Source organism: Leucoraja erinacea, chromosome 24, assembly GCF_028641065.1.
Source record: "Leucoraja erinacea ecotype New England chromosome 24, Leri_hhj_1, whole genome shotgun sequence".
Taxonomy (NCBI): domain Eukaryota; kingdom Metazoa; phylum Chordata; class Chondrichthyes; order Rajiformes; family Rajidae; genus Leucoraja; species Leucoraja erinaceus.
In genome coordinates this window covers 26532749-26676927 of record NC_073400.1, presented here as the reverse complement: position 1 = coordinate 26676927, position 144179 = coordinate 26532749, and the positions used below count along the sequence as shown (strand labels likewise).

General features: G+C 46.2%; 1 protein-coding gene across 1 annotated transcript; it reads left to right on the top strand.

The window, feature by feature from the left end:
• The first annotated feature begins 49943 nt into the window (after positions 1–49943).
• On the top strand, positions 49944–123327 carry LOC129708847 (cyclin-dependent kinase 18-like). The gene is made up of 16 exons (XM_055654870.1): positions 49944–50181; positions 79047–79193; positions 91921–92033; positions 94320–94445; positions 95872–95928; positions 96608–96722; positions 102595–102689; positions 103748–103810; positions 106071–106194; positions 107434–107554; positions 113917–114014; positions 115979–116084; positions 117138–117180; positions 118112–118202; positions 121275–121352; positions 123220–123327. Exons 2-16 carry the CDS (start codon positions 79076–79078, stop codon positions 123255–123257), a joined length of 1386 nt encoding a protein of 461 aa, XP_055510845.1. The 5' UTR covers positions 49944–50181; positions 79047–79075; the 3' UTR covers positions 123258–123327.
• Positions 123328–144179: the final 20852 nt, after the last annotated feature.

The following is a 144179-nucleotide window of genomic DNA, read 5'->3' as shown; positions in this document are numbered from 1 at the left end:
AAGAGAAACATAAACCTTCAACATGGGAAAAAGAAGGAAACATCAACGTCCTCGAGTTATTCCCAAATCTTGTTTATTAAAGATTATATTGGACTCCTTGACACATGAGCGAGATCCTAGTACATGAAATATGTTGTTGCTTTGTAAAATAAAAGGTGATTCAGGGGTAATTGTTCTGTTGCTGTAATAAACTGTTGACTCTGATGTACAGTGCAGCACGGTGGTGCAGCGGTCTAGTCACTGCCTTACAGTGGCAGAGACCCAGGTTCGATCCTGACTGCGGGTACCGTCTTTATGGAGTTTGTTCGTTCTCCCCGTGACCTGTGTGGGTGCTCCAGTTTCCTCCCACACTCCAAAGACGTGCAGGTTTGTAGGTTAATTGGCTTCGGTTAAAACAAAAGTTGTAAATTGCCCCCCCCCCCCCCCCCCCCCCCCCCCCCCGTGTGTAGGATAGTGTTAGTGTGCAGGAATCGCTGGTCGGCACGGACTCGATGGGCCGAAGAGCCTGATTACATGCTGTACCCCTAAACTAAACTGAACAAAAAATATTTTTACTGAGTCAAGGATTGCTGAGTCGGCTTTCTGTCCCGTTGCGAGAAATTATTAGGAAGGAGATGAGGAGGAATTTCTTTCGTCAGAGGGTGGTGAATCTGTGGAATTCATTGCCACAGACGGCTGGGGAGGCCAAGTTGATGGATATTTTTAAGGCCAAGATTGACAGATTTTTGATTAGTAAGGGTGTATGGGGGGAAGGCAGGAGAATGGGGTTGAGGTAGATCAGCCATGATTGAATGGTGGAGTGGACTTGATGGGCTGAATGGCCTAAATCTGCTCCTAAAACTTATGAACATGAACTTATAAACTAATCTTGGGCGTGAAGGCCTATGATCCCGGCGGCAACACTGAATTGGTATGAATGAGAGTTATTTAGCATTGGCCTTGCATGTACAGGAGTCTGAAAACTGTAACGTCCAGGTTCAGGAACAGCTTTCAGTTTTCAGTAGGTGGCGCTGTCCTGTACGGCTGCCAGTCCTGCAGCTGTCCGTTTCTTTCACTTATTTTTTTATTATTTTTAGTACGTTAAAAGTGTGTAGTCGGGGGGTCTAGTCTTTTTATGTGTGGGAGGTGGTGGGGGGAAGGGGGAAACTGCTTTTCAAGTCCCTACCTGGTCGGAGAGGCTGCCTTCCTCCGAGCAGCACCTTCGACCTGTCCTCGCGGCCTACCAGCGGGTCCTTGAGCGACGTTTCCTGAGGGGACCTGGCCAGAACCTCGGCTTTGGCGGCGGCACAGCGCTGGAGCGCTGTCGCGGAGCGGGCGAAGCCTTGCCTGGGTCGCCGCGCTGGAACTCCAGTATGCTGGGACCGCCGATAGAAACATCGTGGAGCCGTGGTGCTGTGGAGCGGCCAGCTGCGGCGCTGAACTTTACATCCCGGAGCCTGGGATCTCTCGCCGAGATCGCCAGTGCGTGGAGCTTCGTCCGGCGCAGTCTGTTGGCTTGTGAGGCCGCGGTCTCCGGTAGGAGGGCGGCCGTTCCTGGCACCCCAAGCCACTGGGGGTTCTCCCGACGCCGGAGCACCATCATCTGGCGAGAACGGCCGGGAACATCGGGCCCCGTAACGGCGACTGTGGAGGCCTCAATAGGCCCGACTCTGGGTGGACAAGAGGATGGGGACTGGACTTGGTGCCTTCACCCACAGTGGGAACCAGGTGGGGGGATGTTTTTATGTTTTAATGTTAAACTTCTTGAATGCTATGTTGTATTTTTATTAATGTGCTGCAAGGACATCTGAATTTCCCCTGAATAAGGGGATTAATAAAGTAATTCTATCTATCTATCTAGCTTTTTCCCTCCAGCCATCAGGCTATTAAACACAACAATGAATAAGCTCTAAGATCTGAACCGCAAAAGACTATTATTATTGCACAACATTTGTTATTTATTGAACCTTTTATTTTTTTTTCTCTTCCCCCGTTATGTACTATGTTTACATATTCTGTTGTGCTGCAGCAAGTCAGAATTTCATTGTCCCATCTGGGACCCATGACAATAAAACACTCATGACTGACTCTTGACGTTCTGAGAACATTGTTCTTGTATTTATGGTTATACCGAAGGTTTTATATTCAGGCCAAAGTCTTCAAGCATAGAATCTTACATCTTTCTTTCTTGATGCATTTGGATTAACAGGCCACTGGAGTCTCGACTGCATTTGGATCTCCCGATGAGGCATTTGGTGCAGGACACTTCATCAGACTAATGGAAGTTGGAGACGAGGTGACAGTATCGCCAATTACTTGTCTACCTGGGTAGGCTGGATCGCCCAGTTACAAACCAGTTCAGTTCCCCTTCCCATTCTAATAAAGACCATTCTGTCCTGGGCCACCTCCATTGTCAGAGCGAGGCCGCACGCAACTAGACAAACAGCGCATCCTGTTCTGCCCACCGTGTCCGTGCAGACCAGTGATCCCCATACTCCAACGCTATCCTACACACACTCGGGTCAATTTACAATTTCACCAAGCCAATTAGCCTACAACCCTCTACATCTTTGGAGTGCGGGTGGAAACTGGTGCTCCCAGAGAAAACCCACGCAGGTCACGGGGATAACGTACAAACTCTATGGATGGTACCCGCAGTCAGGGTCGAACTGGGGTCTCTGGCACTGTGAGGCTGAAGCTCTACCGCTGTGCCACCGTGCCGCCACTGGAGAAAGTGATGGATATGAGCAATTGTCACTTCAAAGTCGCTGTGAATCCGTGAACCATGTTATTGGATGTGTCATTGCTTCGCACGGAAATGACTTCTCGTGGATTTTCCACTCGTTGCTTCATTTACGCGCGAGAGAAGACCGGAGATCGCGAGAGGAAGTTTGGTTTCTCAGGATGTTCGTTCTCTCTTGGAAAGTCAACCCCTTTGTTGGCTTATTCTGGGCAGGCTCGGTTAATACCAAATAATGGCAGCAGGGCGCCAGGCAAGGTGGCGCAGCGGGTAGAGCTGCTTCATACCAGCTCCAGTTCCATTAGGTTTAAGATAGTTATGGATAGGGACGGAGAGAGTCCACACGTTAAAATACTCAACTGGCATGAGGCCAACTGTGAGGGTATGAGACAAGGCCTCGCTCTGAAGGAACCTACTTTTTTTTTTGCGCCACAGTTGTTGAACTCATGTACGATCGTGCCGATGATCAGTGTGATTTTACTGGACTCTACGCAAAACAAAGCATCGCCCTGAGTGTTGGTTCTCGTGACAATTAAGTAACTATTGAACTATTGAGCTGGAACAGTGTTGAGCCTCAGCAATGGTTCAATGGTTCGATTGTGCTTTTATTTGTCACATGTGCAAAGTGCCAACGCACAATGAAATTATTTTCTTACAAACAGCCCAGTAGAGTAATGCCAAACCCAATCACATCCCCGATTAGCAAATTGTACAGAAATAGTCCGCTCATCCCGCATGCAAGAAGCGCCGCCATGTTTTACCGCCAATTTTCAAAGTCAAGTTCACTCTTTTTTTTTTAACCAAAAATAAACGTAATCGATTATTACAAGAATAATGTGTCATCATCATCGGCAGCGGTCACTCGAAATGTATGACTGTCCTCCCCTCCCCTCTCCATTGGGTCGTCTACTTGTGGGTCTGCAGATGTCTGTAGAGGCCGATCCGCGATCCATGCACCTTGGTGTAACGTGGGCAGTGGGGACTGGCGGTGGTTGGTAGTTGTCGAACTCCCTTCTCTCTCACCTTACGGTGCTGTCGCTTTGTCTCTGCGACACGGCGTAGTTCCGTTTCGCGACATGCAGCTCCTCCCTGCACGGATTTCCTCCAGGAGCGCCTGTCCAGTGCCATGTGCTTCCAGTTGCTCAATGTGATGTGGAATTCCTTCAGACTGTTCTTGATGTTGTCCTTGAAGTGTTTCTTTGGCCCGCCGGGCAGGGGCTCAGAATAATATATACAACACAAAACTACACCAACAATCCTACCACCATAGTACAAAGTAAAACAAATATTCTTAAATATCAAATATGCTGAGTATTAAACAAACTATGTATTAAACAAACAAACAAACTGAGTGTTAAACAAACTTACAGAGTTGACGTGGAAAAGCTTTTCCCACTGAGAGTAGGGAAGGTTCAAACAAGGGGACATGACTTGAGAATTAAGGGACTGAAGTTTAGGGGTAACATGAGGGGGAACTTCTTTAGTCAGAGAGTGGTAGCTGTGTGGAATGAGCTTCCAGTGAAGGTGGTGGAGGCAGGTTCGTTTTTATCATTTAAAATAAATTGGATAGTTATATGGATGGGAAGGGAATGGAGGGTTATGGTCTGAGCGCAGTTATATGGGACTAGGGGAGATTATGTGTTCGGCACGGACTAGAAGGGTCGAGATGGCCTGTTTCCGTGCTGTAATTCGCGTGTTCATTGCAAAAGGATTTGAGTATAGGAGCAGGGAGGTTCTACTGCAGTTGTACAGGGTCTTGGTGAGACCACACCTGGAGTATTGCATACAGTTTTGGTCTCCAAATCTGAGGAAGGACATTATTGCCATAGAGGGAGTGCAGAGACAGTTCACCAGACTGATTCCTGGGATGTCAGGACTGTCTTATGAAGAAAGACTGGATAGACTTGGTTTATACTCTCTAGAATTTAGGAGATTGAGAGGGGATCTTATAGAAACTTACAAAATTCTTAAGGGGTTGGACAGGCTAGATGCAGGAAGATTGTTCCTGATGTTAGGGAAGTCCAGGACAAGGGGTCACAGCTTAAGGATAAGGGGGAGATCCTTTAAAACCGAGATGAGAAGAACTTTTTTCACACAGAGAGTGGTGAATCTCTGGAACTCTCTGCCCCAGAGGGTAGTCGAGGCCAGTTCATTGGCTATATTTAAGAGGGAGTTAGATGTGGCCCTTGTGGCTAAGGGGATCAGAGGGTATGGAGAGAGGCAGGTACGGGATACTGAGTTGGATGATCAGCCATGATCATATTGAATGGCGGTGCAGGCTCGAAGGGCCGAATGGCCTACTCCTGCACCTAATTTCTATGTTTCTATGTTTCTAATTGTTATATGGTTATATGTTACAATCCTTGTCAAGGATACATTCAGCGCGTAGTCAAGTGGTCCCGGGAATCCCCCAGGGCGCCCGCCTCTCTAGTACCATCTGGGCGCTGACGTAACCCCAGAAATGAGGCAGGCAGCCGGCTCGGGTAGAGCCCTCTTCCGCCTGGTGCCGTGACTCGCAGATGGATAGCCAGCTTGGCCAGGCCCAGGAGCAACCCAAGCAGGACATCTTCAGCTCTACCCTCTCCCCCACGCACAGGGTGTCCAAAGATGAGGATGGTGGGTGTGAAGTGCAGCTAGAAGGCAAAGGAGCAGCCCCTTATAGATGCCAGCTGATTTACATCGGTGAGACTAAGCAGAGGTTGGGCGATCGTTTCGCCGAACACCTCCGCTCAGTCCGCAAGAACCTACCTGAACTCCCGGTGGCTCAGCACTTCAACTCCCCCTCCCATTCCCAATCCGACCTCCCTGTCCTGGGTCTCCTCCATTGCCAGAGTGAGCAACACCGGAAATTGGAGGAACAGCACCTCATATTCCGCCTGGGTTGCCTGCGTCCGGTGGGCATGAACATTGAATTCTCCCAATTTTGCTAGCCCTTGCTGTCTCCTCCCCTTCCTGAACCCTCGAGCTGTCTCCTCCCATTCCCCCGCCCTCGGGCTCCTCCTCCTTTTTTCCTTCCTTCTTCCCCCGACCCCCTATCAGTCTGAAGAAGGATTTCGGCTCGAAACGTCACCTATTTCCTTCGCTCCATAGATGTTGCTGCACCCGTTAAGTTTCTCCAGCATTTTTGTGAGCCCTTTATAGATATTGGAACAGGGGCTGCAGCCTCACACACTCCATGCAGACGTAGACCACAGACTCTTCCAGCCCGCAATAGTCGCAGGCGGCTGGCGAGTCTGTGAACCGCGAGAGAAAAGGTTACAAGGGATTCCTCTATGCTGAACCCTCCACCCTGATGTAGACGGGGGGAATCCCTGCGTAGAGGGGTGGGGGGGGGGGGGGGGGGGGGGGGGGGGGGGGGGGGGGCAGTCCCCTCTTTAGATATTATGAATGGTGCCCACTCCAGGCACTTGGCTCACCGACACCACCCCGACTAGCGATCACCCCGTACGCTAGTTCTATCTGACACAATGGGAACCATTTACAGAAGTCAATTAACCTACATACTAGCACATTTTTGGAGTGTGGGAGGAAACCGGAGGTCCCGGAGAAAACCCACGTGGTCGTAAGCAGAACGTACAAAAACTCCGTACAGACCGCACCCCTAGTCGGGATTGAACCCGGGTCTCTGGCGCTGTGAGGCAGCAACTCTTCTGCTGCGCCACCGTGCTGCACCTAAAGACTTACCAAGAAAAAAACAATGGGGAAAAAATGTTAAATACACGTCTAAAGAGGAAACTGGTTCCAAATGCTCACCATGTTTGCTCTCAGGACGTGGTGTCCCATCTGTACAGTTTGTTCTGTTCTGAAGCAGGTTTCAACTCCGGTTTCGGCCAAGTAGGATCTTTTAAAGGTGTATTGAAGAGAGCTCAGGATGTGTACGTCTCCGTTAGAGTGAAAGGCAAAGCAGGCAAATGTAAGGAAGCTTGGCTGACGAGGGAAATTGAGACGTTAGTCAAAGACAAGGAGGATGCATGGGACAGGTATAGGCAGCTGGGATCAAATGCATCCCTGGAGGAGTTTTGGGAACTAAGGAGCAAACTAAAAGAGGAGGTCAGAAGGGCAAAAAGGGGCCAGGAGATAGGTCTGGGTAGACAATCCCAAAAGATTTTATCATTTACTGACTACAAAAAAAAAACATTAAGACCCAAACTCCATAGATTGGGAAAACTGTCTGAGATTAAACCAAGCAGCAAATTTTTCCCATCGGACTCAATGTCTGACATTCCCTTTGATTTAGCAAGACTGGTATACAGGCACCTCACGTTAATACTAATTGTGACCATGAATTGTTGTAAGGTCTATAGTGACCAATGTCAACAAGCTATCTGTTGTAACCCTCTGATTTATAAGTGACTTCAATTCTACATCAACTAACGGGGCCTTTAATTCCCCTCAGAGAGAAAGACAAGCATTATATAGAACTTTAATAACCCCAGAACAGCACGCAAGGCATTACAGCTAATGAAATGCTTTAGAAATTGCTATTTTAACGTGGGAAATGCCACAATAAATGTCCTGATTATCATTCCCACTAAACCATGTGATAAATGGCCGCAGCATTCATTTCAATGACTTTGACATTAAAATAAGTGCTGGCCAGGACAATTCATAACATAGAGCCCCTGGATCTTTGATCTTCTTTTGAGAACACAGAGATCATTTTGCCGGAAAGATAGATACAAAAAGCTGGAGTAACTCAGTGGGGCAGGCGGCATCTGTGGAGAGAAGGAATGGGTGATGTTTAGGGTCGAGACCCTTCTTCAGACTAATTTGCTGAGTTTTCTTGAAAGATCAGAGGCACAAAGTTTCAATTTTCCTCCCTCCCGATTAATGCCGCCTGAGCGCGCACGGTGGCGCAGCGGTGGTGCTGCTGCCTCACAGCGCCACAGATCCGGGTTCAATCCTGACCACGGGTGCTGTCTGTACGGATGTTTGTACGCCCTCCCTGGGACCGCGTGGGTTTTCTTCAAATGCTCCGGTTTCCCCCTGTTCATTAGCACGGACGTCACGGGTTACGGGACGAAGGTGGAAGAATAAGGTTGAGGGGGAAGGATAGATCAGCCATGCTTGAATGGCGGGAATAGACTTGATGGGCTGAATGGCCTAATTCTGTTCCTAGAAGTAAACAACATGAACTTATGAATATCAGCATTGCCTTTGATGCCTGCGTATAGAGAATGAATAATCAAAAATGTTTGCACTTTCATTGAATTGTTTATGAATTTCCAACATTTTCCCATGGGCTGAGTAGTACCTTTATGACCTTTATTTAATTGTTTGTTATTTGTATCCAACTAATATTGTAGCTAGTGTCTCATTTAATGCTGATTCTTGCTATCCCTGTCATTAAAGAACAATGGAAAATCCTCCCATGACATTAATTAAATTTAAAACTGCAACCACTAGATATTATTCTGAGCTGGATTCAGTTGTTGGACTGAGATACAAACTCGCCTTTACTGTGTGGGATGAATACCAGTTCATCAGACCACCAGCCTGTTGTATTTTAACCCATTTTGATTCCATTAAACTACTCGATCAGCCTTTACCTGCATCTGCCTTTCATAGCACTGGTTAGTTTAGTTTAGTTTAGTTTTAACATTAGTTTAGAGATACAGTGCGGAAACAGGCCCTTCAGCCCACACCGACCAGTGATCCCCCACATTAACACTATCCTACAACACTGGGGGCAATTTTACATTTTACACTCAGCTAATTAACCTGCAAACCTCATATGACCTTGGAGTGTGGGAGGAAACCGAAGATCTCAGGGAAAACCCACGCAGGTCACGGGGAGAGCATACAAACTCCGTACAGACAACCATGGTCAGGATCGAACCCGGGTCTCTGGCGCTGTAAGGCCGTGCTTCTACCACTACGGCACCATTCTCCTGGTGGGACTGGTGCTGGCAGGTGGGACTAGTGTAGCTGGGACATGTTGGCCGGTGTGGGCAAGTTGGGCTGAAGGGCCTGTTTCCACATTGAATCACTCTATGACCCTATGACTGAGAAAAAAGGTTTTGACTGTCTACCTTATCTATTCCTCTCATCATTTTTATCGACTTCCAACTTCCAACATATACTTCTCTCCTGAACCTTCGGCATTCTGGAGGCTGTTGAGGCAGGGACTAGCCCAACATTTAAGAAACAGACAGGTACATGGATAGGACAGGCTTGGAGGGATATGGGCCAAACACACGCAGATGGGCCTAATGTAGCTGGGACATGTTGGGCTGAAGGGCCTGTTCCATGCTATATGACTCCATGACTCCATGATTCAATGGAGAAACCAATCAGAATTTGTCCAACCTTCCTTTGAAGCTAATACCCTGTAAGCAAAGCACAATTCTGGTAAACCTCTTAGAGTCATAGAGCATGGAAACAGCCGGTGTAGGTTCCACATCATCTCCAAAGCCTTCACATCCTTCCTGCAATGGGGTGACTAGAACTGCATGCAATACTCGAAATACAGCTTTCTCAAAGTCCTGCAGAGCTGCAACCTGCCTTCCTAATGCTTATCCTCCTCCCTGACTCGTACCCTCCTCCTCCTTCCTCATTCTCTCCTCCCATCCTTCTCTCCACACTCCATTCCTGTTTTTCCTTCCCACCGTTCCAGCTGCACATTTAACCTTTTCTCCGACCCTCTTGCCATCCTTTCTTCCCGCCCCTCCATCACCCATTCAACCTCACATTTACTCTGCTTAAGCAAGACATGGGGAGGCAGGGTGGCGCAACGGTAGGTTACATGCCTCACAGCGCCAGAGCCCCTGGTTCGATCCCGACTATGGGTGCTGCCTGTACAGAGTTTGTGCGTTCGCCCCATGACCTGCGTGGGTTTTCACCGGGTGCTCCGGTTTCCTCCCACACTCCAAAGACGCGCAGGTTTGCAGCTCAATTGGCTTTGGTAAAAATGTCAAATTGTCCAGCGTGTGTGTAGGATAGTGCAGGATTGCTGGTTGGCATGGACCTGGTGGGCCGAAGGGCCTGTTTCTGCACTGTATCTCTAAACTAAACTAAACTAAACTGAAACTAAACTGGAGCATAAACTTTGAAAATGACAGGGCCTGTTTCCGCACTGTATCTTTAAACGACATAAACAAAATATTATTCCGACGCGTTATATTTTGCATATAAAGCTTGGCTCAATACTAAGCTTGCAGTAGTTACATTCATTTTAGCCTATTTTAGAACAGGATGGGATCGCTGCTAAATATAAAACATATCTTTCACACCTTTCCCTGGTCTTTCAATTGCGGCTACGGTTTCAATATGGATGAATAAGTATGAAAGCACCAGCTCGCCGGTTGCCATGGTCACAATGGGACAGTCCCTTTCATCATCGAGCCTCTCTCTCTACCTGTGTCAGCTGCAGATGTTTTAATAGAAGTGTGATTATGCCTAACAGCTAAGGGGGCAATTCGTTCATTGCACAGATTTAATGGAGTCGCAGACAGACCCAGATCAATATTTCAGACACTCACATCCCAGCTATCCCACACTTCAGGGCTGCCCGTGGTAAGGCCGCATTCGGAGTATTGTGAGCAGTTTTGGCCACCATATCTGAGGAAGGATGTGCTGACTGTGGAGAGGGTTTACACGAATGATCGCATGGAATAAGTATTTAAGAAGGAACTGTAGATGCTGGAAAATCGAAGGTACACGAAAATGCTGGAGAAACTCAGCGGGTACAGCAGCATCTATGGAGCGAAGGAAATAGGCAACGTTTCGGGACGAAACGTTGCCTATTTCCTTCGCTCCATAGATGCTGCTGCACCCGCTGAGTTTCTCCAGCATTTTTGTGTACCAGCATGGAATAAGTAGATCGAACCATGACGAGGGTTTTGTCGGCACTGGGCCTGTACTCGCTGGAGTTTAGTAGAATGAGGTGGGAACCTCATGGAAACCTACAGAATAGTGACAGGCTTGGTTAGAGTGGATGTGGAGAGGATGTTTCCACTAGTGGGAGAGTCAAGGACTGGAGGGCATAGCCTCAGAATTAAAAGGACGTTCTTTTAGGAAGGAGATGAGGAGAAATGTATTTAGTCAGAGGGTGGTGAATCTGTGGAATTCTTTGCCACAGAAGGTTGTGGAGACCAAGTCAGTGGATATATTTAGTCAAGTCAAGAGTGTTTTATTGTCCTATGTCCTGGATGGGACAATGAAATTCTTACTTGCTGCAGCACAACAGAATATGTGAATATGTAAACATTGTATATAAAGGAAAAAAAATATGGACCTCATATCTGAGCAAGGATGTGCTGTCTTTGGAGAGGGTCCAGAGGAGGTTTACGCGAATGATTCCAGGGACGATGGGGTTAATATATGATGAGCGTTTGACGGCACTGGGCCTGTACCCGCTGGAGTTTAGAAACGTACCGAATAGTGATAAGCCTGGATAGAGTGGATGTGGAGAGGATGTTTCCACTAGTGGGAGAGTCTTGGACCAGTGGGCATGGCCTCAGAATGAAAAGACCTACCTTTAGAACGGAGATGAGGAGGAATTTCTTTGGTCAGAGGGTGGTGAATCTGTGGAATCCATTGTCACAGACGGCTGTGGTGCCCACGTCGTTGGACTGAATGAAACGCCATTGTCCTCTCCTCTCCTCTCCTCTCCTCTCCTCTCCTCTCCTCTCCTCTCTTCTCTTCTCTTCTCTTCTCTTCTCTTCTCTTCTCTTCTCTTCTCTTCTCTTCTCTTCTCTCTTCTCTTCTCTTCTCTTCTCTTCTCTTCTCTTCTCTTCTCTTCTCTCCTCTTGAAGTTCTGATTGAGGCGGGTAGCATTCTTAAGGGTCATTGAAACTAATCTCCTCTGCTTCCACTCATCCACCTTTCTTTGCATAGAAAGAAACTGCAGAAACTGGTTTACACCAAGGATAGACACAAAGTGCTGGAGTCAGGTCATCAGGTCAGGCAGCACCTCTGGAGAAAAAAGAACAGGTGGTGCTATGGGCTGAGACCCTTCTTCAGACTGGGAAGTGCACTCTCAATTTCAAGAAGGGTCTCAACCTGTAACATATTCCTTTTCTCCAGAGGTGCTGCCTGCTCTCATTACTTACTCCAGCATTCTATGTCTATCTCCTATTCTTGCATAGCCACATGCCTACCTAAAAGCCTATTAAACGCCATAATTGTATTTTACTCCATCACCGCTCCTGGACGCATGTTCCAGGAACCCACTGCCTTCTGCACATCTCCTTTACCCTTTCTTAATCTCACCTTAAAGGTATGCCTTCTAGTCTATGACATTTCCAGCCTGGGACAAGGTCACTGGTCCAAGACTCTCCCACTAGTGAAAACAATCGATGCCTCTCATAATTTTATATTCATCTATCAACTCTTCCCTCAGCCTCAGACGCTCAGGAGAAAGTCTAAAGTCCCCGCCTCAACTGCCTCCTCTGGCAACTCATCCCTTGCATCCACCAACCTTTGTGTAAAAAAGGTTGCCCCCCCTGTTACATCTTTTCCTGCCTCACCTTAAAATCCCTGATTTTATTTTTGTCAATTGGCTGACTTCATTTATTTGTGAAGGGGAAAGGCTACAACATTGAGCGAGTACAGAGGAGATTTACTAGAATGTTGCCTGGAGTTCAGCAACTAAGTTATAGAGAAAGGTTGAACAAGTTAGGGCTTTATTCTTTGGAGCGCAGAAGGTTAAGGGGGGACTTGATAGAGGTCTTTAAAATGATGAGAGGGATAGACAGAGTTGACGTGGAAAAGCTTTTCCCATTGAGAGTAGGGAAGATTCAAACAAGGGGACATGACTTGAGAATTAAGGGACTGAAGTTTAGGGGTAACATGAGGGGGAACTTCTTTACTCAGAGAGTGATGGCTGTGTGGAATGAGCTTCCAGTGAAGGAGGTGGAGGCTGGTTCGTTTTTATCATTTAAAAATAAATTGGATAGTTATATGGACGGGAAAGGTATGGAGGGTTATGGTCTGAACGCAGGTGTATGGGACTAGGGGAGAATACGTGTTCGGCACGGACTAGAAGGGTCGAGATGGCCTGTTTCCGTGCTGTAATTGTTATATGGTTATATGGTTATATAACATTGGCTGTGGAGGAACATCGAATCCATCGTTAACTAATTTAGGCTTATCCCATTTAACCACAATTCTACAGTAAATCCAGACAACAATAGGTTCTGTGGTGTAATGACGACAAACGATGATTGATTTCCATCAACATAGCTTCAAAGTCAGAGGCATCTGTCAGCAATCCCAGTATAGTCTCTCAATAAAACAATATTCAGTCGTCAATCATCACCAAAAATAAGGAGCGTTTCCAAACAAGTTAAAATATATATATTTTTTATAAATTTAAATTTAGTTTAGTTTAGAGATACAGCACAGAAACAGATTCTTCGGCCCACCGAGTCCACATCGACCAGCGATCCCCGCACATTAGCACTATTCCACACACACTAGAGATAATTTAAAATTATACTAAGCCAATTAACCTACAAACCTGCACGTCTTTGGAGTGTGGGACGAAACTGGAGATCCCGGAAAAAAACCTATGCAGGTTATGTGAAGAACGTGCAAACTCCGTACAGTCAGCACCCGTAGTCAGGATCTGATGCTGTGAGGCAGCAACTCTACCGCAGCGACACCGTGCCGTCCCAATTTTGCTCATACTTCACACCTCACATTTCTCTCTCTAATTATCTAAATCCATTCTATCCCTTACATCAAAAGGACACAAAGTACTGGAGTAGCTCAGTGGGTCAGGCAGCATCTCTGGAGAACTGTGGATAGGTGAAGTTCCGGGTCGGAACTGTACTGGGGGGGGGGGGGGGGAGAAAAGTTGGTGTGAGTCCAGGTGAGATACAGATGGAGGGGCCGGGAGAGAATGGGACGTGGGGGTGTTGCAGTTGGATTGTAAGCTACCGAAAGCGGAGTACAAGGGTTTGTTCCTCCATTTTGCATGTGGCAATAAAGGAGAAACCTCTGTGCCTATGTTGAGACACAACAGCAGCTTTGAAAGGAAATGATTATAGTGCTCTGAGATTTCATTTAATACATTCTTAACTTATCAATCCATTAATTTTGAAAGATACGCAAAGTTGCATTAAATAATTTGTTACTGCCTTAGTGTTTTAATAATAGTCGAAAATCAATAGAATCAATTTCAGAGAATGAAATTCACAACAAGACCCCTACTTGAAGATCTAAGTCTTCTAGTCCCTAAGTGATAAATCTGGCAGTAAATTGTGCTTCAGAGGCATTTTTGTTTTGTATGTAAAAACCCACTTGAGAACCATGGGCGATTTAAAAATTTTACAGCCAGATTTATCACTTCTGAAACTTCTGAAACTTTTTAGATGCCAAAGGAATCAAGAAAAAGCACAAATAATGCCTTACTGTTGATGAAATGCAGCGAGCAAACAGCAAATGTTCGCCAGGCACTTTGGCTGTTGTTGTCCCTTCAGCTCTCGTCATATCTACCGTCATTTCTCCTCACTTTTGGAATTCTGAAGTAGGCTAAATGTCTCTCACATTTATCCCGATTTCCATAATTATTTACAACGCAAAAATTGACCATTTCGGCGGGTTTTACCGGGCCCGCTACGCTGGAAACAATGGTCAGTGCATACCTGCAGTTCATCGCGTGTACTCCAGTTGGTGTAGCGTAGCAACAGTACGGGTCATGGGTCATGACCCGACTGTCGTGCAACCTCCCTATTGCAAAAATCCATGTATTTCTGGTCCAAAGGAAATAAATAGTGGTTGGCTCAGTGGTGCAGTGGTAGAGTTGTTGCCTTTACAGCGCAAGAGACCCGGGTTCGATCCTGATTATAGGGGCTGTCTGTACGGAGTTTGTACCTTCTCCCCGTGACCTGCGTGGGTTTTCTCTGGGATCTCCGGTTTCCTCCCACATTCCAAAGACGTTCAGCTTTGTAGGTTAATTGGCATTGGTATAGTTATAAATTGTCTAGTGTGTGTATAAGGATAGTGTTAGGGTAAGGGGATCACTGGTCGGTGCAGACTCAGACGGGCCGATGGGCCTGTTTCCATGCTGTATCCCTAAACAAATCAGTTTTCAGACTCTCAGTCTGAAGATGGGTCAAATCCCGTAAAACGTCACCCATTCCTTCTCTCCAATGATACTGCCTGGCCCCTTGAGTTATTCCAGCACCTTGTGTCTATATTCAGCTCTGAGGTCGTAACCTCAATCTTTGCTCCTCGATCCAAGGCATTTTAATTTCTCTTTCAATTTTGGCCTCACTTGTAAAATGTCCTTGCTTGTACCTGGACAAAAAAAAAAACAGACTCTATGGTAATTCACAAATATGCATTTGATATGCGAAACATTGGCCGGATTATATTAACCAATATTGCTTGGCAGGTTAAAACGCAGATCATCCAGCTCAGTGTCACTGGCTGCTCAATCAAAGCCTGAACTTCCCCAACTACAATCATATGTTGGGAGTTTCTGCTTCGGTAGCATTTACAGCCACAAAACCTGCCGCCAGTGTGGACAAGAAACTGCAGATGTTGGAATCTGGTGTCGAAATTATCTCATTTTTAGACTAATTAAAAAAAAAGAGACTAACATTTTTTTAAATAATAAAAAATGTTGTTATTTTTAATAGGTTAAAAATATATTAAATTTATATTATATAAATTAAATATTCTTTATTCTTTATTTAATGAACAATAATTTATTTAATAAGATAAAGAATATTTAATTGATATAATATTAATGTAATATATTTTTCATTTTTTGAAAGTAACACAATTTTTTATTATTTAAAAATATATAATTTATTTATTATGATAAATAATATTTAACTTATATAATATAAATGCAATATAATTGTTATTTATTCCATGTAACACATTTTAAATTATTGAAATCTAGCTAAACAATAAATAATGTATTATTAACAATAAACACATTGTATGCTTGTTATTAATAACATTGTCATGATGTTACTTATTTTTTATTATTTCCAAACAAAGTATTTTTATTAATTTATTATCTATCTCATGTATTATTACTTATAAAAAAATTGCATTATTTATTATTATTTCATTATGATTAAGTATTATTATTTAGAAAATATTACTAGAAATTATTATTTACTTATTATTAATGATTTTTATTATCAGTTATTTTTATTGTTCTTTTAATTAAATATTAAGCAAATTATATATGTATTTTGAAATATTTAGTGAGGGAGCTCTTGGTCATCTCCTCATACCTTTCTCTGCATCTTGACCCTATGAACAAATGCCAAACCACTCTCTCCTGATCCGTTAAGGGGCTGTCCCACCTGGACGACCTAATCCACGAGTTGAAAAAAATGTCAAGGTTGTTCAGATTCAGATCCAATTTTAATTGTCATTGTCAGTGTACAGTACAGAGACAACGAAATGCATTTAGCATCTCCCTTGAAGAGCGACATAGCAAACGATTTGAATAAAAAAATAAAAATAAATTAAAAAAAATGTTGTACTGTTGTTGACTCGCCGAAGTGAAAGACCTCCTACGACCTCGTACAACTATGTCTACAACCGCCTACGACTATGTCTACGACCTCCCACTACTATGTCTACGACCTCCTACGACCCACCTTGACCTCAGTCTTCCTAAGGCCAACTATGACTAGCTACAAGTGGAAAATGATAACATGATAAAATGATGTCATGTTTGCATTTTTTCTCTCGGGCTAGTTACCATCCTACAACTACCTACGATTACCATCACGATCTACTATGACCTACCTACTAGTCCAAGATGGCTGTCGGAAGGGAGAGTGTACGCTGGCGCGGTTTAGCTGCCGCTGCTCTCTCTTCACATTGTGTTTTTGATTTTTTTTGTCTTTGGATCGAATTCTGTCTTCAATTTGTGTATTGGTGATGTCTTTATTATTTATTTTACTCCGATTATATGTTTTTTACTCTTGTTAAATTCTGTAAGGTGTCCTTGAGACTTTTGAAAGGCGCCCATAAATAAAATTTATTATTATTATTATTATTATTACGAGTTAAAAGTGTTAATTTTTTCCATGCAGACCTTTTTTTTTAACTCGTGGACATTTTTTATCAGGTTGGAAAAAATGCCGCAACCTACTTGAGGCCACGAGTACGTGGGGACCACTCACGAGCATGAGGAAGAGTTACGAAGACCTCCTTCGACCTCGTGGCGACCATGCTGCGAGTACGAGTCAAGGGCAAACTCGGCAGAGGTCGCCAATTAGGTCGTGAAAGTGGTCCCCTCCACTGATTCCATGGAGGCATAAGCCTGCGCTGCCGGCTTCCATTCCTCATGCATTGTTTCTGCCTGCTCTTACCCCACTGTACGTATCACTTCATACCTTGACTCGATACTGTCTGATAGGTTCATCAGTTGTAGGAGCGGATTTAGGACATTCGGCCCATCAAGGCTAATCCGCCATTCACTCATGGCTGATCTATCTTTCCCTCTTGACCCCATTCTCCTGCCTTCTCCCCAAAACCCCTGACACCCGTGCTAATCAAGAATCTATCAATCTCCATAGAATGGGCCTCCACTGTGGCAATGAATTCCACAGGTTCACCTCCAGCTGACTGAATAAATTCCTCCTGATCTCCTATCTAAAGCTATGGCCTCTGGTCCTGGACTCTCTCCACATCCACTTTGTCCAAGCCTTTCACTATTCGGGAAGTTTCAATGTCTCCCCTCATCCTTCTAAACTCCAGCGAGTATAGGCCCAGTGCCTCATTTGTTAACCCCATCATCCCTGGATCCTTCTCCTAACCTCTGGACCCTCTCCGATGCCTTGTCACTCCCTCCGCACCTACTTTTGAGCCATCACTTATGTCCTTCTCCATTTTGATGACTTTCCATATCCCAGTCCCAAAACATAGCAGGAAAAATGACCAAGAAACTGTCGAAACTGAAAGTGGAAAACACCAAGAAACATAAATATAGACTGTCTGAACATATAAATATGTTTAATAAAAACTAGCAAAGACAAATGTGCATTGCTTAAAGAGGGAGCAGAATTTATATTGAGGAATAAGTAAATGACAGAGGAATTATACAAATACTTTGTGTTTGCTCTCAAGAAGATTCATAGAAGATTCATAAATCCTTTCAGAAACATTGGAGAATGAATGTCAAAAAACTGTGGAGGTTTATTTACTGATTGCATCGAAAACAGGGATTTGTAGAATCCTGGTTATCAAAGGGATTAAGGGACAGAGGGAAAAGACAGGAATCAGTGTTTGAGATCAGCCATGATATTGTTATGTGGCAGAGAGCTGCTACCTCACAGCGCCAGAGGCCCAGGTTCGATCCTGACCTCAGGTGCTGTCTACGCGGAGTTTGTACATTCTCCCTGTGACCGCGTGGGGTTTCTCCGTAGAGTTTTATATTTGTTCCAAAATTCCCAAAACTTGCAGGTTTGTACGTTAAGTGGCTTCTGTAAATTGCCCCCAGCGTGCAGGATGGGAAAGTGATACAACATAGAACTAGTGTGAATGAGTGATCAATGGTTGACGTGGACTCGATGGGCTGAAGGGCCCATTTCCACTCTGTATCTCTAAACCAAACCAAACTAAACCAAACTAAACCAAACCAAACCAAACTAAACTAAACTAAGCTAAACTAAGCTAAACTAAACTAAACAAAAAGAAACAAACCAAAACTAAACTTAATCATTCTGAAGAAGGGTTTCGGCCTGAAACGTCGCCTATTTCCTTCGCTCCATAGATGCTGCTGCACCCGCTGAGTTTCTCCAGCATTTTTGTGTAAACTTAATCATTTCTGTCTAAAGTGCTGACTCGTCACATTACAGACAGTACATCTCTGGAAACGTCGCAGAGTCAGCCATTTTGAGCAAAGTATTCTATCACTTTAGATCTGGTGTCAACTGAATCCTTGGACTGTGAGTCATATACTGGAGCCTTGCCAATCGCAAGGAGTACTCTTGAATCAATACTTTATTTTCTTGCTTAGTATTTTCTTCTGAAGATGTACCACCTCCTGAAGGTGTGAGGTGCAGGTGTCAGAGGTTATGGGGAGAAGGCAGGAGAATGGGGTTAGGGGGGAGAGGTAGATCAGCCATGATTGAATGGGCGGAGTAGACTTGATGGGCCGAATGGCCTAATTCTGCCGCTCATCACTTATGACCGAGCTTTCATTGAAGGATGGCTTCCACTGATGTTGGCCGTCCTAAATAACTGGTTCAACTTGCAATTGACCTTCAGTCGGTGTGGGCACGTTGGGCCAAAGGGCCTGTTTCCATGCTGTGTGACTATGACTCTATGAGAAGCTGAAGGGATGGAGGCGCTCAAGAAAGGACACAAAGGGAGGGCAATAAAGAAAAAAGGCAACAGGCAAATGAAGATCATTTTTTTAAACAAAACGCAAAGTGCTGGAGGAACTCAGAGGGTCAGGCAGCATCCATGGAGGGAATGGATAGGTGATGTTGAGTTCACCTCCTCTCTAAATCTCCTTTTGTAGAAATTCTCCTCCGCTCCCGAAGGTTCCTGGCCCAAAATGTCGCCTTTCCAATCCCTCCACTACTTGAGCCACTGATTTCCTCCAGCCACCTGCGTTTTGCTCGAGATTCCGGCATCTGCAGTTCCTTGTGTCTGCATTTTTTTTTTTCCAAAGCAGTGAGCAGCGATCGGCGATGAAGAAACCGTGGAAACTATTTAAATGGTAACATTCAAAAGGGAAATTGATAATTACTGAAAAGGTAACAAAAAAAAAGCATGACGAGAGGAATAGAGAAAGGGAACGGGATCAATTGGTTTCGAACATTCACAAGAAGCACAGAAGCATTCTGTGCGGGAAACTTTAGCTGGGTTTTATTCCTTTGGGCTTGCTTGCACTGGGTCCATTTCCAGCATCTCTCCCATTGCCCCAGCTACGATCAGTTGTTAGTCAGTGTGGCTCAGTTTCACTAATGACTGAACTACAGGGATCTAACGTTCTCAGGGTATTTTATGGTTTTCCTGGATTTATGTCTCTGTGCTAAGTTTTACATTCGGATGAAGAGAAGATCTTTCGTTGGACCAGAAACGGAGCGTACGGTTTGAAATCTAAAACGAAAACCAAAACTGCATGAAATACTCAGCAGGGCAGGGCAAGCCACCAAGCAGCGTTTCAGCTTAAGGGAACACTGAAATCAATGTTTTAAATTTAGTTTAGGGATACAGCGCGGAAGAAGCAGGCCCTTCGGCCCAACGAGTCCGCGCCGACCAGCGATCCCCGCACCTTAAAACTATCCTACACACGCTAGTGACAATTTATTTTTCTACCAATCCAATTAACCTACAAACCCTGTACATCTTTGTAGTGTGGGAGGAAACCGGAGTTCCCGCTGTATCTCGAAAGCAGGGATTCCCAACCTGTTTCGTCTTATTTACCCCCCCGGCAACTATTCAAAAGTAAGTTCACCCCCACCCTGTTTTGTTCCGTGATTTAAGTTTACACTTCTACCATACACTTCTACTAGGCGGCCACAGTGGCACAGCGGTAGAGTTGCTGCCTTACAGCAAAATGCAGCGCCAGAGACCCGGGTTCGATCCCGACTACGGGTGCTGTCTCTATGGAGTTTGTACGTTCTTCCCCGTGATCTGCGTGGGTTTTCTCCGAGATCTTCAGTTTCCTCCCACACTCCAAAGACGTACAGGTTTGTAGGTGAATTGGCTTGATTAAAAAGTAAAATTGTCCAAGTTGGCGATATGCAGAGTACGGCCCTGCCGACTACAACATTCAGAAGGTTCATAATAAAGTAACTGACAAAGGGGAAATTAAAAAATATTGTTTGTAACATTATTATTTTAAGTTCCAGAATCAACAAATTCACCCCCTGAGGGTAAATCTTCCCCTCGTTGGGAACCCTGTTCTAAAGTCGAAAGCAAAGTCAAATCTATAGTTTAAATAAATGACGAAAGTAAGCATTATTATAATGAAATGTAGACAAAAATGCTGGAGAAACTCAACGGGTGAGGCAGCATCTATGAAGCAAAGGAATAGGCGACGTTTCAGGTCGAGACCCTTCTTCAGACTGAAACGTCGCCTATTCCTTCGCTCCATAGAGTTTCTCCAGCATTTTTGTCTACCTTCGATTTTTCCAGCATCTGCAGTTCTTTCTTCACCAACTTATTATAATGAAAGTTCCTTTCAATTTGGCCTTAGAAATGAATAAAAGTAAAAATGGGGAAAGAGAAGTTGAGCTTCAGCCTGCAGCCTTCATGGATAATGAAAATGTCAGACACTTTGATGTTATCTATTTGTTTTTCCAGGCTATGGGAGGAGGTCACTGGAAAGGCTAAAGCGCTTCAACGGCATAAAAGTTGGCAATGATATTGCCTCATCTACTGCTAATGAGACACAAAATGCATTTCACAGCCAGCTACAGTACAAAGGAGAACTTTGCAGCTGTCCCAGTTTGAAGTTCTGAGCGAAGCTGACAGATTGAGGAAGCTGGAATTTTTTTTCCCCCAACTGATTTGCAGGAAAAAGGTAGACAGAAATTGCTGGAGAAACTCAGCGGGAGAGGCAGCATCTATGGAGCAAAGGAATAGGTGACATTTCAGGTCGAGACCCTTCTTCAGACTGATGCAGGTAGGAGCATCAACCCTGATGTGTCCTCAAAGAGGGTTGACATGAACATTGAGAGGGAAGGACATGGTGCAGTCATGGTGGCGCAGCGGTAGAGTTGCTGCCTTACAGCGAATGCAGCGCCGGAGACCTGGGTTCGATCCCGACTGCGGGTGCTGTCTGTACGGAGTTTGTACGTTCTCCCTGTGAGTTTTCTCCGAGATATTCGGTTTCCTCCCACAATCCAAAGACGTACAGGTATATAGGTTAATCAGCTTGGTGTATGTGTGAATTGTCCCTAGAGTGTGTAGGACAGTTTATGTGTGGGGATAACTGGTCGGTGCGGACTCGCTGGGCCAAAGGGCCTGTTTCCACACTGTATCTCCAAACCTAAACCTAAACCTAAATTGGATCCTTTGAGAGATAGTCACTGTTGTAAAGTCTGAAACGCAACAATTTTCAGGCGGTTAGATTGCACAAACCGTAATGGACAATTAAGGTTCAAGGCCCTCTCTATCTTTGTCTGAAGAAGGGTTCCGACCCGAAACGTCACCTGTTCCTTTTCTCCAGAGATGCTGCCTGAGCCGCTGGTGGTGACGGACACGAGAGGTGGGCTGGGAGGAGAGAGGGACTGGGCATTACCGTCAGTCCCAGCAAGGTCGGGCGGGCGAGGAGAGAAGAGGGGGGTGGGTCGGCGAGCCGAGCCCGTCGAGGGCGACGGAGTAGGCCCTGCAGCAGCCTGGGGCTCGCCTGGATCGGGAGCCATTCCAGTACATCCAGCATGTGGACCGGACTGTGGACTGTTCGTAAATGCCGACAAAATATGTTGACTCGTGCATGAGTGATCATGTAAAAATAATTTGACTGTGCAGTGTGCACGCGATGATAAAACACCATTAAACCATTGAACAAATGGAAATGTGTTAAGTACCAGATCATCCAGTGAATTGAATGTGAATCCTTAACTGATCCGGTCACTGTTCAGTTGGGATAGATAGCTGAAGCTGGATATAAAAGGGGCTGGAGCAACGTAACAGAACAAGCAACATCTCTGGAGAGAAGGAAAGTGTCAAGACCCTTCTTAAGTCTGAAAGGGACCCATCTGCAGGACTGTCCGAAGAAAGGTCTCGACCCGAAACATCACCCATTCCTTCACTCCAGAGATGCTACCTGAGTCACTCCAGCTTTTTGTATCTATCTTTGGTTTAAACCAGCACCTGCAGCTCCTTCCCTATACATTGAAGGCTGAAGCCTTGAGTTTACTGAAAGGCTGCCTGCCTGCCATTAGTCACGCACACCCTCATTAGTGGGTAGTGGTCCAAAATAAACCAGAATTTAATGTGTAGTCTTCAACAGAGAGAAGTGTGCTTTTCAAAGAGAGTTGCGTGGAAGGGTGGAGGGTGGACGTGTGGACACATTATTAAACCCTGATCAATAAAACGCTACATGCAGTTAGCGATACATTCAAAGTGCGTTACAATGTGATCTTTACAAGGATATAGAAGCAGAAAAAATCCAGGCGCAAAAATGACTAGTTGAAAATAATTCTTGAACCAATAAGCATCTGAAGTGAGTCAAAACCAACTGCAGCCGGGAACAAGAGTCTGGGCGAGCTATTTGGATGTCAAGCATTGATCTTTGTTTTAGAGGCTGGTTTATGAGGGAAAAGCCGGTGAAATCAGAACAGGTGGTGTGCTCTTAGAGCAGTGAAAATTAATTGGCGGCACGGTGGCGCAGCGGTAGAGTTGCTGCCTTACAGCGCCAGAGTCCATCCTGACTATGATTGGGGTCTGTATGTTCTCTCCATGACCTGCGTGAGTTTTCTCCGGGTGCTCCGGTTTACTCCCACACTCCAAAGACTTAAGGGCCTCTCCCACGGGCATGCAACTCCATGCGGCAAGCGCGACCTAAAGGGCCGGTCCCACCAGCATGCGCCTGCATGCGGCAAGCGCAACCTAACGTGGTCGCTTGAGCTGTACAGCCTCGCGGGGCCGGTCCCACTTCGATCGCCGGAGCCGTATGGAGTTGTGCGGAGCTGGCCACGACATCGCGCGGGGCTCCGAAAAACTGACCGTGTTCAAAGATTCTGCGCTGCAAGGGCATGCCGGCTCGCAGCCGCCTCGACGCCGTACGTCACGCACGAACTTCCCTCGCACTTCATGTCACTCACTCGACCACCGCGCGGCCCCCGCTTCTGGTTAGGTCGCGCTTGCCGCATGCAGGCGCATGCTGGTGGGACTGGCCCTTTAGGTCGCGCTTGCCACATGGAGTCGCATGCTCATGGGACAGGCCCTTTACAGGTTTGTAGGCTAATTGGCTTGGTATAATTGTAAATTGTCCCTAGTGTGTGTAGGATGGTGTTAGTGTGCTAGGATCGCTGGCCGAGGCAGACTTGGTGGGCTGAAGGGCCCGTTTCCATGCTGTATCTCTAAATACTAATCTAAATAAACGGAACCAGATTTAACGCAGGGGCTCAAACTAAAGGTTACTGACCGAGTTTATTGGGAGAAATTACTTCCATCAGGAAAGTTGGGTCCCGAAATGTCACCTACACTTTTTCTCCAAAGAACTGGAGGGCGGCACGGTTGGCGCAGCGGTACAGTTGCTGCCTTACTGCGCCAAAGACCCGGGTTTGATCCTGACTACCGGTGCTGTATGTACGGAGTTTGTATGTTCTCCTCTTGGGTTTTCTCCGAGATCTTGGGTTTCCTCCCACACTCCAAAGAGGTACTGTTGTGTAGGTTAATTGGCTTGGTATAAATGTAAAATTGTCCCTAGTGTGTGGAGGATGGGGTTAATGTGCGGGGATTGCTAGTTGGTGTAGACCAAAGGGTCTTTTTCCTCGTTGCATCTCTAAAAGAACTGCCTAACCTGCTGATTTAATCCTACCTGTTGTGTCTTTCTTTGGTATAAACCAGCATCTGCAGTTCTTCGTATCTACACCATCCCAATGGCATATGTTTCAGGTATTTGGAAAAAGAAATAGATGGGCGATGGAAATAATGTTTTATTATACATTGTCGATGTGACCTAGAATGTACAGCATGGTAGAACAGATTCAATAGTAACATTCAAAAAGGAATTAGATAAAATCTCACCCAACAAGGTTACTTCGTTCATTAGTTCATAAGTCTAGGAGCAAAATTGGGCCATTCGGCCCATCAAGTCTGCAACGCCATTCAATTATGGCTGATCTATCCTTCCCTCTCAACCCCATTCTCCTGCCTTCTGTATCAATCTCTAACCTCTAACCAAGAATCTATCAGTCCTCCACATTAAAAATATCCGTTGACTTGGCCTCCACAGTCTTCCAGGGCAATGAGTTCCACAGATTCACCACCCTCTGATTAATGAAATGCCTCCTCATCCCCTTTCTAAAGGTGCATCCTTTTATTGAGAGGCTCTGGCCACTGAGTATCGATCGCCCATGCCCACAAGTTCTATGTTATCCCACTTCCTCTCTCACTCTTTACACATCAAGTACAATTTTTACCAAGGACAATTTCACCTGTAAAGCCACATGTCCTCGGGATGTGGGAGGAAACCGAAGCAACCTGTAGTCACAGGGAGTGGCACAGCGGTAGAATGGCTGCCTTAAGGGCCTGTCCCACGAGCATGCGAACTGCATGCGGTAAGCGCGACCAAACCGGAAGCGGGGGCTGCACGGAGGTCGAGTGAGTGACGTGAAGTTCGAGCGAAGTCCGTGGGAAGTTCGCGCGTGAAGCACAGCGTCAAGACGCTGCGTACTGCGTTGAGACGCTGCGCACACCCATCGAGGCTAGACTGAGCTGCCAGCCCACCAGCCCTGAGTGACTGAACTGCCAGCCCACCAGGCCTGAGTGACTGAGCTGCCAGCCCACCAGCCCTGAGTGACTGAACTGCCAGCCCACCAGGCCTGAGTGACTGAGCTGCCAGGCCAAGAACCCATTCAGCCCACAATGTCCATACTATCCCTGCTCTGGAAACCAGTCCCTTCGGCCCACAACACCCATACTAGCGCTCCAAAAAGCCCCCCACTGGCCACCAATATTGGAATTGGTGGGAAGGTGGAATATTGCGTTGGGGGACCAGCCCTCCCGTGTGAACATGGGACCCAACGGGTCCCACTTAGTCTAGTGTTTCTATAAGATCCCCTCTCATCCTTGTAAATTCCAGTGACCGCATAGAAGGCCACTGAAGCTAAAATGGGTGCTGCAGAAACTGACCGAAATCTACTTCAAAGCTTTTTGCCAGAAAACCCATCTACATTTCCATCTCCCATTTGTGTTACACACATTACACACTGGTGCTAGTCGGTGGCGTCTAATGTTTCCTTCATCACCTGCAAAAGCCGTGGATTTGCACCAAGTCTCCTGGGCGATTTACCCTTAAAGAAATGGAACTTCAATTTCCTTTAGAATAAGGAGCCCCAAGCCTCCCTGATGTGTCCTCGGGAACAAGCAGACATTTGAATTGAAGAGACTGACATGATTAGACAAGCAATCAATTTCACTCAGACCATTGTAATTGCCGGCAAAGAATGAATGCCAGGCCTGATTAAACTAGTCCTACGCCGGAGGTAAAGCAATCCTGAGGAAATGTGTTGTGTGTAATTGGATTTTGAATTATCAATGCACTGTGAAGCTGTCTGGAGAGCTGACTGAAATATTAAGTCCTCGGAAGTGAGGGGGGGGGCAATGCTGTCGCTGTGTATCTTTGTCACCTGCTGAACCCGATCACAGTTAACGTTAAATAGTACATTCAAATTCACCCATGATGAAATGCCTTGCGTGTTAGAAGAATTGATGCGGATTCTCGATGGTTTGTAGGGGCCTAAAGCTTGTCGTTTTAGTTTTGTTTTGTTTCCTCGTGCATTTGACCTTTTCAAATACAACACCTTACACTGAATCCAGATTAAACATCATCCGCCATTTAGTTCAGTTTAGAGATACGGCGCGGAAACAGGCCCCTCGGCCCACCGAGTCCACGCCGACCAGCGATCCCCGCACGCTAACACTATCCTACACACACACACACACACACACACCAAAGCCTACAATCCTGCGTGTCTTTGGAGTGTGGGAGGAAACCGAGATCCCGGAGAAAATGCACGCAGGTCACGGGGAGAACGTACAAATTCCGTACAGACAGCGCCCATAGTCAGGATCGAACTCGGGTTTCTGACGCTGTAAGGCAGCAACTCTACCGCTGCGCCATGGTGCCGCCTTTATATCGCGAACGCAGTTCCTCTCTACCACAAAATTTGCAGTTGAGTATCGTGCATTTGGGAACATTGCAGGCGAAGGCACACCTGAAGTGCAATGAGAAACTGTAGCCTCGGCCATTTTGATTACGATCTCTCTTCCCTGTCTGGTAAGTATCTACAAGGGCTATCGCTCTAAGATCACCCCTGAATTCAGCTGAGATTTAGTTTAGTCTAGTTTATCGTCACATGTACCGGGGTACAATGAAAAGCTTTTGTTGCCTGCTAACCAGTCAGCGGAAAAACAATACATGATTACAATCGAGCCATTTTAGATGCATGATAAGGGAATATGGGAATGTATAGATGTATGATAAGGGAATAACGTTTAGTGCAAGGTAAAGTCAGCAAAGTCCGATCAAGGATAGTCCGAAGGTCACCAATGTGATAGATAGTATTTCAGGACTGCTGTTGTGGTAGGATGGTTCAGTTGCCTGATAACTGGGAAGAAACTGCCCCTGAATCTGGATTTTCACACTTCTATTCCTTTTGCCTGATCGGAGAGTGGAGAAGAAGAAGTGGCCAGGGTGCGACTCGTCCTTGATTGCCGAGGCAGCGTGATGTATAAACGGAGTCAATGGAAGGGAGGTTGCTTTTGATGTATGAGATTATGAAAGGCATTATGCAAAAGGATATTTTCTTATACACAATGTGTAGGAAGGAACTGCAGATGCTGTTTTAAACCAAAGATAGACACAACATGTTGGAGTAACTCAACAGGGCAGGCAGCATCTCTGGAGAGAAAGAATGGATTACATTTCAGGTCGAGACCTTTCTTCAGACTGATGAAGAAGGGTCTCAACCCGAAACATCACCCATTCCTTCTCTCCAGAGATGCTGCCTGTCGCGCTGAGTTACTCCAGCATTTTGTGTCTCTTTTCTTATACGCACTCAATGCAAGCTGGGTGGCCCTCCCGTACAGTTTGCTCACTGAACAAGCCCTCTTTGAGGAACAAGCCATTTGGTCGTGTCCACTCCCCTCCCCCCCCCCCCCCCCCCCCCCCCCCCCCCCCCCCCCCCCCCCCCCCCCCCCCCCCCCCCCCCCCCCCCCCCCCCCCCCCCCCCCCCCCCCCCCCCCCCCCCCCCCCCCCCCCCCCCACCATTCAATAAAACAAGGTTCAAAGGAGCTCAGCTGCAGTTTGAGATATTTTTATTGACATATGCTGTTTCGAGAGTGCAGTATCTGGCCCGGGGTATTGGATTCTTGTTCAAAATTCACTCAGGCAACTGCAATTAGCAGAGTCGCCATGGCAACTCGGAATTAGCTCGGCCTGGTTTATACCTGCAAAGTTGTTGGCATTCAGAGTGGACCTGGCTCCACGGAAAAAAAACCCCATAAAGGTGAGAGTAGCAACCGTTGCCAAGGTAACCACTGGTTGCTTAAAGGCCACAGATACCGAGAACGAGGGCCGAAAACATCACGGAGAGGGAGAGGGAGAGGGAGAGAGGGGAGAGGGAGAGGGAGGGAGGCTGTTCTGAAACATTCATCAAGTTGTCTTATTTTTAATGATTTTTTATGCAGGGGAGTGGCTGGCGATAAATTTAGCCCCTGTCGACGGATAGAAATACTTTGGCCAATTAACCTGCGATTTCAAAGAAAAATAAGCGATGACTTAAATGGAGAAATGTTAATAATCCCCGGTCACAGTTGACTTTTGTTGCTTTTTTTTCCCCACAGGGATCAAGGACAACATTCCTGCATTTGCAGATTAGATTCATGACTCAGTCGAGGTACGAATGAGATCTTGCCGAGTTTTATATACAGCGTATGGGATCCTCATAATAATAGGCAATTAATTTTTTTTTCTCCCCCAGTTTCACTTGGCTAGTCTCCTGAGCAGCACTTTGTCTCCTGCACTCAGGCAGGCGAATGTTTGCAAGTGGAGACCTGGATCAAAGAACATGGCACAACACAAAGAACAAGGAACAAAAAGGTCCATCCATCTCTCTCCCAGCCTCTGTCGGGGTGATTCATTGAAGGATTAAAGATCGCAAGGGTGCGGTAGTCCTCGAGTCGTAGAACAAAGAAACAGGTCCTTTCGGCCCGGAGAGTCTGAAGAAGGGTCTCCACCCGAAACGTCACCCATTCCTTCCCTCCAGAGATGTTGCCTGTCCCGCTGAGTTACTCCACCATTTTGTGTCTATCCTGGGTCCTTCAGCCCAACTAGTCCATGCCAACCATGATGTGTAGGAAGGAACTGCAGATGCTGGTTTACACCGAAGATAGATGCAAAATGCTGGAGTAACTCAGCGGGACAGGTAGCATCTCTGCAGAAAAGGAATGGGTGATGTTGTGGGTCGAGACCCTTCTTCAAGCCAGTCTGATGAAGCATCTCAACCTGAAACTTCACGTATTCCTTCTCTCCAGAGATGCTGCCCGACCCACTGAGTTACTCCAGCATTTTGTGTCTATTTACCATGCCAACCAAGATGTTCCATCTTAGCTGGTCCCATTTGGCTCTTGTCCCTCTAAACATTCATAAGTTCATAGGTTATAGGAGCAGAATTATGCCATTCGGCCCATCAAGTCTACTCTTTTGTTCAATCATGGCTGATTTATCTTTCCCTCTCAACCCCATTCTCTTGCCTTCTCCCCATAACTGACACCTGTACTAATCAAGATTATCAATCTCTGCCTTCTAAATATGCATGGGCATCCTCCACAGTCTTATGTGGCAATGAATTCCACAGATTCACCACCCTCTGACTAAAGAAATTCCTTCTCATCTCCTTTCTAAAGGAACGTCCTTTAATTCTGAGGTTATGTCCTCTGGATCTAGACGCTCCCACTAGTGGAAACATCCTCTCCACATCCACTCTATCCAGGCCTTTCACTTTTTGTTAAATATCAATGAGGCCCCCCCACCCCCGTCAACCTACGAAACTCCAGTTACTACAGGCCCAGTGCCGTCAAATGCTCATCGCATGTTAACCCAATCATTCCTGGGATCATTCTCGTAAACCCGAGGAGATATAAGGAACTGTAGATGTTGGTTTTCAAAAAAAGACACAAAGTGAGGTGAGGGGAGTCTGGAAGACATGGATAGGTGAGGTTTTGGGTCAGAACCGATCTGCAGATGCTGGAATCTGGAATATAACAGATTCTTCGGCCGAGCTTGTCCCTGCCAACCAAGATATGCAGGAAGGAACAGCAGATGCTGGTTTACACTGAGGATATGCACAAAATGCCAGACTAACTCAGTGGGCCAGGCAGCATCTATGGAGGGAATGGTTGGGTAATGTTTTGGGTTAGGATGCCTATAGAGTGTTTCCGCATATCTTCATTGGCCTTAATATCATGTTATGCAGAATAAAGTCACTCCAATCAAGATGTTTGATTTGTAAAGGCGTCAAAGGTTATGGGGAAAAGGCAGGAGAATGGGGTCGAGAAGGAAAAATAGGTCAGCCATGGTCGAATGGCAGAGTGGACTCAATGGGCCAAATGGCCTCATTTTGCTCCTATGCCTTCTGGTCTTATGTTGGACTGGATTGAGCTAACTGACTTTAGACAATAGACAATATGTGCAGGAGTAGGCCATTCGGACCTTCGAGCCAGCACCGCCATTCAATTTGATCATGGCTGATCATCCCCAATAGGTACCCCGTTCCTGCCTTCTCTCCATATCCCCTGACTCTCGCTATCTTTAAGAGCCCTATCTAGCTTTAGATGCAGGTATGGACGCTTGAGGGAGACACAAAATGCTGGACTGACTAAACAGATCAGGCTGCATCTCTGGAGAAAAGGAATAGGTGACGTTTAGGGCCCGAACCCTTCTTCGGGCGGGGAGAACTTCAAAGATCTCCGGAGATACTGCCTGTCCCGCTGAGTTACTGCAGCATTTTGTCTCAATCTTCAGTGTAAACCAACATCTGCAGTTCCTTCCTACAGGACTATGGAAACTTGGAAGACACCAACATCGGAGTCTGAAGAAGGGTCTCGACCCGAAACGTCACCTATTTCCTTCGCTCCATAGATGCTGCCTCACCCGCTGAGTTCCTCCAGCATTTTTGTCTACCTTTGATGTTTCCAGCATCTGCAGTTCTTTCTTAAACACCAACATTATCTTACTCCTTTACGTTATCTGGCGTTCAAAGTTCAAAAGTATGGAATTGCGAAGATTATTTGATAGGCACGGACTGTTTTGGTCTCGACCTGGACTCTTTAGTTTTATTCAATTTAATTAATAGATACAGTGCGGAAACACGCGCTTGGGCCCATTTGGTCCGCACCAACCAGCGACCCCCGCACATTAACACTATCCTACACACTGAAGCTTGGTACAAGTGATAATAATGATAATAAGGCACATTGGAGCAGCGGTAGAGTTGCTGCCTTACAGCGCATGCAGCGCTGGAGACCCCGGTTCGATCCTGACTACGGGCGCCGTCGGTACAGAGTTTGTACGTTCTCCCCGTGTGCGTGGGTTTTCTCCAGGTGCTCCAGTATCCTCGCACAATCCAAAGACGTATAGGTTTGTAGGTTAATTGGCTTCTGAATTGTCACTAGTGTGGGAGATAGTGATAGAATACAGGGCGATTGCTAGTCAGCACGGACTCGGTGGGACAAATAGTCTGTTTCCACACTGGATCTCTAAAGTCTAAGTCTAATTTCTGCTCCTCTTTTGTGAAATAACTGTATAAATATCCATTGGTTGCATCTTTAAACCCCTGATCATCAGGATTCTCCAAGCCAGATGCAGCATCAAAGGGAAACTGGAGCTGCAGTGCACTCTGTTGGTCACAGAAGGTACTGACATATATGGCTTTAGTTCAGATACATCTCTCGTTACTAAACCAGTCTGAAGAAGGGTCTCGACATGAAACGTCTCCCATTCCTTCTCACCAGAGATGCTGCCTGTCCCGCTGAGTTACTCCAGCTTTTTGTGTCTATCTTTGGCGTTAGTTTAGTTTAGAGATGGAGCATGGAAACAGGCCCTTCAGCCCACGCCGACCAACAACGGTGGCATGGCAGTAGAGTTGCTGCCTTAAGGGCCTGTCCCACTTGGGGACAGGCGCAGGTGGTGCGCGAAGATTTTGCAAATCCCAAAATCCTGCAACCGCGTTTCACTGCCTACGCCACCATGCTCCATGCGCGCGTAATGCACGCCACGTGTGCGTCACGGGCACTCTGGTGCTGTGCCGCCTTCCCCAACTAACGTGGGTTCGTTCTACACTGGTTCTCCGTGTTACAACATTTCACAAACTCCATTCACCGTCAGATTTTGTAATCCTTCAATTTGTTCAACTCGTGAGCTGAAGGACACCCTGATAAATACGGCAGAAACGTTCAAGTTCAAGTTCAAGTTCAAGTGAGTTTATTGTCATGTGTCCCTGATAAGACAATGAAATTCGTGCTTTGCTTCAGCACAACAGAACATAGTAGGCATTTACTACAAAACAGATCAGCGTGTCCATTTACCATTATATAAATATATACACACATGAATGTTGTACGCGAATGTTGAAAACAATAATGCAGCCTGCAACGGGGGGTAAACTTCATTGTTTGATTGTGCGTAGGAAGCAGCTGAAAAGTAGAATGAAATCAGCTTTGTAACCTGGGAAAGGCGCAGGAAGGGACTGCAGATACTGGTTTACACCAAAGTAAGACATCAAATGCTGGAGTAACTCAGCGAGACAGGCAACATCTCTGGAGAAAAGGAATAGGCGAGGTTTCGAGTCGAGACCCTTATTCAGTGAGAGTCAGGGGAGAGGGAACTGGGGAATATGATATTTGTTCTGCATTATGAACTTTTTCATATCTCTCGGTTCCCTCCCTCCTGACTCTCAGTCTGAAGAAGGGTCTCGACCCGAAACGTCACCCATTCATTCCTTCTCTCCAGAGATGCTGCCTGTCCCGCTGAGTTACTCCAGCTTTTTGTGTCTATCTTCTGTTTAAACCAGCATTTGCAATTCCTTCCTACAGCATAACTAGGCGATGGTTCAGTATATTTGTATATTGATTTCCCAGTTTGCCATCATTCCATCTTAATTGTGCTATGTTCCTTATTTTCCACCATTCTGATTCTCATCTGCCTCCTCTTGCGAACCTTTCATTATTGCAGACCAGTCTGAAGAAGGGTCCCGACCTGAAATATCACCCATCCTTTTTCTCCAGAGAAGCTGCCTGAACTACTGAGTTACTCCAGCTCTTTGTGTCTATATTTGGTATAAATCAGCATCTGCAGTCCTTTTCTACATTGTTGCAGTCCTCCTCTCCTTCTCTCCCTTTATCTCTCTCCCCTCTCTCTCACACTCCCTCCCCCTCTGTCTTTCTTTCTCTGACCTGCTCTATCTTTGCCTCTCTCTCCCTCTCTCTTTCTACCCTCTTCTCTGCCTATTTATTTCTCTCACCGTTCCCAGCCCATTATTCTGCTCCTTTAGCAGTGTGTTATTGAACCACAGCAAACAGCAAAGCGAGCGTTAGACAGGATGTGGGAGGAAGATTAAGAAGAAAAATAAAATCTCTGCCGACCAGAATTACATGTTTTTCTGTCCACTTTTGTGCTGGTGACCCTCGGACTACCTTTGATCGGACTTTACTGGCTTTTCCTTGCACTAACCGTTATTCCCCTATCGTGTACACTGTAAACGGCTCGATTGTAATCATGTATTGTCTTTCCACTGACCGGTTAGCACGCAACCAAAGCTTTTCACTGTACCTCGGTGCACTGATCTACAGATTTGAGTATGGGAGCAGGGAGGTTCTACTGCAGTTGTACAGGGTCTTGGTGAGACCGCACCTGGAGTATTGCGTACAGTTTTGGTCTCCAAATCTGAGGAAAGACATTCTTGTCATAGAGGGAGTACAAAGAAGGTTCACCAGACTGATTCCTGGGATGTCAGGACTTTCATATGAAGAAAGACTGGATAGACTCGGCTTGTACTCGCTAGAATTTAGAAGGTTGAGGGGGGATCTTATAGAAACTTACAATATTCTTAAGGGGTTGGACAGGCTAGATGCAGGAAGATTGTTCCCGATGTTGGGGAAGACCAGGACAAGGGGTCACAGCTTAAGGATAAAGGGGAAATCTTTTAGGACCGAGATGAGAAAAACATTTTTCACACAGAGAGTGGTGAATCTCTGGAATTCTCTGCCACAGAAGGTAGTTGAGGCCAGTTCATTGGCTATATTTAAGAGGGAGTTAGATGTGGCCCTTGTGGTTAAAGGGACCAGGGGGTATGGAGAGAAGGCAGGTACGGGATACTGAGTTGGATGATCAGCCATGATCATATTGAATGGCGGTGCAGGCTCGAAGGGCCGAATGGCCTACCCCTGCACCTATTTTCTATGTTTCTATGTCTCCAGAATCGAAACCAAACCTGCTGTGACCAAGCGCCCAAATACAGGAGATGCTTTGTGTAGGAAGGAACTGCTGGTGCTGGTTTAAACCGAAGATAGACACAAAAAGCTGGAGTAACTCAGGCAGCATCTCTGGTGAGAAGGAATGGGTGACGTTTCGGGTCAAGACCCTTCTTTAGACGGGAAATATTTTCTTCCCACAACCCAAACTCCTGTGGGTAGATGGGTTAATTGGCTACTGTAAATTGCCCCTAATGTAGTGTGAGTAGTAGAATTGATTGCAACATAGGTAGAATAAATGGGAGGGAGAATTAGTCCGCCAGCAGGGTTATTGGTGCTCCACTCCCCTTCCTGCTGGACATATACAGGAAGAGATGTATCAGCAGAGCCATCTCCATCATCAAAGACCCTTACCACCCATCGCATGACATTTTCTCCATCCTGCCATCTGGGAAGAGGTACAGGAGCATTAGCTGCAAAACCAGCAGGATGCTCCTCAGCTTCTTCCCACAGGCTATAAGACTGCTAAATGGACTTCGCCCTCTGCCAAGTATCGCGCACAAACCCCCACACTGCAGCAGAGCCACTGTTGTGCCGCTGCCGGTCGGAACGCCTGTTGAATGTTTAGTAGAGTGTTAAATTTGTTCATGATACATGTATTTTTTTTTAATTTTTTTATTTCTATTTATTTTTCATGCACACTGAATGGACACTGGTTGAGTAACGTTTTTTTGTTTCCTCTGGGTATGCGAATACTCAGGAAATGACAATAAAGATATACAATACAATACAATACAATACAATAGTCCTGTTCAGTTTAGTCAGGTTCGAACCCGGGTCTCCTGCGCTGTAAGGCAGTAGCTCTACAACTGCGCAGTGATGTGAGTGATAGTTTCGGAAATGCATTGAGGGGCATGGAAGTGGGATAACTCTGGATTAGGAATGGGAGTGGGAGCAGACTAGCCTGGTCTGGGATAGTCTTGGACTGGGAATGAGAGTGGCTCAGGCCATGACAGTAGCTAGTTGAAACTAGACCTAGCTGGGAGTGGGAGTACGATATTGTGCCTCACAGTTCTTGACTCTCGACTTTTCATCTCTGGTCTTTGTCACCCCCCCCCCCCCCCCCCCCCCCCCCCCCCCATCCCCCCTCCCACATCGTCACCTGTATCCACCTGTCACTTAAGATGGACACAAAACGCTGGAGTAACTCAGCGGGACTGACAGCATCTGACAGCATCCATTTTAGCTGTAAACCAGAACCTGCAGTTAATTCCTCACATTTTCGTCATCTATTACTTGCTTGCCTGTTTTTTTTCCTACTCCCTCCTCTCTCCAGCTTTCTCTCTCCCCCCCCCCCCACCCCCTGTAGACCCCCCCCCCCCCCCCAACCCCCCACCCATCGCCTCACCCCACCACCCCCCTCCTCTACAATCTATGAAGAAAGGTCCCGATAACAAACCTCACCATCCATGTTCTACAGAGATGCTGCCTGACCCGCTGAATTCCTCCAGCACTTTGCGGTTTTTCAGCAAGAATCCAGCATCTGCAGTTCCTTCTTTCTACTTCCAATCATCTTGTTGTCAGAGGCAATAGCACCACCTGCTGGCTCGATGGGGATTTGACCGGGGACCTCTGTGCTCTGACTGTTTGACCCTTGACCTACACCCTGAGTTTTTCTTCAATCTTTAATAGTCATAACCATAAACATAGAAACATAGAAAATAGGTGCAGGCGGAGGCCATTCGGCCCTTTGAGCCAGCACCGCCATTCATTGTGATCATGGCTGATCGTCCCCAATCAATAACCCGTGCCTGCCTTCTCCCCATATCCCTTGACTACACTAGCCCCTAGAGCTCTATCTAACTCTCTCTTAAATCCATCCAGTGATTTGGCCTCCACTGCCCACTGTGGCAGGTAATTCCACAAATGTATAACTCTCTGGGTGAACAAGTTTTTTTCTCACCTCAGTCTTAAATGGCCCCCCCTTTATTCTAAGACAGTGGCCCCTGGATCTGGACTCACCCAACATTGGGAACATTTTTCCTGCATCTAGCTTGTCCAGTCCTTTTATAATTTTATATGTTTCTATAAGATGCCCCCTCATCCTTCTGAACTCCTGTGAATACAAGCCTAGTCTTTTCAATCTTTCCTCATATGCCAGTCCCACCATCCCAGGGATCAATCTCGTGAACCTACGCTGCACTGCCTCAATCACAAGGATGTCCTTCCTCAAATTAGGAGACCAAAACTGTACACAATACTCCAGATGTGGTCTCACCAGAGCCCTATACAACTGCAGAAGAACCTCTCTACTCCTATACTGAAATCTTCTTGTTATGAAGTTTTATGAAATGTTATAAAACATAATAGTAAGATTAAACGAGAACTTGCCAGTTTGAAGTTTGATCTTTATTTTATGAGGAGTAACGTTGAGGGATTACGTGAAGACCCCGTCCAGTACGCATGCGTGTCAATCTTCAAATCAGCGGTGTGACATCACAGAAAACAGTTGTTGAAATGAACATAGTAAGATAAGAGAACCATAATACCTGTTGAACTTTATGATAGAGGGCTGGGAGCGGAGGGCACGTAATCCCTCAACGTTACTCCTCATAAAATAAAGATCAAACTTCAAACTGGTAAGTTCTCGTTTAATCTTACTATTTTACTTCTGAGTCACGTGACTAAGTGAAGATTTTAAAGCTCTATGATTTCATGCCATGGAACCAAGTCCAGGCGTCATACAGTAGGCCAATGATGAGTGAGCATTAAGAATGCATTCAGACATGACATAGATATGGACATGTTGATGCTATAAATGAATAATAGTGGCAATAGTAACCTCCCTCAACCTGGAGGAAGTATGAACCATATCTAACATAGAGTTAGCAAATACCCCTGTTCTGGCAATAGGCTTATTCTGAATATTTGGATAGATTAATAGTTTGACCATCCTGCAACCGCTAGGATGTGATCCATCCCTGCTGCTGAGGCATAACGGTCCTGGTGGAGTGAGACTCAATGTCAATGTACACTCCTGTATATGCCAGACCCATATAACCATCTGGAGAAGGTTCGTAGCGATACCTTCTAACAAGATTTTATGGCACCCTGAGGGAGTTCCGGGACCGCTGGGCTCCGCAGGGTGTTGAATGTATCCTCAATAAGGATTGTATCATAATTGTATAATAGTTTATTATGGATATATGTTTGTATTGTAATGCTGATTCACAAAAAATAATATCATACTTTTATAATAATATATTAAATAGAGAATCACCCTCAACAGAAGCATTAAGGGAAGATTGGGAACATGAGCTAATGATAAAGATCTCGAAGGATAGATGGGAAAAGTATTTGATGAATACACATAACTGTTCTATTAATGCAAGACATAATTTAATTCAATTCAAATTATTACATAGACTATATTATTCAAAAACGAGGTTGAATAAATTTTATCCAAACGTCTCTCCCAGATGCGATAAATGTTTGTTTCAAAACGCTAATATAACACATTCATTTGTAGGATGTACAAAGTTGAATACATTTTGGAGTGATATATTTGATATATTTACAAAGCTTTTCAAGTCAAGAATAGAACCCAAAACGGAATTGATTATATTTGGAATAATAGGAGAAGATACCAATTTAAATAAAGATCAAAATGTTTTTTTAAATTATGGGTTAATAATTGGAAAGAAATTGATACTTAAATTTTGGAAAAATACAACCATACCAACTGTTAAAATGTGGATTAGGAATATGATGGACATAGCACGCCTCGAAGAAATGAGACTCCGACTAATAGATAAATATGACCAATTCTTAAGGAGTTGGTCTCCTTTCATCGACTTTTTGGAATCATGTGATGCAGCGGTACCGTAAAGATTGCTGATTTCAGTTCATGACGCGGATAGATCTACATCTCCGAATACAGATTTGAAAAATTATCTTTTAAGGGGCCTTCTCTTCTATTTCTACTTTCCACTTTCTCTCTTCCTTTTTTATTTTTTATATACACACTTCACGTTTTTCTACTCTCTACCATCTATTTTTCCACTTTTTCCTCTTTCTATTGTTTTCTTTTTCTTGTCTTGCTTACTTCCTTCTCATAACATAAAACTAGAGGTTGTACATAGAATGGATTACGGTATTACATAGTTGGCACCTAAAATTAGGTTCCACTGTACTGTTTTGTGCTGTATTAACTTCTAATAAAATAAACAAAAAAAAAAAAAAATGTTTGTATTGTATTTATGGTGGTGGGTTCTGGCTTGTTTTATTGTAGTGTAAATATTATTTTTTAATAATTGAATAAATTAAAAAAAAACAACAAGATTTTATGTAACTTATAATATTGCTGTCAGTCTATAAAGCTCTTAGGAACCTTGACATACTGGTGTAAATGCGTGATCACACGCAACCCAAGGTCCATGGGGTATGCAACTCTAGTTTGGTCTTGTGTCCCTGTCTAATCTGCTTGATTAATCATAAACAAACATGTTATAATAGCCCACAGATATGATCATTCTATCCAGTGTTGCAATGACTGGACCCATAGCCCTGTACTCAGTGCCATGGCGTAATTACTAGTACGCGAGTATGACCATGGGCAGGGATGTTGCTGATGCCCATCGGTGAAGTGATGTAATATAATGTTAACAACCTATATCTCTGCGTCCCTAAACCTGGGAGGTTTTAAGCTGACGGTACCTTCATTCTCTGGATAACAGAGGGCGAGAACCGGACAGAGTGGTTTATGTACTCATCAGCCAAATGATTAGGAGGTACTTTAGGCACAGTAATGGAATAGTAACTTAATGTTAGAATCCTATAAAACTGAATTTTAATGTGTCAGTCATCCGTGCCGTGTTAAATGTAAGGAAGCATAAACAATGCTTCGCATCCCCTCTGCAGATAGCTGCTATATGGTGCTATCCCTGCAATCTGTAGTGAGCACTCTAACGCTCATGGTATGACAACCCAAGCCACAGAAACGATCTCTCAGAGTCTGTGATTGATTATAACATGCAGAGGATGGTTTCAACATCACAACTGAACCAGCATCTTTTTATCCGGAATTAACCATGTAAGGTTTTATGTTCATTCTTCGCCTCAGCAGGAGCCATAGGTGTATAACCCAGGCAGGCACTATGAAAACCCGGAAGCAGGAATCTTGCTGAATTTTGCAAAACCCGTCTATTGAGGCCAAATGGAGGAAGACATAAAAGAACATTCCTTCCTAGTGTAGCGAGAATGCACCCTTCGCCACTGTATGCCTCGTTCATTGTTGATTGAAACTGGATGCAAGCAATTCAATAGTTAGTGTTCTATCAATCCACATTGTCATTAAATACTTTGTGATCACACATTCATTCTGTGTTGTCATTGATTTTACATAATAATACACCAGTGCTAAATGTGGTTTGGTAAAACTATCACCGGATACTTTGATTTGATTGTACCTTTGTGATTAACATATACCACCTCCAAAGTGTATCACCTTGGACTTGTGCATGCCTTATGTGCATATCTACACACTCTTTAATGCCCAGAATGCACCTGGTATCCATTGGCAGTTGATACCATGACTGAACACTTGATAACTCATGCTAATCCCATCTGCCTCCGTAACTAGAGATGGTATTAGTAAATTACCCATCTTTGGGCAATAGCATCAGTTTGGAAATGACTGAAGATTTACGGATAAGAGGTTTTAGTGGAGCAAAGCTGTCCATCATTGTGTCTTTGATTGTTTCAGCTAAAAATAGCAGAGGTCTAATTTTTTATCTCAGAGCTGATCCCAGACCAATAAATGATTGGGATGATTGTATCCCAACAATCAATAGTTTCAGTTGGTATCAACTTAATTTAAATTTAACTGGATGGGTGTGAACCAATTCCTCAAATATAGCTATGTGGCGGATAAGGCTAATTTAGTAAAATACAGTATGTTCAATATCATCCAGATTGGCCATGCTACTTATTTGTTAGCTCTGTGCAGCCGAAGCACTGATACTAGTGATTTGGTAAATAATCTGGAAACTGGAGTTAGCCCATTGTAACGTTACTGAGTGAATCGTTGCCTCATCAGTTAAATTTCAAATATCTTCAACCCTGCGAGTGGAAATGATCACATGGTAGTTATTCAGAAAAGTCTATATTTCACATGCGGGTTGAGGCTGTTGATAATGATCAGTCCACATCACATTCTTGTGAGCCTTGTCTTGAAAGGCAACTCCAACCATACCTGTGTGCAGTATAAACTAATCTAGTGTTATCCTAAGCCAGTGTAAATATTCAAACCAGTTTAATATTACCACATTGTATCCGTGACTGGGGACATCATCGATGAGGTTCCATACCTTTATCCGAATGGGAGGACTTATGCAACCCAACCAGGAGCTGCCTCAAACATGTGTGCATGATTACATCTGCTCCTGGAGGTAGAGGAGCTCTGGTACGAGGTTGGCGCATCTTCCAACGAAGGCCGTTCTGGGCTGTGGCCTAAAAAAGACCTTTGTCCTGGTTGTACGGCCTTCAAGCTTTCACCAGCTTGAGTTCATCTTGGTTTGCTGGTGGGTGCGTAGGGGTGCTGCCGTCGAAGATGTGAGGTCTTGCGTGATGGTGTGGCCTTCCTGAACCCGACACCACTCGTCGAGCTCCTGCTGCTGGTAGTGTTGTTCCTGCACCCCCTGCACACTTGTGGTTTTTTTCAGCCAAACCCCTGTCTTCAGAGTCAGCCCAGAAGTGACTCCTAATACACCCCTCTATCGAGGGAGTTGCATTATGCAGCCCTCAATAAGGTGCTGCTATGGGCATCCAAGGACCCCCTGGTGACTAGGCTCCATATACCGGAGCGTCACATTGGAGCTTCTGATCCATCAACCGCTCCATGCGGGATATGCGATCACCTCCCGCCGGCGTCCATTCCTGTAACATATTCTCACAAAACAGCACACAACGACCTTCGAGTAAGGAATTTACCTGCATGTCCTTTTAAAACCTTCTGCTGCGGGGCAACACTCCTCCCGAGCCTGGTCTCGTGGTCGTGGTTTGTTACAGGTGGGGTTCCTCTGTGGTCCTTGTAGAAACACTCCCCTGCGGGTTATTTCTTCCCCCCCCCCCCAGCTTTTTCTCCGCGGTCCCTTATAGGGTGATTTCACTAAAGGTCACTGGAGCGTAGATCCGCACCCACGTGACCAAAATTCTCAAGTGGAGGACACTCGAGGGTTCGGTACATGTTAGTGGATGGGAAAAAACGCATTTTCCCACCCGTTAAAAACATAGAAAACGGCGAGGTTGTGAGCTGCAATTTACTGTGCCAGTCGGGGTGACCGTGAGGCACAGCTACCTAGATTTACAGGGGAAAAAAAAGATAGTATCCCCGCAGTAACTGCAGCCGGGATATCCCCGCGGTCCCTATCAAAGGGATAGCCGCAATTTACAAAGTGGGGGGGGTACATACTTACAGTCGTCTGCTCCTCGCATCCCGCAGTCTACAGAGCGGGTTCTCGGTCGCTCCCCGAATTCTACGGTCTCCGGAGCGGCGGTCCCGGTGCCCCCTGCACCAATATGAAGCCGCTGGCTCCACAGCCAGCGGCTCGAAGGTGAATCCACCGCCGTCCGCTCCCCGCGTCCCGCGGTCTCCCGAGCGGGTTCTCCACCGTATGAAGCCGTTGGTTTGCTGCCGGCGGCTCAATGGTGAATTTACCCGCATTCCGCGGTTCCGAACGTCTAGGTCCGTGGGCGCAATTCCCCGTGACCGGGGTTCCCTGAAGTTCGAGACTGGGGTTTCCCCTCCGTCCCGACTTAGCCCCGGACTTTAAGCAGGACCTCTAAGTAGAGGTTCCTGCAAGTAGATTTAACCTGAAAGTATTTTAAAAACTCACCTCAGGTCTGTTTTTGGCAGGAGAATCACTTCACCCTGCCAGTGCGATAGACGATATGACACGCCACCTGGTGCAAGCACTTGTTTCCATCGTGGGACCACTTCTCCTTCGCCTACCGAATGTGGTTAGTGTCTCCCACTGATCTCTTCCCTGTCTTCAGTTAAGGTAGCTTATATCAAAAGGTGCATTTGCAAGTTGAATCGGTTGTAAGGAAGGCAAATGCAAATTTAGCGTTCATTTTGAGAGGACTAGAGTATAAAAACAGGGATATAATGTCGAGGCTTTCTAAGGCTCGCCTTTGGCCCAACTCGCACACACCAGCCAACAATGTCCCAAGCTTTCTAAGGAATCTGGTTGGACCACATTTGTCTTGGAGTCACACAGTGTGGAAACAGGCCCTTTGGCCCAACTTGCCCACACGGACCATCATGTCCCATCTACACTTGTCCCACCTGCCTGCATTTGCCCCATACCCCTCTAAACCTGTCCTATCCATGTACCTGTCTAAATGTTTCTTGAATGTTGCAACCTGCCTCAAATACCTCCTCCGGCAGCTCATTCCATACACCCACCGTACACCATACACCCACCACCCTACGTTTCTCCTCGTGACCGCGTGGGTTTTCTCCAGGTGCTCTGGTGTGAAAAAGTGACCCTTTTAAATATTTTCCTCCGTTACTTAGGTCTTTGGTTATCGATTCCCAGCAGTTAAAGAAGGAAGTGCATCGACACTCAATGAATAGCAAAAAAGAACGGTGGCGCAGCGGTAGAGTTGCTGCTTCACAGCGACGGAGACCCGGGTTCAATCCTGACTACGGGTGCTGTCTGTACAGAGTTTGTACGTTTTCTCCAGGTGCTCCAGTTTCCTCCCACACTCCAAAGACGTACAGGTTTGTAGGCTAATTGGTTTGGTGTAAATGTAAATTGTCCCTCGTGTGTGGAAATTAGTGTTAATAGTCATAGAGTGATACAGTGTGGAAACAGGCCCTTCGGCCCAACTCGCTCACACCAGCCAACAATGTCCCAGCTACCCTCGTCTTGCCTGCGCTTGGACCATAACCCTCCAAACTTATCTTATCCATGTACCTGTCCAATTGTTTCTTAAACAATGGGATAGTCCTAGCCTCACCACCCTTTCTGAAAGTCTAGATACACTACATCCACTGGCACCTCTTCATCCATTTTACTTGTCACATCCTCAAAAAATTCCAGAAGATTAGTCAAGCATGATTTCCCTTTCATAAATCCATATTGACTTGGACTAATCCTTTCACTGTTATCAAAATGGCCCATTATTACCTCTTTAATAATTGACTCCAGCATCTTCCCCACCACCGATGTCAGGCTAACTGGTCTGTAATTTCTCTCTCCCGCCTTTCTTAAAAATGGAACAACATTAGCTACCCTCCAATCCACAGGAGCTGATCCTGAATCTATAGAACATTGGAAAATGATCACCAATGCGTCTACAATTTCCAGAGCCACTTCCTTAAGTTCCCTGGGATGCAGACCATCAGGCCCTGGGGCGTTATCTGCCTTCAGTTCCCATTAGTCTACCCAACACCATTTCTTGCCTAATGTGAATTTCCTTCAGCTCCTCCATCATCCTAGATCCTCTAGGATGGTCTTGGACAAGTTGCTGGTGATATTCCCTCCTGGAAACTAGAAGGACGGCACAGTGGCGCAGCGATGGAGCTGCTGCCTTAAAGCGCTTGCAAAACCAGAGGCCTGGGTTCAATCCCGACTACGGCTGTCGTTTGTACGGAGTTTGTACATTTTCCCCGCGACCATGTGGGTTTTTTCCGAGATCTTCGGTTTCTCCCACACTCCAAAGGTTTGTAAGTTACTTGACTTGGTATAAGTGCAAATTGTCGCTGGTGTGCCTAGGATAGTGTTATTGTGCGGGGATCGCTGGGTGGTGTGGACTAGGTGGGCCAAAGGGCCTGTTTCCGCGCTGTAACTCCAAACCAACCTAAACTAAACAGTAGGAACTCCTAGAAATATATTTGGATAAAGTCCTGAAGTTGACTTTCGTAAAGTCGATTTATGCCCCTGTCCCACTTCGGAAACCTGAATGGAAACCTCTGGAGACTTTGCGCCCCCACCCAAGGTTTCCGTGCAGTTCCTGGAGGTTTTTGTCAGTCTCCCTACCTGCTTCCACTACCTGCAACCTCCCGCAACCACCTGCAACCTCCGGGAACCGCACGGAAACCTTGGGTGGGACGCAAAGTCTCCAGAGGTTTCCGTTCATGTTTCCTAAGTGGGACAGGGGTAAAACTGTCCACGATTAGGGTAAGGTGTATTATACTCATGCTACGTACATGCATCGTTCCCCTTCTCTAAATGTGAGCAGGTTTATCATGTTGTGAAGAAATATGCTGTTAGGTTGCTGTCTGGATATGTGACACACCCTCACTGATAGATAGATAGATAGATAGATAGATAGATAGAATTTATTGCCACACAACCAGGGTCGGTGGAAATTTGGGTTGTCAGCAGCAGTACAATAATAAAGAACACACAACCACAATAAAACTGTAACACAAACATCCACCACAGCATTCATCACTGTGGTGGAAGGCACACCATTTGGCCAGTGCTCCTCCATTTCTCCCCCATGGACAGGACCAGAGTCCAGAATCAGTCCAGGATCGGCTCTTCCTCATCGGAGACGGCGGCTTTAAGATGGTGTAGGCCGATCGGTCAAGTTTTAAAGACTCCACCGCAGCCAGAAGCACCGTAGACCGCAGGGCCGGCGGTCGAAGCTCCCCTCCAGGGGTGATGGTGAGTCCATGCCGGACCCACGGTAGAAGTTGGCCGCGGGCCGGCAGTGATGGCTTCTTCTTCCCCCGGGTCCCCCACGAGGGATCCCGGGCTGTAGGCGCTACGTCAGCTGGAGCTCTGCAGACCGCGCGCGGCTTCAGGCTGTCGGAAGCCCCGGGCCAGCGAAACGGAGCGCTCCCCTCCAGCGAGCCCCAGCGAGGGCTCACCCGCTCCACGCCGAGAGTCCACGCTGCACCCGCCGCTAAAGCCCCGGGCGTGTCTCCAGGAAAGGCCGCGCTGATCCTTGATGTTAGGCCACGGGGGAGGCGACCTGAAAAAACTTGCCTCTCCATGGAGGAGGCGACCGAAGCGGTTTCCCCCTTACCCCCCCCCCACCACCCCCCCCCCCCCCACACAAAAAACACACAAAGAACATTAAATACACACTTTAATACATACTAAAAAATAAATAAATAAATAAATAGAATCGCTACGTTAGATGCCTATGATGCCACATTTCTTTCAGCGTCTCCGTGGAGTCAAAGTGCGGAAATTATTGCTGAAGAACAGTTCTGGACGCTTCTGATTACTCCGTCAGTGTTCTTCACCTAGATAAGCACTGCAGAGGAACAGGCCCTTCGGTCCACAATAATTGTGATGAAACACGATGCCAAGGTAACCTCGTTTAAGATACACTAAGATGGGTGTCACGGTGGCGCAGCGGTAGAGTTGCTGCCTTACAGCGCCGGAGACCCGGGCTCGATCCCGACTATGGGTGCTGTCTGTACGGAGTTTGTACGTTCTCCCCGCGACCGGTTTTCTCCGGGAGCTCCGGTTTCCTCGAATGAAAATGCGCAGGTTTGCACGTTAATTGGATTTGTAAAATTGGAAATTGTCCCCAGTGTGTGTAGGATAGTGGTCGTGTGTGGGGATCGATGGTCGGCGCGGACTCGGTGGGCCTAAGGGCATGTGTTCACGCTGTATCTCTAACCTAAACTAAGCTCAACCTAACCTAAGGCTCTAACCTAAACTAATCTCATCAACTTGCAGATGATCCAAATCTCTCCACACATGTGCCTATACCGAGCATCTTAAACACCTCTATCATATCTGCCTCCACCACCACTATCCCTGGCTACACGTTCCAGGCACCTACCACCCTCCGTGAAATAAAACCTGCCCTGCACATCTCCTTTAAACTTAGCTTCTCCCACCTCAAAGCTATGGCCTCTAATCTTTCCTATCTGGGAAAATAAGTTCTGACTATCTTCCATATCTATATGTATGCTTCTATCTAGATCTTACAAACAACGGGATAGTCCCTGCCCCAACCACCTCCTCTGGCAGCATGTTCCATACACCCACCACCCTTGGTGTGAAAATTGGCTTCTGTAAATTGCTCCTAGTGTTCAGGGACTTGATGAGAAAGTGGGATAACATAGAACTACTGTGAATAGGTGTTCAGCATGGATTGAATGGCGGAGTAGACTTGATGGGCCGAATGGCCTAATTTTGCTCCTCGAACCTCTGAGCTTATGGACTCGGAAGGCTGAAAGGGCCTGTTTCCGTGCTGTATCTCAAAACCCTCTAAATTAAATGAATGTCCATGTTTTAAGCTGTGATTCTTGGACAAAGTGGCTGTGAATTTTACTCATAATTGTCTTTCTAGGCTGGAGAGTCCAGATAATAGTCCTGCTGGGAAATATAGAAACATAGAAACATAGAAAATAGGTGCAGGAATAGGCCATTCGACCCTTCAAGCCTGCACCGCCATTCAATATGATCATGGCTGATCATCCAACTCAGTATCCTGTACCTGCCTTCTCTCCCATACCCCCTGATCCCTTTAGCCACAAGGGCCACATCTAACTCCCTCTTAAATATAGCCAATGAACTGGCCTCAACTACCTTCTGTGGCAGAGAATTCCACAGATTCACCACTCTGTGTGAAAAATGTTTTTCTCATCTCGGTCCTAAAATATTTCCCTTTTATCCTTAAACTGTGACCCCTTGTCCTGGACTTCCCCAACATCGGGAACAATCCACACACACACGAGGGCCAATTTTAGAATGATGCCATCAATTAACCTAGAAACCTGTAAGTCTTTGGAGTTTGGGAGGAAAACGGAGATCCTGGAGAAAGCCCAGGCAAACTCCGTACAGACAGCACCCGTAGTCAGGATCGAACCAGGTCTCTGTTGCTGTGAGGCAACAACTCTACTGCTGCACCACTGATGCAGCGTGGAAACAGGCCCTTCAGCCCACTGATTCCATGCTGACCAGCGATCACTCCGTACACGAGCATTGAAGAAGAGATGAGACCTGGAGCAGACCATCCATAATCATATTGAAAAGTAGGTCATTTGAAGGGGCCGAGTGGCCTGATCCTGCTCCTATCTCTTCTGTTTCTTACGTTTAATAGCTTAGTATCTATTATTTTGCTCTATTTACTTTCACGTACTTACCCAGTCAAAATCATTCTCCCCTGCCCAGCAAATACATTTATCAGTGGGGAGATTTCCTGTTATAATTTGGGCAGGAAAAGTATTTCCTGGTTTCTCATCTGATTTAAGATGAAGAGATAAAAGCAGGCGGCACGGTGGCCCGGGCAGGCAGCACAATGGTGCAGCGGTAGAGCCTCTGCCTTACACCGCCAGAGACCCCTGGTTCAATCCTGATCACGGGTACTTGTCTGTACGGAGTTTGTACGTTCTCCCCGTGACCGCACCGCGTGGGTTTTCTCCAGGTGCTCCGGTTTCCTCCCACACTCCAAAGTTGTACAGGTTTGCAGGTTAATTTGCTTTGGTAATATTGTAAATAGTCCCTAGTGTGTGTAGGATAGGTTCAGTTCTGCAGTGTAGTGATCGCTGATTGGTGCTCGCTCGGTGGGCCGAAGGGCCTATTTCCACGCTGTATCTCTCAAGTCTTAAAATCTAAATACCTGTAGTTTCCCCCTCTCTGACGCTCAGTCTGATGAAGGGTGGTCTCTACCCGAAACGCCACCAATTCCTTTTCTCCAGACATGCTGCCTGACCCGGTGAGGTACTCCAGCATATGTTTGTACCAGCTGAAGTATTCAAGTTTTTTACATGGATGCCTGGAATGCACGGTCAGAGGAGGGTCATAAATGCACAAGTTATAGGTGCAGAATTAGGCCATTCAGCCCATCAAGTCTGCTCTGCCATGCAACCATGGCTGATCTATCTTTCCCTCTCAACCCCATTCTCCTGCCTTCTCCCCATAACCCCTAACACCTTGTACTAATAAACAATATGTGGTGGAGGTGGCTATGGAGAGATCATTGGATAGTTTAGTTTAGTTTCAGGGGCAGAAAATCCGGGGGGGGGGGGGGGGGGGGGGGGGGGGGGGAGTGCGGTGATTGGAGAAGGGAAACGTGGCACAAACCTGCGTCTCGTCCGCAGCCAGGATCGATCCCGGCTCACCGGCATTGTCCCGAGTGACCCACCCCCCACGGGTGGCCAGAGAGGTCGGGAGTCAGACGGGAACTGTACCCCCAGGCCCACAGCCAGCGCAGAGAAGCAGCGTTAAACCCAGCTCAACTCTGCCTGTCCCGCCAGATTAACCTACAGCCCTTCCTGGACATACGGGAAATATGGCCAGTGCAGAGAAGGAGCGCTGGTGTCCCGTCAGTCCAGGCAGGGCTTGTAGGTTAACCTGGCGAGATAGGCAGAGTTGAGTTGCATTTAGCGCTGGATAGAGCCTCCGAAGCCTCGCTCATGTGTGTGTGTGTGTGAGTGTGCGTAGGCGCGCACGGCCGCCAAATAATTGTGTCCCCCCCGTCCCCCGGTCCCCTCCATATTTTGATAGCGAGTTCCGTGCCTGTTTAGTTTAGACGTACAGCATGGAAAAAGGTCCCCTGGCCCACCAAAACCGCTCTGACCAGCGATCCCCGCACACTCTATCCCTACCACTAAGGACAACTTTTTAACAGAAACTAATAAACTTACAAACCTGCACGTCTTTGAAATGTGAGAGAAAACCAGACTCAAGTGGCAAACCCAGGCTGGCCGCAGGGAGAATGCACAAACCACATACGGACAACAGCTGCAGTCAGGATGGAACCCGGGTCTCCGGTGCTGTGAGGCCGCAACTCTACCGCTGCACCACTGTGCATAGGATAGCCACCTGGACATGCAGGGAATGGAGGGATATGGATCACGTGCAGGCAGAGGAGACTAGTTTAACCTGGCTTCGTGTTTAGAACGGACATTGTGGGCCGAAGGGCCAGTTCCTGTGCTGTTCTCTTCTATGGGAGCCAGTGCAAGCCAGTGATGGAGGGCAGAGACGGTTCACCAGACTGATTCCTGGGATGTCAGGACTGTCGTATGAAGAAAGACTGGATAGACTTGGTTTATACTCTCTAGAATTTAGAAGATTGAGAGGGGATCTTATAGAAACTTACAAAATTCTTAAGGGGTTGGACAGGCTAGATGCAGGAAGATTGTTCCCGATGTTGGGGAAGTCCAGGCCAAGGGGTCACAGCTTAAGGATAAAGGGGAAATCCTTTAAAACCGAGATGAGAAGAACTTTTTTCACGCAGAGGGTGGTGAATCTCTGGTGCTCTCTGCCACAGAGGGTAGTTGAGGCCAGTTCATTGGCTATATTTAAGAGGGAGTTAGATGTGGCCCTTGTGGCTAAGGGGATCAGGGGGTATGGAGAGAAGGCAGGTACGGGATACTGAGTTGGATGATCAGCCATGATCATATTGAATGGCGGTGCAGGCTCGAAGGGCCGAATGTGCCTACTCTTCTATGCACCTAATTTCTATGTTTCTATGTTTCTATGGTGTTATTGTGTTGAGTGGCCACTGTGAAGTTAGCATGAGTCTGTTATCGATACATATTCTTGAGGTATGGTCACTGCGAGAAATGAAAGACCTCGAACTGTGGTTCGGCTATGCAGTCAAATAGGTTGTCTCCATTTTCCCTGGATAGACTCAAAAAGCTGGAGCAACTCAGCGGGTCAGGCAGCATCTCTGGAGCAAAGGGTCGAGACCCTTCTTCAACCTGAAGAAGGGTGTCGACCCGAAACATCACCTATTCCTTTTCTCCAGAGATGCTGCCTGACCCGCTGAGTTTCTCCATCATTTGGTGTCTACCCTGGCTTGAAACCAACATCTGCACTCCCTCCCTGCACGTTATTCCCAGTGCATTTCAGGAAGCTGGGCATATCATTCCTTTCTGTGTTATTAGTTTTCCAGGCTCTGTTTTTTTTTCTGTAACAGCAATTTTGATCAGTAAACAAGTTGCCTCTGTGTACATGATAGGGAGCAGTCTGAAGCGGGCTGCTGGTGAGACTGCAGACATTTTGTGAGTGCTTTGGCGGTGGAGATGGGGGTTGAGTGAGGGAGTGGGGGTGGGGTGTAGGAGGTGGGGAGAGGGGGAGAGAGACAGGGAGCGATAAAACAACCCGAGAGAGAACAACCCGCGTGATTTGTGAGGGGAGAGCATGGAATAGCAGGAGGAGGCTGGGTTAAAGAGCTCGGGGAATGTGTGGACACACGCAGAGAGAGGGAGGGAGTGAGAGAAGGGCGGAGCGGGGCTAATATCAGTGCCGATGTTGATGTGATCTATACTCTCATCAGACCATGAAGTATGCGTGTGCGTATGATGCTCTCTGAAGGAAGCTACCAGGCAGCTTCAATCCAGCCACTGAACCAAAACTCGCTGTGATCCAGTCTCTTCTTGTTAAAGTCGTGTGAGTGGCAACCTTGTTTTGCTTTTTTTTTAAATTTGAAAAAAAAAACCCTGGTTGGAATAATCCAGGAGGAAATGTGCAACTCTGGTTTTGAACCTGTGTGACACTGCTGTAAGTATGTGCTGATTTATAGCAATTACTACAATTAACAAAATACCATGCAATGACAGTGTTTTTTTTAAAGCCCCGCGGATGTTGCAAAGCTGTTGCATTTGTCCTGCTACGGTGCAGAGGTGAACATTAGGTTTTTTTTTTAATACTGCGTCTTTGCACAGGCAGGGCAGTCAGTGGGGTTTGTGTGCGCGTTGCAGGCACACACACACTCTTCTGAACGCTGCCTATGCGTTTTATAGAGACAGCGAGGCGATGGAGGGATGAGAGAGAGAGGCTGTTTGTGTGCTTTCACTGCTAAATCAGGGAGCTAGCTGTAAATAATGCGACTGAACCCAGCGGCTGTAGTATCTGGTATCTGCAAGTTCTCGCCAGGGAAAGCACTGCGAGTTGATAAGTCTCTCTCCCTCTTAAAGGGCTGAGAAGATTGGGCGTTGGTTGATGATGGCCTCATTGGGGTTGCCTGGGAGAGTTAGTTGCTGCCTCAGAGAGCCTGGGTTCGATCCTGACCTCGGGTGCTGCCTGTGTGGAGTTTTCCCACCTTGTGACTGCTGAGTGGGTTTCCTCCAGGTGCTCTGGTTTCCGCGCACATCCCATTGTAGGTTAATTGACCTCCACACGTTTCCCCATACCCCGCTGTGTGTGTGTGTGTGTGTGGTTTTGAGAGAGGCAGCATGGAAGCAGGCCCTTCGGCCCGCCCAGTCCACCCTGTACACTAGTTCTATCCGACGCACCAGGGAGAATTTACAAGAGCCATTTACCCTAGCAGCCTGTAGGTCTTTGGAGTGTGTGAGGAAACCGGAGCACCCGGAGAAAACCCACCAGGTCTCGGGGAGAACGAACAAACTCCGTACAGACAGCACCTGTACTCAGGATTGAACCTGGGTCTCTGGTGCTGTAAGGCAGCAACTCTACCGCTGTGCCACTGTGCTGCCCAGGGCATGAATAACAAAAAGTGGTTGGTCAGGACCTCTCTCAGGATAGATGGTAGGTCAGGTCCTCTCTCTAATTGGTGATAGGGTGGTCCAGGTGTCTAATCACAGCTGGGAAGAAACTGTCCCTGAATCTGGACGTGTGTGTTTTCACAATTCTGTACTTCTCGCCTGATGGATGAGGGAGTGACCGGGGGTGAGACTGGTCCTTGATAATGCTGCTGGCCTTGTTGAGGCAGCGTGGGGTAGAGATTGAATCAATGGAAGGGAGGTTGGTTTGAGCGATGGTCTGGTCTGCGTCCACAACTCTTTCTTGTGGTCTTGGATGGAGCTGTACATGATGATCAGCTCTTGCAACTAATGCCCCTGTCCCACTTAGGAAACCTGAACGGAAACCTCTGGAGACTTTGCATCCCACCGAAGGTTTCCGTGCGGTTCCCGGAGGTTTTTGTCAGTCTCCCTACCTGCAACCACCTGCAACCTCCGGGAACCGCACGGAAACCTTGGGTGGGGCGCAAAGTCTCCAGAGGTTCCCATTCAGTTTTCCTAAGTGGGACAGGGGCATTAGAAGTTATAATGATTTAGAGAGATTGAACAGGCTGTGGGTTTCTATAGTGGCAATGGGTTGAACAGATGACTTGATATGAATTGGATTATGAAAGGGTAAGAGGAGATCCAGTGACATGGAGACTGAATTGGAGGGAATACAAAAGCAATAGAAAGATATTAATATCATTAAGATATTAATTTCTAAATAATTATATTAATGAATCAAATAAGGAATTTTGCATAAACTATTTTGCTTGGAAACACAATAGAAAGCAGAACTCACAACCTTTGAAGTTGCGACAAATTGAATTGAATTGAACCGAAAGATACAGCATGGAAACAGGCCCTTCGGCCCACCGAGTCCGCGCCGACCATCAATCGCCCATTCACATTGGTTTCATGTATTTCTACTTACTCATCTACTTCCTATGCACTAGGGAGCCAATTAACCTACAAATCCGCAGGTCTTTGGGATGTGGGAGGAAACCGGAGCACCCGGAGGAAACCCACGCGAGCACGGGGAGAATGTGCAAACTCCACACACAAGCAGCACCCAAGATCGAACCCGGGTCTCTGGCGCCGTGAGGCAGCAACTCTACTCTCTCAAGGGATATGGGGGAAAAAGCCGGAACGGGAAACAGATTTCGTATGTAGCCAAAATTGCTGGAAAAACTCAGCGGGTGCGGCAGCATCTATGGAGCGAAGGAAATAGGCAACGTTTCGGGAACCCGAAACGTTGCCTATTTCCTTCGCTCCATAGATGCTGCCGCACCCGCTGAGTTACTCCAGCAATTTTGTCTACCTTCGATTCTCCAGCATCTGCAGTTCCTTCTTGTACAGATTTTGCATGATCAGCCGTGATCATATTGAATGGCGGTGCTGGCTCAAAGGGCCGAATGGCCTACTCCTGCACCTATTTTCTATGTTTCTATGTTACCAGCTGTGATATCTGAAGAAGGAAGCAAGGGGGAAAATTGAGGGAGAGAGAGAGATTATAAACTGTGAAGGTTTGGGAAACCGTGTGGTAAAAACAAAACTATTGATGTGAAATAGTCAGGGTGAATTGCATGTTTCTTATGTCTGAAGAAGGGTTTCGGCCCGAAACGTTGCCTATTTCCTTCGCTCCATAGATGCTGCTGCACCCCCTGAGTTTCTCCAGCATTTTTGTGTACCTTGCATGTTTCTTATGTTCAGTTTAGTTTATAGTCACGTGTATCGAGGTACAGTGAAAAGCTTTTGTTGCGTGCTAACCAGTCAGCGGAAAAAAAACAATACATGATTACAATCGAGCCATTTACAGAGTACAGATACATGATAAGGGAACATATGAACATCTGGCGTAAAGAATATGTGTAGGAAGGAACTGCAGATGCTGGTTTAAACCAATAATAGACACATAATGCTGGAGTAACCCAGCGGGACAGGCAGCATCTCTGGAGAGTCGGGTCGAGACCCTTCTTCAGATTAATACGCTTTTCCGCACTCCCGGCTAAGATCGCAGCTTTCTGTACAGTTTCTGAGAAAATCTGGGACTTCATCCGGAATGATTGAGCCATCTATTCCCTTCTCTGTCTCTGAACGCAGTCCATAAAAGTCAATAGATTGAATTAATGAATTTTGGGGACAGAACACAGTTTGCTGGCACTGCTGCGTAGCATGTGTTTAGAACCATCCACCAGGGAGGAATTTGCAAGCCACTTATTCCTGCTGGCAATCACTGCTGCCGCTCACTGTCTCGAAGCACTGCATAGGACAAGTGATTCTCGGCTTGCACTCGCTAGAATTTAGAAGGTTGAGGGGGGATCTTATAGAAACTTACAAAATTCTTACAAAGGGGTTGGACAGGCTAGATGCAGGAAGATTGTTCCCGATGTTGGGGAAGTCCAGAACAAGGGGTGACAGTTTAAGGATAAGGGGGAAATCTTTTAGGACCGAGATGAGAAAAAACAGAGAGTGGTGAATCTGTGGAATTCTCTGCCACAGAAGGTAGTTGAGGCCAGTTCATTGGCAATATTTAAGAGGGAGTTAAATGTGGCCCTTGTGGCTAAAGGGATCAGGGGGTATGGAGAGAAGGCAGGTGCAGGATACTGAGTTGGATGATCAGCCATGATCATATTGAATGGCGGTGCAGGGTCGAAGGGCCGAATGGCCTACTCCTGCACCTATTTTCTATGTTTCTATGTTTTGCCTCCGTCGCCCATAATGTGTTATTGTCCTCGGCAAGTCTCTATATAAAATGCTATGATATTGCAATAAAAGTGAACCGCAGATGCTGGTTCATACCGAGTATTGTGGAATTCATTGCCACAGACGGCTGTGGAGGCCAAGTCGATGGCTATATTTAAGGTGGAGATTGACAGATTCTTGATTAGTGCGGGTGTCAGCAGGGGTGGAAATCGCTATCAAAACATGGGGGGGACACAAATTGGGGCACGCCTTCTTGGTGGCCGCATGCGCGCGCGCGCACACACACATACACACACGAGGCTTCAGTCGTGGGCCCTGTGGACGGTAACATCGGGAGTTGACATGGTTGGTGACCGACTCTGAACTCCAGCAACAGCAGCTTCGTCCGCCCCGAATTGTGGGGCTTCAATCGGCCCGTTCGCGGGGCCTTTCATCGCCCGGCGCGGCTTAAAATCGGCCGGCAGGGGCTTCAACATCGGCAGCCTCGATCGCCTCGATGCAGCACTGATTTTAAGCCACGCCGGAAGATGAAAGGCCCCGCGAACGGGCCGATTCAGCCCTTAGAAAGCGTCTGATACCCGCTTGAATCTTTCGAAAGCTACAATGTGATAAATAACACAAACAAATAAAACTGAAGCAAATAAAGGCAAACAGAAGAACCAACCTTGGAGGGGGGAGAGAGCGAGAGAGATGGGAAAAACATACTAAATAACGCGAGTGGCCATGAATGAGGGACTTACCTGCAAGCCAGCCAAATCTCAAAATCCGGATTACAGATCTTGGGGGGATTGTCCCCCACCTCTCAAAACATGGAGGGGGGGGGCTGTCAGTGACTAGTTGAGTTGCGCAAGGGTCGGTGCTGGGGCCACTGGTTGTTGGAGAAGGGGATTGAAGGCTTTGTGCCAAGTTTGCAGATGATGCTCAGATAGGTGGAGGGGCAGGCAGTGAGTGTAGAGGAGGCAATGACTCCGCAGAAGGTCTTGGACCCCAGGTGAGGAGAGTAGGAGGAGAAGTGGCAGATGAAATTCAATACAGCAAAGTGCGGAGTCATGCATTTTGGTAATAAGAATAAAGGCGTAGATTATATTCTGAATGGAGAAAGACAATCCAGAAATCAGAGGTGTAAAGAGATTTGGGAGTGCTGTTGCAGGACTCAATAGACAATAGGTGCAGGAGTAGGCCATTCGGCCCTTCGAGCCTGCACCGTATTCAATGTGATCATGGCTGATCATCCCCAATCAGTACCCCGTTCCTACCTTCTCCCCCATATCCCCTGACTCCGCTATTTTTAAGAGCATCATCTAGACTCCCAACAAGTTAATTTACAAGTCGAATCGGTAATAAGGAAAGCAAATTCAATGCTAACACTTATATGGAGAACTGGAATAGATGTATTGTTGTGGTTCTATAAAGTGCTGGTTAGGCCACATTTGGAGTACTGTGACCAAATGTGGGCCCCATGTCTGAGGAAGGATGTGCTGGCTCTGGAGAAGGTCCAGAGGAGGTTTTACAAGAATGATTCCAGGAATGAGTGGGTTAGCATATGATGAGCATTTGACAGCTCTGGGCCTCTACCTGCTGGAGTTTAGAAGGTTGAGGGGGGGCCTCATTGAAACTTACAGAATAATGAAAAGCATAGAGAGAGTGGACGTGGAAAGGATGTTTCCACTGGTGGGAGAGTCTAGGATCAGAGGTCACAGCCTCAGAATTAAAGGGCGCTCTTTTAGATGGGTGTCAAGGGTTATGGGGAGAAGGCAGGAATTGGGAGGCAGAGATCAGCTATGATTCAATGGCGGAGTAGACTCGATGGGCCGAATGGACTAATTCTGCGCCTATAACCTATGAACTTGTGAAACTGATGTCAACATTTTGCCAGACTGACCAATATAGCCCCATATTGATGTTGGTTTATAATTGTCATGTTTAGTTAGTTTAGAGATTCAGCGCGGAAACAGGCTCTTGGGCCTACCAAGTCCACGCCGACCAGCGATCCCCATACACTAGCACTATCCTGCACACACAAGGGACAATTTACAATTGCCAGCAAGCCTGTACGTCTTTGGTGTGTGGGAGGATACCGGAGCATTCGGAGAAAACCCACGCAGGTCACGGGGATAACGTACAAACACCGTCCAGACAGCGCCCGTAGTCAGGATCGAACCCGGGTCTCTGGCGCTGTAAGGCAGCAACTCCACCCCTGCACCACCCTGGGATCCCAGATGCAGTGAAAAAGTTTGTTTTGCATGCAAATTAGGCAAATCAAGTTCAAGTTCACGTTCAAGTGAGTTTATTGTCATGTGTCCCTGTATAGGACAATTGAATTCTTGCTTTGCTTCAGCACACAGAACATAATAGGCATTTACTACAAAACAGATCAGCGTGTCCATATACCATGATATAAATATATACACACATGAATAAATAAACTGATAAAGTGCAAATAACAGATAATGGGCTATTAATGTTCAGAGTTTTGTCCGAGCCAAGTTTAATAGCCTGATGGCTGTGGGGAAGTAGCTATTCCTGAACCTGGTCGTTGCAGTCTTCAGGCTCCTGTACCTTCTACCTGAAGGTAGCAGGGAGATGAGTGTGTGGCCAGGATGGTGTGGGTCTTTGATGATACTGCCAGCCTTTTTGAGGCAGGGACTGTGGAGCACCAGAACCTAAATCATGAATACATCAGGAAGTGTAAACTAGAAAATAAACAAGGTGCAAAAGATAATGTTATTCCTACAGTGAAAGTGCAGATTAAAAAAAAGTGCAAAGGCCACACAAGATAGACTGGAAGATCAGGTATTGCTCCTTAACAAATGAGCCACCAGTTAAAATGGGAGAATCTGTTCTTGAATTTGATGGTTGTACTGTGGTTCGTGCCCTGAGGTCTGGAATTGTTTTCCTTCAGTAGTTATGTAATTCCTTTTGAAAGAAACAATTGATTCAATTTCCATCACTCTCTAAGGCCATGAGTTCCAAATCATTCCTCCTTGTTTTGTGAATCAGCCGTCCTCTTAGACAAAGCCTTTGATCATCTGCCCAACGGTCTCTTTAGTTTAGTTTTAGAAATACAGTGTGGAAACAGGCCCTTCGGCCCACCGAGTCCGCGCCGACCAGCGATCCCCGTACACTAAAGGACCTGTCCCACTTGGATGACGTAATCCACGAGTTTAGAAGACCCTAGATGAGTTGAACAAAATGTCAAGTTTGTGTTGACTCGCCAAAGTAAAAGACCTCCTATGACCTCAATGACCCAAAACGTCATCTATTCCTTTGCTCCATAGATGCTGCCTCACCCACTGAGTTTCTCCAGCATTTTGTCTACCTTCGATTTTTCTAGCATCTGCAGTTCTTTCTTAAACATCTCTGCTTTTAAAATATTCTTTTGTTCAAACCATCTGCCTGTTAACCCCCCTCCCTCACCTATATCCACCTATCAATTTGTCCTGCCTATTCTCTCTCCCAGCTTTCTCCCACTCCCCCATCCCCCCCCCTCCCTCCCCCCCCCCCTAGTCTGAAGAAGAATCCCATCCCGATCATTGCTTGTCCATGTTCGCCAGCGATGCTGCCTGACCCGCTGACTTACTCCAGCTGTTTGTGTTCCTTTCTTTTTTTAAATAGAATCCATAGATGACTTAGGGAGGCATTAAGGTACAACGGAAGTCTTGTTTCAAGAACAGTAGCTCATTTTGTTTCCATTTTACTCGAGGGTAGAATTAGCATCACTGCCTCCTGATTTCCCGCAAGGAAATCATCCAACGCTGCTCGCTGTATCATCTTGGCTGAGCGGCTGACATTCTCTGATTGTTGAATTCCCTCACCAGATACAAGGAGAGTATAATCGAGCAGGGACCTTCTTTGCAGCAGTGCGGGACCTCCACGCAGTTAGAACTGGTCCTTTTATGTTCATTCTTGAACAACATTCTTGCCATAGAGGGAGTACAGAGAAGGTTCACCAGACTGATTCCTGGGATGTCAGGACTTTCATATGAAGAAAGACTGGATAGACGCGGCTTGTACTCGCTAGAATTTAGAAGATTGAGGTGGGGATCTTATAGAAACTTACAAAATTCTTAAGGGGTTGGACAGGCTAGATGCAGGAAGATTGTTCCCGATGTTGGGGAAGTCCAGAACAAGGGGTCACAGTTTAAGGATAAGGGGGAAATCTTTTAGGACTGAGATGAGAAAAAACATTTTTCACACAGGGAGTGGTGAATCTGTGGAATTCTCTGCCACAGAAGGTAGTTGAGGCCAGTTCATTGGCTATATTTAAGAGGGAGTTAGATGTGGCCCTTGTGGCTAAAGGGATCAGGAGGTATGGAGAGAAGGCAGGTACAGGATACTGAGTTGGATGATCAGCCATGATCATATTGAATGGCGGTGCAGGCTCGAAGGGACGAATGGACGAATGGCCTACTCCTGCACCTATTTTCTATGTTTCTATGTTTTTATAAGTCACAGGAGCAGAAATAGGTGCAGGACACAGACGCAAAGAACTCAGCGACTCAGGCAGCATCTCCGGAGAAAAGGAATAGGTAACGTTTTGGGTCAAGAAGGGCACAGCAGGCAGTGAAGAAAGCGAATGGCATGTGTGCCTTTATATCAAGAGGAATCGAATATAGGAGCAAAGAGGTCCTTCTGCAGTTGTACAGAGCCCTAGTGAGACCACACCTGGAGTATTGTGTGCAGTTTTGGTCCCCTAATTTGAGCAAGGATATTCTTGCTATTGAGGGAGTGCAGCGTAGGTTTACAAGGTTAATTCCACGGATGGTGGGACTGTCATATGCTGAGAGAATGGAGCAGCTGGGCTTGTACACTCTGGAGTTTAGAAGGATGAGAGGGTATCTCATTGAGACATATAAGATTGTTAAGGGCTTGGACACGATAGAGGCAGGAAACATGTTTCCGATGTTGGGGAAGTCCAGAACCAGGGGCCACAGTTTAAGAATAAGGAGTAAGCCATTTAGAACGGAGGCGAAGAAACACTTTTTCTCACAGAGAGTGGTGAGTCTGTGGAATTCTCTGCCTCAGAGGACAGTGGAGGCAGGTTCTCTGGATGCTTTCAAGAGAGAGCTGGATAGGGCTCTTAAAATAGCAGAGTCAGGGGATATGGGGAATGGGTACTGATTGGGGATGATCAGCCATGATCACATTGAATGGCGATGCTGGTTCGAAGGGCCGAATGGCTTACCCCTGCACCTATTGTCTATTGTCTATTGTTTCGACCCAAACGTCCATGTTATGCAGAGAAGTTACCTGACCTGCTGAGGTACTCTACCATGATGTGTTCCAGGTGTAGAGGGGTATGGGCTGAACAAGGGCAGGTGGCACCAGCATAGATGGGGCATCTTGGTTGGCATGGGCAACTGTATCTGTACACTGTGGACGGCTCAATTGTCATCATGAATTGTGTTTCCACTGACTGGAAAGCAGATGACAAATAAATGCTGCTCATTGTACCTCTGTACACGTGACAATAATAAACTAAACCTAATAAGGACCTGTTGCTTTCATTTAACTCCTTCCCACTTGGGTGGTTAGGGACACTTGCATAGCATAATATGGCTTACAAAATGTGTAGGAAGGAACTGCAGATGCTTGTTTACGCTGAAGATGGAGGCAAAATGCTGGAGTAACTCAGCGGTTCAGGCAGCATCTCTGGAGGGAAGGAATGGGTGACGTTTCGGGTCGAGACCCTTCTTCAGACCGAACACCACCCATTCCTTCTCTCCAGCGATGCTGCCTGTCCTGCTGAGTTACTGCAGCGTTTTGTGTCTGTCTTGGCTGACAAAATGATTGATAGATTGAATTCAGCAGGACCGCTGGAGGGGCTGATGTAATCTTCTCAGATAGTTGCCATTTTCTCTCTCGATGTGGCGTTGCATTTAGAACAGGTTTTCCCAGGATGTTTATTCAACCTCACCGCTGGCGTTTCCCTAGTTACTAGTCGGGCACTGAATAGACTGAATGCGTTCTGACTGCCTTCACTGGCTGCGATAGATGGCCAACGTAATTATCCCCTTATTAATTCAGCAGCTTCTGACATCAGTGCGGCTATTCCAGTTGGCTGGGAAACCCGAGACCCCTCTCATTGTCCACACTTCCTTTGGGATGTGGGCTGTGTAAGAATACGGGCGGCACGGTGGCGCAGCAGTAGAGTTGCTCCAGAGACCCGGGTTCGATCCTGACTACGGGTGCTGTCTGTACGCCGTTTGTACTTTCTCCCCGTGACCTGCGTGGGTTTTCTCTGGGTGCTCCGGTTTCCTTCCCACACTCCAAAGTTGTGCGAGTTTGTAGGTTAATTGACTTCGGTAACAAATTGCAATAGGATAGTGCTAGTGATCGCTGAGGGACCTGTTCCCATGCTCCATCTTGAAAGTCTAATTTGGGACATTTACATAGAAACATAGAAAATAGGTGCAGGAGTAGGCCATTCGGCCCTTCGAGCCTGCACCGCCATTCAATATGATCATGGCTGATCATCCAACTCAGTATCCTGTACCTGCCTTCTCTCCATACCCCCTGATCCCTTTAGCCACAAAGGCCACATCTAACTCCTTCTTAAATATAGCCAATGAACTGGCCTCAACTACCCTCTGTGGCAGAGAGTTCCAGAGATTCACCACTCTCTGTGTGAAAAATGTTTTCCTCATCTCGGTCCTAAAAGATTTCCCCCTTATCCTTAAACTGTGACCCCTTGTTCTGGACTTCCCCAACATCGGGAACAATCTTCCTGCATCTAGCCTGTCCAACCCTTTAAGAATTTTGTAAGTTTATATAAGATCTCCCCCTCAATCTTCTAAATTCTAGCGAGTACAAGCCGAGTCTATCCAGTCGGTGTGTTGAACCGAGATGCCTGGTGTTTACACAGACCCCTGCTGTGCTAACCCACCCTCTCCCCTCTTTGAGAGACACAGACTGCTTGTGGTAGCTATTTGTTCTGTTGTGAATTGAAGGTAGAACATAGAACTGGAACATGTCCTTCAGCCCACATTGTTTGTACCGAACATAATGCCAAGCTAAACTCATCTCATCTACCCGTACATGTTCCATATCCCTCTATTCCCTGCACTTCCATGTGCCTATCCAAAAGCCTCTTGAACACCACTGTGGTACCTGCCTCATCACTGCCCCTGGCCATGCGTTCCAGACACCCACTGCCCTCTGTGTTAAAGACTTGTCGCACACATCCCCATTAAACTTTCCCCCTCTCACCTTAAGACTATGAACTGCAGATGCTGGAAAATCGAAGGTAGATAAAAGTGCTGGAGAAACTCAGCGGGTGCAGCAGCATCTATGGAGTGAAGGAAATAGGCAACGTTTCGGGCCAAAACCCAAGGGGTTTCGGCCCGAAACGTTGCCTATTTCCTTCGCTCCATAGATGCTGCTGCACCCGCTGAGTTTCTCTAGCACTTTTGACTACCACCTGAAGACCATGTTCTCTAGTGTTGAACATTTCCACCCTGGGATAAAGGTTCTAACTGTCTACCCTATCTATGACTTGGGTAATTTTAATATACTTCTATCAAATCTCCCCTTTAACCTCTGAAGTCCCAGAGAAAACAATCCAAGTCTATCCAACCTCTCCTTGTTGCTGAAACCCTCTAATCCAGGCAGCATTCTGAAATTGAATCATTAAACACTCTGTGTTGGAAAGAACTGGAGATGCTGGTCTGACAATCAAAGGTAGACACAAAATGCCGGAGTAACTCAGCGGGACAGGCAGCATCTCTGGGTGACGTTTCGGGTCGAGACCCTTCTTCAGACATTAAACCGTCTTTAGCTTTGACTTTCCCGTTAGCCTGGAGACATTAAATGTAAAAATAGAATATGTGTAAATGATCTGAATTCACCGGCACTGTATTTCACTTGTCATTCATGACATCCAACTTGACAGCGTTCAGCAGAGGAGTTGCTGTGGTGGCGCAGCGGTTAGAGTTGCTGCCTTCCAGAGCCAGAGTCCCAGGTTCGATCCTGACTACGGGTGCTGTCTGTACGGATGTCATTCATTCTCCCTGTCACCATGTAGGTTCTCTCTGGCTTCCTCCCACATTCCAAAGATGTGCGGGTTTGTAGGTTAATTGGGTTCTGTAAAGAAAATTGGCCCTAGTGTTTGTAGGACAGTGCTGGTGTAAGGGAACACTGGTCGCGCGGACTCGGTGGGCTGCAGGACCGGTTTCCGCGCTGTATCTCTAAACTCTAAAGTAAACAAAAGTAAAGTAAATTTCATTATTCCAGTTCTTAACCGATGCATATGCCAGTGTGCCACCGAAACTTAGTCTGATTTGCCTCAGTCTTAGGAGAGGAATCCAAAAAATGATTTGTTATTTGTTGCAGAAAGCATTTAAAAGAATAAACAGCAATTAGAGATATACAGAGATCGCAGAGAGATATAGGGCTTTTGATTTAGTTTAGTTTAGAGATACAGCGCAGGCAAAGGCCCTTCGGCCCACCGAGTCCGTGCCGACCAGCGATCCCCATGTACCTGCACTATCCTGCACACCAGGGACAATTTACAATTTTTACCAAAGCCAATTAACCTGCAAACCCGTGCGTCTTTGGAGTGTGGGAGGAAACTGCAGCACCCGGAGAAAACCCACGGGGAGAACGTACAAACTGTGTACAGACAGCGCCCGTAGCCAGGATCGAAGTGGCATTCTCTGCCACAGAATGGAATTCGCTGCCACAGAGTTGAATTCCCTGCCACAGAAGGCAGTGGAGGGCAATTCACTGGATATTTCCAAGAGAGAGTTAGATTTAGCTCTTCGGGCTAAAGGAATCAAGAGATATGGGGAAAAAGCAGGATTTTAGATTATCAGCCATGATCATATTGAATGGCGGTGCTGGCTCAAAGGGCCGAATGGCCTACACCTGCACCTATATTTCTATGTTTCTGTGACCCCGGGTCTTTGGCGCTGTAAGGCAGCAACTCTACCGCTGCGCCACAGTGCCGACCCAAAGTCATTCTGACTTGCAGCCTTTGTATAGGAAACCAAAATGAGTTGGCATTTTTGCAAGAAGCATTTAACTGAATACCACACAGGATTGGAGATAAACAGAGATCTCAGAGAGATACAGGGCTGGAGGAGGAGCAGGAGGAGGTAACCGAAATGGGAGAAAATGATGGAGAGTTTTTGATGAGAATGTCAAAGATGCAATGTTGGTCACAGGGATGACGGGATGTGGTGTTATGTGCAGATCTATCCATATATGCTCAAGAGAGAGATTGCTTAAGATCTCAGAGCTATGCATTGCCACTAAATCACTTTCAAGTTTATCTGCTGTTGTTAGCAACATCTTGTTAACTTTGCAGATGGCAAAGTGGAGTAGTGACGAAGGCTATCAAAGGACACAGAGGGACGTAGATCAGTTGGGAGTTGAAGAAGGGACTGCAGATGCTGGAAAATCGAAGGCAGACAAAAGTGCTGGAGAAACTCAGCGGGTGCAGCAGCATCTATGGAGCGAAGGAAATAGGCAACGTTTCGGGACGAAACGTTGCCTATTTCCTTCGCTCCATAGATGCTGCTGCACCCCGCTGAGTTTCTCCAGTACTTTTGTCTACCTTAGATCAGTTGGGAACTTTGGCAGAGAAAGGACGGCACAGCGATGCAGCGGTTGAGCTGCTGCCTTACAGCGCCAGAGACCCAGGTTCAATCCTGACCACGGTTGCTGTCTCTGCGGGGTTTGTACGTTCTCCCCGTGACAGCGTGGGTTTTCTCCGGGTTCTCCGGTTTCCTCCCATCCTCCAAAGACGAACAGGTTTGTAGGTTAAATGGCTGGGTATAATTGTAAATTGTCCCTAGTGTGTGTAGGATAGGGTTAGCGTGCGGGGATCGCTGGTCGGCGTGGACTCGGTGGGCCGAAGGGCCTGTTTCTGCGCTGTACCTTTAAACTAAACCAAATGGCAGATGGAGTTTAATCTTGGATAAGTGTAAGCTGGCAGGGAACATAAAAACTGACTGCAAAAGTTTTTACAGATATGTGAAAGAAAAAGATTAGTTAAAACAAATATAGGTCCCTTGCAGTCAGAAACAGGTGAATTGATCATGGGGTACAAAGACATGACAGACCAATTGAATAACTACTTTGGTTCTGTCTTCACTAAGGAAGACATAAATAATCTGCCAGAAATAGCAGGGGACCGGGGGTCAAATGAGATGGAGGAACTGAGTGAAATCCAGGTTAGCCGGGAAGTGGTGTTAGGTAAATTGAATGGATTAAAGGCCGATAAATCCCCAGGGCCAGATAGGCTGCATCCCAGAGTACTTAAGGAAGTAGCCACAGAAATAGTGGATGCATTAGTGATAATTTTTCAAAACTCTTTAGATTCTGGAGTAGTTCCTGAGGATTGGAGGGTAGCTAATGTAACCCCACTTTTTAAAAAGGGAGTGAGAGAGAAAACGGGGAATTACAGACCAGTTATTCTAACATCGGTAGTGGGGAAACTGCTAGAGTCTGTTATTAAAGATGGGATAGCAGCACATTTGGAAAGTGATGAAATGATAGGGCAAAGTCAGCATGGATTTATGAAAGGTAAATCTTGTCTGACGAATCTTATAGAATTTTTCGAGGATGTAACTAGTAGAGTGGATAAGGGAGAACCAGTGGATGTGTTATATCTGGACTTTCAGAAGGCTTTCGGAAGTGGCGGCGCTGTGAACGGCTGCGGCTCGCCTGCAGTCCGTTTGTCTTTTACTTTTTTGTGTTGTTTTTTTCGTTTTGTGTAGTTATGTTTTTGGTTTTTTAGGCTGTGTTTATGTGGGGAGGGGGGTGGGGGGTGAAACGGGGGCTGCTGTCACTCCCTTCGGGGGAATACGACCTTTTTGTCGTATCCCCCTTCTTTGCCTCCGTCTACGCTGAGGCCTAGCGGAGCCGGCGACCTCGGGACTCTGGAGGCAGCTGACAGGACTCGTCCTGGGCTCGCTCCCGGCCCAGCCCGGGATGGAACGGTGCTCCCGTGAGAGCGGCATGGTGAGGGGCTGGAGTGGCCCAGCCCGAGGAGGAACGGCACTCCCGTCGGAGTGGCCCAGCCCGAGGGAGGAACGGCACTCCCGTCGGAGTGGCCCAGCCCGAGGGAGGAACGGCACTCCCGTCGGAGTGGCCCAGCCCGAGGGTGGAACGGTACTCACGTGAGGGCGATCCGGTCCGGGGGCTGGGACGGTGCTCCGGTCTGGGACGTTCTGGCGGCGGTGTCCAGAGTCCTGGGTTCAGCCGCGGGCCGGCGGCTGCGTGTGCTGGACTGGAGGGCGGCGGCTTCGACCACCCCGGGCCGCAGTGTTTGAACCGGCCCGTTCTCGGGGTTCGGTGAGCTGCGGGACTGTTTATACCATCGCCCGGTGGGGAATCGCCTCAGCGCAGAGGGAGCAGAGGGAGAGACTGCAACCCTAAGATTTTTGCCTCCACCACAGTGAGGAGGTGTTTGGAGGACTCACTGTGGTGGATGTTAATTTGTGTTTATTGTTGTTATTATTGTATCATTGTATGTATGACTGCAGGCACAAAATTTCGTTCAGACCGTAAGGTCTGAATGACAATAAAGGAAATTCTGATTCTGAATTCTGATTCTTTCGACAAGGTCCCACATAAGAGATTAGTATACAAACTTAAAGCACACGGTATTGGGGATTCAGTATTGATGTGGATAGAGAACTGGCTGGTAGACAGGAAGCTAAGAGTAGGAGTAAACGGGTCCTTTTCACAATGGCAGGCAGTGACTAGTGGGGCACCACAAGGCTCAGTGCTGGGACCCCAGCTATTTACAATATATATTAATGATTTGGATGAGGGAATTGAATGCAACATCTCCAAGTTTCGGATGACACACGAAGCTGGGGGGCAGCGTTAGCTGTGGGGAGGATGCTAGGAGGCTGCAAGGTGACTTGGATAGGCTGGGTGAGTGGGCAAATGCCGTATAATGTGGATAAATGTGAGGTTATCCACTTTGGCGGCAAAAACAGGAAAGTAGACTATTATCTGAATGGTGGCCGATTAGGAAAAGGGGAGATGCAACGAGACCTGGGTGTCATGGTACACCAGTCATTGAAAGTAGGCAATGACTGGATGCATCAGTCTGAAGAAGGGTTTCGGCCCCAAACGTCACCTATTTCCTTATCTCCATAGATGCTGCTGCACCCGCTGAGTTTCTCCAGCATTTTTGTGTACCTTCGATTTTCCAGAATCTGCCGCGAGAGAAAAAGACGGTTTTGACTTTATTTAATCTTTAAAGTAAATTAATTTACATCAAAGAAACTTAGACGGGAAAGTGTCTCAGAAATGGTTACTAGGTTTTAACTTTTCCTTTCAAGTCCAACAAAAATCTAGCGAGGAAGATTGAAGTTCACGGCTCTTTGAAACAATGATTCTTCACATAAAACCACATCTGGAAAGAATGCCCCAGAGACTGTTATCGGGATGTTGAGAAACAAGAGAGGCTTGTGAGATCTGCCCAAAACTGCTGTTCCATTCCACGTAACTTGGCATAATCTGGTAGACTGACCACCAATACCCACCAGCCTGAGAAGGTTCTGTTGACTTCTTAGTTTTATTTATTTTTTTAGTTTTTAGAGATACAGCACGGAAACAGGTGCATCGGCCCTCCGGATCCGCGCCCGACCAGCGATCCCCGCACATTAACACTATCCTACACTCACTATGGACAATTTAAAAAAAAAACATTTACCAAGCCAATTAACCTACAAACCTGTACGTCTTTGGACTGTGAGAGGAAACCGAAGATCTTGGAGAAAAACCCCACGCAGGTCACGGGGAGAACGTACAAACTCCGTGCAGACAGCGCCCGTGGTCGGGATCGAACCCGGGTCTCCGGCGCTGCATTCGCTGTAAGGCAGCAACTCTACCGCTGCGCCACCGTAACCGCCCTTGCGCCACCGTGACGGCATGTGGTCTGTTTCATGCTCAGATAAAGTGCGGCATATTATTTGACTTCACTTTCCATCGTTGCAATTCATTTTCATTTCTGCAAATTCCCCGCTGTCATCAGGTTTCTGAACGGCCTGTCCATTAGACTCGCCTCCATTCCACTGCGGACACTGGACTTCGTCTATGGAACTTGTGGCGGCACGATGGCGCAGCAGTAGAGTTGCTGCCTTACAGCGCCAGGGACCTGGGTTCAATCCAGACCACGGGTGCTCTCTTGAACGTTCTCCCCGTGACTGTGTGGGTTTCCTCCGGGTGCTCCGGTTTCCCTCCACCATCCCAAAGGCAGGCGCGTACAGAGGGGCGATGGATGGGAGGGAGGAGGGGGTCTCCCTGTCGGTCTGCTCCTGGGCCTGGCCAAGATGGCCATTCGCGGGTCCAGGCAGCGGGCAGTCGATGGCCGCACAGCGGTCGGCTGCCTGCCCCTTTTCCGGGGTGACGTCCGAGCTCGCGTGTCCCTAGAAAAGGAACATGCGGTGTCCATGGGGACTGTGGACGCTGGTCACCACAGGAGGTTGAATATATTATAGATTAAAATGTCAATATTTTAATTTGATGATTTTGTTTAAGTGTTTTTTAAATTGCTTGAGCTTTTTCCGGGTCTACGTCCGTGCCCGCCTGTCCCTGGAGAGGGAACACGTGGTGTCCATGGGGTCTTTGGAGGCCTTCCGTGAATGCTGGTCGCCGTTGGAGGTCGAGTGTTTTGTTGATAAAGTTGACGTTATATTAATTTGATGATCGTTTGTTTGTAAACTGTCAACATAGGCAGTCTTTGATTGTGTTAATACTCTACGTTTATTTTATTTTTTTGAATAAAAGTAGTTTCATAATAAAAGATTAAAAAATAAATAAAAAGGCAGGCGCGTTTGTAGATGAATTGCCCACATTAAATTGCCCCCACCGTGTAGGGAGTGAGATGAGAAAGTGTGAACAGGTGACGGATTGTTGGCGCAGACACAGTGAGCCTGTTACCATGCCGTATCTCCAAACTCTATGTGCAAATTGTAACTGACCATTAGAACATCGGAGATTGAGGGGAGACTTGATGGTTGTATATCAAATTATGAGAGGCAAAGATAGGGTAGACAGTCAGAATCTTTTTTTCCCAGGGTTGAAATGTCCAGCACTATGGGGCATAGCTATAAGGTGAGAGGAGGGAAGTTTAATAGAGGGTTTTGGTCCGAAGCGTTGCCTATTTCCTTCGCTCCATCGATGTTGCCACACCCGCTGAGTTTCTCCGACAATTTTAGCTGCCTTCGATTTTCCAGCATCTGCAGTTCTTTCTTGGAGGTTTAGTGGAGATGTGCGAGGCAGATTTTTTTACACAGAGAGTGGTGGGGGGTGGGTGGGTGGGGGGGGGGGGGGGTTCTAGAGCGCATTGCCAGTGGTGGTGGTGGTGGAGGCGCAGTTTAAGAGGCTTTTATATAGGAAGTGAAGGGAATAGAGGGAGATGGATCGTGTACAGGCAGATGAGATCAGTTAAACTTGTGATCATGTTCAGTACAAACATTGTGGGCTGAAGGACCTGTTCCTGTGCTGCACTGTTCTCTGCACTGTAATATTCACATGGTCCAAAATCAGCAATGAGGTATCTTTGTGGTGAGCATTAGGGTGCAGCCTTTTAATTGGAAACTGATTATGTTGCTTCCTTGACTGCAGCAGAAACTAATGTTATTTGTCTTTTAATACCTCTAAGATTGGACAGTCATTTTGAGGACATTCTTTTACCTGAAATGATATGTTTGGGTCAAGTCAAATTAGACTAGATTTGAGAGATACCGCATGGAAACAGGCCCTTCAGCCCACCGAGTCCACCCCGACCAGCGATCACCTCGTAGACAATAACCTACAAACCTGTACGTCTTTGGAGTGTGGGATGAAACCGGAGCACCCGGGGAAAGCCCATGCGGTCATGGGAATAACGTACAAATCCGTACAGACAGCACCTGTAGTCAGGATTGAACCTGAGTCTCTGGCGCTGTGAGGCAGCAACTCTACCGCTGCGCCACCGTGCCGCCCTCTGTGTCTCTGTGCTGCCAAGTCAAGAGAGTTTATTGTCATGTGTCCCAGATAGGACAATGACATTCTTGCTTGTTGCAGCACAACATGGTATTGTAAGCATAAATACAGAACAGTTCAGTTCAATATACACATGGCATCAACTGTTTCTTCAACTCTGCTTCCCAATGGGATAAGATCATAAGAGATAGGAGAAGAATTAGACCATTCGGCCCATCTTTTAAGGCAGTGATTTACACTTGTAGATGCCCCTCGGCAGTGGGGAGGTGGGCAGTGTCCACCACTTTTTGCAATCTTTGTCATTCCCTGCATTTGGTCAACGTCCAGCGACTGTTGGGCCAGAGACTCGAGGGAGGATTGCTAAAGTACACCAACTCCTAATGAACCTTAGCCAAGCAACAACAGTCAGCACCCTCAGGAGAGCAATGGGAAAACCAGATGAACAAAGTCTCCCCTTTGTAGCGGAAACTTTGTCAACGCATTTTATAATAAATGTTATATAACAGAAAATAGTCAACAGCTTCTCGAAGAGACAACAACAGTGAGATCACAAGTGACTAAATAAAGCTTTTCTTTGACAACTTCTTCTTCTGGTGAATTGTTATTGTTTTCTTATAGATTTTCTGATTTGTTTGCCTTGTTCCTTACAAAATTGCTCAGTGAGAAATAAAAGAGATAACTGGATTTATTAAGAAGCATACGATGGTCGTGTTTAAGGGGCTTTTAGGCAGGCACATGGAAAAGGAGTTAAGGAATAGCAGTAAGGCTATTCGGCCCATCGCCTCCTCCGTCATTCAGTCATGGCTGATCCATCTCTCCCTCCTAACCCCATTCTCTTGCCTTCTCCTCATAACCTCGTACTAATCAAGAACCTCTCTATCTCTGCCTTAAATATATCCACTGACTTGGCCTCCACAGCCTTCAGTGGCAAAGATTTCCACAGATTCACCACCCTCTGACTGAATGAATTCCTCCTCATCTCCTTCCCAAAAGAACTTATAACCATATTATAACAATTACAGCACGGAAACAGGCCATCTCGACCCTTCTAGGTGAATTGTTATTGTTTTAATCTCCTTAGTCCCATTTTCTGATTTCAGACCCTTGTTCCTTACAAAATTGCCCAGTGAGAAAACTATCCAATTTATAAAATGGAAAAACGAACCTTCAAGAACCATATGATGGTCGTGTTTAAGGGGCTTTTAGGCACCGCACATGGAAAAGGAGTTAAGGAATAGCAGTAAGGCTATTCGGCCCATCGCCTCCTCCGTCATTCAGTCATGGCTGATCCATCTCTCCCTCCTAACCCCATTCTCTTGCCTTCTCCCCATAACCTCATACTAATCAAGAACCTCTCTATCTCTGCCTTAAATATATCCACTGACTTGGCCTCCACAGCCTTCAGTGGCAAAAGATTTCCACAGATTCACCACCCTCTGACTGAATGAATTCCTCCTCATCTCCTTCCAAAAAGAACGCCCTTTAATTCCAAAGGTTTCTGATGGTTTCTTTCTCCTCGCAGAGTTGTTGACTCCTGGAAAACGCCGGGGTCACTCAGCGGGACAGGCAGCATCTCTGGAGAGAAGGAATGGGTGACGTTTTGGGTCGAGACCCTCCCTCAGACTAAAACTAAAGCTGCTGGATGTAGGCCTGGATGTCAGGGCCCACCCACAGTGTCAGGCTGGGAGTGTTTGCTTCCACCTCTTTGAGGTGAGAGGGTTTATTTCGAAGGAGATGAGTGGACAAGTCTTTTACACGCGAGGGTGATGGGTGCCTGGGGTGGTGTGGAGGCGGACACAACAGTGGCGTTTAAGATGTTTTTGGATAGGCACATGGATATGTTTTGATTAGTACCGGTGTCAGGGGTTATGGGGAGAAGTCAGGAGAATGGGGTTAGGAGGGAGAGATAGATCAGCCATGATTGGATGGTGGAGTAGACTTGATGGGCTGAATGGCCTAATTCTGCTCCTATCACTTATGATATGCAGGGAATGGAAGGATATTGATCAAATGCAGGCAGATGGGAGTTTTCTTATCATCATGTTCGGCACATACAAACCAAAGTGCCTATTCCTGCGCTGTTATATTCTATATACTAAGTTCAGTAATTATTTTTCTTACCTGTCCTAGACTCTCGTTATCCTCCTTCACTTGGTAATGCATCCTTGTGGTGCGAAAGGTGATATTTCACCAAATAGCTGTTGCATTCTCTGGGACAATTGAAAAGAACGTTCTGTCCTTTGACAAAGTGCTGGAATAACTCAGCGGGCAGAGTAGCCTCTGAGGAGATCTTGGCCAAAAGTGGGGAAAGGAATCTGAAAGAATCCATTTTGTTGGTACTGTACACTGAAATGACGTACAGAAAAATACAGGTTTGTAGGTTCATTTGCCTTTTGGTAAAATACTAAATTGTCCCTGGTGCATAGGACAATGCTAGCATACGGGGATCGCTGGTGGTTGTGGACTCGATGGGACGAAGGTCCTGTTTCCGCGCTGTATCTCTAAACTAAACTAAACGAGTTGAGGATAGATGGGGCATCTTGGTCATAATTTCCAAATGAAATTGATAAGGTTGACACTTCAATACTTAATTAAAAAAATAATAATTTACCATATATAATTGTGTATTTTCTCTGCTCTGGTTTTCCTCTGGTTAAATTAACTTTGGATTTCTAAAATTCATAGAATGCTTTCAAACTTTCAAAAACTCACACCTCCTATATTTAGCTTGTCAGGCACATTATGCCTCTGCTCAGTGTGAATTAGCATCCCTCTTACAATCCCCCCCCCCCCTGATCTGAAGGCATCTGTTGCACTGAGATAGATGAGGTGCAAAAGAAACAATTAGCGATGCCAGGTTTAACTGTAGAAAATGACAATGCTTTTGTTATTTTTGGGCTGCCCGTAAGCAACTGTTGGTGTAAAAAAGTTGTGATGCCAACATATTGGCAGGGCTGCCAACCTATTTCCATTTTTTAGTTTAGTTTAGAGATATAGCACGGAAACAGGCCCTTAGGCCCACCGGATCCGCGCCGACCAGCGATCCCCGCACATTAACACCATACTACACCCACTAGGGATGATTTTTACATTGACCAAGCCAATTAACCTACAAATCTTAGTGTTTAAGAGGGAACTGCCTTTGAAGAAGGGTTTCGGCCCGAAACGTTGCCTATTTCCTTCGCTCCATAGATGCTGCTGCACCCGCTGAGTTTCTCCAGCTTTTTTGTGTAACCTACAAATCTGTTCGTCTTTGGAGTGTGGGAGGGAACCAAAGATCTCGGAGAAATCCCACGCAGGTCAAGGGGAGAACGTACAAGCTCCGTACAGGCAGCGCCCGTAGTCAGGATCGAACCCGGGTCTCCGGCGCTGCATTCGCTGTAAGGCAGCGACTCTGCCGCTGCGTCACTGTGCCGCCCGGCACGCCAGAGGTTGCGGGGAGACCTGATCGAAAATATCAGAATAAAAGGACGTACCTTTAGAAAGGAGATGAGGAGGAATTTCTTTAGCCAGAGGGTAGTGAATGTGGGGAGGATGTTTCCACGAGTGTGAGAGTCTAGAACTAGAGGGCACAGCCTTAGGATGGAAAGATGTACCTTTAGAAAGGAGATGACGAGCAATTTTATTCACTGAGGAGTGATGAATTTATGGAATTAATCACCATAGATAACGGTGGAGGCCAAGTAATTGGGTATTTAGACAATAGACAAGAGACAATAGGTGTAGGAGTAGGCCATTCGGCCTTTCGAGCCAGCACCGCCATCCCCAATCAGTAACCTGTTCCTGCCTTCCCCCCATATCCCCTGACTCTGCTAGTTTCAAGAGCCCTATCCAGCTTTCTCTTGAAAGCATCCATAGAACCTGCCTCCACCGCCCTCTGAGGCAGAGAATTCCACAGACTCACCACTCTATGTGAGAAAAAGTGTTTCCTCGTCTCTGTTCTAAATGGCTTACTCCTTATTCTTAAACTGTGGCCCCTGGTTCTGGACTCCCCCAACATCGGGAACATGTTTCCTGCCTCTATTGTGTCCAAGCCCTTAACAATCTTATATGTTTCAATGAGATGCCCTCTCATCCTTCTAAACTCCAGAGTGTACAAGCCCAGCCGCTCCATTCTCTCAGCATATGCCAGTCCCGCCATCCCGGGAATTAACCTTGTAAACCTAATAGCAAGAATGTCCTTCCTCAAATTAGGGGACCAAAACAGCACACAAAACTCCAGGTGTGGTCTCACTAGGGCTCTGTACAACTGCAGAAGGACCTCTTTGCTCCTATATTCGATTTCTCTTGTTATAAAGGCCAACATGCCATTCGCTTTCTTCACTGCCTGCTGTACCTGCATGGTTACTTTCATAGACTGATGAACAACCACTGATGTAAAGCATAGGTTGATAGTTTCTTGATTAGTAAGGGCATCAAAAGTTATGGGGAGAAGACAGGAGAATGGACTGGGTAGGCCAAAGGGCCTGTTGTATCTCTAAATTAAACTAAATGTGATCAGCATCTGAAAAGAGGGAGCGCAGGGCAGCATTGAAAATGGATTTCCTTCATCAACCTGCGCTGTCAGGGATCAAAGCCTAACAGATGTTTAGAGGGTGCTTGTAAGTATTTCCTGGAAAATTGGTTCAGCTAACAGCTCTGCAAAATGCATTTCTTTGCTTTTAAATGAGAACAGTGCTGACTTTGATCTAACCCCTCTTGAACAAACGATACCTCTGTCTCTCGCTCTCACTCTCTCTCTCTCTCTCTCCCTGCTGACCACCTAACCCATGGCAACCAAATCTTTTCCAGAGGCTATGTTGCATACTGCACGGGGCTGTGAAGGGAAAACTGAGGAGGAAAACAGTACGTGTGATATGACCGAATCCAGTGGAACCAATGTTAATCTTCAAAGGGTGGAGAATCTGTGGAATTCATTGCCACAGAAGGCTGTGGAGGCCAAGTCAATGGACATATTTGATTTAAATCTTTTTATTTGAATTTCACAGCAATTTGCATACATGCAATGATAACAGACAGTGACAATCAAGGCATAATTGAGCAACAGTATGTAGGCGACCCTCAAAGCCCTTACCCTTACCCACCTTCAACCCACCCGAATCAGGTCGGAACCAAACGGGGACAAACAGCACTCACATACATACACATCCACACAAATATGGTAAGATAAACAAAACAAAAAGTACTAAAAAAAAAAAAAAAAAAAAAAAAGGGGGGATCACTAATAACAGTAAATAAGTAAGTAATTAAATATATAAGTGTGGTGGGGTGGGGGGTGGGGGTTAAGGGGAGAGCAGCTGCAGTAGAGCAGAACAATGGTGGAGAGCACTCAGTCCTCTTCCGAGTCCGGGGACAAGTTGAGAGAGTTATTAACAAGTTCCAAGAAAGGGTTCCATGTATCTAGGAATGCCTTGGTAGAGCCCTTGAGAGAGAACCTAAGTTTTTCAAGCTTTAAATTGTACAGCACCTCCTTAATCCAGCGGGTGTGTGTCGGGGGACAGGTGAGCCTCCAGTTAAGCAAGATCAGTCTCCGGGCTAACAAGGTTGTAAAAGCTAGAACTCGTTTCACCTCAACAGAGAGGTTGGTGTTGGGACGGGGTACCGAAAATGGCTGACAGTGGGTTTGGAGGAATAGTCTGGCCGTAGGCTCTGCTTATCAAGTCGAAAGCACTCCTCCAAAAGGCTGCTAGCTTAGGGCAAGACCAAAACATACGGCTATGGTTGGCAGGAGATTGATTACATCTGTTGCAGGTGTCCCTAACAGCGGGGTAAATTCTAGATAATCTTGCATTTGTGTAGTGGACTTTGTGAAGGACTTTGCATTGGATTAGGCCATGACGGGCACATATGGAGGAAGAATGGGTCAAGTCCAAGGCAGAGTCCCATTGCTGGTCTGTTAGTTTCGTCAGTGGACATATTTAAGGCAGAAATAGATAAATTCTTGATTAGTGCGGGTGCCAGAGATTATGGGGAGAAGGCAGGAGAATGGGGTTAGGAGAGAGAGAGAGATCAGCCATTATTTAATGGCAGAGTAGACTTGATGGGCGAATGGGAAAGTCGAATAACATGGAACTAGTGTGAACGGGCGATAGATGGTCGGCGTGGACTCGGTGGGCCGAATGGCCTGTTTCCAAGTTGTATCTCTAAACTGAACTAAGCTAAACGAGAGTGGCACAGTGGCGCAGCAGTACGGAGTTTGTACATTCTTCCTGCGACTTGCGTGGGTTTTCTCCGAGATCTTCGGTTTCCTCCCACACTCCACACTCCTGCAGGTTTGTAGATAAATTGGCTTGGTAAAAATGTAAAAATTGTCCCTGGTGTGTATAGGATAGTGTTAATGTGCGGGGATCGCTGGCGGGCCAAAGGGGCAATTTCCGCGCTGTATCTCTAAACTAAACGGATCGATTGTTGTGTGGCATGGCTCGTAAATACACTTTTCCCGGAGTAATTTCTTGATTTTTAAAAAATGTGATAACAAATGTGGTGATTCTGTTGACATTTAAGGCAGCGTTAAATTGTACCACAATCACATGCTGATGGTCTGATAGCCTGGCTATGAAAGCATATAAACAAAACCTTTTACCAGCAGCTGTGAGGGGGGAAGTTACTGATTTACTCTCCCTGTCCTTTGTATCGCCAGGGTGTAATTTTAAAATGCCCCTGCTTGAAGAAAGAATGCTTTCATGACCTATGGATGTTTCGAGCCGAAATAACTATTTTTGAAATGTGCTCAGTCATGCAATAAAGAAAAACATGACAATCAGTTGGTACAGGCACGGTGGCACAGCGGTAGAGTTGCTGCCTCACAGCGCCATAGACCCGGGTTCAATCCTGACCTGGGTTTAAGAAGGAACTGCAGATGCTGGAAAATCGAAGGTAGACAAAAGTGCTGGAGAAACTCAGCGGGTGCAGCAGCATCTATGGAGCGAAGGAAATAGGCAACGTTTTATGCCGAAACCCCTTGCCGAAACCCCAACGTTGCCTATTTCCTTCGCTCCATAGATGCTGCTGCACCCGCTGAGTTTCTCCAGCACTTTTGTCTACCTTCAATCCTGACCTTCTGTGCTGTCCGTGCGGAGTTTGCACGTTCTCCCTGTGACTAGCGGGTTACGATACGACACAATGTGATAGAAATTTGTTCGTCCGCGGAGGGCAATTGGTCTGCCAACAGTCATAACACACAGTAAGGTATACGAATACTTGAAATGAATTTAAATTAAATTAAAAGTGGGGAAAAACAGAAAATGGACAAGCGATTGTTGTCCGGCCAGCTGGCGCGTGTGTGCACAGCGCCTTCACCGCAACGAACGGACAAACAAACATACAAATGCAGGCTTATCCCCTGGGCAGAGAATTCTAAAACTAGAATGTCTCTTTCCCCCCCCCCATACACCGGATCCCCTTTTATTCTCACCGGATAACATAGACCAAGCATACAGGTGATCGATGGGTGCCGTGGACCTGGTACTGTTACATTTAAGAATCACTTGGTCAAATACATGGATAGGAAAGGCTTAGAGGGTCGAATGGGACATAGCTTAGATGGGACATCTTGGTCAGCATGGGCAAGTTGGGCCAAATGGCCTGTTTCCATGCTGTACCTTTAAACTCAATCTGAGCACAACAAACCTTCACCCCCCACCTCCCCAACAACGATATTATATCATTGTTGACATTATATATTATATGATATATTAAATATTAAATACGATATTATATGATATTATATTAAATATTAAATATGATATTATATCATATAAATTATATCTATAATAGACAATAGACAATAGGTGCAGGAGTAAGCCATTCAGCCCTTTGTTCCAGCACCGCCATTCAATGTGATCATGGCTGATCATCTCCAATCAGTACCCCGTTCCTGCCTTCTCCCCATATCCACTGACTCAGCTTTTTTTTAAGAGCCCTATCTAGCTCTCTCTTGAAAGCATCCATAATCTACAATTGTAACTAGATATCTATTCTGCTGCTGTTGCTTGATGGATTAATGTTGGAATGTTCACCAGATGGACTTTGCTACTCTTCTTCAGGCAGTGTTAGGGAACCTGTCAGATGCACCAGAAAGGCATGTAAGAAATTAAGAATTGGAGTTTTAGTTTAGTTTAGTTTAGAGATAGAGTGTACAAACAGGCCTTTCGGCCCATCGAGTCTGCTCCGACCAGCCATCACCCCATGCACTGGTTCCATGTTCCCAGTTTACCATCCCACACACCAGGGGCAATTTACAGAAGCCAATCAACCTACGAACCTCTACGTCAGGGGAGTGTGTGGGGAAAACCAGAGCACCCTGAGAAAACCCACAAGGTCACAGGGAGAATGTACAAACTCTGTACAAACAGTACCCGTGGTTGGGATCGAACCTGGCTCGCTGGAGCTGTGAGGCAGCGACTCTACCACTGTGTCGCCATGCCTCCCGACCCCTCAAAATCTGCCCCGCCATTCAAAACGATCCCAGGCCTCATCTCCTCTTCTGTGTCATTTCCCCATTGCCCTCAATTCCCCAATCTTTCAACTCTCTTCCAATTATTCCCAATGATCAAGTGAAATAAAGAGAGGGAGAATGAGGCTCATTTGCCCTGAAGAGTTTCACCTCTTATGATGCACCATTTTCCTGGTGTTATGTTGGCGTTAACTTGGCTTTGATGCGTAATGCCCGGTTTTGCTTGTGAGCAATCTCGTGGAGGGGTAGCACAGTGGTGCTTCGCTAGAGTTGCTGCCTTAAGACCCTGTCCCACTTAGGACACCACACAGCAACCTCTGGTGACCTTGCCCGCCACCCAAAAAAAAAATCAAGGTCGAGGTGACCTGCAACCTCCTACCACCTCCCACGCATATGTTGAAAACCTTCCTCGACTGTGAAGAAAGCCGGCTTCGACTAGACCTGCAACAAAAAAATGATCGATTTTTAAAACGGTTTTAATCATGATGAAAAAATACCAGCAACCTTGATGAAGCCTCGACTACGCAGAAACCACTTTCGACCATTAGGGAGAGTGACCAAAACCTCCGGTCACCTCATGGAAACCTTGGGTGACGGGCAAGGTCATTAGAGGTTGCTGTTTAGGTCTCCAAAGTGGGACATGGGCTTTACAGCGCAAGAAACCCGGGTTCGATCATCAGATCCCTCTGTACATCAATGCTATGAATGGTCATGCCGTTAACTGATTACTTTCCCCTTACATTTGACCTCTCAAAGCGCAAATTGCGATCTTACACTTGCCTCCATCTGCCATTTCTCTGCCCATAGCTGAAAATGTCTATATCCCCCCTGCATCCTCTGACAGCCCTCCTTATAGTCCACATATATCTTTAACTTCTCTCATTGACTACATTTGGATCACTTTTCCAACGAGAACAAGAATGATCCCAGGAATGAGTGGGTTAACATTTGATGAGCATTTGACGGCACTGGGCCTGTACTCGCTGGAGTTTAGAAGGATGAGGGGGTCCCTCGTTGAAACTTACTGAATCGTGAAAGGCTTGGATAGAGTGGATGTGGAGAGGATGTTTCCACTAGTGGGAGAGTCTAGGACTGGAGGTCACAGCCTCAGAAATAAATTGACGTTTGTTTAGGAAGGAGATGAGGAGGAATTTCTTTAGTCAGAGGGTGGTGAATCTGTGGAATTCTTTGCCACAGTAAGGCTGTGGGGGCAAAGTCAGTGGATATATTTAAGGCAGAGAGAGATAGATTTGTGATTAGTACGGGTATCAGAGGTTATGGGGAGAAGGCAGGAGAATGGGGTTAAGAGGGAGAGATAGATCAGCCATGATTGAATGGTGGAGTAACTTGATGGGCCAAATGGCCTAATTCTTCTCCTATCACTTATGAACATGAACCTATAGCTGAGGCTGGTACTATAACAGCATTCACTTGGTCAGATACATGGATAGGAGAGGCTTGGAGGGCCAAATGTGGGTAAATAGGTTAAGCTTTCAGATGGGGCATCTTGGTCGGCAGGGGCAAGTTGGGCCGAAGGGCCTGTTTCCATGCTGTATGATTATGGCTAAGTACAAAATAATTAAGTTTCTATGGCCTTATAATGTGCAACTGGTCCGTATTCTTGTAATAGGAAAGATTTTTTTTTTCTCTCTGGTTGACCCAATTTCATTTCCTTTTTACAGTTGCATTGATTGGAACTGGATGGAATAAGATGAAGAAATTTAAACGCAGATTCTCACTGTCGGCACACAGGACAGAAACCATTGAAGAATCACTCGCCGAATTTCAGGAACAGATCACAAACCAGATCAACAACAGAAGGAATGACGGTGCGTATCGGATTATCCAGTAAATAGTCAGTGTGAAGAAGGGTCTCCCACCCGTAACGTCACCCACTCTAGTGATGCTACCTGTCCCGCTGAGTTACTCCAGCATTTTGTGTCCACCTTCAATTTAAACCAGCATCTGCAGTTCTTTCCTACACATGGCTGATCTATCTCTCCCTCCTAACGCCATTCTCCTGCCTTCTCCACATAACCTTTGCCACCCCTGATCATTCACTACCCGATATATGAGGCACAGTGGCGCAGCGGTAGAGTTGCTGCCCTACAGTGCCAGAGACACGGGTTCAATCCCGACTACGGGTGCTGTCTGAATGAAGTTTGTGCGTTCTCCCCGTGACAACGTGGGTTTTCTCTGAGATCTTTGGTTTCTCTCCACGCTGCATAGACATACATGTTTGTCGCTTAATTGACTTGGTGTAAATGTAAATTGTCCCTAGTGTGTGTAGGATAGTGTTAGTTTGCGGGGATCGCTGATTGGTGCGGGCTCGGTGGGCAGAAGGGCCTGTTTTCGCACTGCATCTCTGAACTAAACTAAACTAAACTAAACTAAACTAAACTAAACTAAACTAAACTAAACTAAACTGAGCTAAACTAAACCGTTAAGGGCCTGTCCCACTTGCCGATTTTTTTAGGAGACTGCCGGCTTCATAACCATATAACCATATAACAATTACAGCACGGAAACAGGCCATCTCGGCCCTACAAGTCCATGCCGAACAAATTTTTTTCCCCTTAGTCCCACCTGCCTGCCTCGTTTTCCATTCCCTTCTCATCCATATGCCTATCCAATTTATTTTTAAATGATACCAATGAACCTACCACTTCCACTGGGAGCTATTCCAACTAAAGAATTTCCCCCTCAATTACCCCTAAACTAAAAGTCATGTAAATTCTCAAACTTGTCCAAAACTCTAAATTTTAAAGACCTCTAAGGTCCCCCCTTAACCTTCTGCGCTCCAAACTAAAGCCCCCGTTAAGGGGCCTGTCCCTCTGTACTTGCCGATTTTTTCCTTCGGAGACTGCCGGCCTCACCAATGCCTCATATCAGTGTGTCCAATAGATTTTAATAATTTCAAAATCCAGAGGCGCCAAAACAAATGCTGCGACACTTGAAAAAACACCGCACGTCAATACGTCGTCAGGCCGTGTCAACGATTTGGCCTCACCAATGCCTTGTAACACGCTGCATCACCACAGCATCACGCCACGTCACACCGCAAATGTTTCGGTGTCCTGCTCCGTCAGTCAACGATGCCGGCGGTTGCCGAAAAAAATCGGCAAGTGGGACAGGCCCTTTAGATCTTCACTGGTCGACCAAGTCGAGTTTATTGTCATGTGCCCAAGTGCAGTGAGGTGCAGGTACTACCGTGCAATCTTGCAGCAGCGTTGCAGGCAGATAAACTCACACTCACACAATGCATGAATTATAGATAAATTACATATAAATTCCTCAAGACAATGAACACTGTGCAAGAAAAGAAACGAGACATTTGTGGCAGCACCATGGCACACCAGTAGACCTGCTGCCTTACAGCGCCACAGTCCCAGGTTCGAACCCGACTACGGGTGCTAGCTGTAAGGAGTTTGCACGTTCTCCCTGTGACTGCATGGATTTTCTCAGGTTTCCTCCCACACTCCAAAGACGTACAGTTTTGTAGGTCAATTGACTTCTGTAAAAGGTCCTTGGTGAGTAGAATGTGAAACTGGGATAGCATAGAGCAAATGTACGGGTGATCGTTGGGCAGCACGAACTCTGTGGGCCGAAAGGCCTGTTTCCACGCTGTATCTCTAATCTCTAATGTGATTTAATCTCTAATGCAGAAATACACAATTAGAAAACAAGTCCATGGTAGTGCAAGAGGAAGTTTGCAGCCATCTCGGATTAGAGTTGTGCAGCTTGGTTCAAGAGCCTAAGACAGACACAAGAAGCTGGAGTAACTCAGCCAGTCAGGTCACGTCTCTGGAGAAAAGGAATAGGTGACGTTTCAGGTTGAGACCCTTCTTCTTCACACTCCATCTGAAGAAGGATCTTGACCTGAAACGTCACCTATTCCTTTTCTCCAGAGATGCTATCCGACACGCTGAGTTATTCCAGCTTTTTGTGTCTATCTTCATGTTAATCCAGCATCTGCATTTCCTTCCCACACACTTGGTTCAAAGACCTGATGATTGTAGGAAATTAGCTGTTCCTGAACCTGGAGTTGATGGCCTTTAGGTTTCTCTACCTCCCGCCTGATGGTAGCAGCGAGAGGTGGGATGGCCTGGATGGTGGGCCTCCATGATGATGGATGCCACTTTCTTGAGTTAGCTCCTGATGTAGGTACTGCTGATGGTGGAGAGCAGTTACTGTGATCAATTGCAAAGGGCCTGTCTCACTTGGCCGTCATTTGCGCGTAAATTACGCAACATTATTTCCCCGGCACGACGCGCGCGACGTGAAACGCACGTGATGCGCGTATAGTGCGCATTACGCACGCATGGTGCGCGATGGTATAGGCAGTGATGCGCGGCGTCGCAGGATTTTGTGATGTACAAAATCTCCACACGCCATCTGCGTGAGGCACAAATGTGGGACAGGCCGTTAACTTGCTGGGTTACTGACTGACTGAATAATAGTTTCTGAAGAAGAGTCTTGAACCAGAACACCTATGTTCTCCAGAGATGCTGCCTGACCCGTTGAGTTACTCCAGAACTTTGTGCCCTTTCTCTGTTTCAGCTTCAGTGGTGATTCACTCTATGAACTCAGATTTTTTTTTTTCGTTTAGAGATACAGCACGGAAACAGGCCCTTCGGCCCAACGCGTCCATGCCGGCCAGCCCCCCCCCTCCGCACCCCACACTTCCACTATCCTACACACACTAGGGCCAATTTACAATAATATCGAACCAATTAACCTCCAAACCTGTACGTCTTTGGAGTGTGAGAGGAAAACCGGAAGCACCCGGAGAAAACCCACGTGGGCCACGGGGAGGAGGTACAAACTCCGTGCAAACAGCGCCCGTGGTCAGAATCGAACCTGGGTCACTGGGTCTGTGAGGCAGCAACTCTACCACTGCACCACCGTGCCGCACTAATCTTTCAACAAAATTACTTAGTAATATATATATTTAAACCAAAAGACCCATCAAGTAGCAGAAACTATGAAGCGATGAATTATTAGAAGATCCGGATGGTGACTGGATCATCACTGGACCATAGAAAAGGATGAGTGACAAGGAAGAAGCTGAATCTGACTTTTTGTTTTGTGCAAAACTTGGTCATGCATTTATTGTGGCAGAATGACCCGGTGTCTCGTTGTTTGTTATCCCGTTGATGTCCGTGCCACACTGCGCCTGAGGTGTGCGACCAGATCTATTGTCCGAGATAGATTGTAGAAGCAAGGAACTGCAGATGCCGGTTTATACCAAAGATAGACACAAAGAGCTGGAGGAACTCAGCGGGTCAGGCAGCGTCTCTGGAGAAAAAGGATGGGTGACGTTTTGGGTCAGAAATCCCTTCCGCCTTCTCCCCTCTGTCTCTCCATTCTTGATCAGAACAGCACCCAATATCCAAAGTGTTTAAGAAGGAACTGCAGATGCTGGAGAATCGAAGGTTACACAAAAAAGCTGGAGAAACTCAGCGGGTGCAGCAGCATCTATGGAGCGAAGGAAATAGGCAACGTTTCGGGCCGAAACCCTTCTTCAGACTTCAGAATATGCACCTCATATTCCGTTTGGGGAGTCTGCATCCCGAGGGCATGAACATCGAATTCTCCCAATTTTGTTAGTCCTTGCTGTCTCCTCCCCTTCCTCAGTCCCCCTGCTGTCTCCTCCCATCCCCCAACCTTCGGGCTCCTCCTCCTTTTTCCTTTCTTGTCCCCGCCCACCCCCGCCCCCGATCAGTCTGAAGAAGGGTTTCGGCCCGAAACGTTGCCTATTTCCTTCGCTCCATAGATGCTGCTGCACCCGCTGAGTTTCTCCAGCTTTTTTGTGTAACACCCAATATCCAAATGTGGCCTAACCAAAGTTTTATATGCGGCAGAAGGGACTGCAGACACTGGTTGTGTCCAGAACAGCACGCAATTTCAGAAGTCGGGATTGCTCATTCGAAGAGCAAATGTGTAGACATTTTTTCCCCCTTGCAGATGTGTATTTCCCTGGTACGCTCAAAGCCAGAGACTGATGGAGACAGTCATTATATACATTTAACTCCGAGAACAGCAAACTTTTGATCCAGAGGGAATTTGAAGTTTATGGAGTTCTGGCGGGAGAGAGGAGAAGAGGGAAAGATCATATCAGCCATGACTTCACTGAAGGATGGATCAGGCTTCAAAGACCATATGGTTTACTCCCTCTCCCATCTCTTATGTCTTTTTCTTATCTCACATTCTAATCAACTGCGATGCTGTGCTCTGTTTTGGGTCTTGGCCTCCGATTAAAGTTTCACAATTGAATTTAAAAACTGCAGGTTTAGTTTAGAGCCATTAGTGTGGAAACAGGCCCTTCGGCCCCACCGGGCCCACACCAACTATCGATCTTTCGTACACTAGCGCTATCCCACACACTGGGGACAATTTACGATTTCACCCAGCCAATTAACCCGCAAACCCTAATGCCCCCGTCCCACTTAGGAAACCTGAACGGAAACCTCTGGAGACTTTGCGCCCCACCCAAGGTTTCCGTGCGGTTCCCGGAGGTTGCAGGTGGTTGCCGGAGGTTGCTGGTAGTGGAAGCAGGTAGGGAGACTGACACAAACCACCGGGAACCGCACGGAAATTTTGGGAGGGGCGCAGTCTCCAGAGGTTTCCGTTCAGGTTTCCTAAGTGGGACAGGGGCATTACGTCTTGGAATGCAGGTGGAAACCGGAGCACCCGGTGAAAACCCATGCTGGTCACGGGGAGAACGTACAAACTCCACACAGACAGCGCCCGTAGTCGGGATCGAACCCGGGACTCTGGCTCCGTGAGGCGGCAACTCTACCGCTGTGCCACCGTGCCGCCCTTAGGTCCTGGCAATGGAAGGGTTAAATCCGTGGGCTTTGTGCTGTGCAAGTGATAATCTTCAGGATCAAAGGGAGGTGGGCAGAAAGAATAGCCTTTGAATTCTGAAAGCTTTTTGGCAGCGTGTGTGTACAGTCCAACATCCGGCTCCTTTGATATCGTACACTCTCATTAATCTGCTTGATGAAAAATAAACCCATTAATAAACAGCAGAAAAACAATTAAAATAAATCACTCATGCGTCCCATGTGTTTGGGGTTCTGACAAACATCACCATTCATCTGCAAACAGCGGTGAAGTATATCGGCAATTCCATGTCCATAATTTCCCCCATGGCCCAGAGGAGAAGCTGCTTCCTCAAAGCCCTGCTCCCCTCTCCAATTCTAGTTTTAGTTTCACACGCAGAGAGTTGTGAGTCTGTGGAATTCTCTGGCTCAGAGGGCGGTGGAGGCCGGTTCTCTGCATACTTTCAAGAGAGAGCTTGAAAGGGCTCTTGAAGATAGCGGAGTCAGGGGATATGGGGAGAAGGCAGGAACGGGGCACTGATTGGGGATGATCAGCCATGATCACATTGAATGGCGGTGCTGGTTCGAAGGCCCGAATGGCCTACTCCTGCACCTATTGTGTATTGTCTCTTTACAGGTGCAGCGTAGAAACAGGCCCTTTGGCCCACCGATTCTGTGCCGACCAGCGATCACCCCGTACACCAGCACTATGCTAAACACACAGAATTAAAGGACGTTCTTTTGGGAAGGTGATGAGAATTTTCTTTAGTCAGAGGGTCGTGAATCTGCGGAATTCTTTGCCACAGAAGACTGTAGAGGCCAAGTCGGTGGATATTTTCAAGGCAGATATAGATAGATTTTTGATTAGGACAGATGTCAGAGGTTATGGGGAGAAGGCAGGTGAATGGGGTTAGGAGGGAGAGGTAGATCTGCCATGATTGGCAGAGTAGACATAATGGGCCGAATGGCCTAATTCCGCTCCTATTACTTATGACCTTGTGACTTGGGATAATTACATCTTTTTTAATCAAAGGCAAGAGATCTACTAGTTTCCCTCTCCCCTGACTCTCAGTCTGAAGAATGGTCCCAACACAAAACGTCACCTTTTCCTTTCCCTTAAAGATGCTGCCTGACCCGCTGAGTTACTCCAGCATTTTGTGTCCATCTTCAGTGTAAACCAACATCTGCAGTTCTTTCCTACACAATCTACAAACCTGTAAGTCTTTTGCAGTGTGTGAGGAAACCGGAACACCCGGAGAAAACCCACGTGGGTCACGGGGAGACTGGCCATTCGGCGCACCAAGTCCGCCCTGACCAGCGATCCCCGCGCATGAACACTCTCCTACGCACTCTAGGGACAATTTATATTTGTAAGTCAATTAACCTACAAACCTGTACGCCTTTAGGAGTGTGGGAGGAAAGTGAAGATCTCAGAGAAAACCCACGGGGGGGTCACGTGAAAAACGTACATACTCCGTACGTAGTCGGGATCGAACCCGTGTCTCCGGCGCTGCAAGTGCTGTAAGGCAACAACCCTACCACTGCGCCACCCTGCCGCCCATCAGAAGAAGCAGAAGAGGAGCTAGCCATTCAGGGAACGTGCCCTTAAAGCAAGTTGCGTTGCAAATGTTTTCTTGACCTGATAGATCTGCGATTCTAATAGCAAGTGAAGTGACCTTTCAAACGATCAGCTCCAGTTACGGTCAGAGAGCAGCTCAACCAACATTAACACCATCCCACCCTTGACCTAACATCAAGCTGACAGTTAAAACGTAGACCCAAATTTCTCGATGAAATTATTCAAGTTTCTCTGTCTTTAAATGGATTTTGTTTTTGCTTGTTTGAGTCACGCATCCATGATGCTGCACAAAGCGACTTCAACTGCACAGTGGCGCGGCTGGCAAGGTCATATGGTCATAGGTGATAGGAGCAGAATTAGGTCATTCGGCCCATCAGGGCTACTCCGCCATTCAATCACGGCTGATCTATCTCTCCCTCCAAACCCCATTCTCCTGCCTTCTCCCCATAACCTCTGACATCCGTGCTAATCGAGAATCTACCTATCGCTGCCTTAAAAAATATCCATTGACTTGGCCTCCACAGAATGTTCTGCAAACTATGGTCCAACCTTGAATACAAGCGAGAGATATTGAGACACCACCCACCACCCTCTCTCCAAAGAGAGTCCAGCACCCTCTCTTCATTGCAACCCCTCTGTAATTTACTAGTTTGCTGCTGTCCTGCTGAGTTTCATTGTTTGAATGGTTCAGGAATTGTATATATTTATCAATTGAATAAAGTCTATTTTGAAATTAAAAAAAAAAAAAAATCACGCATTATCACCTTCCCCACAGCCAACAATGGACCATTGTGGGCTCCAGCTTTCCTTCATCACCATTCCTTTTTGAATATCTTTGATTCATTTGTTGTAGGCATGTACCGTCTATATCTCTCATTTCCCTGACTCGCAGTCTGAAGAAGGGTCTCAACCCTATTCCTTCTCTCCAGAGATGCTGCCTGACCTGCTGAGATACTGCATGCCAGCATTTTTGTGTTTACCCCCCCCCCCCCCCCCCCCCCCCCCCATTCACCAACTGGACTGCAAAAACAGTCTCCGTAAGGACTGACTTACTAGGTTTAAGGTGAAGGGGAAAAGATTTAATTGGAATCTGAGGGGTTGCTTTTTCACACAAAGGGCTGTGGGTGGGTGGGACTAGCTGCCAGAGGAGGTAGTTGAGGCTGAGGCTATCCCAACGTTTAAGAAACAGTTAGACAGGTACATGGATAAAACAGGTTTGGAGGGATATGGGCTAAAGGTGGCGGATGAGACTAGTATAGCTGAGACATGTTGGCCAGTGTGGGCAAGTTTGGCCGAAGGGCCTGTTTCCATGCTGTATCACTCTATGACTGGATGATCCTTAACAGCCTCTGTTTCTCATCCAAATGTTTTTATTTACAGGGAGTGAACATTGCATTTCTTTTTCCCGTCCCAGTGAATTTTTTCCATCGGATTTTATTTGCTGCCGAACTTTATTTATTAATCCTTAATTACTGTTTTAAGAACACAGACACCGGGAAAATACAGCTCAGGAACATGTCCTTTGGCCCGCGTTCTGTGTACCAGACATGATGCCAAATTAAACTAATGTCTTCTGCATGCTCATGATCCACATCCCCCAATGAAGGCCTCATACAGGCCACTATTATATCTACTTTCACCACCACAACTAGTGGTGTGTGCCAGGCAGTGCGTTTCGCTGTGTAAAAAAAACTTGCTCTGTAAATTCCCCCTCTGACCTTAACGCTATGTCTTCTATAACCATATAACAATTACAGCACGGAAACAGGCCATCTCGGCCCTACACGTCCGTGCCGAACAACTTTTTTCCCTTAGTCCCACCTGCCTGCACTCATACCATAACCCTCCATTCCCTTCTCATCCATATGCCTATCCAATTTATTTTTAAATGATACCAACGAACCTGCCTCCACCACTTCCACTGGAAGCTCATTCCACACCGCTACCACTCTCTGAGTAAAGAAGTTTCCCCTCATGTTACCCCTAAACTTCTGTCCCTTAATTCTGAAGTCATGTCCTCTTGTTTGAATCTTCCCTATTCTCAAAGGGAAAAGCTGATCCACATCAACTCTGTCGATCCCTCTCATCATTTTAAAGACCTCTATCAAGTCCCCCCTTAACCTTCTGCGCTCCAGAGAATAAAGACCTAACTTATTCAACCTTTCTCTGTAACTTAGTTGTTGAAACCCAGGCAACATTCTAGACTGACATCAGTCTGAAGCAGGGTCTCGACCTGAAAAGTCACCCATTCCTTCGCTCCATGGATGCTGCCTCACCCGCTGAGTTTCTCCAGCTTTTTTGTCGACCTTCGATTTTTCCAGCATCTGCAGTTCTTACTTAAACATGCCTTCTGGACTTGATATTTCCATCTGACATTTGGGGAAAAAGCTCCAGACCTGTCGACTTCATAACTTCAAACGTTCCATCGGATCTACTCCGCCATTCAATCCTGGCTGATCGATCTTTCCGTCTCAATCCCATTCTCCTGCCTTCTCCCCATAAAACCCCTGACTCTCTTACTAATCAAGAATCTGTCAATCTCCGCCTTAAAAAAGAATAAGAGGACAAAAACGAAGAATAAGAAAGAAGAAAGAAAGAAAAGGGACCATTACATGTTGATATACCTGCTTCATTTCTCACCACACCTATGTGTATTAACCAGCATATGCAGTTCCTTGTTTCTAGGCTTCTGGTAAACCTCTTCTACATTCCCTCTTCGTATTTCCTATAATGGGATGTCCAAAACAGCACAAATGTTCCCCAAGTCTAAATTGGAGATGTGACAAATGTATTTGGAATATCGTACTGAACAGTTGTGAACTTTGTAATGATTATAATAGTTTCAAACTGAAGGTCTAAATTTAAGACTGCATTAGTTTAGTTTACTTTAGTCTAGAGATGCAGTGTGGAAACAGGCCCTTCGGCCCATTGAGTCTACATGGACCAACGATCCCTGCACATTCAAGGGCCCGTCCCACTTTCACGACCTCTGCCGAGTTTGCCCTTGACTCATACTCGCAGCATGGTCGTCACGAGGTCGTAGGAGGTCGTGGGTAGGTCGTAGCAGGCCGTGATGCTGGTCGTAGGTACTTGTGGCATCAAGTAGGTCGGGGCGTTTTTCTAGCCTGGTGAAAAATGTCCACGAGTAAAAAAGATTGTGAATTAGGTCGTGAAAGTGGGACTGGCCCTTAACACTATCCTACACACGCCAGGGACAATTTACATTTATACCAAGACAATTAACCTACAAGCCTGTACGTCTTTGGAGTGTGGGAGGAAGCAGAAGATCTCGGAGAAAACGCACGCAGGTCTCGGGGAGAACGTACAAACTCCGTACAGGCAGCCGCCGTAGGCAGGATCGAACCCGGGTCTCTGGCGCTGTGAGGCTGAAGCTTTACCACTGCGCCACCGTGCTGCCCAACGCAACCTGACGTATCTCCACTTAGTTGGTTTATTCTGTGGAGGAGGTATCGTAACAGAACTCTTGGAGGAGTCTGATGAAATAACTTATTAATTCAAAGTTTTAATTTATGACTGCGGAGGTGGATGATATTAACTGCGTAAACTTTCTGCATTGGAAACATATCCACACATCTGAACCTTATTTGATGCTTTTAATAGATGCTTGAATGTAGGATCCTGTAATAGACTCAGAATAAACACAGAAGGGGACCCAGCAAGCCTCTGTCATCTCTTTGAAGGAGCTGTGAACATTTTGAACTATTCTTCATAAGTTCTAAGAGCAGAATTAGGCCATTCGGCCCATCAAGTCTACTCTGCCATTCAATCATGGCTGATTTATCTTTCCCTCTCAAACCCATTCTCCTGCCTTCTCCTCATAACCCCTGAAACCTGTGCTAATCAAGAATCTATCTATCTCTGCCAAGAAATTTCTTCACCCAAACTTTACAATGCAGAACATAACATATGGAGAGAACACTGGGGGGCAACAGGCCCTTCGGCCCATATTGCCTGTGCTGAACACAACGCACAGATAAACTAATCTCTTCTGTCGACACATGATCCAGACTCCTCCTTACCCAGCATACAAATTCTTAAATTCATAAGTCATAGGAGCAGAATTGGGCCATTTGGCCCATTGAGTCCACTCCGCTATTTAATCATGGTTGAACTATCAACCCCTCTGGTCACGGTGGCGCAGCGGTAGAGTTGCTGCCTTACAGCGAATGCAGCCCCGGAGACCCAGGTTTGATTCTGTGTGTACGGAGTTTGTACATTCTCCCCGTGACCTGCGTTGGTTTTCTCCGAGATCTTCGGTTTCCTCCCGCACTCCAATGGCGGACAGGTTTGTCCGTTAATTGGCTTGGTAAATGTAAAAATCGTCCCTAGTGGGTGTAGGATGGTGTTAATGTGCGGGGATCGCTGGTCGGCGCGGACCCGGACTCAGTGCTGTATCTCTAAAGTAAACTAAACTAAAACCAAAACCCCATTCTCCTGCCTTCTCCCCGTAACCTTTTGAAACTCTTGACTAAGCACGAACCTGTCAATATACCTCTTGAAAAATACCCAATGACTTGGCCTCCACAGCCGCCTGTGGCAATGAATTCCACAGATTCACCACCCTCTGATTAAAGAAACGCCTCCTCATCTCCTTCCTAAACTTACAAAATTCTTAAGGGGTAGAACAGGCTAGATGCAGGAAGATTGTTCCAGATGTTGGGGAAGTCCAGAACAAGGAGTCACAGTTTAAGGATAAGGGGGAAATCTTTTAGGACCGAGATGAGGAAAACATTTTTCCCACAGAGAGTGGTGAATCTCAGGAATTCTCTGCCACAGAGGGTAGTTGAGGCCAGTTCATTGGCTATATTTAAGAGGGAGTTAGATGTGGCCCTTGTGGCTAAAGGGATCAGGGGGTATGGAGAGAAGGCAGGTACAGGATACTGAGTTGGATGATCAGCCATGATCATATTGAATGGCGGTGCAGGCTCGGAGGGCCGAATGGCCTACTCCTGCACCTAATTTCTATGTTTCTATGTTTAGGGAACGTCCTTTTATTCTGTGGCTATGACCTCTGGTCCTAGACTCTCCCACTAGTGGAAACATCCTCCCCACATCCACTTTATCCAGGCCTTTCCCTATTCGACGTGTCCATCTAAAAACCTCTTAAACACCACTATTGCGTATGGCTCCACCTCCACCTCAGCCAGCATATTCCAGGCACCCACCACTCCCTGTCTATAAGAGTATTTAACTTGCAAAAAGAGATATGATTATTATTGATTTTTTTTTGTTTTGTTCTATTGGACATTGGATGCTAGATTTAACGTCTGCAACCAGATGCAATAGCCATTTATATGTGAACAGTGAGCCCTGGTTACAGGTTCTTGAGCTTCTCTGTGTAGTAAGCATAATCAAACAAATCTTCTCCGCCCCCACACTGTAAATAGAACAAACCTATGAGATCTGATGTGTAGGAAGGAACCTCAGATGCTGGTGTCAACCGAAGAGAGCTGGAGTAACTCAGCGGGGGCAGGCAGCGTCTCTGGAGAGAAGGAATAGGTGACGATGATGTAGAGAGATATGTAGAGGCCTGTTCCCTTTATCATCGTTTCTTTATTGCATATCTTTTATTCATTGTTCTTTATCTCTCCATATCATCGTCTATATCTCTCCTTTCCCTTATCCCCAACCAGTCCGAAGAAGGGTCTCGACCCGAAACGCCACCCATCCCTTCTCTCCAGAGATGCTGCCTGTCCCGCTGAGTTACTCCAGCTTTTTGTGTCTATGAGATCTAATGTTATATATATATATATGCAAATACACCGCATGTCAGATTACAAAACACCGCGATATTTTCACATGCAAATTCTTGCCCATGTGGAGTATACCGTTGTATCTCAGATATTTACTCTCAGTCTGAAGATGGTCTCTCGTCCCGAAACGTCATCCATTTCTGATTCAATTTTATCAATGACGATTGATGGCAGGGTTAATGTGGCTTGGGCGACTTGAAACTGTGCCCAAGGTTATTTTACACCTATCTGAGAGGGCAAAAGGACAGGATAAGTATTGACTTGTTCTTGTGGCTAAAAATGGGCCATTGTGCAGTATTTCCATTTCAATGGGTTGATGCTTTGGCCAAATCCTTCTGTGTTTCCTGTCCGATTATTCCGGCTTCTCTTTGTTTAGATATTGCGTATGAAAACCTTCACGTGCACTCAGACCAGGTTGGGTCAGAAGGTGCCCATTCACCGAATGCCCTGCCCTACAGGAATCATACACAACGCAGGTTCTCCATGGAGGTACAGTGACATTTCTTGCTTTATAAGTTAAGGTGGAGTTGATGCCTTATAGCACTTGCAGCGCCGGAGACCCGGGTTTGATCCCGACTACGGCTGCTGCCTGTACGGATTTTGTACGTTCTCCCCTTGACCACATGGGTTTTCTCCACACTCCAAAGATGTACAGGTTTGTATGTTAATTGGCTTGGTGTAAGTGAAAATTGTCCCTAGTGTGTGTGTGTGGGATAGGGTTAATATGTCGGTGTGGACTCGATGGGCCGAAGGGCCTGTTCCCAAGCTGTGTCTCGAAAACAAAACTAAAGTTCATAAGTTCATAAGTTGTAGCAGCAGAATTAGGCCATTCGGCCCATAGCGTCCTCTCCGTCATTCAATCAGGTCTGATCTATTTTTCCCTCTCAACCCCTTTCTCCTGCCTTCTCCCCATAACCCCTGACACCCTTAATAACCAAGAATCTATCAATCTCCACCTTAAAAACATCCACTGACTTGGCCTCCACAGCTGTCTGTGGCAATAAATTCCACAGATTCACCACCCTCTGACTAACAAAATTCCTCTTCATCTCCTTTCTAAAGGTACGTCCTTTTATTCTGATGCTATGGCCTCTGGTCCTAGCCTCTCCCACCAGTGGAAACATCCTCTCCACATTCACTCTGTCCAGGCCTTTCACTGTTGGATAAGTTTCAATGAGGTTTCCTCTCATCCTTCTAAATTCTAGCGAGTGCAGGCCCAACGCCGTCAAACACATCATAAGTTAACCCACTAATTCCTGGGATCATTCTCGTAAACCTCCTCTGGACGATCTCCAGGGCCAGCACATCTTTCCTCAGATACGGTGCCCAAAACTGCTCACAATACTACAAAAGCAGCCTGACCAGTGCCTTATAAAGCCTCAGGATTGCATCCCTGTTTTTGTACTCTAGCTCCCTCAAAATAAACCGTCTGAAGAAGGGTTTTGGCCCGAAACGTTGCCTTTTTCCTTCGCTCCATAGATGCTGCTGCACCCGCTGAGTTTCTCCAGCATTTTTGTGTACCTTCGATTTTCCAGCATCTGCAGTTCCGTCTTAAACCCTCGAAATAAATGCCTGGCGTATAGACTGGTGTTTTCATTCTCAGTAGAGGGCAGGGGAAGTATCTCCGGTTGAACAAGGTTCAATGTTAAGACAGATCCACCACCAATTTTCCGGCCTCTGGTGATCTGGCAGCTTCTTCAATCCGGACAAAATTACAAGAGCGCACTTGAAATTCCCTCCGGATGTCCCCCCAAAATGCGGTGCCCAGGCCAGGTGAGGCGGCCGATCTCGACCTCATCGGGACTTCCGCAGCCGATCGGCGGGTTGAATTTCCCCACCTGTGGCCGGGGCTCTGGAACCCCGGCCCGGCCACAGTCAGCAGATCCATTCCCATAGCCAACATCCGAGGCCGGCTTTGCGAGCCGAGGCAAAACGTCCCCTATCCATGTTCTTCAGAGATGCTGCCTGACCCGCTGAGTACTCCAAAGCACTCCAGCACTTTGTGTCTTTTTTTGTAGTCCAGCACCTGCAGTTCCTTGCTTCTCCATTCCTATGTTACTGTTTGTTATGCACTTTATGCCGCTTGTCCTGACAACTCCACACGATAACACAATGTATTCGAGGCTCGGCGGTCGTTTCGAGGTGTGGTCTATATATCGGCGAGACCAATCGCAGGCTCGGTGATCGTTTAGTTGAACTCCTCCAATCATTCCGCCTAAACCTTCATGATCTCCCGGTTGCTAAACACTTTAACTCCCCCTCCCATTCCCACACTGACCTTTCTGTCCTGGGCCTCCTCCATTGTCAGAGTGAGACCCAGCGCAAATTGGAGGAACAGCACCTCAAATTTTGCTTGGGCAGCTTACACCCCAGCGGCATGAACATTTACTTCTCCAACTTCAAGTAACCCTCTCTTTCCCCCTCTCTCCATCCCTCCTTCTTCCCAGTTCTCCCACCAGTCTTACTGTCTCCGACTACATTTTATCTGTTTGCTTTGTTGCCTTCTCCCAGCTAACACTGATCTATTCTACATTTCCCTTGATCTCCATCCCCTTTGTCCTGGTTTCACGCCTTGCACTTCCTTTTATCTATGTATCTCCCTCTGTCATGACATCAGTCTGAAGAAGGGTCTCGACCCGACAGGTCACCCATTCCTTCTCTCCGGGGATGCTGCCTGTCCCGCTGAGTTCCTCCAGCATTTTGTGTCTATGTGTGATTCCACTCTGCTTTCCCACCCCTATGCCCACCTCCTTCCACCATCTCCCTCTCTTGCAGGATCTGGGCAAGAGATTATCGCTCCCGATGGACAACAGGCTTCCGGAGGAATTCCTACAGAAACTGAGACTGGAGAGCCCTCCCTTTCCCAAAACTCAGAGCAGGACTTCACGCCGAGCTTCACTGGTGAGTGTTTAAGAAGGAACTGCAGATGCTGGAAAATCGAAGGTAGACAAAAATGCTGGAGAAACTCAGCGGGTGAGGCAAATCCACATTAGTCAGGAAATGGTGTTAGGTAAACTGTTGGGACTGAAGGCAGATAAATTCCCAGGACCTGATGGTACACAAGGAGGTGGCCCTAGAAATTGTGGATGGATTGGTGATCATTTTGCAATGTTCTCTCAACTCTGGATCAGTTCCTGTGGACTGGAGGGTAGTCAATGTAACCCCACTTTTTAAGAAAGGAGGGAGAGAGAATACGGGGAATTGTAGACCAGTTAGCCTTACATCGGTAGATGCTTGAGTCAATTGTTAAAGATGTTATTTGTCCATTTGGAAAGCAGTGACAGGATCGGTCAAAGCCAGCATGGATTTATGAAGAGGAAATCAGGCTTGACTAATCGTCTGGAATTTTCTGAGGATTTAACAAGTAGAATGGATAAGGGAGAGCCAGTGGATGTGGTGTGTCTGGACTTTCAAACAAGGTCCCACACAAGGGATTAGTGCGCACAATTTGAGTTGCTCGGCGCGGACTCGGTGGGCCGAAGGGCCTGTTTCCGCGCTGTATCTCTAAACTAAACGAAACTAAAAAAAACCTAAGCCTTAGTGCAGAATCTGGGTTGACATCTCTCCCAGTGCAAGCTGAGGAAGATCAACACCTTCGGAAGGTCGACCCAGTAACCTGGCATAACCCAGCGGCTCAGACAGCATCTCTGGAGAAAAGGAATACATGACGTTTCGGATCCTGACCCATCTTCAGACTGCAGCATCTCAACCCAAAATGTCACCTATTCCTTTTCTCCAGAGACGCGGTCTGACCTGTTGAGTTACTACAGCTTTTTGCGTCCATCTTCGGGGTAAACCAGCACCTGCAGTTCCTTCCTGCACCTTTGGATGACCTGTTATTCAGCTGGGATGTTACTGCCAAGGCTTGTGTGTTGCGTTGGCTGTTCAGAGGAGGTCCATGCCAGAGTTCCTCCTTGGTGTCTCAAGACAAGTCACATTTATTTATATAGCACATTTAAAAAAACACTCTCGTTGGCCAAAGTGCTTTACATTTGTTATAAGAATAGTATAAACAAACAAACTACATACATATATACATATAGCCCTCGCTCAATGGACGTCAGGAAAGGCTTGGGAGTATAGATACATTTTTAGTCTTGACTTAAAGGAGTCTCATCAGCATTTACCCCTTAACTACCATTGCAACAACCTGCCATCGGTGGTTATGGGAGTCTGCTATGTGGGGATCTTCCTGGTGAGTTTCCCACATTGCGCAATGGCCTCTCTTCACAAAAAACTTGACCACTTGACCATCTTTGCTGCCACCCTCTTGAGTGAGGCGCCATTTTTTGTGACACTGAAGTGATATTTGTTTCTCTCTCTGCAGTCAGACATAGGATTTGGGAAGTTGGAGACTTATGTGAAACTGGACAAGCTGGGAGAGGTAAGGTGAACTTACGTGGTAGCTGCCAAAGCTCCGTCAAGCTTTATCTGCTTTCCTCTTTATTGTCGTTTGGAGATACTGCTGGAATTTGAAATGTTCAAAATCTTTTGGCGACACTGATATGACGCCGGCAGTCGCCGAAAAAATCGCCAAGTGGGACAGGCCCTTTATGGTTCTGTTAAAGACCAAGGCTTGGGGATTGAATCTTCTGATTTCTAGCTGTCTTCAGTTCAGTTTAGATCAGTTTAATTTATTGTCACGAGTACTGAGGTACAGTGAAAAGCTTTTGTTGCGCGCTGACCAGTCAGCGGAAAGACAAAACATGATTACAATCGAGCCATTTACAGTGTTCGGACACATGATAAAGGGAATAACGTTTAGTGCAAGGTAAAGCCAGCAAAGTCCGATCAAGGATTGTCCGAAAGTCACCAATGGGGTAAATAATAGTTCTGGACTGCTCTCTGGTTGTGGTGGGATGGTTCAGTTGCCTGATAACAGCTGGGAAGAAACTGTTCCTGAATCTGGAGGTGTGCGTTTTCATACTTCTATACCTTTTGCCTGATGGGAGAGGAGTGGCCAGGTCTTAGATGCAGTTGTTCCCAAACCACGCTATGATGCATCCTGATAAAAAATGCTTTCTTGCCCACTGTCGAGAAACTTGACTTATTTTTTCTCTCAGGGAACCTATGCCACAGTGTTTAAGGGAAAGAGCAAGTTGACGGAAAACCTGGTGGCTTTGAAGGAAATCCGACTGGAACATGAAGAGGGAGCGCCGTGCACTGCAATACGTGAAGGTACACTCCAATTCTTGAACTCCACTCCACATCTTACCGCTTTTAGCCCTGGGAAGAACCTGGCTTGCTGTGACATGAGGTGACAGGCAAATCTGAGCTGTGTGGGTTGGCCTTGGTTCCGTGTTTCTCCCTGAGGTCGGAGGTATAAGTATCCCTGGAAATTGCCTGGAAATCCCTGGAAATTCTCTGAGCTTGTCCTGTGTCTTCAGTAAATTGGGAAATGTTATTGGGTCTCCATGGGCTTTGACCAAGATCCAGTGGCCCCATGTCAGGGTTCACCTATGCGCTCCCATTCTTAAAGGAGGGCATGGTAACGCAGCGGTTGGTTTGCTGCCTCATAGCATCCGAGACCTGGGTTCGATCCTGACTACGGGTGCTGTCTTTGTGGAGTTTGCACGTTCTCCCCCCTGTGTGTGTGAGTTTCCTCCTCCGGGTGCTCCGGTTTCCTCCCACGCTCCAAAGACGTACAGGTTTGTAGATTAATTCTCTTTGGTAAACTTTGTAAATTGTCCCCAGTGTGTAGGATAGTGGTTGTGCACGGGGGCCGCTGGTTGGCACCGGCTCGGTGGGCCGAAGGGCCTGTTTCCGCGCCGTACCTCTAAACTCTTGCATACCTGACCTTCTAATCCCAGGCCTGGAGGGCTAGAGTCTCTAATTGGACCTGAGGAAAGGTTGGGCTGAGGAATGGTTGATGGAATTTAATCTAGAGAAACATGAGGTGTTGCAATTTTGGACGTCTAGTATGGATAGGACCTACACCGTGAATGGTAGGGCACTGGGGAGTGTTGTGGAGCCGTGGAAACTAGGAGTGCAGGTACTTAGTTCCTTGAAAGCAGCATCACAAGTAGGCTTTCGATACACTGCCTTCATCAGTCAGAATATTGAGTATGGAAGTTGGGAGGTCATGGAAGAAGGGCATTATTGCCATATCTGAGGAAGGACATTATTACCATAGAGGGAGTACAGAGAAGGTTCACCAGACTGATTCGTGGGATGTCAGGACTTTCATATAAATAAAGACTGGATAGACTCGGCTTGTACTCGCTAGAATTAAGAAGATTGAGGGGGGATCTTATAGAAACTTACAAAATTCTTAAGGGGTTGGACAGGCTAGATGCAGGAAGATTGTTCCCGATGTTGGGGAAGTCCAGGACAAGGGGTCACAGTTTAAGGATAAGGGGGAAATCCTTTAGGACCGAGATGAGAAAAACATTTTTCACACAGAGAGTGGTGAATCTCTGGAACTCTCTGCCACAGAAGGTAGTTGAGGTCAGTTCATTGGCTATATTTAAGAGGGAGTTAGATGTGGCCCTTGTGGCTAAAGTGATCAGGGGGTATGGAGAGAAGGCAGGTACAGGATACTGAGTTGGATGATCAGCCATGATCATATTGAATGGCGGTGCAGGCTCGAAGGGCCGAATGGCCTACTCCTGCACCTATTTTCTATGTTTCTATGTTTCTATGGTGCAGTTATATATAAGGCGTTAGTGAGGCTACATTTAGAGTATTGTGCTCAGTTTTGGGCACCATCTTATAGGAAATATGGAAAGGGTGCAGAGAAGATTTACGAGGATGTCGCCAGGACTCGAGGGCCTGAGTTATAGGGAGAGGTTACATCCACAACTCTTTGCAATTTCTCATCCCTTTCCTAGAGCTGTTCCCTTTCATTTTATGTGGAAACATTGACTAGAATTTTGTCAGCCACCAGATGGCAGTGTTTCCTCTCATCAGTCAGTTCCATGCTGGATTGACATCAACACCTTTGCAAGAGTTTTAAACTGGACAGGCAAGCCTTCTAGTAAAATTGGGAGAGATGTTGGGTGTGGATACTGATGAAAGTGAATTAGTTGGGGTGCAAGCATATAATTATAAAAGGGAAGTGTAAAAAGCATAGATTGATACAGCATGGAAACAGGCCCTTCGGCCCACCTGACTCATGCTGACCACCTTGTCCCAGCTACTCTAGTCCCACCTGCCTGCGTTTGGCCCATATATCCCTCTAAACTTGTCCTATCCATGTACCTGTCTAACTGTTTCTAAAAAGTTGGGATAGTCCCAGCCTCAATAACCTCATCTGGCAGCTTGTTCCATAAGACCAACACCTTATGTGTGAAAAAGTTACCCCTCAGGTTCCTTTTAAATCTTTCCATCTTCACCTTAAACCTATGTCATCTGGTTCATACAGTCATAGAGTGATACAGTGTGGAAACAGCCCCTTTGGCCCAACTTGCCCACACCAGCCAACATGATTTCCCAGTAACACTACCTGCCCACAGTAGGCTCATATCCCTCCAAACCTGTCCTATCCATAAACCTGTCCAACTGTTTCTTAAATGTTGGTCCCAGCCTCAACTACCTCCTCGTTCCCTACACCCACCACCCTTTGTGTGAAAAAGCTACCCCTCAGATTCCTTTTGAATCATTCCCCCTTCACCTTGAACCCATGTCTTCTGGCTCTTGATTCTCGTACTCTAGGTAAGAGACTGGATATCGTACAGTATTAGACCTAGCAGACTGAAGGAGACTATGATGGTTGAAAGAACCACCTGTATGTTAACACACAAAGTGAGCTCTGGTTTACGAATAGCCAAATGGGATTGTAACGCAGTTGTAAGAACTGAAACATGGTTCAAATGTTATTCTGGTAGAATTTGGTTCAGATAGATATCGCTGTGAAGACTCAAGCAGGTTCCCACACAGCCGTGTATAATTTGTGGGCGGCACAGTGGCGCAGCGGTAGAGTTGCTGCCTTACAGCGCCAGAGACCCGGTTTCAATCCTGACTACGGGTTTGTGACGTGCGGGTTTGTGTGTTAATTGGTCTCTGCACATCGTCCCTAGTGTGTAGAGAGTAGGCGCAAAATTGGGATTCCCTAGATCTATTGTGAATGGGTGATCAAAGGTCGGCATGGGCTTGGTGGGCCGAAGGGCCTGTTGCCATGTTGTATCTCTAAGCTAAACTCTACCTACACTGTTTAAGAAAGAACTGCAGATGCTGGAAAAATCGAAGGTGGCCAAAAAATGCTGGAGAAACTCAGCAGGTGAGGCAGCATCTATGGAGAGAAGGAAACGTCGCCTATTTCTTCTCTCCACAGATGCTGCCTCACCCGCTGAGTTTCTCCAGCATTTTTTGTCTACCTATACCAACACTGTAGTTGGTCCAGGTACGGAAAATGTCTGGATTTATTTTACCTGCCCTTCACGTCACAGACGAGTATATCTGACTCCAATCTCCCGAGAAGTCACTTAACAAAACTGGAGTTTGGCAATTTGGCCATTTAGTTTATCAATTGTCACATGCACCGAGGTACAGTGAAAAACTATCTAGTTGCATGCTATCCAGTCAGCAAATAGATTATACATGATTACAATGAAGCTGTCCACAGCGTACTGATACAGGATAAAGGGTGTAACGTTTAGTGCAAGATAAAGTCCACTTAAGGATAGTCTGAGGATCTCCAATGGGGTAGACTGGAGGTTAGGACTGCTCTCTAGTTGGTGATGAGATGGGTCAGTTGCCTGGTAACAGCTGGGAAGAAACTGCCCCTGAATCTGGAGGTGTGCGTTTTCGAACTCTCGTCTTTTGGGGGGGTGGGGAAGTGGGGGAAAGGGGAAGTGAGACTCGTCCTTGATTATGCTGGTGCCCTTGTCTCCGAGGCAGCGTGAGGTGTAGATGAAGTCAATGGAAGGGACTGAAAAAGGGTTCCTACCCAAAGCGTCACCTATTCCTTCCATCCAGAGATGTTGGCCTGACCCGCTGAGTTACTCCAGCACTTTGCGCCCATCAATGGAAGGGAGGTTAGTTTGCGTGGGTTGTACATGAGTCCGATAGGAATGCAGAGTGAAGAGGAGAAAGCCCTGCCCCAGGGATATTGACCGCTTGTCCTGTTTCTCTGCTCACACCGGTCCTGACACTGGGGGAGTCCAGGCCCAACTCAAGCCTGCTTGGCAGAATGGCCAATATTCACAATCCTCCTGTACGATCTTGACCCCACTAATTGCGCTGCCCCCAACGATTAAACATTCCCTTTGACGTTACACGATTACCTAAACACTAAAAGGGTTGATTTTGGGAGAGCACGTAACCAGGGTCACTTGACACCTCGCCTGCAATAAGTGGACAATCATTAACCGGCATTGCTCAACAAGCTAGTGTTTGTACATTGACTTTAACATAGTAAAATGATGATGAAAATGATACTCTAGGTACAGTGATAATCTTTGCTTTTGCTCCCAAAGTACACAGTAGAGTCGCCACAAGGGCACGGACAAAAAGTACTCATCCTTTATTCACCCCCACCCCCACTGGGTCCCCCTTTGTTGCCTATTGGGACGACAGATGTCGCAATGGGCTAAGTGTTCGGCTGGCGACCGGAAGGTAGCCGGTTCGAATCCCGCTTGGAGTGCATACTGTCGTTGTGTCCTTGGGGCAAGACACTTCACCCCCCACCTTTGCCTGTGTGTAAATGTAATGTAATTATGTGAAGCACTTTGTAGTAAATGCAAGTTGACTAAAAATGTTCTATTTAAATAAGATTATTATTATTATTATTAAAGCTTATTATTATTCCCCCCCCCCCCCCCCCCCCATGCCGGGTCCCCCCCCTTGTCCCACGGGGACCCCCCCCAAGTTCTCGATGGCCCTGATTCACCTCGGGATACCCCCTCTATTCTTCGGGGCCTCTCCACCGGCCGTCTCCCTTTGTTCACCGCGACACGGCCTGTTCACTTCGGCCCGACCCCGAGCCTCCGACACCGACCCCGGCCCGACCCCATCCCCAGGCTCTGGCCCCCACCTCGTCCTCTGGGGCTCAGTTTCCCAGGGGATTTTTCCCAGAGCATTTCACGAGGAAGTCTTTGGACAAGGTTTGACACTGCGACAGTAAGACATGATGGAGACAAGTGTGGGAAAGCTTGGACTGAGATGTTGACGGGGAGGGAAGAGAGTGAAGCAGAGGGTTAAAGCTCTGTCCCACTGTACGAGTTCATTCCAAGAGTTCTCCCGAGTTTGCCCTGATTCGAACTCGGAGATTTACGGTAATGGCCGCTCGTAAGTACTCGGGGCTCTCGTGGACATTTTTCAACATGTTGAAAAATCTTCACGAGTCTTTCCGAGCTTACCTGCCGTTAGCGAGTCTTCCTAATTACCTGCCGTTAGCGTTACGAGCCGCTAAGAGACGTCCCCGAGTTCCGATGTTCCCGCTATGTTAATTCTACGTGCTTACCACGAGTTAGATTTTTTTTAAAACTCGAGGGAGCTCTTGAATGAACTCGTACAGTGGGACAGGGCTATTAAGCTTGTGGTGGCGGCAGTGGTGGAGTTGCTGCCTTACAGCGCCAGAGACCCGTGTTTGATCCTGACCTCGGGTGCTGTCTGTCTGGAGTTTGTCTTTTCTTCCTGTGACCCCGTGGGTTTCCTCCAGGTGCTCCGGTTTCCTCCCACATCCAAAAGATGTGCGGGCTTGTAGATTCTGTAAATTGTCCCTCGTGTGTCGGGTAGAACTAGTGTAAAGGTGATCATTGTTTGTCGCGGACTCGGTGGGCTGAACCTCTGTACGTCATTGGAGTGTGGGAGGAAACCGGAGCACCTGGAGAAAACCCACAAGGTCACAAGGAGAACGTACAAACTCCGCACAGACAAGCACCCGTAGTCAGGATTGAACCCGGGTCTCTGGCGCTGTAAGGCAGCAACTCTACCGCTGCGCCACCGCGCAGCCCATTGTGTTGGTCGCTGGTAGAAGTTAATTGCTTTGAAGATACAGAGTGGAAAATGGCCCTTAGACGCACCTATGAATGGCATGATGAGTGTGTGAGTGCGCCATCATTAAAGTACAGAGGTTTACCCCAATTGACTGCTCCCTTTTTCTTCACAGTTTCTCTGCTCAAGAATCTGAAGCACGCAAACATCGTCACCCTGCATGATATAATCCACACGGAGCGATCTCTCACCCTAGTGTTTGAGTTCCTGGTAAGCACCGAACTGTGGCAACTCCGTCAGAGGAGATCCTCCATTCTGAGGTGCAGAAAATCACGAGAGTTAATAGGTTTGGGGAGATGCACAGAGTCTCTTGCCCAGATTAGGGGAATCGGCAACCAGCGGACATACGGTGAAGGGAAAAAGATTTCATAAGAATCTGAGGGGTAACTTTTTCACACAAAGGGTGGTGGGTGTATGGAACTAGCTGCCAGAGGTGGTAGTTGAGGCTGGGACTATCCCAACGTTTAAGAAGCAGTTAGACAGGTACATGGATCGGACAGGTTTGGAGGGATATGGGCCAAACGCAGGCAGGTGGGACTAGTGTAGATGGGGCATGTTGGCCGGTGTGGGCAAGTTGGGCTGAGGGGCCTGTTTCCACACTGTATCACTCTATGACATCTTAAAATATGTTTAATTCAGGCAAGAACCAGGAGGGCCAAGAGTGTTATGGTACCATACGTACCGGAACAGACCAATGAAACAGCAGCAGCATACCTGGTTTGTAAAGACAGGACCCACAGATGATATAATGAACCAGTGCCAAAAAATAGATTTTAAATAAAATACATTTTTATGAAACATTTGGACAGGTACATGGATAGGACAGGTTTGGAGGGAAATGGGCCAAATGCGGGCAGGTGGGAATAGTGTAGGTGGGACATATGGCCGGCATGGGCAAGTTGGGCCGAACGGCCTTTTTCCACGCTGTATAACTGATCATTGTGTTATTGATAATTATTAATGTTTTATGTGTCATTCCTAACTGTCACTGTATGCCATGTTGTCACTTGCGGGCGGAGCACCAAGGCAAATTCCTTGTATGTGAATACTTGGCCATTAAATTTATTCATTCTTTCATTCATTCATTCATTCATTCATTATTTGTCGTCTTGTGAGACCTCACCGTGAGAAGGTTGGCGGCCGGAAGTAAACTTCTTATAAACGTGCAAAATGTTCTCCTCTTACTTTTGAAGGTGAACTCAAGAGAGCGGTAGTTACAAAATGGCCGACCACTAACTTGCTGACACTGTGTCCATTTTGATTTGCAGGACAGTGACCTAAAGCAGTACATGGACAACTGTGGGAACATTATGAGCATGTACAATGTCAAGGTGAGACAATTTTGCGGTTGAATTTTCCTTGAGGCATTTAAGGAGTGGGATTAGTAACAGGGTGGCACAGAGGTGCAGAGGTAGAGCTACTGCCTCCAATACTCCCTTTCGCTTGAAGGCACTGGGTCAGTCCTCGCTGGAGTTTAGAAGGATGATGTGGAGGGGGAACTCATTGAAACTTATCAAACAGTGATAAGCTTGGAAGGAGTGGATTTGGAGAGGATGTTTCCATTTGTGGGAGAGTCTAGGAATAGAGGTCATAGCCTTAAAATTAAAGGACGTTCCTTTAGGAATAAGATGAGGAAGATTTTTTTTTAGTCAGTGGATTGTGAATCTGTGGAAGTCAATGCCACAGAAGGCTGTGGAGGCCAAGTCAATGGATAATTTTTGGGTAGAGATAGATAGATTCCTGATTAGTACGGGTGTCAGGGGTTATGGGGAGAATAGGATTAGGATAGAGCAGCCATGATTGAATGGCGGAGGAGACTTGATGGGCCGATTGGCCTAATTCTGCTCCTGTCACTAATGACCTTATGGCCAGTTGAGCTCAGTTTTGTCTTCATTCACTCCATATATAATCCCTTCTCTGGGAAGCGATCACTCATTTAGTTTCGTTTAGTTCGGAGATACAACGCGGAAACAGGTCCTTCGAGCCACCGTGCCCGCTCATGTAATGTACACAAGCAACATGTAGAGCCCACAGATCTAGCATCTCGCCCACCACACATAACCTGCGTGGGTTTTCTCCGAGATCTTCAGTTTCCTCCCACACTCCGGAGACGTTCAGGTTTGTAGGTTCAAATGTTTCAATGGTCTCCTATATTGTCACATGTACCAATTGAGGTACAGTGAAACTCGACGGGTTAATTGGCTTGGTACAGATGTATAAACATAAAATTGTTCCGAGTGCGTGTAGTGTTAATGTGCGGGGATCGCTGGTCGGCGCGGACTCGGTCGACCAAAGGGCTGCATCTCTAAACTAAACACAACTAAACTAAAAACTAAACCAGTCGGGGTCACGTAATGTATTGCAACACATCTTGGCTGCGGTCAACCATGGTCGATAATCCAACCTCCAGCCCTACTGGTTAGACTTTGGTTCGACTGATTGTGAAAGAGGTTCGGTTAGCCCAACAAGTCAGGATATCCTTCACAAAAAGCTTCTTACTCACATTTCTTTCTCCTCGTGATTTTTTTTACAAAAGTATTTGATCATTAAAACTCTTTCTCAATGCTGTGTGACACAACGAGTCTTAAGGACCCTGTCCCACTTACGCGACTTTTTCGGCGACTTCCGGCACCCGTCATAGGTCGTTGCTGGTCGCCACAAATGTTCAACATGTTGAAAATCCAGCGGCGACCAGAAAGACGCTGCGACTCTTTGTGGGTGACTAGGAGACTCACGACCATACAGGAGACACCCTGGCGACATGTGACGGGGTGAAGCCTGTATGGTCATGAGTAGTCGCCCAAAGAGTCGTACCTTGTTCTGGACGCCGCTGGATTGTCAGCACGTTGAAAATGTTTGGCCACCTGTAACGTCCCGTAACGGGTGCCGGCAGGCGCCGAAAAAGTCGCGTAAGTGGGACGGGCCCTTAAGGATGTCTTCAATTAGGACATTCTCTTCAGATGCAAGTAAACTATACAAAGAGGGAAAGTGAGGAGAAGGTGAGGATTCTGTTTGTAGAAACAAGGAGCGGCACATATAGGTTTATTCAAAAGGACACAAAAGGCTGGAGTAACTCAGCGGGTCAGGCAATATACCTGGAGAACATGGATGAGTGACGTTTTGGGTCGGGACCCTTCAGATGTAGTTTCGGTTCTTCTGTGATGTAATAAGAATGGGAAATGGATCCAAAACAAGAGCTCGTGAATCCAATCAAAGATTTATATCAAAGCTTATTCATTCGCAGGATGTTTAGAATGTGCACAAGAATAGTTGAGACAAAATGGGACTGAATTGCACAAGATCAGAGGGTGAAGTTGGGTAAGTGCAAGGGTTTGCTGATGGGTAAGATCTAGAAGGTTTGGTGATGGCACATGTGGAGAAAAAAGAATGATGTGGACTAAATAAGACACACAGTGCTGGAGTAACTCAGCAGGTCAGGCAGCATCTCTGGGGAACATGGATAGGTGACGTTTCGGGTTGAAACCCTTCATCGGACGATGTAGACCAGTTGGGCCAAATGGATATTTGAAACCAGTGTTGAAAGAAAATCTTGCGTCCTTTATCTAAAGTACAATTTGTTTTTGCTCACAGATATTTATGTTCCAATTGTTGAGAGGATTATCTTATTGCCACAAGAGGAAGGTTCTACACCGAGACCTGAAGCCACAGAACTTGCTCATTAATGAGCGAGGAGAATTGAAGTTAGCTGATTTTGGCAAGTGTTCCGTTTATCACCTTCCTTTCAAAACATATTTCATCCGCGCCGTCTGAAGAAGGGTCTCGACCCGAAACGTCAACCGTTCCTTCTCTCCAGAGATGCTGCCTGCCTGAGTTAGCCCGGCATTTTGTGTCTATCTTTAGTTTAAACCAGCATCTTCAGTTCCTTCCTACATATTTCAACCAAGTTCGGACTGCATTGCTTTAGCTTCATGCGCTGGTCAATTCAGTAATGAGGACATGTTGACCCTTTTGTCCATGTGTGGACGTTGTGTCTAAGTTCATTACTGATAGGAGCAGAATTGGGCCATTCAGCCCATCGAGTCCACTCTGCCATTCAATCATGCCTGATCTACCTTTCCTTATCAAGCCCATTCTCCTGCCTTAACCTTGACACCCGTACCAATCAAGCTGCACTAATTGTGTAGACCCTCTGAGACCCACACACACCACCCTGGCCACACTCTCATTTCACTCCAGCCATCGAGAAGAAAGTACAGGAGTCTGAAAACTGTAATGTCCGGGTTCCAGCGCCGGAGACCCGGGTTCGATCCTGACTACGGACGCTGTCTGTACGGAGTTTGCACGTTCTCCCCGTGACCTGGGTGGCTTTTCTCCGGGATCTCCGATTTCCTCCCACACTCCAAAGACGTACAGGTTTCTAGGTTCATTGGCTTGGCAAAATTATAAACTGTCCATAGTGTGTGTAGGATTGTGTTAGCGTACGGGGTGATCGGTGGTCGGCACAGACTCGATGGGCTGAAGGGTAAGATCTAGAAACTAAACTAAACTAGACTAAAGTTGAGAGACAGTGGCCACCGATTGCTTGTTTGGGTGCTGGGTTACACTGGGATAAGTGGCTATTCAGTTTAGTTTAATGTCACATGTACTGAGGTACAGTGAAAAGCTGTCATTTTTCAAGTTAGCGGAAAGATGATACATGATTACAATCGAGCCATTTAGATACATGATTAGATACATGATAAGGGAATCACATTTAGTGCAAGGTAAAGCCAGCAAAGTCCGATCAAGGATAGTCCAAGGGTCACCAATGAGTAGTTCAGGACTGCTTTCAGGTTGTGGTAGGATGATTCAGTTGCCTGATAACAGCTGGGAAGAAACAGTCTCTAAATGTGGAGGTGTGTGTTTTCACACTTCTACACGTTTTGCCTCATAATAAGTAGGTAATTGTAAGTCCAGGGACTCTGTTCATATGTATGAATTATCTCTTTCTCAGGTCTGGCAAGAGCAAAATCGGTCCCAACTAAAACCTACTCAAATGAGGTGGTAACCCTGTGGTATCGGCCTCCAGATGTTCTGATGGGCTCAACAGAATATTCCACCCAGATCGACGTATGGTGAGAGAAGCTGGTAGAAATAGTATTCAAATTCAATTGACTACTTTATTGTCACGGGGAAGTTACTTGCTTGTGTGCCTAACCTATGCAAACAGTCGCCACATAAAGGGCGCTTACAAAGCTACAAATTCCTCACTCGGGTCATCTCTTCATTATTTTTGTTGATGGCAATTCCTGTGTAGGATGGGATAACGTTAAAATCTGTGAAATTCAATTAGAGTCATAGAGTCACGGCTCCAGATTCAGGGACAATTTTTTGAGTTTAATAATAATTCTAGACTTAAGCCTATAGACTTTTGCCATACCATGTGGAAACAGGTCTTTCGGCCCATCGAGTCCATGCCAACCAACAATCATGTCACCCCGTACATGAACACTAACCTACACACCAGGGACAATTTACAATTTTTGACCAAAGCCAATTGACCTGCAAACCTGTGCATTCAGCTAAGAATGATCTATTCTACATTTCCCTTGAGCTTCATCCCCTTTGATGTCTCATTTTTACACCTCACCCTTCCATATCTCAGTGTCTCCCTCTCCCCTGACTCTCATTCTGAAGAAGGGTCTCGATCAGAAACGTCACCCATTCCTTCTCTCCAGAGATGCTGCCTGTCCCGATGAGTGAAGGGCCTGTCGCATCAGGAGACGAGTGCATGCGTTTAGCGCGGCCAAACGTGGTCGCTTGAGGCGTACGCCCTCGTGGGGCCGGTCACAATTAGAACCGCAGAGGTGTATGGAGTTGTGCGGGGCTGCTCCCGACATCATACTCACCAATCAACTGGGCAGGAGGTGGGCCGACTGAATTTGGACGTCGCAAGGCGTCGAGCGGTGACATCATCACGCAACGGCACGCCGGGTGGTGACATCATCGGGCACAAGGCGTACGATGTCAAGACGCTGTGTACGCCCTCAATGCGCTTGCGGGCCGACAGTCCGTTGGCACGCGGGATTTTCGAACAATGCTAGATTTTTGGAGCCCCGCGCGATGTTGGGACCAGCCCCGCACAACTCCATATACGGCTCCGCGGTTCGAAGTGGGACTGGCCCCGCGAGGCCGTACGCCTCAAACGACCACGTTTGGTCGCGCTAGACGCATGCAATCGCATGCTGGTGGGACAGGCCCATTACTCTAGCATTTTTGTGTCTATGGTGCTATATCATGCTGTGCTGGTGATGGACGCAGTTCATGAACAGAGATGCAACGTTGGCAGTGTGTAACAAAATAAAGGGTCAATTTCATGTTGGGTCCAAAGTACACATCTCAGAATTTAACTGCTGGAACTCGACCAGAGATGGTAATCATCAGAGTAAGCCAGTCATCAAGATAATACGAATAAATGTTATTGCTTAGCAAAATGAAGCACTCTTTCATGAAGCTGGCCTTTCTCCAAGAGGTCACTTTTATGGAAGGAACTGTCAAAGAAGTATTGACATGTTGCGACAACACTTTTGGTACATGGCAGTCCAGTGCCAGAGATCCGAGTTCAACCCTGACCACGGGTGCTGTCTGTACAAACTTTATTTTACTTTACTTTAGACTTTAAAGATACAGCGCAGAAACAGGCCCTTCGGCCTAACGAATCTGCGCCGACCAGTGATCACCCCATACACTAGCACTATCCTACACATTGGGACAATTTTACAATTTTTACCCATGCCAATTATCCAGCAAACCTGTATGTCTTTGGAGCGTGGGAGGAAACCGGTGATCGGGGAGATAACCCACGCAAGTCACGGGGAGAACGTACAAACTCCGTCCAGACAGCACCCGCAGTCAAGAACGTAATCGGGTTGCTGGTGCTGTAAGGCAGCAACTCTACCGCTGCGCCACTGTAGGCGGCGCGACTCTGGTCAGCAGCGGCCTCTGCAGCCTGTCCGCGTTTTTATTATTTTTTGTCTATGTTTATATGTAGTTTTTGTTATTTTTTGTTGGGGTGTGTGTGTGGGGGGGGGGGGGGGGGGGGGGAGGGGGGGAAACTTTTTAAATCTCTCCCTGCACTGGAGACCCGACCTTTTCTTGTCGGGTCTCAGTTGTCGTTGGGGCTGCAATGAGGAGCGGCCTCCAACAGAAGAAGCCGGGGACTCTGGTGCCGACTCACCTCACCGTCGCGGAGCTGGCCGAGTCCGGAGCGGGTGGAGCGGTGGTGGAGCGCTGCTGCTGCTGCTGCTGCTGCTGCTGATGCGGAGGCTGCAACTGCGGGTCTGCGGACGGCGGCACCGGGAGCCCGCGGGTCCCTGGAGGGAGACCGCTTTTCAGGGCTCCTGCAACGGCGACTTCTCCCGCCCGAGTTGCGGGGTCGAAGAGCTCCTGGAGCGGGGCCTAACATCACTGCCCCGCGCGGCTTGGAATGGCCGCGGGACTCTGCGAGCGCACGCCGGGGGCTCCAACATCAAGACCCGGTGTGCGACCTCGCACCACCCGGCGTGGCTTTAATGGCCGCGGGACGATCGCCATTGCCAGCCGGGGGCTTTGACTTTGACTCTGACATCGGGGGGGGGGGGGGGAGAGTGCAGTGGAGAGATTATTTTTTTTTTGGCCTTCCATCACAGCAATGTGATGGATGTTTATGTAAAATGTAAATTATGTTGTGTCTGGGGTCTATTTGTTTGTAATGTATGGCTGCAGAAACGGCATTTCGTTTGGACCTCCAGGGGTCCAAATGACAATTAAATTGACTATTGACTATTGACCGTACGTTCGAGATACAGCATGGAAACAGGCTCCTGTAACCTATGATATAGAGAATGGCAAAATCATTCCATTGAGTGAAGAACGTGTTGTCTGGCATGCCTGGTCATTAGTTTAGTTCAGTTTAGTTTATTGTCACGTGGACCGAGGTGCAGTGAAAAGCTTTTGTTGCGTGTCAACCAGTCAGCGGAAAGACTATACATGATTACAATCGAGCTGTACACCATGAGCAGATACAGGATATAGGGAATAATCTTTAGTGCAAGATAAAGTCCAGTAAAGTCCGATTAAAGATAGTCCGAGGGTCACCAATGAGATAGTTGGTAGCTCAGGATCGCTCCCTAGTTAGTGGTAGGATGGTTCAGTTGCCCCAGAATAGTTGGGAAGAAACTGTCCCTGGATCTGGAGGTGGGCATTTTCACTCTTGCCTGATGGGAGAGGGGAGAAGAGGGAGTGGCCGGGGTGGCCGGGGTGCGACTCGTCCTTGATTGTGCTGCTGGCCTTGCCGAGACAGCGTGAGGTGTAAATGGAGCCAATGGAAGGGAGGTTGGTTTGTGTGATGGTCTGGGCTGCGTCCACAATTCTCTGCAATTGCATGAGCTCTTGGATGGAGTTGTTCCCAAACCGTGCCGCGATGCTTCCCGATAAAATTCTTTCTATGGCGCATCTGTTGGGGTATGGTCTGCACTGTACCATGGTATGATCATGTGCAAGATATATATCCAGTGAACTCCTGCCCACAAACATCACAAGCATTTCCTGCCTATTTTTATAAGACTAACACAATCTTTTTTATTTTCACATAACTCTGGCACTTCATAATTTCCATATCTCTCAATGCAGCCCATGCTGTTTTGTGTGAAAATTATGAATTGCACCTATTATGAACTGCATCATAAATGCGGCACAGTGGTGCAGCGGTAGAGTAATGCCCCTGTCCCACTTAAGAAACCTGAACGGATACCTCTGGAGACTTTGCGCCCCACCCAAGGTTTCCGTGCGGTTCCCGGAGGTTTTTTTGTCAGTCCCCCTACCTGCTTCCACTACCTGCAACCTCCAGCAACCTCTGGGAACCGCATGGAAACCTTGGGTGGGGCACAAAGTCTCCAGAGGTTTCCTAAGTGGGGCTGCAGTGCCAGAGACCCAGGTTCGATCCTGACTACGGGTGCTGTCTGTACAGGGTTTGTACATTCTCCCCGTGACCTGCGTAGATTTTCTCCAGGATTTCCTGTTTCCTCCCACACTCCATAGACGTACAGGTTTATAGGTTAATCGGCTTGGTGTAATTGTAAGTTGTCCCTGGTGTGTGTAGGACAGTGTTAGTGTGCGGGAATCACTGGTATGTTTAAGAAAGAACTGCAGATGCTGGAAAAATCGAAGGTGGACAAATATGCTGGAGGAACTCAGCGGGTGAGGCAGCATCTATGGAGAGAAGAAATAGGTGATGTTTCGGGTCGAGACCCTTCTTGAGAATTCTTCAGGATCACTAGTCGGTGCTTCTTTGGCCGAAGGCGCTGTTTCCGTGCTGAATCTCCAAACCAAACTAAGATCTTGATATTTCCCGGATACCAATCTTTTATTTCAATGGTCAGAAATATTTGAAAAATTTTCACTGAAGGAAGGTTATTAAGCGGGAGGCATGGATTTGACACCCAGGAGATAAATATTTCTTGTGTGATATGTGTTGTGTTGATCTAAGATGACTGACTGAAAGGGCAGTGGAAACGGATTTGGTGATAACGTTCAAAAGGGAATGAGATAACTACTTGAAAAGGGAACAATCACTGGAGGCTTGGAGGAAGAACGTGAGGATGGGATTAATTGAATAACTCTTTCAAAGAGTTGGCAGAGGCACTCCCCTCTTGCATAGTCCACCATCTAAACAAATCTTGTCTTCTTCTGAAACTGTTCTGCTCTCATGACGTTCAAGGGCGCTCTTTTAGAAAGGAGGTGAGGAGGGACTTCTTTAGTCAGAGGGTGCTTAAATCTGTGGAACTCATTGTCACAGAGGGCTGTGGAGGCCAAGTCAGTGGATATTTTTAAGGCAGAGATAGGCAAATTATTGATTAGAACGGGTGTCAAGGGTTGTGAGGTGAATGCAGGAAAATGGGATTAAGAGGCAGAGATCAGCCATGATTGAATGGCGAAGTAGACTCGATGGGCCAAATGGCCTAATTCTACTCCGATAACATGAACTTGTGATCATGCTCCAAGTATTAAAATCGTAATTGGAAGAATAGATAGGGTGAGTGGACGGATTTTCTTTTACTGAGGGGCGGCACGATGGTGCAACGGTAACGTTACTGCTTTACAGCGCTTATAGCGGGGTGGAAGATTGCAACCTTCACGTGGTCCACTCCTGTTTTGACGAATGCAATCGACCTGGCAATCAAATAAGATCAAATAGAACAAGTTGTCCTACAACTTTAGGCTGTGCACGCCATACGCATGATGAAGAAGAAGCGCTTACAGCTTACTAGAGATACAGGTTCGATCCCAGGTGCTTCCTCTACGGAGTTTGTTTGTTCTCCCCGTGACCTGCGTGTGTTTCCTCCGGGATCTTCGGTTTCCTCCCACACTCCAAAAACGTACAGGTTTGTAGGTTAATTGGATTGGTATGAATGTAACGTCCCAGGATTGTGTGAATGTGCGGGATTTGCTGGTCGGTGCAGACTCGGTGGGCCGAGAGGCCTGTTTGCACGCTGTGTCTCTAAACTGAACTAAAGCCAGGTATCCAGGGGATATAGGATTAAGATGCTGAGTTACTCCGGCACTTTGTGTGTTAATGAAGTACCAGAGATGCTGCAATTTAAGGGGGGGGGGGGCCTGTATTTCAAATGAGATATTAAATGGAGCTCTCTAACGTTGACGTAAAACAATACCATGACCCTGTGTATAGACCAAGCGAGGAGTTATTTGTGGTAGCAAACAGGAACTGCAGATGCTGGTTTACAAAAAAAAGACATAAAGTGCTGGAGTAACTCAGTGGGTCAGGCAGCATCTCTGGAGAACATGGATGAGTGACGGTTCAGGTCGGGACCCTTCATGGCCTATTTGTGGTGTGGTGTTTATCTCTCAACCGACCATCTCGAAGATAGATGATCTGAAAGTTATTTCATGCCTGGAACACAGTGGCAGGTTGATGTTTCTACTCAGCCACTATGTTTCCTATATTACAGCAGTGGCCACTGTAGATCCGCCTCACATGGTGTAGAATGCTGTGGCATGACCTGGGTCTGTGCATAAATGCATGCCATTTAAAATAAAAACTATGTATAAGTCCACCACCCATTTTCTGGCACTAACTTTAATCCGGACAAAATTAGAGAGCGTTCTTGAAACCACCCCACCCCTCCTCGTAAGACCCCCGAAAATGTGGTGCCTAGACCGGGTGAGGCGTCCGAACTCGACCTCATCGGGACTTCCATGGTGGGTCGAATTTGCAGCCCTGGGCTCTGGAAGTCCAGCCCGGCCAGAGACAGCAGATCCATTCCCATAGCCTAGTTCCCACGGCCGACTTTGTGGGGTAGTATCTCATTCTATTGGTCTCTGGAACCAAGGGTGCCGGAAAATCGGTGGTGGACCTGCACCTCTGTTCTACATTGCAGTTGTACAGTAGCTGTGGCTGTGTGATAATTACAATATCATTTGCTCTCCTCTGTGTTTGCAGGGGAATCGGGTGTATTCTATATGAGATGGCTGCTGGAAGGCCATTGTTCCCTGGTTCCACTGTAAAGGAAGAATTGCACTTAATCTTCAGGCTTTTAGGTGAGTGCAGCATTGATGTACTGTGACTGAGGCGGCAAGAATACTCCAAGCCCGTCCCACCCAATTCTCAGTTCCTGCAGTGAATGTGTTACGGCTCAATCGTCGATGTTAACACGTCTTGACAAAGAGTTAGCTCATTTAGACTCCAGACTTTTGAGATACATCGCGGATGCTGGCCCTTCGGGAGTGTGGTTGGCAGTCACCGAGGTACAGTGTTGAGTAATGTAACATCCGCAGGGAAGAAGCTGTTCCTAGACCTGCTGGTCTGGCAACGGAGAGACCTGTAGCGCCTCCCGGATGGTAGGAGGGTAAACGGTCCATGGTTGGGGTGAGAGCAGTCCTTGGCGATGCTGAGCGCCCTCCGCAGACAACGCTTGCTTTGGACAGAGTCAATGGAGGGGAGTGAGGAACCGGTGATGCGTTGGGCACCCTCTGCAGTGCTTTCCTGTTGGAGACAGAGCAGTTGCCATACCATACTGTGATACAGTTGGTAAGTATGCTCTCTATGGTGCAGCGGTAGAATGCTACATTCTACCTGGTATTCCAACCCATGATACATTCCACCTGGACCTGTGATGTATCTACTTTTAGGCCATCTAGCCTTTCTGCTACTTTTTCCACATTGGGCCATCCAGTAACCCAGTTATATATTGGTTCGCTGAAACACCAACAATATCATCTTCCTTGGTAACGAGGGATGTTAGATGGTCTTGCCTTCTTTCTCAAGAAATTGCAGAGGATTGTGGACACAGCCCAGACCATCACATAAAGCAGCCTCCCTTCCATTGACTCCACTTGCACCTGAGCCTGTCTCGGCAAGGCCACCAGCATATTCATTGTTCATTGGTATCATTTAAAAATAAATTGGATAGGCATATGGATGAGAAGGGAATGGAGGGTTATGGTACGAGTGCAGGCAGGTGGGACTAAGGGGAAAAAAATTTGTTCGGCATGGACTTGTAGGGCCGAGATGGCCTGTTTCCGTGCTGTAATTGTTATATGGTTATATATGGTTATATGGTTATATTCATGGACTAGTTTCACCCCGGCCGCTCCCTCCTCTTCCCCTCTCCCATCCTTTTCCGGCCCTAATCCTTTTCCCACCTCGAGTTCCCTCCCCTCAAATTACAGTCCGAAGAAGGGTTCCGACCCGAAACATCACCCACCCTATATTTCTCCAGAGAACGTTGCCTGACCCGCTGAGTTACTCCAGTAACTCTGTGTCTATCCTCACTTTGCAATCTGGACCCAGGGGCAGAAGGGCTCATTGGCCTTCCTATTGTCTTTCCGCTGACTGGATAGCACGCAACAAAAACTTCTCTGTGTCCTCGGTACACGTGACAATAAACTCAACTAAATTTGGGGAACCACTGCCTACTTTTCTCAAAGCCGTCCAACTAACAGACCTATTCATCAGATAGTAGGTCCCCTTCGGTCATGACTGACCATGGGTGAAGCATCCTAGTTTGCAGGTGATGTGTGGTCGGATGCAAGCCTGGGCGATGTTATATGGAGGACAGGCTGTTGCCCATGCAGCACGTCCCCCCTCTCCACGTCACTGATCGATCCAAAGGAACAGCAGGGCCGTTACAATTTGGCACCAGTGCTGTCGCAGGAGTTGCCAGAACGAGGTTGTAGACAACGACGAACTGCCTTAGGGGCTTTTCTTGAGGTTTACTCCAGGAGCCTTTTCCATGACTGGATACGGCCACAAGTCAGTGGAGGTTTTAAATCAGAGTTTTCCCTCTCCTAGATGGACTGCCTTCCCAAGGCTGACGAACCGAGACTCGTGGGGGTGGGAACGTCCACCTTCCCGTGCAGGTCTATAGCACCTGCCCACTGCCCTGATTCCTCAGATAAAGGCAGCATAAATAACACAGATCCGATCATCAATCTATGAGTAATACGTAGCGTGGTTAGTTTATATTTGCTTCTGCAATTAATTCTACAATGTGTTGTTTCAGGGACTCCAACAGACGATACATGGTCAGGGATAACATCAAATGAAGAATTCAAAACGTACAACTTCCCTTATTACCGACCGCAACCAATGATAAATCATGTTCCCAGGTAAACCGGTCATTGATTCTTGCTTATTCAACCATGTTGTAAGTTGTTTGAAGGATAATGTACTATTACTGAACACAGAGGGTATCGATAGCCCAAGGTTCTATTGCCATTCCAGAGACATGCTCACAAGACCAAGGCCGATATTCCCACCCCTGTACTGTTATATAATCAGAGATGCCTATAAGGGGACACCAAGGGTGTCAGGGGTTATGGGGAGAAGGCAGAAGAATGGGTTTGAAAGGGAAAGATGGATCAGCCATGATTGAATGGCGGAGTCGAATTGATTGGGCGAATGGCCTAATTCTGCTCCTACGATCTGTGCCACATTTAATCCGTGGAACTCATTGCCACAGAGGGCTGTGGAGGTCATGTCAGTGTATATTCAATTCAATTCAATTCAATTTATTTGTCATTTGGACCCCTTGAGGTCCAAACGAAATGACGTTTCTGCAGCCATACATTACAAACAAATAGACCCAAGACACAACATAATTTACATAAACATCCATCACATCGCTGTGATGGAAGGCCAAAAAAACTTATCTCTCCATTGCCTATTTCTGAATCTATTTCTGCCTTATATATTTAAGGCAGAAATAGACAAACTCTTGATTAGAATATGTGTCAAGTGTTGTGGGGAGAATGCAGGAAAATGGGATTAGGTGGCAGAGATCAGCCATCATTGAATGGCAGAGTAGACTCGATGGGCCGAATGGCCTAATTCTACTCCTCTAATGTGTACTTGTGATAACACATGAAAGCATGAAAGCATGAAAGCAATAATGCCATATTTTGGACAACACATCAAAACAAGACCATTTGTAGTCTCTTGTGTGAACAAACTTCTTTGAGAGATTAGAATCCTGTTATATTAACACACTATAAGCACATTGACTGTAAATGGATTATCGTGACACAAAAACGGGAAATTCATATGTTTGTTTTAATCAAATGCTCATTTGGAGATTTTAAGTTATTTCAAATCATTGTCTGTGATAACATTTTAATCTCTAGGCTGGGTGAAAATCTAAATTCTCTGATTTTTTTTTATAGGCTGGATGCTGAAGGACTAGATCTCTTTGCCAATCTTTTATTGGTAAGGAGTTAATTAATTGAAGATTTAATATGGATGCATTTTTATCAAATGTCTGTTAACAGTTTATGGTCATGGCAATATGATTTATAGAGTCTTAGAGTCGTACAGCGTGGACACTGGCCCTTTGGCCACATGTCCACACCGACCAACATGCCCCATCTACATTGGTCCCACCTGTTTGGCCCATACCCTTCTAAACCATTCCCATCCATATGCCTAAACTCCCCAAGTGAAATATGAGGTGCTGAGCCTCCAATTTGTGTTTGACCTCACCCTTACAGTGGAGGAGGTCCAGGACAGAGACCCATTCCTTCTCTCCAGAGATGCTGCCTGTCCCGCTGAGTTACTCCAGCATTTTGTGTCTATCTTCAGTTCAAACTGGCATCTGCAGTTCCTCCCTACACACAAGGTCCGAGTGGGATTGGGAAGGGGGCAGTCAAAGTGTCTGACAATTGGGAGGCAATCTGAGCGGAGGTGTTCAGCGAAACGATCGCCGAGTCTGTGCTTGGCCTTGCCGATAAATAGGAGTCCACACCTAGAACAGCATATGAACCTGGATGGGTGACAGAATATCTCCTGTGAGGCAAGTAGACAAGCCACCAGACCATACTGCAGCTGGGGAACGATGCACACTTCAGCTGGATCCCCGCACACCAGCCAGAACCACAGAACTGGTGAACTTATATAGTTTCAAAACATTGGCTTAGTCTAGAGGGTTTTTATCTCCTGCTAATCGCGTACGGTTTCATCACAAGGCAGCAGTGAAACCAAAATGTTGTTACAACCAAGGCCTTATTTGAAACAGGCGTGCTCAATTGAAGGTTTGCATTTTTCCCTTTGATCTATGATGTTTTGAATTGTTGTGGTAAGTTAAAATAGAAAGCCTCCCAGAAAAGTGTGTCTGACATTTCAATTCAATTTTTTGTGTCAGTATGAAGCCAAGAAGCGGATTTCAGCTGAGGATGCTCTCCGGCATGTTTATTTCAAGAGCTTGGGTGAAAGGGTCCACCTTATACAAGATAGTGAGTGTCTTTTTATTGTGAGATTATCTTCCGCTCCGCGCCACATTTCCATGTTTTGCTTAAAACCTGTTGGTATCAGTGGGGTCTTCAGGGAAAGAAAAGTCCTCTTTGGATAATGCTCTCACCGAGTCATAGTCATGCAGCACGGAAACAGTCCCTTCGGCCCAACTCGTCCCTGCCCACCAAGATGCCCCATCTAAGTTGGTCCCATCTGCCTGCATTTGGCCGATATCCCTCCAAACCTTTCCCATCCATACACCTATCCAACCGTATTTTAAATATTATAGTACCTGCCTCAACATATAAAATTATAAAAGGACTGGACAAGCTAGATGCAGGAAACATGTTCCCAATGTTGAGGGAGTCCAGGGGCCACAGTCTAAGAATAAAGGGGAGGCCATTTTGAAACTGAGATGAGAAAAAAACTTTTTCACCCAGAGAGTTGTGAATTTGTGGAATTCTCTCCAACAGAAGGCAGTGGAGGCCAATTCACTGGTTGAATTTAAAAGAGAGTTAGATAGAGCTCACCAAATCAAGGGATATGGGGATAAGGCAGGTTATTGATTGTGGATGATCAGCCATGATCACAATGAATGTTGGTGCTGACTCAAATGGCCTCCTCCTGCACCTATTTTCTATATTTCTATGTTTCAAATTATCTCACATTTGCTGACACTTGGCCCATATCCCTCCAAACATTTCTTATGCATGTACATGTCCAAGTATCTTTCAACATTATAGTACCTGCCTCAATTACCTCCTCTGGCAGCTCATTCCATATACCCACCAACCTCTGAAAGAAAAGGTTGCCCCTCAGGTTCCAATTAAATCTTTCTCCTCTCACCTTAATCCTGTGTCTTCTTGTTCTTGATCCCCTCCCCTGGGGTTAAGGACTCTCTGTATTCACTCTATCAATTCCCCTCATGATATTATACACCTCTATAAGATCACCCCTTAGCCATCTGCACTCCTGCTCAAAGATCCTATATAGTCCACTCGACGAAAAAGACGCAGTACGGTCATGGGCAGATTCATGGGTAATTTTCGGCCCCATTTCCGTAACCAGCTTCCGTCTCCGCACCAAAGATCCCGTAGGATACTAGTGCGGAGACGGAAGCCGGTTACGGAAACATCCTCGTAAAAATAAAAGTTATTTGGTAAAAATCTTCTCCTCATTTTCAGAATTTTAATTTATTAACACAAACTGTTCCCCCGCTACGTTGATTACACTCCGAGTCGGGTCGGGTCGGGTCGGGTCCGGTTACAGAAATGGATGAAAAAAAGGCCCACGTTCCGCTCTGTTGCGTAATACACATCAGCCCATTGCATTTAGCAGGAGTGGTCTATCTTGCTCCGCTATAGGATCTTTGCTCCTGCTTGTCCAATCTCTCCCTATAACTCACTCCCTGACAAAATCCTCGCAAATCTTCCCTGCACTTGTCAGGTGTCAGAAAGTTATATTGCTTGTTAAAGACCTGGTGGAACTGTTCAAAGGATATCGATGTGTCTTGGCCAATGTTTAGGTTTGTTGTTGTCACTGGTACCGAGGTTTAGTTTAGTTTGGAGATACAGCAGCGAAACAGGCCCTTCGGCCCACCGAGTCCACGCCGACCAACGATGACCTGTGCGCTTGTTCTATCCTACACACTAGGAACAATTTACAGCAGTCAATGAAACCTACAAAACTACAAGTCTTTTGAATGTGGGAGGAAACCGGAGTGTGCCCGGAGAAAAGCCACACGGTCACAGAGAGAACGTACTAATTCTATACAGACAGCACCCGTAGTCAGGATCAAACCCTGTTCTGTGGGACTCTAGGTGTTAACTCTACCGCTACGCCACCCAGTTGAAATATCTTTCGGAATATCATTCCCCACGCCATTGATACTGACCACGTCAAGAAATATATCTATTTCATTATATTATATACATTCATAGCTTTCTCTCTATTACCCTGTGTGGTAATGGATTCCAAAGGCTCACCGAACTATGAGTAGAAATAGTTTCCCATCTCAATCCTAAATCTCTTGTCCTGTGACTGAAACTGTAATTTTTTATTCTAGATCCCTCCAGCCAGCAAAAAAACACCCACCACACACCCAGTGTGCCCATCCCCGTTAGAAGACTGTACGCCTGAATTAAGTACTCATTCTTTCGGCTAAAGGGCCTGTTTCTATGCTGTGTGATGCTATGTCTCTGATTCAAGATGGCGCCCAAGCCAGATGACTCTTGGTGTGTTAGTCACAGAAGTGAATCTGCAATCACTCGTTACAATCAGGGCAGCATTGATGGTGCAGCGGTAGAGTTGCTGCCTTATGCACCTGTCCCACTTAGGAAACCTGAACGGAAACCTCTGGAGACTTTGCGCCCCACCCAAGGTTTCCCTGCGGTTCCCGGAGGTTTTTGTCAGTCTCCCTACCTGCTTCCACTACCTGCAACCTCCGGCAACCACCTGCAACCTCCGGGAACCTCACGGAAACCTTGGGTGGGGCGCAAAGTCTCCAGAGGTTTCCGTTCAGGTTTCCTAAGTGGGACAGGGGCATTATTACAGCGCTTACAGCGCTGGAGACCCGGGTTCGATCCCGACCATGGGTGCTGTCCGTACGGAGTTTGTACGTTCTCTCCGAGATCCCGAGAGCTTCAGTTTCCTCCCGCACTCCAAAGACGTACAGGTTTGTAGGTTAGTTGGCTTGGTATAAGTCTACATTGTCCCCAGTGTGTGTAGGATAGAGGTAATGTGTGCGGGGATCGCTGGTCGGCACGGACTCGGTGGGCCGATGGGCCTGTTTCTGCGCTGTAGTTCTAAACTAAACTAAAACTGAAACTAAATCGCTCCACTCTTTTAAATCTCCACTCCAGCATGAATTTGCACATCGTTGGTTCTCGATTGTAATCATGTATTGTCTTTCCGCTAACTGGTTGGCACGCAACAAAAGCTTTTCACTGCACCTCGGTACAGGTGACAATAAACCAATCTCAAACTCAAACCTTGTGACTCCAAGTAAGTTTCAGTCACAGGTCACCCCATCAAGTGCCCACGCGTGATTTAACATTCTTGAATTTTCTTTCCAGATATCAGTATTTTCACTTTGAAAGAAATCCAATTGCAAAAGGACCCAGGTTACCGAGGGTCTTCATATCCCCAGTCTGGTGAGTTGTGTTTGGAAGACCCCTACTGTTGGGGAACTGAGTGTTCAATGATACATTGTCCCTAATGCCCCTGTCCCACTTAGGAAACCTGAACGGAAACCTCTGGAGACTTTGCGCCCCACCCAAGGTTTCCGTGCGGTTCCCGGAGGTTTTTGCCAGTCTCCCTACCTGCTTCCACCACCTGCAACCTCCGGCAACCACCTGCAACCTCCGGGAACCGCACGGAAACCTTGGGTGGGGCGCAAAGTCTCCAGAGGTTTCCGTTCAGGTTTCCTAAGTGGGACAGGGGCATAAAAGTGGCAGGGGAAGTGCAGAGTGTCTGGTTGGAGTAAGGCTGTTTTTCACTAGAGGTGGATGGTGAAAGCTCAGATCTCGTATTCAGTATGTGTGAGGGAACTGGGTTTAGAATGCTGGTTCTAAAGTGTGGAGTAACGTTAGGCGGCACGGCGGCGCAGCGGTAGAGTTGCTGCCTTACAGCGCCAGAGACCCGGGTTGGAATCTGACTGCTCGTGCTGTCTGTACGGAGTTTTCCGTGTGAAGAATTGGTTTCGGTGAAGAATATAAATTATTATAGTTTGTGGGGTTAAAGGGGATTGGGATGATGGTTTGCGATGTTAATGGTGGTGCTCGTTAGTGTGGTGTAACTGAGATTAGATTGGTGTGACATAACTAGAATGAATGAATGAATTAATTAATAAATGGATGAATGAATGGATGAATGAATGAATGAATGGATGCATGAATGAATGAATGTATGCATGAATGAATGAATGTATGTATGAATGAATGAATGAATGAATGAATGAGCTGGTTAGTGATAGAGTCATACAGGGTGGATACAGGCCCATCGGCCCAACTTTCCCACACCAACCAACATGTCCCATCTACACTAGTCCCACCTGCCTGTGTTTGGCCCATATTCTTCTAAACCTCTTATCCTTGTACCTGTCTAATTGTTTCTTAAACGTTGCGACAGTACCTGCACCAACACCCTCCTCTGGCAGCTCGTTCTATTCACCCTTTGCGGTTACTGCAAATGGAAATCCTTTCTAATATTCCTGGACCATTAGAAATATGACCATTTGGCCTAGAAGCAGAATGAGGCCATTCGCCCCATTGAATGGAATCATGGCTGATCTATTTTACCCTCTCATTCCCATTCTCCTGCCTTCTCCCCATAACATTTGACGCCCTTCCTAATCAAGAACACATCAATTTCCGCCTTAAATATAAAATGGAACCTCAGCCTTAATGGGACTCGAACTCACAATCCTTGCCTTAGGAAGCCAGTGCCTTGTCCATTAGGCCACTGGGGCTGCCTAATATACACAAGACGGGTGATGATTATCTACTCTGCTGCATTTCACCCCCCAATCACCTTAAATCTGATGGTAAAGGAGAAACGTTTCTAATTAGAGTTGTAGAATCATACAGTGTGGAAACAGGCCTTTCAGCCCAACTTGCCCACACCGACCAACATGTCCCATCTACACTATCCGCACCTGCCTGCGTTTGGTCCATATCTCTCTAAACCTGTATCATCCATCTAATTGTTTCTTAAACTTTGTAATAGTACCTGCCTCAACTATCTCCTCCAGCAGCTCATCCATACACCCAACACCCTTTGTGTGAAAAGGTGGCCCCTTACGTTCCTATTAAATCTCCACCCCCCCACCCCCCGTCACCTTAAACCTATGTCCTCTGGGTCTTGATTCCCCTGCTCTGGGCACGAGTCTCCGTGCGTCCACCCGGTCTATTCCTCTCATGGTTTTGCACACGTTTCTCTCCTCATTTTGTACGTATGTTGTGCATGATTTGTGACAATGGGAATAATGACCGTCTCTGACCGCCAGTATTTCTTTGCCAGGCCGGGGGAAGAATCGAAGACAGAGTGTGCTGTTCTAGGTGGACCCTCGCTTGTTCCTGATCTCCTCCCCCCCCCCCCCCCCCCCCTCCCCCCCCCCCCCCCCCCCCCCCCCCCCCCCCCCCCCCCACGTCATGAAAAGAAAGTACAGCTCCTCGCCCTCTTGAAGCGCGGCATGGAGACGGACGGAGGTGAGGCTACAACAGCCGAACGGGGGAATGGCCACATGAGATCAACATCAGTGATGGTGCGGCATTGCGGAAACATCATCGGGAATGGGAAGAGCCCATTTACCGTGTTAAATCTATGCTGCTGTTGGTCTCTAGTCCATGCATATCTTCAATTCCATCAACGTCTAGAATTCTTAATAACCAGTGAAGCTCTTTGGGCTCATTCCAAAGACCCCAGTCTGCTGTATTGACACAATTTGATAGAAATGCCAATTACAACACCTCCTGATTGTGAGCTACACCCTCCGTGCTCTGACATTGCATTCCACCATCTCAGAGCAGCTCTTGCACTGAGGACCACTTTCCATCAGCTCAGGAGTGGTCAACATTGTCCGTCCCGCTGCCTCATGTTGATGGGAGATTTCCTCCTTCGCATTTGCACGTTCAAAGCAAGTTTGCACCTTCACCCGTTGGGCATGGGATCGTGGATGTTGTTGAGCCAATGGATAGAACTTGACAATGGGCCCAGCGCCTGTATACCCATACCACCACAAAGGTAATGGGTCACCGCTGGCCATGAAGGTTTGCTTATGGTCAAGGGATCATGGGTATGTAGACAGAGGTCAAGTCCAGAGGGCATAGGCTTGTTGTTGTGAGTCCAGGATTCATAGGGTCAAAGCTGGCCCAGGACATACGTGGCTGATAATGGACTTTGGCGGCAAAGTCTCATGGCGGGCCAACTCCACAGAGGGTTGAAAGTGGGCCGTGGAACTTTAGACTTAGGGAGGAGCTCTGGCTGATAATAAGCACCAAGGATCCAGGCTGATTGAGACGGGGGTGATAGTGGGCCCTAGGAAGTTCAGGCATATTCAGGATTCAAACCACGATTGTTAAAGCAATGTTATGTAGATGGCATTGTTAAAACAACCATAATAATTTTTTGCAGTTGTGCAATAGTCTCTCTAGACTCGATGGGCTGAATGGCCTACTTCTGCTCCTATGACTTGTGAATTGATGGCTTACAATTGACTGCGGGATTATCCCAACATCATCATTATACCAACGTGGAGATTCTAGTCATTCATCCACCATTTAGACAGCCAAGATCTCTTTGTCTTATCCTTTCAATGAGATGCTGAACCAGTCAGTTTCCTTTCTCATCGTTACATTTTTGCAATATCTTTCATTCATTGTTCTTTATCTCTCCACATCACCATCTATATCTCTCGTTTCCCTTATCCCTAACCAGCCTGAAGAAGGGTCTCAACCCGAAACGCCACCCATTCCTTCTCTTCAGAGATGCTGCCTGTCCCGCTGAGTTACTCCAGCATTTTGTGTCCATCTTTGTTTTAACCAGCATCTGCAGTTCCTTCTTACACACCCATCTTAGTTTAGTTTAGAGATACAGCGCAGAAACCGGCCCTTCAGCCCACTGAGTCCGTGCAGACCAGAGATCTTCGCACACTAACACTATCCTCTCTATCCAAGAAACATTGTACATTTATACCAAGCCAATTGGCCTACAAACCCTTACGTATTTGGAGTGTGGGAAGAAACTGGAGATCCCAGAGAAAATCCACGTACTGTTTGTCAAATGGCCTAATTTGCCTAATTCTGCTCTCAGAATGTACAAACTCCATACAGACAGCACCCGTAGTCAGGATCAAACCCAGATCTCTGGCGCTCTAAGGCGGCAACACTACCGCTGCGCCACCGCAAATCAGGGTTCAATACTCAAGCCAACATGGCCAAAGCTTAGTTTAATTTAAATCATGGTTACATTGCTGTTTATAGAATCTTGCTTGAGACAAAATTAACTACTGCATTGCCAACTTTATAACCTCAACTTCACTACTTCAGAAGTACTTCATTAGATCTAATGGGACATTCAGAGCTCATACATTGTTCAAATTAGAAGCCCCGCTGGTGACAAACGGGTACAGTGAAGTCAGTGCGCTAAACATGTTTTATTCAGCTATTGTGATACAAAGGTGACGCGTGTAAACTCTGAGCTGCAAGACAATTTCTGTTTAATACAGATATTAATCCTCCAATATCCAGTTCTCGCCAATAGTTAATTTTTTTGAAGGGTTTCGGCCCGAAACGTTGCCTATTTCCTTCGCTCCGTAGATGCTGCCGCACCCGCTGAGTTTCTCCAGCATTTTTGTCTACCGTTTATCTTTTTACACTATTTTCCGTGAGAAAGATGTTGCCAGTACTCGAGGTCCTGATCTATAGGGATAATTAGAGCAGGCTAGGACTTTATTCTTTGGAGAGCAAATGGTTAAGGAGTGATCGTATAGAGCTGTGTAAAATCATGAGAGTGAACGCATGGGCTTTTACCTAGGGTTGGGGAAATCTAAAACCAGAGGACTTATGTTTAAAGTGAGAGGAGAAAGATTTAATCGAACCTGAGGGCGCAAACGTTTTACTCAGAGGATGGTGAGTAGATGGAATGAGCTGCCAAAAGAGGTGGTTGAGGGAGGTGCAATAACAATATTTGAAAGATGCTTGGACAGATAAGGTTGGGAAGGATATGGACCAAATGCACGCAGGGGGACCTAGCTTAGTTGGGGCATCTTGGTTGGCATGGATGAGGTGGGCCGAAGGGCTTGTTTCCGCGCTTTAGATCTGCAGATAGATTTTGAAATGTTGATTCACAAACTTGGGAACCACTCTACAAGGTAACACTCTACTCCCATTAGAGTTTGACATTCTCATCTTCTGAAGTGAGTAATGTATCCTCTAGAGAAAACAACGAGTAAGGTTTCTGTACTTGGTATTGACATAAAATTGATGTTCATTGTAATGATTTCAAAAAAAGATGAAAGCAGATGTCTTAATTCCTATTCAGACAGCGTTTGCTTGTGTTAAATGGCGGAACAGAATTTTTGGCCAATTGCTTTTGTTGATGCATCTGAGATGATGGTGAAAACACAAGACTCAGTCTTCATACAAAATGATGCCCTCCTGGCATAGGACCTTATGCTTAGTTTAGAGATACTGCATGAAAACAGGCCCTTCGGCCCACCTGGTCCAGGCTGGCAAGCAATCACCCAGATGCTATCCTACACACCAGGGACAATACACAGAAGCCAATTAACCTACAACCCTGTACGTCTTTGGAGTGTGGGAGGAAACCGGAGCACGCGGAGTTAACCCACGTGTTCACAGGGAGAACGTACAAATTCTGCATGGACAGCACCCATAGTCGGGATCAAACCCAGGTCTCTGGCGCTGTAAGGCAGCAACTCTACCACTGCACCACTTAAATCCTGCAATCATTTCACAAGGTAGCTGGTCGTATGTTCATTAAAATTGGTCGGGAACACCCCCCAAAGTGAGGCCTCTCAGAAAGTTAGTGTGCAGATTCAATAGGTAACTGCACGGGCAGATGGTATAGGAAGGAACTGCAGATGCTGGTTTACACCGAAGATAGACACAAAATGCTGGAGCAACTGAGCGGGTCGGGCTGCATCCCTGGAGGAAACGAATAGGTGACGTTTCGGATTGGAACCCGTCTTCAGACTCAGTTTTAAGGCATAGAAAATAGGTGCTGGAGTAGGCCAATCGGCCCTTCGAGCCACCAGCGCCATTCAATATGATCATGGCTGATCATCCAGAATCAGTACCCTGTTGCTGCTTTCTCCCCATATCCCCTGATTCCGTTAGCCCTAAGAGCTATATCTAACTCTCTCTTGAATACATCCAGTGAATTGGCCCCACTGCCTTATGTGGTAGAGATTCCACAGATTCACAACTCTCTGGCTGAAAAAAGTGTTTCCTCATCTCAGTCCTAAATGGCCTACCCCTTATTCTTCAACAGTGACCCCTGGTTCTGGACTCCCCCAACGTTGGGAACATTTTTCCTGCATCTTGCCTGTTGATTTTTGCAACAGGGAATTAGGGTAAATGGACGGAGTAGTTCCAAGTTGTTTGAAAGGTCCACTAGGATGGAGCACTGATGATCTGCACTAATTTAGAAGCAGACTGATGAGAATGGTCCAGAAACTGAGTGCATGAGATCAGTCCACAGACTGGGTGGGTGAGATTGGATCAAAAACTGTGCAGATGAGACAAGTCTATTGACTGAGTCTGGGGACTCAGTAGCTGAGAAGAGTACAGGCACTAGGTCATTTAGATCCAGTCAGGACACTGTGTAGGTGAGATTGGTTCATTGCCTGGATAGAGTGAATGTGAAGAGGATGTTTCGACTAGTGGGAGAGTCTCGGACCAAAGACCACAGCCTCAGAATAAAAGGATGTAACTTTAGCAAGGGGATGAGGAGGAATTTCTTTAATCAGAAGGTGGTGAATCTGTGGAATTAATTGCCACAGTCAGCTGTGGAGGCCAAGGCAATGGATATTTTTAAGGCGGTGATTGACATTCGTGATTCGTAAGGGTGTCTGAGGTAACAGGGAGAAGGCAGGCGAATGGGGTTGAGAGGGAAAGATAGATCAGCCATGATTGAATGGTAGAGTTGACTTGATGGGCCAAATGGCCTAATTCTGCTCTCAGAATGTATTAACTTATGTACCAAGGTCAAGTCCAGAGACTGGGTAAGTGAGTCTGGAAACTTGTGTAGGTTAGATCGGACCTACTCATCTATGTTGATTTTGTGGGTAGGTGAGATTGGTGGAGAGGCTGGGTGGGAGCAATTGGTTTAGAGATTGAGTAAATGGAGTTGGTCCAGATTCGAGGCGGCACGGTGGCGCAGAGGTAGAGTTGCTGCCTTACAGCGCCAGAGACCCCGGTTCGATCCCGACTACGGATGCTGTCTGTATGCCATTTGTATGTTCTCCCTGTGACCGCATGGATTTCCCCCGGGTGCTCCGAATTCTTCCCACTCTCCAAAAACGTACAGGTTTGTAGGCTAATTGGCCTCTGTAAATTGTCCTTTGTGTGTAAGATACAACGTGTGTACGGGATGATCACTGGTGCGAACGGACACGGTGGGTCGAAGGGCCCGTTTCCATGCTGTATCTCTGAACTAAACTAAATTAATTGGCTCGGTAAAATTGTAAATCATCCTTAGTGTGTAGGATAGTGCTAGTGTCCGGGCATCGCTGGTCATCGTGGGCTCAGCGGCCTGTTTCCACGCTTTGTCTAACATGAAGTCTAAAGTCTACAAAGTTAGATGGATTACTACGTTTTAAGGAACAGAGAGAGATGACCTTCCCAGTGCTCACCAGGTGAGTCTGTGGAATCTCACAGAGAGTGGTGAGTCTGTGGAATCTCACAGAGAGTGGTGAGTCTGTGGAATCTCACAGAAAGTGGTGAGTCTGTGGAATCTCACAGAGAGTGGTGAGTCTGTGGGAATCTCACAGAGAGTGGTGAGTCTGTGGAATCTCACAGAGAGTGGTGAGTCTGTGGAATCTCACAGAGAGTGGTGAGTCTGTGGAATTTCACAGAGAGTGGTGAGTCTGTGGAATCTCACAGAGAGTGGTGAGTCTGTGGAATCTCACAGAGAGTGGTGAGTCTGTGGAATCTCACAGAGAGTGGTGAGTCTGTGGAATCTCACAGAGTGGTGAGTCTGGAATCTCACAGAGATTGGTGAGTCTGTGGAATCTCACAGAGAGTGGTGAATCTGTGGAATCACACAGAGTGGTGAGTCTGTGGAATCTCACAGAGAGGGGTGAGTCTGGAATCTCACAGAGAGTGGTGAGTCTGTGGAATCTCACACAGAGCGGTGAGTCTGTGGAATTCCCTGCCTCAGAGGGCGGTGGAGGCAGGTTCTCTGGATGCTTTCAAGAGAGAGCTGGATAGGGCTCTTAAAAATAGCGGAGTCAGGGGATATGGGGAGAAGGCAGGAACGGGGTACTGATTGGGGATGATCAGCCATGATCATATTGAATGGCGGTGCTGGCTCGAAGGGCCGAATGGCCTGCTCCTGCACCTATTGTCTATTGTCTATTGTCTAATATCCCTCATCCTGATGGGCCCACAATCACTTCTGGACAATTGAACCTCATGTAGTATGAACGGCAGCATTGCTAATGCACGATTCAAGGCAGACAGACCAGTCTGGCACTTTAATCAAAATAATTAAATGTTGCTCTCAGTGTATGTGAAAAAAAAGACCTATTTGAAAATATGATGCATATTATTCGCTGTTGGAGGTGTGTGTGTGTGTGTATATTTAACAGAGGTGCCTCTGAAGCTTACAAATGCTCTGATTTCTGTTTCCAGTGAAATATTCAATAGCACATCCTGTACAACAGCTGTACATTACACAGAAGGAAGGAAAAATATAATATTGCCTCACTTCTGAAATTTATTAAATGTTTATTAAAATTTACTTTGAAAAGATTTATGTGTTGGTATGTTCTTCCTGTATTATTACTGTAGTTTTATTCTGCCGGGGTTTGATGTTTGAACTGATGTAATTCATTCATTCATCATCGTTGAAAACGTTAGCGACGCAGTGGTGCTGGTGTCCAACGGGAACGGTGACGGCCGCACCACGCGTCTCTGTCCTCCAGTTCCTGTGGACCTCCGCCGCTGGAAGTATAGGATTTTGGTGTGTGTGTGTGTGCTTTACCATCGTTCCTTACAATGCTATGTACGACAGTGATCGCAACTTCTACTGAAGTGTGGATGGCTGTTGGCTCGCTAGAAGCTCATCCGCCCTTAGACAGGTCTTGTTTTTGGTCCTGCTGGGGGTCCACAGCCCCCTCCTCACCTGGCAAACCAGGTGGGGGAGACGGTTTAGTCGCCGACTATCCGACCATGGAGCAGGTAGCACGGGATTACATGGTACTCGTGGCGGGGGGGGGGGGGGGGGGGGGGGGGGGGGGACTCCACCCAACCTGAACTGATGTGGGTTATTTTTTGCTTGCAGAGATTTGGTTTAGGACTTCTGAAGAGTACGTTAAACTCTGTTGTTATTGCTGGGATGGGAGCAGGTGGAGGAGGGTTGCAATGCTTAAGATGAAGATCTCTAAATTATTTATTTAGCTCTCCGAGGCACTGCCAACGGCCGGAGCTAATTGTAGCATTCTCGTCCCAAGTCACAAGAGTGGCACGGTGGCGCAGCGGTAGAGCTGCCATCTTACAGCGCCAGGGTCCCTGGTTTGACCCTGACCACGGGTGCTGTCTGTACGCAGTTTGGACGTTCTCCCCGTGACCTGCGTGGGTTTTCTCCGGGGTGCTCTGTTTTTTTTCCCACACACCCTAAGATGTACAGGTTTTGCAAGTTCATTGGCATCGGTAAAATTGTAAATTGTCCCTAGTGGGTAGGATAGTGTAATGCCCCTGTCCCACTTAGGAAACCTGAAACGGAAACCTCTGGAGACTTTGCGCCCCACCCAAGGTTTCCGTGCAGTTCCCGGAGGTTGCAGGTGGTTGCCGGAGGTTGCAGGTAGTGGATGCAGGCAGGGAGACTGACAAAAACCTCCAGGAACCACACGGAAACCTTGGGTGGGGCGCAAAGTCTCCAGAGGTTTCCGTTCAGGTTTCCTAAGTGGGACAGGGGCATTAGTGTACGAGGTGGTCGCTGGTCGGCGCGGGCTCGGTGGGGCGAAGGACCTATTCCTGTGCTGTATCGCTAAAGTCTAATGTGTAAAGTCAGGAGATCATGAGAAGTGAGCTCATGATACACAGCAGATATTTCTGTGCAGGCCAGAATGTAGGTTGTACTGTTGGAAGCATCTCAGATGGACCTGAAGGGGCTGTCAGAACAATTTGGAAGACGAGTTGTGCCGTCTCCAGAGCTATTGAATAACTAATCATTTTGGGAAAATGCCAGCATTTAATACCCATCCCAAAATGGTCCTTGAGAAGGTGGCGCTGAGCCACTGCAGTCCTTCGGGTGAAATACCCCGACAATGCCCTTGGAGAGAGAAGACAGAAGATTTAGGCACGGCGATGATAAAGCAATAGATTTTGAACTGAAGATGGTGGGTGACTCTGAAGGGAACCAGGGATTGCTGGTGTTCATTACAATACACAATAGGTGCAGGAGTAGGTCATTTTGCCCCTCGAGCCAGCACCACCATTCAATGTGATCATGGCTGATCATCCCCAATCAGTACCCCGTCCCTGCCTTCTCCCCATATCCCTTGACTCCGCTATCTTTAAGAGCTCTGTCTAGCTCGCTCTTGAAAACATCCAGAGAACCCGTCTCCACCGCCCTCTGAATTCCACAGAGAATTCCATAAATTCACAACTCTGGGTGAAATTTTTTTTTCCTCATCTCCATTCTAAATGGCTTACCCCTTATTCATGAACTGTGGCCCCTGGTTCTGGACTCCCCCAACATCGGGAACATGTTTCCTGCATCTAGCGTGTCCAAACCCTTAATAATCTTATATGTTTCAATAAGATCTCCTCTCATCCTTCTACATTCCAGAGTATACCATATAACCATATAACCATATAACAATTTACAGCACGGAAACAGGCCATCTCGACCCTTCTAGTCCGTGCCGAACACATAATCTCCCCTAGTCCCATATAACTGCGCTCAGACCATAACCTTCCATTCCCTTCCCGTCCATATAACTATCCAATTTATTTTTAAATGATAAAAACAAACCTGCCTCCACCACCTTCACTGGAAGCTCATTCCACACAGCCACCACTCTCTGAGTAAAGAAGTTCCCCCTCATGTTACCCCTAAACTTCAGTCCCTGAATTCTCAAGTCATGTCCCCTAGTTTGAATCTTCCCTACTCTCAGTGGGAAAAGCTTTTCCACGTCAACTCTGTCTATCCCTCTCATCATTTTAAAAAACCTCTATCAAGTCCCCCCTTAACCTTCTGCGCTCCAAAGAATAAAGCCCTAACTTGTTCAACCTTTCTCTGTAACTTAGTTGCTGAAATCCAGGCAACATTCTAGTAAATCTCCTCTGTACTCTCTCTATTTTGTTGACATCCTTCCTATAATTAGGCGACCAAAATTGTACACCATACTCCAGAGTTGGCCTCACCAATGCCTTGTACAATTTTAACATTACATCCCAACTTCTATACTCATTAACATTACATCCCAACTTCTATACAAGCCCAGCCGCTCCATTCTATCAACATACGACAGTCCCTTGACCTACTTTCCAATTTTCCGTAGGATATGAAAGAGAACAAAATGCAAATTGAATTGTTTGCAATGCAAATTAATCTGCATATTAAGATGAATAAAACTCGTGGTTAATGAAACAGGCCGTCTCCTTTAGAGAACTAACATGGATACATGTTGCAGGACTTAGACAGGTGATAGCTTGCAAATTGCAATTAAGGAAACCAGCAACTAGTTATTTGCTATGCAATTAGTTCTTGGCACGACTCCCACATCGACTTCATAGACCACTGTGAGCAACCGGCACAATTGAATTATTGAATTTGGCTATTATTGAATTGGCACAGGCCCAGACAGCAACATAGATTAGTATCAGTGGGCACCAATGCATCTAAGGCTATTATTGAATTGGCACAGGCCCAGACAGCAGCATCTATGGAGCGATTAAATATCAACGTTTGGGGACATAGGACAATAAAACACATGACATCTAAGGGTCTTTCTGTGGCAATGGTAGACAAAAACATGCTGGAGAAACTCCTTTTAGCGGGCTATGCAGCAGCATCTATGGAGCGAAGGAAATAGGCAACGTTTACGGGTACGAAAAACGTTGCCTATTTCCTTCGCTCCATAGATGCTGGAGAAATGCACAGCCGGCAACGTTTCGGCCCGAAACGTTGCCTATTTCCTTCGCTCCATAGATGCTGCTGCACCCGCTGAGTTTCTCCAGCATTTTTGTGTACCTTCGATTTTCCAGCATCTGCAGTTCCTTCGTTAAGGGATTATTATTATTTATTTTTTTTGAAAATATTTTTTATTGGAGATAGGTACATAACCTATTACATCATTACTGTCTTACATTTTTAAATTGATAATATTGTCAGTTATTATTACATTGTCTCCAATACCTTTTGCCTTTTTCTTCCTTTTTTTTTTAAAAACTAGATAGAACTAAAGAGATAGATGAAGTAAAGAAAGAAAAGAAAGAGAAGAAAAACAAAAAAAAAAAAAAAAAAATTAAAAAAAAATTAAAAAAAAAAAAGGAAAAAGATAGTTAAAGAAGAATGGAAAAATTTATTAAAATAAAAAACATCGTTCGAGATATGTTCGTACATTTCAGAGTATAGCATTTCATCCATTCTTTAGCCCGAGTGCTAGTCAGGTTCCTGTGCTGAACTATTCTTACCCTTTAAGTAATCAATAAAAGGAGACCATGTCGTTAAGGGATTATGATCGTGAGTTTCCCACCGACTCTGGGGATCACCGGTCACTCAACACTTGTCCAAAGTTGCAAAGTGCTTGCATGTGGAGTGAGCCATTTGTTCCAGCTGGCTAACGTGGACGGCAAATTCCTACTCAAGCCTCCTACCCCACCTCTCCTCCGAGCCTCCTAAAGCTCCACAGTTAGTTTAGTTTAGAGATACAGCGTGGAAGCAGGCCCTTCGGCCCACTGAGCCCCTGCCGACCAGCGCTCCCCGCACACTAACACAATCCTACACACACTAGGGGCAATTTACAATTTTACCAAGGCATTAGCCTACAAACCTGTACGTCTTTGGAGTGTGGGAGGAAACCAGAGATCCCGGAGAGAACTCAGGCAGGTCACGGGGTGGAGCGTACAAACTCCATAGAGACATCACCCATAGTCAGGATCGAACCCGGGTATCTGATGCTGTAAGGCGGTAGCTCTACCGTTGTGCCACCGGGCTACCCTAAACGTGAGAATATTATAACTACATATCTCCTTCGCCTTGATTGTATGCTCCAGATAGTTGGCAGTTACAAGATGGTGCTGGAACATGGCCATTCTCTGCATGGAGAAGACATATCCAATGACTAGGCTCTTTGAAGGATTCCCATACTCCTGCTCGTTCATTTCACATCCTATATCTCCCTCACACTTAACTATCCATTTCCATAGAAAACTATCCATTTTTAGGGCGGCTCAGTGGCGCAGCAGTAGAGTTGCTGCCTTACAGCGCCAGACACCCGGATTCGATCCTGACTACGGGTGCTGTCTGTACGGAGTTTGTGCGTTCTCCCCACGACCTGCGCGGGTTTTCTCCGAGATCTTTGGATTCCTCCCACATACTCCAAAGACGTGTATGTAGGGTGATGTGAATGCGTGGGGATCGCTGGTCGGCACGGGCTGAAGTGCCGCGTTTCCGCGCTGCATCTCTAAACTCAACCGAAGCCATTATTGATCCATGGGTGACTAACGAGAAACAAGCCAAACCTGCACCAAATGTTATCTTAAAGCCCTGTCCCACGGTACAAGTTCATTCCAAGAGCTCTCCCGAGTTTGCCCTGATTCGAACTTGGAGATTGACGGTAATGGCCACTCGTCGGTACTCGGGGCTCTCGTGGAAATTTTTTCAACTTGTTGAACAATCTTCACGAGTCTACCCGAGCTTACCTGCCATTAGCGAGTCTTCCCGAGTACCTGCCGTTAACGTTACGAGCCGCTAAGAGGCGTCCCCAAGCTCCGACGTACCCACCACGTTCATTCTCCGTGCTTACCACGAGTTTGATTTTTTTTAAACTCGGGAGAGCTCTTGGAATGAACTCGTACCGTAGGACAGGGCAATTAGTTAGAAAGTCAAGTTCAATTAGATGCACAAGACGAATAAAACTCATATTGATTGATATTGAATTAGAGTCAGTGAACTGATGTCTGTGGGTCTCTGCTAATGCCGTGAGCCCTGGGGATTCTCACACGCCATTGTGGTGGCTGTTTAGGCCCATGTTTATTTTTTATGTGGCTATGTATCTCGTTGCTCTTTTGTATGACTGTTGGCAAATCAAATTCATTGTATGTTTACATGCTTGACTAATAAATTAATTGCAATTACAATGACAATTTATTGGTCTTAACAGTTGTGAAGAGGAATCCCTTGCTGGGAAATCTTTCATTTCTAGTGACTTCATTCCTGAAAATTTCCAGGGATCCCTTAATCTTCGACCCAAATAACAAATCACTAACTGGAACATTGTGAACTGTGCAACACACACAGTAACGGAAGAAAATAGCTAACCAACATTTGACAGAGCAGCTATTTAATAATCTACCAACTCTACTAAACACACAATGAGTTCATTTCATTGCATGTAATATCCAGCATTGCTTTGATCCATTGTCAGACTTACAAACTTTAGGACGAGATGTACCTTCATAATTAGACTGCCCGTAATGACAAGGAAATCTGCACAATCTACAACGGATTGGAGTAATGGGTGTTTGTACAACAAATGCAGTGGACAGCGAATGTAGACATTGGTAACTCCCGGGCCTTTGCGAGAGTCTCATGAACTAAAATGACCACACTTTCCAGCGGGTGCGGAAACCAAATATATAAACGCCCTCCAAGAATCTTCTGTTTCAGTTCAATCTCAATCTCCATCCAACGTTATGTAGAGTGAAGATTCAAGTGAGTTTATTGACAAGTGTCCCAGATAGGACAATGAAATTCTTGCTTTGCTTCAGCACAACAGAATATAGTAGGCATAAATAAATACAGAACAGATCAGTGTGACCATACACCATTGAATATATATATACACACACACATAAATAAGCAGAAATGAGAAACTGCAGGTGCTGCTTTACACAAAAGGACATGAAGTGCTGGAGTAAGTCAAGGGGTCAGGCAGCATCTCTGGAGAACGTGGATAGGTGACGTTTCTGGTCGGGACCCTTCTTCAGACTGATTGTAAGGTGGGGGTGGGGGGGTGGAGTGGCTCCATTCCAGCTTTCTTTCCTCCCTACAATCAGCCCGACCAGAAACATGACCTGTCCACGTTCTCCAGAGATGCTGAAGATAGGCACAAAATGCTGGAGTAACTCAGCGGGACAGGCGGCATCTCCGGAGAGAAAGAATAGGCGACGTTTCGGGTCGAGACCCTTCAGGTGGAAATGTCACCCATTCCTTCTCTTCAGGGATGTCCCGCTGAGTTACTCCAGCATTTTGTGTCTATTTTCCGTGTAAACCAGCATATGCAGTTCTTTCTTGCACACTACCCCCAAAGATGCCACCTGACCGACTGAGTTACTCCAACATTGCGTGTCCTTATTGTATAGAATGAGTTTCTTTGATTTGCTACGTTTTCGTTCTCCAGGATGATGATCACCATTAATTATTGAGGTCAAGGCCTCAGTTTTAATATCTTACCTCAAGCATCTCAACCAAAACAATCATCTTTGCCAGCGAGTCTAGATTAAACATAAATGTTTGAGATGAAAGCTGATTCTAAATCCTAAGCAAGACTGTTCTAGGCGAGCCAAGTTGGCACAGGTTAAGATGTACACTGTTCAATCAACGTACATAAAAGCCTTTTAGTCACACAGCGTGAACACATGCCCTTCTGCCCAACTTGCCCACGCAGACCAACATGCTCCATCTACATTAAACCTACCTGCCTGTGTTTGGTCCATATCCCTCTAAACCTATCCTATCCATGTAACTGTCTAAATGCTTCTTAAACGTTGAGATAGTGCCTGCCTCGACTACCTCCTCTGGCAGCTCGTTCCATTTACCCACCACCCTTTGTGTAAAAATAATTGCCCCATAGGTTTCGATTCAATCTTTTCCCCCTCAAGACTGTGTGCATTTACCACATATATTCCTCGCTAGTTCGCCTGAAGTTCCTTTTCAATCTTTTCCCTCCCAATTTAAACATCTTTCCTCTGGTTCTTGATTCCCCTACTCTGGGTAAAAGACGGGGTGGCACGGTGGCACAGCGCTAGAGTTGCTGCCTTACAGAGCTTGCAGTGCCGGAGACCCGGGTTCGATCTCGGCTACGGGCGCTGTCTGTACGGAGCTTGTACATTTTCCCCGTGACCTGTGTGGGTTTTCTCCGAGATCTTTGCTTTCCACCCACACTCCAAAGAGGTCCAGGTTTGTAGGTTAATTGGCTAGGTGCATGTGTAAATTGTCCCCTGGTGTGTGCAGGATAGTGTTAGTGCACGGGTGCAGACTCGGTGGGCCGAAGGGCCTGTTTCCATGCTGTATCTCTAAAACTAAAAGCTAAAAACTCTGTGCATTTACCTCATCTAATCTTCCCATGTTCGCCCAAAGTCAAAGTCTTTCCCATCTACTTACTCTCCTGGCAGTGTCACTTGTCCAACTCTAGTGCAGATGGAGACTGTCTTGATCATTCAACTCCACCCTGTCTTTGTGCAGATGCCAATGCTTCACCTTGCCCAGCCTAGCCCTTCAGTCAATTGTTCCCATATCTGAGCCATCTGACTTTACATAAATTTGCAAAGGCACATCACCCAGACAATACCCTGTCCAGCGCCCATGGAAATGTGCAGTTTGGAATGGTCCTTGCATATTTATCATGCTCCATGATATTTCTTCTGCACGTTCCAACTTTTGTAGTAAAAGGACTAGGGTCCTTGAATGTTAATTTGGCACAATGAACCATATATAATAACCATATAACAATTACAGCACAGAAACAGGCCATCTCGGCCCTACAAGTCCATGCCGAACAATTTTTTTTTTTTTTCCCCTTAGTCCCACCTGCGGAAGTGAGGTGATCTGACCTAAATTCATATTTTCATAAGTTCGTAAGTTTGGTTTAGTTTAGTTTTGTTTAGAGATACAGCGCGGAAACAGGCCCTTCAGCCTCTTTAGTCAGAGGGTGGTGAATCTATGGAATTCTTAACCACAGAAGGCTATGGAGTCCAAGTCAGTGAATATTTTTAAGGCAGAGATGGATAGATTGTTGATTAGTGCAGGTGTCAGAGGTTATGGGGAGTAGGTAAGAGAATGGGGTTAGGAGGGAGAGATCGATCAGCCATGAATGAATGGCGGAGTAGTCTCGATGGGCAAAATAGCCTAATTCTACTACTATTCCTGATGACCTTGCGCCCATTCTCCTGCCTTCTCCCCATAAACCCTGACACCCGTGGTAGTTGTGAATCTACCAACCTGTAGATTCCAATCTCCAATTCCATGGGCCTTGAAGATGTTGGTGTCTGGATGAGGCAACTTTGCAAATGTATCTGAAGGCAGATGGCTCAGACAGGGTGATACATAGCTGATGGGCCAGGCTGGGCAAGGTAAGGTATGGCACCTGCACAAAGACAGGGCGTAGTTTAATGATCATAGTCTCCATCGGAACCAGAATTGGGTGTGACCTTATAGAGGTGTATAAGAACATGAGAGGTAGGGTAAATGCACTGAGATCTATCAATCTCCACCTTAAAATGTTGTTGTGGGTTGTTGTGGCGTTTGGCCCATTGGGGGTATGAGTGGGGAATGTGTAGGTAGTGGGGTGTGGCTAGGGGAATTTTGATTGTTAGAAAGATGCAGCATGGAAACAAGTCCTTCGGCCCACTGTGCCCGACCCGACCCGACCCGACCCGACCGTCAATCACCCGCTCACTTTCTCACTTCCGCATCCACTTCCCACACACTGGGGGACAATATTTCAGAGGGCAAAATCAACCTACAAACCCGCACGTCCTTGGGATGTGGGAGGAAACTGGAGCACCCGGAGGTGGTGAACACTTCCCCAGATCCATCACGGGGTGTTGACCTCCCCACCATCGAAGGGGTCTACTGGAGTCACTGCCACAAAAAAGGCGGCCAGCATCATCAGAGACACACACCATCCTGGCCACACTCTCATCTCACTCCTGCCATCGGGAAGAAGGTACAGGAGCCTGAAAACTGTAACGTCCAGGTTCAGGAACAGCTGCTTCCCTACAGCCATCAGGCTATTAAACACTACAACCTCCAAATAGGCTCGGAACTACATAGACTTGGGACATTATTTTTGATTTGCACTATTATTGGTTGATATACATATATATATATATATACACACATTATATATATATATATATATATATATATGTATATATATATATATATATATATATATATAGTGATATATAGTTATGATTTATATATAAATAGTATGTAGTCTATATATAAGATGTATGTGTGTATATATACATATGTGTGTGTGTGTGTGTGTGTGTGTGTGTGTGTGTGTGTGTGTGTGTGTGTGTGTGTGTGTGTGTGTGTGTGTGTGTGTGTGTGTGTGTGTGTTTTAATCTATATACACATTACCCTTTTTTTTTGTTGTTTATTACAGATTTTACAGGGTACTAAGTTTACATATCTGTTGCAAGTAAGAATGTCATTGTTCTGTTTCAGGACTTATGACAATAAAACACTCTTGAATCTTGAGTCTTGACATTAATTCCTGCTTTCATTTCCTGATTGTTATCTCTGAAATTCAATTGTGCAGCGCCCATAAACATTGCGCGATGTGTTGGGATTTCCAGGTGATAATAGTTTGGTTGAGAGGTCTGTCGTGGTATATGAGTATTGAAGAGTAAATAATATCTTCAGGTTGGTGAGATGGCTGTCACCTGCAGGCGTAGTGTCATTTGGTTGGCCAATTGCAACATTGCCCAGACTATGCTTCGAGCAATTGGGTGCTAACTGCTGTGATTAGCAAACAAAGCTCATGAGGTGGGAGGTGGTGGATCGTGAGCGATGGTTTTTCAAGTGGACTAATAAATCATGGTCAGAGCGCCACGTCAACTTCACTGTCCTCTAGTTTAGTTTAGAGATACAGCGCGGAAACAGGCCCTTCGGCACACCGAGCCCGCACCAACCAGCGATCCCCACACATTAACCTACACACACGAGGGACGATTTTTACACTTACCAAGCCAAGTTACCTGTATACCTGTTCGGAGTGTGGAAGGAAACCGAAGATCTCGGAGAAAACCCACGTGGTCACGGGGGAACGTGCAGGATAGCGTTAGTGTGTGGGGATCGCTGGTCGGCGCGGACTCGATGGGTCGAGGGGCCTGTTTCCATACTGTATCTCTAAACTAAACTAAACTTACCACGGTAAATAAAAATGCTGGGGACTTCCGGTGGCGTCATGGAGAATTAAGGCGCGGCATTGAGCTTCTCCCCCGTAAAAAATTGTAAAAGCCGTTTTAAGTCAGCACCGATTTTAAAAAAACTCACCGAAGTTGCCTGGTGTTGTATAAGGGTGATATCATCAGAAGAAGACGTGAAAATCGGGGAGATTAATGGTGAAATCGAGTGTTTAAATGAGTTTAAATGAGCAGAGATAATCGTTCAAGGGCGCCAAAGAAAAACACTATCAGCCTTCAGCTCGAGAAAGTATTGGATACTCTGCAAACGACAGAAGAAGGTTCAGAAGAAGAAGATTCATACAGACAAGGGTCTCTGTTTGAAATGGCAACAAAAGGAGACAAGGAGGAGAAAGAAGTGAAGCAATTGCTTTTAGATATGAATGCTACAATTAACATTACACTGGAGAAGATGCAAAGTATGGAGTCTCACATGGAAACTAGCATGGAGAAACTTTCTCAAAAAATTGATAATACTTGCAGTGAGTTAAAAGAACTGAAAAAGCAGAATAAGGAATTTGATAAGAGATTAAAATCAGAGTGTGTCAGAATTGAAAATGATTACAACAAGAAATTTAAAGATGTAAAGGATGATTTCGGAAAGCTGGACGAGATAATGGAAGAAATGGAGAATGAGATAAAAGAGATTGTCTCGGAAATAAAGAGTTTGAAACAATCACAGAAAACTGAAGAGGAAAAACTTGGAAGAATGACTGATAAATGTCTGGACCTGGAATCAAGAACTCGGAGATATAACTTGAGAATTCTTGGGGTAAAGGAAGGACGTGAAGGGCATGAATCTCAAGCATGTACTTTCGTTACTGATTTGCTCAAAGATGTCTTTGAACTGTCAGAAGAACCAAGAATAGACGTCGCTAACCGAGTTGGGTATGTTGCAAAAGGAAAAAAGTATTCAAGACAGATAATCGTGAAATTCCGTGACATCTCTTCAGTGGAATTTATATTGAAAAAGATCATTCATGGCAAGAAGCTAACATACCGTGGGGATAATTTGCGAATATTTCGTGATTACTCTCCTGAGGTAGTCCAGAAAATGAGATTGTTTACACCGGCAAGACACACTTTGAGGGATGTCCCGGGAGTAAGATATGGAATTTACTTTCCCGGAAAAATGAAGATATCTTATAATGGCGTTGAACGCTCATTTGCAGTGCCCGGAAAAGCTTTAAAGTATGCAGAGGACATCGTTAAGAAAACATCGGGGCAAGCTGCCGACAAAGAAGAAGATTGAACTTTTTACAGAGCTTTGAACTGATTAAAATGGCCGAGCTAACCAGACAATTAAAAAGCTTATCTCGTTGGAATGTGTTATTCAGAGAGCTTGGTTATATTCAACCTTGGATGAAAAGCTCAAAGTTTAACCCCTTGGCACCTGCCTGTACGGTAGTTAACCCTTTGGTACCGGCCTGTATGATGTATGGTAGTTATAGAAAGGGATATTATGTAAGAATCCTGGGGGGATATATATTGGAAAGTTTAGATTAGACTAAGATTGGATAATTGGAAGGACATATATACTTATACAAAATCGTGTATATGTTGTGTTCTATATTTGTTTTGGGGTTTTTTTTACTCTTTATGTCTCTTCCTGGTAACTTTTTTTTTTTTTAATTTTTATTTTTTCTCTCGGCTGTCACGCACTGGTTTGATAAACTCATATAAGAAAAGACAAAATATGAAACGGTATGTAACTTTTTATGAGGATTCACCAAGGGGGAGGAGCTCAATGTATAACAACATCACGGAGGTCGATACATTTTTTGCCATCATTGATGGCTATTCGTCCTTAAGGTATCTTCCCTTAGATACCTTAATAGCACCTTTTTTTTTAAAGCACAATTTTTATCTGTTTAATTTTTTTGAAAGTAATTGTATATCACATTCTTTTTTTCTTTTTCTAAGGCACTTTACAAGAAGGAGATGCAATATAAATCTAATGAACCGGGATGACCACCCAAAGTCCTAAAATTCTGAGGTATTTGGTTGCACCATATGATTCAGGAATATTACCCTGATTACAATGCAAGACGATAGACAAATAAAGAATGGAGGAATTACATTTTGTAGTTGGAATATAAGGGGTGCCAACGAACCAATTAAGAGGGGTAAAATTTTTGCCCAACTAAAATCGTTGAAAAGCGACATAATGTTTTTGCAGGAGACCCACATGAAACAACAAACACAAATAAGATTAAAGGCGAATTGGATAGGCCAAACATACTACTCCTCATTTACTTCTAAATCTAGGGGTACAGCTATTCTTATTAGGAAAGGTATTCCTTTTAAATTAAAGAATACTATATCAGATAAAGAGGGAAGGTATACTATAGTCTCGGGTGAAATTTATGCAACCCCACTAACTTTGATAAATATTTATGCTCCGAATTTTGATAACCCCCAATTTTTTGATAAAATTATTGATATAATATCAGAGTTTAATTACCAAAATGTGATAATAGGGGGGGACTTTAACTGTGTTTTAGATTCATATCTAGATAAGTCATCAAAACAAAAGAAGAGTAATTTAAAATCTAAAACTAGCGAACTTCTAAATACATATATAAAAAATACTAATATAATAGATGTATGGAGATCTGCTAATCCAGTTGGAAGGGAATACTCGTTTTACTCTCCGGTGCATAAAACTTATTCAAGAATTGATTATTTTTTAGTGGACATGAAATTAATGCCTTATACAAACAACCCAACATACCACATTAGTAGTATCTCAGATCACTCTCCGTTGACATTCTCAGTAAAATTTGAGGGAATGCCGGGTAAAAAATTTTTTTGGAGGTTTAATACACATATTTTAAATGAATTGCAAGGATATCAATATTTAAAACAACAAATGAAACTTTTTTTCGATACAAATGATATACCAGGTACTTCGCCTTTATTATGGGAAACTTTTAAGGCATTTATGAGAGGAATTATAATTTCATACCAAAGTTTTCAAAATAAAAAGAATAAGACAGAACAATTGTTGTTAGAACAAGAAATCAGACAGTTAGAGTTGGATAATGCCAAAGATTCCACGACAGATAAACACAATAAGATAGTATTACTGAAATTTAAACTTAATCGAATTTTATCGGCAAGAGTAATAAGACTATTCCAAATTACAAAACAGGAACATTTTGAGTTTGGTGACAAGCCACATAAACTTTTAGCTCGCCAATTGAAAAAACAAGAAAGGGAAAATACTATAACCAAAATTAAATCAGAGAAAGGCGAATTACTAATATTACCTAAAGATATTAATAATAGATTTGCCCAATTTTACCAAAACTTATATACATCTAAAATTAAAATAGAAGATAGTAAAATAAAAAAAAACATTTCTAGATAACTGTAATCTTCCAATACTGGACCCTTTGGAACAAGAGGAACTAGGAGCTCAAATTACAATCAAAGAAATAAGTGAAACAATAAAATCGTTGAAAAATGGTAAGACACCGGGACCAGATGGTTTTAATAATGAATTTTATAAAAAATTTCAGGAGATAACGGCCCCTTATTTATTTAATTTATACTCCCATGCTTTTAAAGAAAACAAACTACCTGAAACACTAACAGAATCAACTATTACGCTTATTCCAAAAAAAGATAAAGATTTAGAAGATCCGGGCTCGTACAGAGCTATATCACTTTTAAATATACAGATCAGAAAATTTTAGCAAAGATTTTAGCAAGTAGATTAAGCAAATATATTAGTAAACTGATAAACCCTGATCAAACGGGGTTTATACCTAAAAGATACTCATTTAATAATCTGAGACGCCTGTTTAATATAATGTACTCGCATAAAGTAGAGGAAGAAGATATATCAATTATTTCTTTGGA

Coding starts and splice junctions, on each gene's coding strand:
- LOC129708847 (XM_055654870.1), top strand. CDS start 79,076: ATGAAGAAATTTAAACGCAGATTCTCACTGTCGGCACACAGGACAGAA. Junction 79,194..91,920: donor CAACAACAGAAGGAATGACG/GTGCGTATCGGA, acceptor CTCTTTGTTTAG/ATATTGCGTATGAAAACCTT. Junction 96,723..102,594: donor GTGCACTGCAATACGTGAAG/GTACACTCCAAT, acceptor TTTTCTTCACAG/TTTCTCTGCTCAAGAATCTG.